The sequence below is a fragment of the Pseudochaenichthys georgianus genome, chromosome 1 (genome assembly GCF_902827115.2).
Source record: "Pseudochaenichthys georgianus chromosome 1, fPseGeo1.2, whole genome shotgun sequence".
Taxonomy (NCBI): Eukaryota; Metazoa; Chordata; class Actinopteri; order Perciformes; family Channichthyidae; genus Pseudochaenichthys; species Pseudochaenichthys georgianus.
The window spans coordinates 26,872,229-27,016,407 of NC_047503.1; the positions used below are offsets into that span (position 1 = coordinate 26,872,229).

General features: G+C 42.3%; 5 protein-coding genes and 1 long non-coding RNA gene across 12 annotated transcripts; 2 read left to right on the plus strand and 4 right to left on the minus strand.

Annotated features, from left to right (window-relative positions):
• Nucleotides 1-7,502: 7,502 nt before the first annotated feature.
• LOC117445470 (cGMP-specific 3',5'-cyclic phosphodiesterase-like) lies at nt 7,503-15,375 on the minus strand. The gene is made up of 15 exons (XM_034081193.1): nt 14,809-15,375; nt 13,819-13,902; nt 13,537-13,617; nt 13,368-13,457; nt 13,114-13,266; nt 12,933-13,000; nt 12,622-12,770; nt 12,204-12,379; nt 12,057-12,107; nt 11,812-11,958; nt 11,414-11,542; nt 8,293-8,387; nt 8,013-8,100; nt 7,682-7,782; nt 7,503-7,584 (listed from the first exon to the last, which is right to left on the minus strand). Exons 1-15 carry the CDS (start codon nt 15,373-15,375, stop codon nt 7,503-7,505), a joined length of 2,061 nt encoding a protein of 686 aa, XP_033937084.1.
• A 935-nt stretch (nt 15,376-16,310) lies between these two features.
• On the plus strand, nt 16,311-25,461 carry LOC117445479 (serine/threonine-protein phosphatase 2A 55 kDa regulatory subunit B beta isoform-like). Of its 4 annotated transcripts, none has more exons than XM_034081206.2 (11): nt 16,311-16,577; nt 17,616-17,953; nt 18,426-18,807; nt 19,154-19,251; nt 19,424-19,607; nt 20,040-20,152; nt 20,509-20,686; nt 21,785-21,949; nt 22,038-22,207; nt 23,011-23,102; nt 23,425-25,461. In XM_034081206.2, the coding sequence occupies exons 3-11, from the start codon at nt 18,744-18,746 to the stop codon at nt 23,720-23,722; spliced, it is 1,362 nt and encodes a 453-aa protein (XP_033937097.1). In that variant the 5' UTR covers nt 16,311-16,577; nt 17,616-17,953; nt 18,426-18,743; the 3' UTR covers nt 23,723-25,461. The 4 variants fall into 4 exon arrangements, with proteins under 4 accessions (XP_033937097.1, XP_033937109.1, XP_033937104.1 ...); XM_034081218.2 differs by having other exon boundaries at nt 18,614-18,807; XM_034081213.2 differs by having other exon boundaries at nt 16,311-17,953.
• A 684-nt stretch (nt 25,462-26,145) lies between these two features.
• On the minus strand, nt 26,146-37,147 carry wfs1a (Wolfram syndrome 1a (wolframin)). 2 transcript variants are annotated; one of them, XM_034081182.2, is made up of 12 exons: nt 37,037-37,147; nt 35,944-36,516; nt 34,314-34,393; nt 32,532-32,676; nt 32,281-32,454; nt 30,953-31,033; nt 30,731-30,870; nt 30,511-30,633; nt 30,106-30,351; nt 29,265-29,543; nt 28,850-29,013; nt 26,146-28,685 (listed from the first exon to the last, which is right to left on the minus strand). In XM_034081182.2, the coding sequence occupies exons 2-12, from the start codon at nt 36,509-36,511 to the stop codon at nt 27,509-27,511; spliced, it is 3,177 nt and encodes a 1,058-aa protein (XP_033937073.1). In that variant the 5' UTR covers nt 36,512-36,516; nt 37,037-37,147; the 3' UTR covers nt 26,146-27,508. The 2 variants fall into 2 exon arrangements, with proteins under 2 accessions (XP_033937073.1, XP_033937065.1); XM_034081174.2 differs by having other exon boundaries at nt 30,511-30,636.
• Nucleotides 37,148-49,644: 12,497 nt separating this feature from the next.
• Nucleotides 49,645-63,987, plus strand: crmp1 (collapsin response mediator protein 1). 3 transcript variants are annotated; one of them, XM_034081245.2, is made up of 14 exons: nt 49,645-50,027; nt 54,183-54,271; nt 54,439-54,623; nt 54,745-54,909; nt 55,466-55,527; nt 55,646-55,726; nt 56,653-56,721; nt 56,811-56,931; nt 57,068-57,224; nt 58,899-59,040; nt 59,135-59,305; nt 60,409-60,588; nt 60,944-61,015; nt 63,529-63,987. In XM_034081245.2, exons 1-14 carry the CDS (start codon nt 49,677-49,679, stop codon nt 63,577-63,579), a joined length of 1,896 nt encoding a protein of 631 aa, XP_033937136.1. In that variant the 5' UTR covers nt 49,645-49,676; the 3' UTR covers nt 63,580-63,987. The 3 variants fall into 3 exon arrangements, with proteins under 3 accessions (XP_033937136.1, XP_033937153.1, XP_033937144.1); XM_034081262.2 differs by having other exon boundaries at nt 60,850-61,015; nt 63,529-63,986; XM_034081253.2 differs by lacking the exon at nt 49,645-50,027 and adding an exon at nt 52,952-53,225 and having other exon boundaries at nt 60,850-61,015; nt 63,529-63,984.
• Nucleotides 63,988-77,391: 13,404 nt separating this feature from the next.
• On the minus strand, nt 77,392-123,509 carry pcdh7a (protocadherin 7a). Its single transcript, XM_034081271.1, has 5 exons — nt 121,087-123,509; nt 118,521-119,697; nt 108,080-108,862; nt 83,248-83,449; nt 77,392-81,419 (listed from the first exon to the last, which is right to left on the minus strand). Exons 1-5 carry the CDS (start codon nt 122,529-122,531, stop codon nt 80,881-80,883), a joined length of 4,146 nt encoding a protein of 1,381 aa, XP_033937162.1. The 5' UTR covers nt 122,532-123,509; the 3' UTR covers nt 77,392-80,880.
• Nucleotides 116,229-118,488, minus strand: LOC139433723 (uncharacterized). The gene is made up of 2 exons (XR_011643117.1): nt 116,555-118,488; nt 116,229-116,464 (listed from the first exon to the last, which is right to left on the minus strand). It is a non-coding gene; the product is annotated as an uncharacterized lncRNA (long non-coding RNA).
• Nucleotides 123,510-144,179: the final 20,670 nt, after the last annotated feature.

Here is a 144,179-nt window from a genome sequence, read left to right on the forward strand (position 1 = left end):
GTCTCCGGTCTGATGGGAAAGCAAACATTTTTCAGAGGTCCTAATTTTGGGATGTAGCTTCAAGCGATGTGTTTACAGAAAAGTTATTTCCTGCTCTAAGTAAAACAGACACATTTGAAGTCAGAGAGATGCTGCCAAAAAAACAGGCTTTCCTGGAATACTTTAAAATCTCAGTTGTGTGTCTTTCTCTGTCGGTGTGCTCCTTCACTTTCCTAAAGGAATACTGTCAGGCCTGGGTTAAGCCTGGGAGTATTTTAGTGATGGTAGAAGAAGCTATTTTTACCAACATAGTCCACATTCTACCGGTTGCATTCCCCCGGGTCACTTTAGCAGTGCAAGTGTGTGTGGGAGAAATGTTTTCTGTGTGTGTGTGTTAGAGGAAAAAACTGCCGGAAGTCAAATGAGCCTGGCATCAAGGTTATAGATACTGAGTCATAGCTTTTATATACATACACACATATTCACAACCACACCCTGAGGAGTCATATCCTTTGAAATGTCACAATAAAGTCTGTCAGAAGCACTTCAATAAGTACCAATAGGTGGAATTAAAGATTTTGTTTAGTCTTTTTTACTTATGTTTCGATGAATTCCTTCTTCTTTTTCAAGTAATAACTTGTAAAAGTAAAAAATCCAAGCTGAGCTATAATTTTATTCATCCATAAAATCATAGAAGTGTAACCATCCCTATTACCGGAAAATTGGAAATAAATACCCAGAAAACTATACTTAAAAAACATATTTCACAAAAGCCTGTGGGACCATTTCAAGAAAGGACAGGGACGACATTGTGGTGTCTGTATGAGTCTATCCTCAGCACAACCTGAAACCAGGAAGTGTCTCTTTAAGTGAAATCGCCCTCTGGCACGTCGCTGCTGTGAACCCAATCTGTGATTAAAAATGCAGCGTCTTCCCTCTGGAGCTCATGAGGAGGGACAGAGCGCGGCTTGAGTTTATGAGAGCGTGGGCGCTGCATACATTTCAAGTTCTTGTGAATGCGTGCATCTGTGCATACATGTGCGTTTAGAGGCTGCATGTGTACGTGTGTGTGATGTTTGTGTGCCCGAGGTCTGCTCTTAAACAGAATGGATGCTTGTAGTGTTTAATACTTCAGGGAGCAGAACAACTTGTGCATGGTGAGGTATGTATAATGCTCTTTGAAGCATATTTAAAAAGCAGTTATAGGCAAACATTTAATACATGGTTTTAAAACAACATAATAGACAGATATAAGGACATAGTGTTTATTATTTTATTATACAGCTTTTTCAGCAATAAGAACTTCTATAAATACAATTGTAATACAAGCAGTGTCAGAAATAAGCAGGTAAAAACCCTAACATTCAAGATATTTTCTGACAATAAAGAGGGCAAAAATGATTCAAACCAAGAAATTCTAACCTGATAACAGTTGTTTGTACAGCCTTTACTTCCAGTACAGTCCCACAGGAGGAGTTATTGTCCTTTCCAAATACACAATGTCTGCATACGACTGAGTCATAGGACACATCATTTATTATATGCTTACATGCTGCACAGAACATCGAGGACAAATACCTGTCTTTTTACATCTGCACACACAAAAGTACAAATCTGAAATAGCAATGTATATGATTTAAAAAAAAAAAAAAAAAAAAAAGGTATAGTGTTTGACAGGTTATGGGAATTGGTTCAAGAATGTTACAAATAATTGTTCTAACGAGGCAGATCATTCTGGTGAATAGTTCAAATCAAAGCCAATTAAAGGTGGGGTAGGTAAGTTTCAGAAACCGGCTCGAGATACACTTTTTGTTATATTCCATGGAATGCTCTTAACATCCCGATAGCAATGAATATCTGAAGTGCTTTGACAAAAAATCCATAAAAAAAAAGTCATCTGTAGAAGCCGTAATACTGTAAAAAGTACAACCAATCCGTTTAGCCGGCTCGGCTAAACACCTGCCTGTCAGCCTTCCATCGGGGCACAAACTTATCTCGTTCCCTCATTGGTTCGTGTGTGTTGGGGGAGGGGCTCTATAAGGAAGTGGCAGATTTTCTACGGTTGTGTATTTTCAAATTCTAGCGATCTCGAGCCGGTTTCTCAAACTTACCTACCCCACCTTTAAGGAAAATAAAAATAAATGGGAGTGTGTGAGAGAAACTCAGGGACTTTAGCCTTTGCAGACCATTAACATGCACAGAAACCTACAGAACACACTACAGGAGAGAGAGGGAAAACCCAAACATCAGAACAGGGCCTCTTTAAAGTAAGTTGCAGTATGGCCATTTATTCACAGATGTAGAACGTTTCTCACAGAATATCAGCACAGCTCACATTGAGCTTTGATCATTTGACTCTTTGTTTATTGCAGCTCAACACTGATACTACTACTTTATCCTCTTGATGCACACCCACGTAATATTTTCATGCATCCTTTTTTCATGGACGTCCTAGTGCTGCAGTTTTCACATGGTGTATGTGCTTTCACTCTTTGCTTTATTTGTTTTTCTGTAACTTATTAGCTGCTGTAATAGCTCAGCTTCCCTTAGGAATCATTTTAATTTAATCCGATCTTATCTTAGAGAACACAGGGCCGATTCATATCCCCATGAAAACAAGCAGCAGCTGTGGGAATCCTCTGTTATTACCACGTTATATATTTGCATTGCTCATGCACTGAGGATACAGAGGAGGATATTCTCATGGGTGATTTATGTTTTCATTAAAGAGAGCTGCTTTAACCTGGAGGCCATATGTTTCTTCATTCTGATGGTTAAAAATGTCTTTGAGTTCAATCTCAGCGTAAGATCATGACCTCTGTCCTGAGAATTATAACGAATGTTATTATTAAGGCTCGACATCATTTTCAAGTAATATTGAAACAATACCTGCATTTGATCCATTTTGTAACCAGGAATAAAGGAAACGACTTTTATAGTGTACAGTTTGTGTTGGTGGAGTCGAGTGTGGTGTGTTTCACAAAATAGTAATGGTATCCTATATATTTTTTTATCTCTGGCCTAGTGTAGTCGATGTTTTAGTATTTAGAAAATATATACGCTTTGGATTGACATTACATTTGGATTACATTTCATTTAGCTGGTGCTTTTATCCAAAGCGACTGACTATAATATTCAACCATGAAGAAACAAACTCAGAAACAACAATGCTGCAGGTACATTTCCTATCTATAAACCCAACCAGATTAAGTGCTACTGCATTAGCTTCACTTAAAGCCAAACCTTTGTGAGTGCCCGCACAGAAGAGATTTTCTATATATATTTTATTGGCCCAGGTGCAGTGGAAATAGGTGAGTTTTCAATCTGTGACAGAAGATGTGTCAACTTTCTGATATCCTGGTATGAGTAGGAATCTCCTTCTACCATTTAGCAGCCAGGATAGCATACCATGTGTGTATTATGTGTGGGTCCAACTAGCAGTGAGGAAGTAGCAAGCCGATTGGACGATGCAGAGTGATGAAGTGTAGGATTTACCATGTCCTGGATGTAGGAAGAACGATAGTTACGTATGTAACTACGGTCCTATGAATCCTGGATGACCGCCAGAATTCTTGGTCACTCGGAATCTCGTGTTCCTGCGAGAAGATTCCATAGGACTGAACTCGTTGACAACACCAGAACTTATGCCTTCCGGGGTCATACGAGGTCACACGTGACTTTGTTGATATAAATATTCGACAGAAGATATTCAGTGCTAAGCACTCAGTAAGGATGAATAGAACCAGATCCCTTCACATCACAGTAGGCCAGTACCAGTTTCTAGAAGTGGATTTGGGCAGCCACTAGCAGTCAGCGAAGGGAGCGGAGGAGTGGTGCATTTTTGGAGAACTCACCACATGCTTCCCATTTCTAAACAAAAAGACACATGTCAGCCTCTGTCATAGACGTTGGTCAACTACTGAGTCAATACAGCTTTATGAGGAAGACTTTTACAGGATGGTTGCAACTCCAAAGTTGCTCAAGAAAAGGAAGTCCCCTTTCCCAGCATGCACACTCTCTGTCTCACTTTCTATCTGTAACACACACACACACACACACACACACACACACACACACACACACACACACACACACACACCACACACACACACACACACAGCATCATGTGCAGTCCTACATTAGCGCTTGCCTCAGCTTTAGGTTTGGCACGCCACCACTTCCTCTCACAGTTTTTTTACTGTGTATATACACAGTATATTGAATACATATACATGTATATCCTGTGGAGTGTAACATGATCTTATTGGTAACTTTCCATAACTGTTGGACTGGCTTGCTCACAACTTCCATATCCTGCATTCATGTTATTATCAGCAGGTGTGTTTATAAGTAGTTCATAAGCACAGAGAACACAGGCTCACCGCATGCTAGGTGTTTCTAAAGTTTTTGTTGTTGTTTATTACTGTCACGAAATGTACAACCTAACCCTGGTCCACCTAGTAGTAGTAGTCAGATCGCTACTCCTGCTGATTTTAAAGCTAGGTCTGGGTTGGGTTTTCATCCACTTGAATGTGTGAGTCTGTTAGGTAAACTAGATTTTGTCCGCATCTGGGCGAGCTCGACTGACGCTGACGTCATTGTTTTATCAGAAACATGGCTAAATAAATCTATTTTGGCCTCTGACATTGCCTTAAATGGTTATAATGTGTATCGTTCCGGTCCGGCCTAATAAAGGTGGTGGCGTTGCCATTTATGTTAAGAATAAGTTCAGTGTAACCACATTAGTTTCCAAATCTATCAGTAAGCAATTCGAATTTTTAGCCTTAAATATAGAAGTGTCAAAGGGGCAACAGGTCATGGTGGTGGGCTGCTACAGACCCCCCTCAGCTGGCAAGGACTCCTTGTCTTTCGCTAGCAAATCTTTTATCGGCAACTAGACTACAAGGAAATAGTGCTACTTGGAGATTTTAACTGGGACTGGTTAACTGCAGTGTCAGAGGATTTTAAAAACCTTTGTATCTCATTGAATGTTACTCAGATTGTGGACAGTCCTACTCGCCCTAATATTAAGTCCCCTAATAAATCCTCCCTAATTGATCTCATTTGAACTAATGCTCCCTATAAATACTTATCTGTGGGAGTATTTGCGAATGATCTGAGTGATCACTGTGTTGTCAGCCACAATTAGGGACACTAAGGTTCAAAAGGTTAAACCTCTTATTATCATCAAGAGACATACAACATTTTGTGGAGCAGGGTTTTGTTCATGATCTGTTTGGGTTTGATTGGGGAAACATGGATCTGTGTGCTGATGTAGAAACCGCATGGTCTTATTTTTATCTTGGTGTTATGGAGATCATTGATAGACATGCACCCCTGCGTACATTTAGAGTGAAGGGACGAGACAATCTTTGGTTTTCTGCTGAACTGTCCAGTCTCCTTCATGAGAGAAACAGGCCTGGGCAAAGGCTAGGAAATCAGGCTCAGAGATAGAATGGCTGCGTTTTAGGCAGCTAAGGAATAGCTTCACTTCAAATGTCAAAGTGCTAAGTCGAAGTACTATTTGTCAGTTACCACAGAAAACCTAAATAATCCTAGGAACATTTTGGAAAGCCATAAAATCGATATCCACCGGTGAGATCCGTAATGAGCTACCTCCGTGCCTTACCACAGCATCTGGCTCTATATCGGACAGGGCCACCATGTTAAATTGCTTTAATGAGCATTTTGTGTCCTGTGGCTCTATGTTTGATTCTGTTTCTAACTCTGCTTCTGTAAACACCCCAATCCGTGACTCTGAACAATGTGGTCTGGAAAACCCTTTCAGTTTTACTCCTTTTACTGTCAATGTTGTTCATGAAGCCTTATCTAAGCTAGATCCTAAGAAACCGGCTGGCCCGGACAACGTAGAACCTTTCTTTTAAAGATGGCTGCAGATTGTATTGCTCTTCCTCTTACTACTCTTTTAACCTCTACCTCAGCACAAATGCAATTCCAAAAGTATGGAAGTCAGCTTATGTCTTGCCTTGCTAAAAGGAAGGGAGGCAAGTATTTTAAATAACTATAGGGCCAATCTCTAAATTCTCAGTTCTGGCGAAGGTTCTTGAACGCTTAGTGAGTGAACAGGTAAAGGAGTTTTTATGTACAAATGACATCCTGTCCTAAACATCAGTCAGGCTTCAGAAAGCAACACAGCACCATCACTGCCACAATGAAAGTGGTGAATGACATTACGAGTATTTTAGATAATAAGCAGAGTTGTGCAGCTCTGTTTATTGACCTTTCCAAAGCGTTTGGACCGTCGATCATCGCATCTTAAAGCAGAGGCTGCTCAGTATTGGCATATCCAGCCATGCAGTGGGGTGGTTTGTGAACTACCTCTCTGAAAGGTCCAAATGTGTTCATTTTGATGGACTGTCTTCTGAATGGTTAAACATTTCTAATGGTGTACCACAAGGTTCTGTTTTAGGACCACTTTTATTCTCCATATATATTAACAGTGTAGGTGATAATGTGGATGAAGCTACTTTACATTTGTATGCGGATGATACTGTGATGTATTGTGCAGGTCCCTCCATTAAAGAGGCTGTTGTTAAATTACAGGCTGTTTTTAACACTATTCAGACTCAGCTCTCTGAATTAAAGCTTCTTTTAAATGTGGATAAAACCAAGGTAATGCTCTTTTCTAAAAGCTAAAAAGACACCAGAGCCTGTTTTAGATATTGTAACTACGCAAGGAACAAAACTTGAAGTTGTTGCCTGTTACAAATACCTTGGTATCTGGCTTGATGATTGTCTCTCTTTTAAACTTCATGTCAATAACCTGCTTAAAAAACTGAGGGTTAGGCTAGGTTTCTTTTTCAGAAACAAGTCCTGTTTCTCGCTTGAGGCCAGGAAAAGGCTAGTCACTGTGACCTTTTTACCTGTGCTGGACTATGGTGATTTGTTGTATATGAATGCACCTGCCAATTACCTGAGCAAATTGGATGCTGCGTATCACAGTGCTCTGAGATTTGTCACAAATTGTAAAGCGCTTGCACATCACTGTACACTGTATACCAAGGCAGGTTTACCATCTCTCTCTGTACGGAGGCTCAGTCATTGGTACACGTTTATCTATAAAGCTTTGTTGGGTAAACTCCCGTATTATATCTGCTCTCTGATAACACAGAGAGTTGCAAGCAGCTATTGTCTGAGGTCACATGATGTAGTCTTGTTAGATGTGCCAAGAGCAAGGACTGTCTTAGGTAAGACAGCTTTTATGTGCGCAGTTCCACTTGCTTGGAACAATCTTCAGCAAGAATTGAAACTGAGCAATCTCATTCCTCTGCATGTTTTTAAAGCTAGGCTAAATGAAATGCTTGCTGATACAATGGGCACTTGTAAATGTCTATAACTATGTATCCTGTAAATATAATGTATAATGTCCTTTATTGTTTTATGTTTCATGTGGAACCTAATTGCTGCAGGTCTCCCTTGAAAAAGAGATCTATGATCTCAATGGGACCAATCTGGTTAAATAAAGGTTTGAAATGAAATGAAATATGATTCTTATGTATTTCTCACCTCAGTAAGTCTTTTTTTTTCTCGCTCTTCCAGTTCACTCTGCTTTTCTTGGCGAGGTTGAAGAACTCTGTTCTTCTCCTAAAAAAGACAAGCAGACAAAAGTGTATCAGGGTTAAAATAAGAAGTTCACAATGCTTGAAGGTAAAGCTATTTGACATTTTCTGTTTTAACATACTCCATGTAGACGTTCAGGTCAGTTGCAAGGATTGCCCTTTTGAGCATGTGTAGTACAGCTCTGTGGTCTTCTGCAGAGAGGCTGCTGAGGATCTGACTCCCCTGGGAGAGGACGAGAGAGACAGACACAGAGTAGGAGAGTGACAAAACATGTGTATTAAATTGAAAAGACAGAAAAAAGACAGATGGACACAGACAGAAGAAAAATATAGTATTATATTATGGTTTACAAGTGGTTAAATATGATAAAACTGTTAAAGATTGAGTGCATACACTAGTGACTCAAAGGCTGAGAAATATATGAATGAAAAGATTAATGGAGGATGTCTTACAGTGTTGTCTAGGATGAAGATGCACAGGTTGTAGTGATGGTTTTCCAGACTAGAGTGTCCGTACAGCTGAGCTAAAGGCTGTTGCGTCCTGAGAAAGACAGAGAGAGAGAGTTACATATATATATTGGCTGAACAAAAGAAGACAGTGACTGACAACTGAAACCAGTATTTATATAAAACAAATATAAATGAAAAATAAATATATAGCATTGGATTAGATTACTTATTTGAGAAAAATTGAAACTTGAGTCTACGTAAAAGAAGATGCATTATTTGTTACCTTTCAATGTACGAGTTATTGACTCCTCTGTGGTCAATATCATGATTCAGAGTGGCAATCATCAGTGCTAAAATCTCCAGACGGGAAAAAATAGTCTAAAAACAGAACGTGATGGACAAAGAGAGAGAAAGATGAAGTGAAGTAATAGGGGTTACGTATTATAACCCTAGTGTTATAAGCATAGGCGGAGCCCTCTACTGGACTCTATGGGTACTACCTCTTAACCATAAAATGCGAGCATTCACCTACTGAGATATCTATAAATGTAGCCGGCCCCTCGGGGCGGGCCTACCTGAATGCGCGCGCAAGCCCACCGTATATAAGGCGGCCACGCCTCCTGGCTGTCATCCTACACCCTCTTCAGCGAGCGGCATAGGACAGACAGGGCCCCAAGTAGAGGGCTCCGCCTGTGCTTATATACCTAGGGTTACAATACGTAACCCCCGTTATATTTTACACAGGCTCCACCCTCTACTGGACTCTATGGGTACAGTGACCCTGATGCATAAACGCCCTGTCGTCCAACAACATCGACCCATCACACTGCCCCTGACCGGCTTTTGGTTAACAGCCACTGCACCGCAACTTCTTCTCCTCCGGCTGTGACGGAGCGTCCACACTACAGCTCCAAAAATAGCTTGGAGCTGGGCGTGTCTGGAGCTTGGGGATTTTATTCAAGCAACACGGCCAACAACCAATCACATGAATCTCCCGCCCCCGACATACAAAGCAAAAACCCCCGGGGATTTTATGCGAGCAATATATATATAAACTCCCCAAACAGGCGAAAACCTACCAGTTTCCCCCACTGTCTCTGCCACCTCCCTCCATGCCTGGTTCCTCCGGTTTGTATCCCGGGAGGTGAAGAGGGTCTGGTCATACAAAACCGGGTGATTCGCTACGGCGATAGTTAGTTTCTCCTCCGACTTTTTTTGAAAATATAGAAATGAACGGCGGGATATCTCTCCCAGCTTAGACGCGGTTTGATTGGCTAGCGCTTCAGCTGTCAGATTTTGGGAAACGGGATTTGATTGGCTGGCGCTGGCTACTCCGGCGTCCAGGCGACCAGAAGTTGAACATGTTCAACTTCTGGTCGCCTGGGTCGCCTGAGACGCCTCGCTCGGCTACCCACAATTCAGTTCGGCGAAAAAGCGCGGCTACGTGACGTCACCCCATTGAAAGTGAATGGGCAGCTTGGAGCTGCTTGGAGCTTTCGACGCTCTCGACGCTGTAGTGTAGACGGGCCGTGACAGTATCGGAGGTTGCCCTCAACTGAGGGGGGGGATGGTCACCAGACGTCGTTTGTGCCTCTTGGGATCTAAACGAAGGCCGGAAAACTACCTCTGCAGGCGAGTAAGTAACCCCAGCGGTACCAGGAGGCAGAGTCCTGCATCGGGTCGGGTACCCGCGGGTGACCCGCAAAAAAGGTGATTCGCGGGTGGTATTTTTTCAAACGCTTTTTTCCGGGTTCTGTTCTGGGTAAAACAAAGATGATGCGGGTCGGGTCGCGGGTATTGCATAATAAATATATTAAAATAATAATAATTTAGTTTAATGTTTAAAATCCTCAGACCTCTCCCCCGCGGGACCGCGCATAATCATAACCTTTGCAGCGCATCAATCTGCTGCTGTGCGAGCCACATTCGAAATGGCTGAGGTGAAGCTCTCTAGCGGAGAATACAGCATTTTCAATAACACTTCCTCAAGAGCGAAATCCAACGTCTGGGAGGCTTTTGGTGTCATCCTAGATGGAGAAAATAACCAACATCCCACGCTTTTTGAGACAAATATGCAACTGCGTGTGTTAATAATTGCACGTTTTCACTGCTCATATATATGCGGGTTCGTGTCGGGTTGCGGATCTTGTGCCGACGGGTCGGGTCGGGTTGCGGAACTAATTGGCAATATGTGCAGGTAGCGGGGCGGGTTCGGTATTGCACGTCACGGGGCGGGAGCGGGTCTTGAAAATCAGACCCGTGCAGGACTCTGCCAGGAGGTGAGCAGCCGCCATGAGACCCAGAGTCTGCATGATGGTCAAAGCTGTCACCGTTGCCCCCTGTCGCAGTCTGCAAACTGCCTGAAGCAGGGATGCCTGCCTGCTCTCTGACAGGGTGGCACGTAGTCTGCCTGCATCGAGCAAAAATTCCCAGATATCCCACCTGCTGGTGAGGTATGGGACTGCTCTTCTTCCAATTGGCCGTAATCCACTTGGATCAATTGGGCTGTGTTTGCCTCTTCCCTGGACCTGGCCATGACTATGAGATTGTATTACAAAACCTCTAGAAGTGGCGACTCTTCAGTGGCGTGAAGGTATGATAACTCTTTCTTCTTCTTTCTAACGTTTTACTTTCTCTGCTTCAGTTGTTGCTCGCTCGCTGAAGAGAAAAGGATGACAGTCAGGAGGCGTGGCCGTCTTATATACGGTGGGCTTGCACACGCATTCAGGTAGGCCCGCCCCGTTTATAGATATCTCAGTAGGTGAATCATAGTATGGTTAAGAGGTAGTACCCATAGAGTCCAGTAGAGGGCGGAGCCTGTGTAGCCTAGATATAACCAATTTCCCTGCTTCTGTAAATGAAAGCATATTGTACTATGTACATGTCTGCACTGCAGTTGTAACATTAAAATAGTCCAGCCAAGAGAGGAAGGCATGCACTCACTTTGTGCGAGAGAGAGATAAGAGACTAAAATATGTGAGAGAGGATTGGAGAGGGGAGCAGATTTAGGAAGGTTTGTGATCCCCATGGAAAGTAGTTAAGGTGTTTTGGGGAGGTCTGAAATTAATCCTATTTGAAATTACTAAGAGTGTCTTCACCAAAGAGTCCTTGCAGTCCTTCAAACTTCAGAACTTTTCTAAACTTAGGAACTAAAAATAGACACTGTAGAATTTCACCAACTTGGTGCAATGGTCAAGATATGCTCCACAGCAACATTTTCACCAAAATGCTTATAATATTCAAGGACTTTGTCATAAATGGAGATAACTACATTTTGTGGATGTATTTAAAATCAGATTAGATGATTGCCATTATTGACATTACATTATCATTTTTACATATTAGAATTCTGCTGTGACAGCTATAGTACATGCACAAGAACAAAAACACACATACTTAGTTACCTTGAGTTGGTCTGTTGCCATGAGCATAGCAAACATGCTTTGAGCAGTGCTCAGTGCATGGCTCCAGTTGTGATAAGGCACACTGTTCCTGTAACCACGTCTCACTGAAAGCACCCACTGACAGAGAGTCTGGAGAAAGGAGACGTGTAAAGAGATGGTAAATAACTGAAGAAGTATTATATTTCTGAATTGAATATGCTTTTAATTGTCTTTTTCATTTTAAATTGCCAACAGTTAAACTCTTGAGGTGAACTGTTAATTGTAATAAGTCACACTTAACTTAAAGATAGAAAAAGGCCCTCACAAAAATTATGGAAAAAAACTATGCTTGGCATTTTTATATAGGCTTATTTGGATACCCTCTCCTGTGAAACCTTATTATTATTATGGTTAGTTACCTTGTAATCAATGTTAAAATCCTGCACCAAATTAAGGTCCAGGAACATTCGAATGGTGGCCTGAGTGCTCCTTTCTTCTGGCAGACCAAACTCTGAGAAATGGAAGTCTAGCATATGCAGTGATTCAACAGAAGGAATGGAGGCCTCCTGAAAACACATTAAAAAAAAACGTTGAGTTTAAGTCAGAACAATTGGGTAGACTGGAATGACAGAAATTGGTAATATCAAAGAAAGCTAAGAATCACCTGCAATGCTTGGATTTCTTGCTCTGCTGCAGTGATGTGGTAGGCAAGAACCTGTGAAGAGAATATTAGGTATAGTTGCAAACATCCTAGAAAGTTAACTTGGCTGCAAGCTAAATATGATGCGAGTATAATAACGGGGTTACCCACCTCCTGTGTGACCTCTATACTGGCCCTGCGCTCCTCAGTGATCAGCACAGCCTTAACATACTGCAGAGCCAGACCGCAGTACAGCGCCAGGTCCTCTAGTAAGCGCTCATCATATCTGTTAAAAGCTTCCATGTCATCTGAGTCTATGCTCCATTTCTTCATCAGCTGGCACACCGCTATGTGACGAAAAAGAAAGGTATAGAGGACAGTTTTAATGTGTTTAATTAAACCTTTACCCAAGTCTGAATCATACAACAGCTGACTTCCATTTCCAGGCAAATGTTGTCTGTTTAAGTGTGCCAAGCATTAATAACTGTATAGACACAAGTCCCATGTGGGAGCCCTACAGTTTGTGAAAGGAGGAGTTTGAGTGCAGCTGAGACTGTATCATGACCACTGCCATCCATAAGAGACTTACCAATAACATTTGCAGACCTCTCATTTCTGACAGGGCAGCAGATCAGGCTCGTTATTGTTTCCTCAGAAATCTGTGACCTTTTTAACGTTTCCATAGCCACCAGAGATTGTAGGGCATGGGATTGGTCTATATCGCTGATGTCACGCTCCCTGAAAAACGACATGGAACCAATTTCTGGTGTTAGTTATGGAACATTTCATTTGGATTTGCATTATATATTTGCAATAAGTATGACACAAATGTTTTTAGAATAACGTAGCTATCAAGCAAGCAATAATCATTATTAATCATTATGAATCAACAGGCAGAACCTTCTGTAGATCTGGCAGGTTGATCCGAGCTCCTCACACTCCAGGTGGATCACATTGGAGAATGAAATCTGAAAAAGAGAGGAAGAATGAACTTGAAAAAGCACGAGAAGAACAGAAAGTAATGATACAGAGATACTATTTAAAACACCCTTTTCTAAACAAACAAAACATTTATCAGCACCTGGTCATTTTCATCCAAGGTTTGCTTCCCGGGGATGAAGATGGTGCAGTACTGAGCATGTGTGAAGGGCATGATTGTGGCAGCCATCTTACTCAGCAGAACATCAAAGGAACAGTGCTTCTTCGACAAAACCTGGGCCATCTCTATCAAGGCCTGACACAAAACACACATGCACACAAACACACACACGCAGATTACATAGACATTCAATCATAGATATAAATAGATTCAATATTGTCCTCTTATGGTGTTACCTGACTGCGCTTGGCCTCCTGTCTTGAACTTTCATACAGCTGGACATTATCCAGGACCAGCCCCAATACATCCATATGATTTGACAGCACCTAAACATTTGACATATTTTTTAATACATAATAACATCTGCTGGCCTGCAGTAAAAAGCACAAACCTCTAGTCCTTCACCTTTTCATCCATATTGGTAAAAACAGAAACCGATCCATTGCAGCAACTTCTCTTGTTGATCATTACTGCTACACCGACCACCTGTTAAAAAAAAGAGAGACATTTTTTATGTCTTTACATCGCTAAAAGTTGTATTGTTGCCAGTCTGTGTTTTGATCTCTACAATACATCACACTGCTCTATAAGACTGTGTTTATATATTTTCCCTGCATAAGCATTGGGGCATGTGCAATAAAAACATATATTATATCACATTTGAAAAGAAATGAAGACAAATGTTACTTCTCCCCTGTGGTTCTTGATGGGAACAATCAAAACAGTCCTGATCTTTGATGATTGATCGTCATCTAAGCCAAATCTGGTGTCCTGAGAGGGAAAACAATGAACACCGAATTAGTATAGCACTGCAGAAAAGCACATCACTCTTTTAAATCTAAATGCAACACTATGTGTCGTTAAAACACTTTTTTCAACATCTTTTCTTATAACTTGGCAGCTAAAAGCGTTTCACCCAAACTATACAATATTTGTTCATCGGCTTTCAATTATTTAGCCAGGATTACCTTGGTGTCCCACAGGTTATGACTAAGTAGCCACCCACACCCAAACTGTCTGAGGATAATCTGCCAACTGCTTCCTGATCACATTGCTGGCGAGGAGAAAGAGTGTAGGTGTGGGCACCTCCTTTAAGCCTGTAAGTGAGCAGTGCCGTCTTTTCTCTTTAAGTTGGTGAGTGTACGTGTGTGCCAGGGACAGTTTACTGAGTACAGTACATCACTGTCTCAATAGACAGAGGTTAATTGGTCTCTTAAAGGATTAGAAGCAGGTGCGTCATCTGGGATTCCCTCACACACTCACACTGCATTAAATTGACATGTCATGGCCTACAGGAAATGGCATTTAGTGTACATTCTTCAATTTAAGGGACATCTTACGCTCAATTTCAGGTTCATACTTATAGGGTTACTGATAGAACATGTTTACATTTTCAAAACAAATATTTGTTCTCTTACTGTCTGTCTGTCTTTCTGAAACGCACTGTTTAAGCCACCTTTCGCTTAAGATCCCCTCCAAAAAAGCCTGCTCTGATTGTTTTGCAAGATAAATATGGTGCACCTTTAAAAAGGTAGTGCAGAAACTTAAATATATTTGCACAAGCAGTTAAAAAGTATGTTCAAAATACCATTGCCCTAGAAAAAACAACTTGAGTTATGTGTGGAGTTGATGCAGAGTCATGGAGACTACAACTAATGTGTGAGTTTGTGGGTTTACCCCTGACACGTCTCTCAGGTTCATTGGTGATCCTGTGGCCACTGCACATCCCATGATACCCTTCAGCAATTCCAGGTGTGCATGGCTGTAGAGGATGCCTTCACTCAAGCACCCCAATGCTGTTGGGGCAACCACCTCCTTCAAGCTGTTGCTTCCACCACAGTCCTTCTTTACCAAAGAGAGGCAGCAACACTCAGCTGCCAGCAGTTCCCCGGTGTGTAGGACAGCCCCCTGGCAGAGCTCTCCTATGGAACCCATCGAGCTGAGACCACCTCTCAGGAACTCCATCATCCATGGGCAGTATTCACCATGGCCACAGAGAGCAGAATTTGTAGCAGTGGGATACAATGGATGAGGGGAGTGGGGTAAATCAGGGGAAGAAGGGTGAATGGGAGAAAGACAGGGAGAAAAAGAGAAGCGTGAAGAATGAGGAGGGAATGGAGAACGAGGAGAGCGAGGAGAGCGAGGAGAGCAAGGGCAGTGACTGACCAACACCTCAGGACTGAATCGATCCATGCAATCAGGAGTGGCACTGAGATGGGAGCTAAGGGGTACGGGCCTGTACATCAAGGCTGACATGCGTGAGCTGTTTATTGGAGAGGAAGGTCTGAGATGATGATGATGATGACCCTTCCTGAGCAGGTCAGAGTGGTCAGAGCTGCTCCTGGGAACCCTGGGCAGTGGAGATTCTGCCTGTGGGCCGCTGACCCTGAAATTACAGAAAAAACAGATTAGATTAGGTGGAAGAAGTATCTTGTACTTAAGTAAAAGAAGAAGTACCAGAGTATAGGAATAGTCTGTTACAAGTAAAAGTCCTGCAATCAAAAGGTTACTCAAGTAAAAGTACAAAAGTACTGGCATCTTATTATAGCCTACTTAAACTACCAACATTAAAAGTACTCATTATGCAGATTGTCCCATTTCAGAATAACATATATTAAATGTTTTGATTATAATTATTGGTGCATTAAAGTGTTTATCAAAGCTGGTAATGGTGCAGCTAGTTTAAATGAGTTGGTATGCTGCAGGGTAGCTTGTGAATTGACTCCAGGTGTAAATAAAGTCTTATTTAAGTGTTGATTATATTTCATATCATTAATCAAAATATGCAAAGTAACTATAGGTATTAATAAATGCAGTGGAGTAAAATTACACGATTTGACTCTGAATTGGAGTAGAAGAACAAAGTAGCATATGGAAATACACAACTAAAGTACAAATATCTCAAAAATGTTCTCAAGTACAGTAGCCTACTTGAGTAAACACTTAACACCTCTGCCAGGCACAGACTTTTCAAATCGTATTCAGAGATGCAACTAGTTAAGGATTAAAGTAGGCTATAAAATATCTTACGAGGAAGCCCTGCGTAAAAAGTACGAGCTCGTGAAGTCGGAGTGGTCATCCAGCCATGCCTCGACTTGCTTGCTCTTCACACCGTCTTCAAACCTGGTGCTGCGCGTCTTCGATCGAGGGTTCCACAGCGGGGAGAAGAACCAGCTCATGTCCTTCACTATCAGCGGGGCTGTCACCGTTTCCCTCCGTAAGGACTCCTCTGTCCCAGCGGCAGAGGACGGCCCGGGAGTCGTACGGTCAGGATCCATGCACTCCAGCGATTCAGATTGGAGGCATGGCATCCCCTCGCTCAAGTAGAGCGAAAAAAGATCCGTTAAACTCAGTTTCTTTACCAGGTGAGTTATCTAGGAGAAATGGTGGAGGCTGTGAGGCAGACTGAGCCAAGTGGAAGAGCCCGTGGATACGATTGCGTTAAGGTAATCCACTGACCTTAATTTACGTCTGGCACAACATAGGTTTATTTATTAAAAGGAACTCATTTAAACTTCGTTACAGCTTTAATGGAACAGGTTAAAAAAAAACGGGCTTAGCTTCGATTAGCTCACAGGTTAGCCCCCTGTCATAGTTTGCTAAAAGCATTGAGCTACATGACCACCTGTCAATTCAATTTGAGTGACTTTACCATTATTATTACACTCGGTTGCCCACTCATATTCTGGGATATCTTCACAATAAAAACACAAAGAAACACAGACAGGAGTTAGTCGTACTTCTTGTTAAATAAGTATTTCTGGTTCACTTCTGGTTATAATGTGCCTAAGCACAGTTAACATTTTTAAGGTTAGGAACTGTGGGGTATAGGTGAATAGCTTTGCTTTAATTGCACTTCTGCGAAGTACTGTGTAAATTGAAGTGTGTTTTGTAACAGTCAACAATGATATTGAATTTAAGGCCAACCCTACATTCAGACCTATATATTTATTGTACTTTGAGTGCAGCAAAAAATGAACAGAAAATATGAGCAGTATCGTAGTAACAGGAATTAAGTTACGGTGTTAAGAAAGGATGTCAGTGTGTGAGGTAAAATCACTTGGTACATGCAGGCTTAAAGAAAGTAATGCTTACAAAGAGGGATGTCAGTAATGTTTTTTTTTTAATGCAAGCGTTGTACATTATCACTTAAGGGCAAGATAACAAGAGAGATGTAAAAAGAGTCAGGAAAATCTTCTTTGTTATTGAAAGAATGAACAACAAAAAAGCAATAGGAAATAGCTTTTCAAAATATGTTAGTGAAGAACAAGTTCCATTGAATGTTCACTTATTCCATTGATACACAGTCTCTGAGATGGACGCAATCATTGGTGTGTGTACATTTAATACATTTTGTAAGGAATGATCTTGTTTGAAAGCGCTTCCTTTAAAAACCCCACATTTTATTCTGAATCAGTGTTTACACACCACGTGTTTGTCAAACTGCTCCCTCTGCTGGCCTCTTACTCCCTCATCATCTGCAGTGGGCTGGTCCATGGGTGACAGATGTGCTCTGATTGGCTGCACCAAGAAGAGGCTGCCATGACACAGTGGATGCTGCACAGAATCACTTCTACAGCATCAGCAGGCAGCGGACCTCCATCCTCCTCATTATCCCTCTCTCTTTCTCTCTTTTTTCTCCTCCTTTGCCTTTCCTCCTCTCACCACCACCCTTGCTCTCTCTTTTCTCTTCCTTCTCCTCCTCCTCGGACAGACACACAGGCCTGCTCAGGCACTCTGCAGCAGAGGACACACACGCATGCCAGCAGGAATAGCAGCAGCAGCAGCAGCAGCAGCAGCAGCAGCAGCAGCAGGCAGACTGGTAGGTGTGCTGAGGCCTGTCTCCCTCCTGCCGCACAGGCAAGACACTGCGTTCTCCTCTGATCTCCGTCAAGGACTATCTATTTGAGAAGTGTGTGTGCGTGAGAGATGGTATCTACAAAGTAACCAGGGAGAACTACCACACCCTGCGAGCATTCACTACCTCTGCCGGAGCTACACAGGCTGAATGTTACAGTAGACATGTACATACTTATATACTCTTCTTGTTTCTGTGTGCATACAGAAGGATTTATATTCTCTCTTTCTCTGCTAGAGCTGTTTGTTGTTTTTCCTCCATTCTACAGCTCTGGGATTTGCTTCAGACTAGGCCTTGTTCTTTTGCACACGTGTATCGTTGCTAATGAGTGTCTTGAATGTCTAACAAAGGTCACACCATTTGGTATGCTGTGTGCATGTATTGTGAGCCCGCCTATGACAGCCTACCTCTTTTTTCTTTCCAACTTCACCATCAGGCTTTCTCTCCTCCTCTCACTCCCTCACATCTTCTACCTCACCACTTTCATCTTTCCTGTCTTTCCAATATTTTCTCATCCTCTCACTCCTTTTCTTCTTTCTTAAAACCCGTCTTTCTCCTCCCTCTCCAATCTCATCTCCATCTCCGCTTCTCACCTCTTCTGCTTCCGGCTGGCTGGTTTTGCAGGATGCCTTGTTCCGGGCCACTCCGCTAGGCCCCAGCAGCATGGGCGCAGCCTGGGCAGGGAGAGAGAGCACGGATCGGACCCTTCCCCTCAGGACGGGTGCGCTGGCGGGTCACCCTACCTCAGCTTCAGATGGGCGAGGACGCTGAGAGCCCCAAAATCAACCACACCTTCCTGCGAGACTACGTCACAGAAGGTAGAACAGACGGTGTGTCATTGCTGTCTCTGTGGTGTCAGATAACATGCTGGTATGAGTGAGTGGATTCATTTCAGCTTTGTAAGTGCATTATCGTACCACTGCTAAATATAGAGAATGGATGTTGACATTGATCACTTCAGACACTTCATTGTTGGGGCACGTTTTCAAATGTATAAATCATTTTCTCATTGTCTATCCCATCCACATTTCTCTGAATTCTCCACCCTCATTTTCCCTGTGCCTACTTAATCTTCTTGGAATCCTATCATCTTTATATCTCTTTCAGCCCTTTGTCTTTTATTCTAACCGTTATTTGCCTCACATTTTTTCTGTTTTTCTTTAGCTGATGTCATCTCTACAGTGGAGTTCAACCAGACAGGGGACCTGCTGGCCACTGGGGATAAAGGTGGCCGAGTGGTCATCTTTCAGAGAGAGACAGATGTGGGTTAAACCTGTAAAATAATCAAAACTATCACCCTATGACCAGGGTGTCCATAAAGCATGACTTATTGGTTACTACCTACCCCCTTAACCACTGCATGCTGGCTTTACCGGCACATTACACATTAACGTTCTTCCAAACTTTGTTTTCTTCCTCATTTTCCATGGACAGTCTAAAGGGGAGTCCGAGGAGGTGGGGGAGACAGGGGACTCTGGGGAATACAATGTCTACAGCACATTCCAGAGCCACGAGCCGGACTTTGACTACCTGAAGAGTCTGGAGATTGAAGAGAAAATCAACAAGATCAGATGGCTGCCACAGCAGAATGCAGCACATTTCCTCCTCTCCACCAATGGTGAGAAACCAGTTAACCAAGGACATAAACTAGATCTCTAAATACAAGTAAGGATTATCTGGTAGACCCGTGTGCAGCTTGTTTGTTGAGATATAGACTGATAAATGCATACGTTTTGATTGATATAAAAAATGACAGGAAGGACTGGCTTCATCCATTACCTAGGGGTTAAATATGACACCAAGCCAGTCATCGGAGTCACATCTGTGGGTCCAGAAGTGGCACCATCCTGCCGGTGTGAAACCAAATATTGTTATATTTGCTTTCATTATATTCCTGTAATAAGATGATCATCTGAATTGCTGTGGAAACTAGCTATTTGAGTAATAAATCATTATCAGGTGTCTTCTCCACTGAGTGTAGCAATTATCCTCAGCTTTCTCTCAGCAAAATCAACTTCCTGAGATGTGCACATCTTTCTGCCTGTCACAGATAAGACCATTAAACTGTGGAAGGTGAGTGAGAGAGACAAGAGACCAGAGGGATACAATCTGAAAGATGAGGAGGGACGGCTCAAGGACATCTCCACCATCACCTCTCTGCAGGTACACACATAAATACACACACACACACACACACACACACACACACACACACACACACACACACACACACACACACACACACACACACACACACACACACACACACACACACACACACACACACACACACACACACACACACACACACACACACACACACACACACACACACAGAAGCCCATAAAAGGTCACCATTATTGCCATCTGCCATCAGGTTAATGTTGTAGCGACCTCATGTGACCCCTGACTCTCAAGTCCTATATCCTGTGTGTCTTGTTTTTTTCTATCACCCTATTTCTTACCCCCTCTCTCTTTCCGCCTCTTTCAGTCATGCGCTCTCTGTCTTCTTATCCAAGGTGCCGGTGCTGAGACCCACAGATCTGATGGTGGAGGTTCGTCCCAGACGTGTGTTCTCAAACGGACATACCTACCATGTCAACTCCATCTCGGTCAACAGCGACGGGGAGACCTACCTGTCTGCTGATGACCTCCGCATCAATATGTGGAACCTGGGCATCACGGACCGCAGTTTCAGTATCCTTTTTTTGTATCATACATATTTATTTTTGTAACATAATCTTTTACTCAAGGAAGGTTTGAAATGCCCAGAAATTCTGAAACTGATTGAAAATACAATGACATCTTTATCACTGTTATTAAACTATTAGTATAATCATAGTCTTTACTGCAGCAGTAATGTGAAAAATAGAACAGGATAGATTTTAAAGTAAAAATACTTTTTCTAAAACAATAGTTTAAATACTGTCATAAAAATGCAATATTATGTTTGGGTTTAGTTGACATAAGTCATTAACAAAACATACAATGAAATCTTATTAGGTTGTTTAAAAGATAATGACATTTAGATTGGAGCCAGATAACATTTATTTGTCGCTGAATCTATGTATTAAAGTATACTGTTAGTGCACACTAACTCCTATATATGTTAGCGTTCAACTTTATGCACATGTTCTTAATGCTCACACGCAATTCAATTTCTTTAAAAACGCATACAATTGAAATATACTTTTACATTCCTGCTGATCTCAATTCATCCTTGATGTATAATTAATACAAACAGCCAGTGACTATGGTAAGATTGTGTTTCGATTAGAGTGCTGTGTGTTCAGCGCAGGCCATAGCTTGTAGGACGGGGGGGGGGGCATGTGGTGATTTCCCATTCTAGCTGACCTAGAAAATCAAAGAAGCATCTATGGAAGAAGACTTTAAATTATTCACTCAGCAGTACACTTTCTACTGAACCACGCAGGACTGACACAAATAGAACAGAGAGAGGAGTGCAGTGTGCGTGCATGCATATTGGGGGTTGGTTGGGAAGCATTTTTTGGGGTTGTGATTATAAATTGAGGTGTTGGGAGAACATGTTGGAACTGAAGAAATTAAACATTCACACAATACTGAAAAGGATGTAAGATAATGTGATGTCCCTCACTCTGCCTTATTGTGTATGTCATTCCTCTGCGAATGTGCCTTGTCACTCTACACTGCAAAAGTATTAGGCCATATTCCACAACATGTGTCATCACACTTTGTCTACCCTAGAAGCCTTTGATACTCAAGGCTGTGGTTTAATCTCTGTGATGTTCAGTCCCTAACAGACCTTTTTCTCAGATATTGTTGACATCAAACCAGCCAACATGGAGGATCTGACGGAGGTGATAACGGCAGCGGAGTTCCACCCCCACCACTGCCACCTGTTTGTGTACAGCAGCAGCAAGGGGACCCTGCGCCTCTGTGACATGAGATCTTCCGCTCTCTGTGACAGACACACCAAATGTGAGCATGTTGTGGACATTCACAACATTTTGCAAAACAAAATATGCAATGATAGTTGTGAATAATCGATCACTCTGTCATTGGTCAGTGTTCGAGGAACCTGAGGATCCAGGGAGTCGGTCCTTCTTCTCTGAGATTATTTCCTCTGTGTCGGACGTCAAGTTCAGCCACAGTGGACGTTACCTGCTGACCAGAGACTACCTCACCGCCAAGGTGTGGGACCTGAACATGGACAAGGGGCCTGTGGAGACGTACCAGGTATGTTAGCGCATCTGCTCCCTGATCTTTGTCTCCATGTGTCAGTGAAAAGCTGAACATCTTTTCCTCCTTACCCACATTTCTAAAAACGGGGGTACAACGGAGCTGATCCAGATTTGCTGCGGTCATGATGTAATATCGGAAATGTGGGCAGGCTTCAGAAACGTCTCTGTATCAGAAACAATGTGCAACGTGTTTTGGATGTAATATGGTCTTTGTTTACATTAGCAAGCATCGCTAACACTCAGAGCTAACCTGTACTGGAGAGAGTATGCGTTAAAAAAGCAGGGTATACAAAGGAACTCACCTTGTGGTAAACCCGCAAGAGAAAAAGCATTTGAGCTCCATACTGTTTCAGAAATAATCCTTGATGTGGTTTGGAACACAATATGGCGTTTAATCACGGCAGCGTTTAGCTGAGTATCTCGGTAGAATTCTCCTGCATGAGCTCTCGTCTCTCTCTTAAAGCTACAGACCCAGAATCAGCACTTCTCTAACAGGACTGAAATAGAGGGATATGAGGCATGACTAGAATGTGTGATCTGTTTGGTATTTTGAGCCAAACACTTCAGAGACATGTTTTTTATATATCTGAGACCTATAATATATGTCTAAAAATAGTATAATAGGAGACCGTTCAATGTAAATATGTCCAGTAACTGTAACCATTGCAGCCTGTATTTGTTGAATATGACATCCAGCTTGTTGTTGTAGATGTTACACATGTTGTCGATCCACTAAACCACCATGTATAGTTCTGATCTACCCCAGGAACTAAGGTTGACTGTCTGCTCGGTCCCCAGGTCCATGAATACCTGAGGAGTAAGCTGTGTTCCCTCTATGAAAACGACTGCATCTTCGACAAGTTTGAGTGTGTTTGGAACAGCTCAGACAGGTAAGTGGCAGAGATAAATGGCAGCAAAGAAAGACAAAGTACAGTATATTTAATTCCATTAGAAAGCAAAAGAGGGGGAGTGTGTTTCTGCTTTCAGTAATCCCCTATATGCTCTGCCTCTGCCATTATCCGACATTTAAATCAATCCCAGAGACAGGCTTTGCAGACGTCTAATCAATCCGTGTGCTTTCAATTGACTTTCTTTCTTTTCACTTTCTTTCCCTTCTGCGAACCATACTTTTTCCTCTGTTCGATATTTGCACTGCATTCTCTTGCCCTTCTCAATATGACATCTCATTATTTCAATCTCTCTTTTCCTCAGCGTGATCATGACAGGGGCGTACAACAGCTTCTTCCGGATGTTTGACAGGGAGACGGGGCGAGGCGTAACCCTGGAGGCTTGGCGAGAAAGTAGCAAACCTCGGGCAGTGCTGCGAACCAGACGTGTGTATAGCGGCGGTAAGCGTCGCCGCGGAGATGTCGGCGTTGATAGCCTGGACTTTACCAAGAAAATCCTGCACATGGCTTGGCACCCATCTGAGAACATCATTGCCATAGCAGCCACCAATAACCTGTACATCTTCCAGGACCGTGTCAACCCTGAGACGCAGTTACAGTGATAGAGATGGGATTATGGACAATTACAGACACAAAGAAGTACAAACAGTGACCCAAATATATTTGGATGTCTTACTGACGACGTTGGAAGTGGACACCCTCTATAAGATGATTAAGTAAAAAGAAAGCTGTTTCACATCCGGAGATGCAACATCTGTTTGTGTTGTAAGGTCGGAAAAATAATATAATCACAAGACTGTTAGTGTATTTGTTCAACACTGAGATAAGTTGACGTCTCCAGAACCCATCAGGACATGTTTTTGGTTCCACTTCTCCCATTTTTAGATCTGCTCCACTGCAGGGGCACTAAAAGAGGTGCGGGGACACCTCTCCATCTGTAATGACTCCGTGCTGTTGACCACACAATGTTGCACTCCTCACTGATGTGCTCTGGTATCTTTGGACACCATATATAAAGTAGGAGAATGGTAGTAACAGAGATGGAATGAGATGACGGATTCACAATTATTTTTGCCAGACATTTAACGGAGTGATTTTATTATACAGCTCTTCACAACAACATCCTGAACCCCTTCTTTTCTCTCTATCGGGTGACAACAGCAACCGAACCTCTCCTTTTGGAGCAGTGCTCTTGGAGATATAATTCATAAATACCCCATCATTTTTGCCATATCCACTTTGCAATAATAGCACTAATGAAAACACAGTGCAGCAGTATTCCTGCTTTAAGATATTGGCTCTTCTTCTACAGGAATACACTATATTTACTCTTAGCTGTAAATATTCAATGTTCTTTTTTTAAGGTGGAACCAATTTTGGATCCAGACAGCTAAAGGATGCATTTTTTGTCTAGTTAGTACACTGCATATAAACCAGGGATCCAATGTATAGAAGGATTGCAGAGTTGCACTATTTCTGTTAAAGACTCGATGAAGGGGCTTCTTTTTGTAGCAGTACATGGAAAGGTATTTCTGGCTGTGGCCAGCTAGGGTTGAATTGTGCACAAACCAACACTCACGGTTTTGTTGTGTATATAAAGCCCATGTTAGTTTTGATTAACGTCCCATTCTTGCCTACATACCTGTGCTGTAAATTACAGAACATGAGAGCGACAGTGTGTGTGTCGAAGTGAGTCTGATTTGTGATTCCTTCTAAAATAGACAATTGTTGAATTTATGCTGAGTGTTATGCTCATTTAAAATGGGCATCAGCAGATTTGGAAGAGGTCTCTTGGAATCAAAGAAAGGATGGAATCAAGGCATTTGTTTTTAGATGAGGCTCCTGATTGAACTAATCAACGTTTTGATGAGGGAGTTTGTGTCCAGTGTATTTGAAGGTCAAAGGTTATCATCAGTGCAATAGGTTATTATATACATTGCGAAAAATTACTTTAGCATTCAAACCATGTCTTGTGAAATGATCATGTAACAAATTGGTAATGTTATTATAGCATATACCTCACAGTGCCACATGCAACTCTGAAGAGGATAGCTTAGGATGTAAAGCATTAAGCCGATGTCTGTGTTGGACTAAATTCTGTGACTTGGTCAATATTTGATTGTTTACAGTGAAGTGCATTGTTCTCAAGTGGCCTTGGCCCAGGGGGAATTAGAAAATCGGTGCAGAGGTGAAGGTTGCACTTTCCAGTACTGATGAATAAACCACGGTTTCAAGGTGTAAACCTTAGTCCCAGAGAAAGTGTCAGTATGTTTTACTTGTTTGCTCTCTCCTCACTACTCTCTTCCTTTTGTTTCAAAGTCCCAGATATTTATGTTCTGCTGCTATGTTTTGGTCTTCACTGTCCTCCAGTGTTGTTGAACGCAGAAGCAGTCTTGCTCTGATTGGTTTAACAAAGTGTAAAACACAACAAAATCCACAATGACACGACAGGCCATCTGAGGCATTATACTAGGTCCAACTCTCAGTCCTCCTATGGTGAGCGGTAGTTTAGAGCAAGTCAGCTGTAATCACATCAGAACCATCATCACCACATGCAATCTGTGAAAGGGTTTGTGTTCAGGAGCACAGCAGCTGCATGTTGCCATTACTCAATGCTACTAGCGTGTATATCTATCATACTTTTAAAAAGAAAAGTCTAACATGAAAAAAACACAACTCAAATGAGGTGAATGAAAGGAATGTGCATTAATAAAATAACATGAAATCTGACAAAGTAATGTATTGGATCGTTTTATGTCTTTGTGTATATATTCATTGGACATTTTATTTTTTCATCAATGAAATACTTTCAGACTATGAACCTGAAAAAAGCATCCGTGTGGAAGTTTTGTTTGAAAGACAAGCACTTTATTACTCATTGCACGCTCCCATACTGAATAAAGAAGGCACTCATTCACAGTATACAGGCCCGAAATCAATGATTTTCATTCAAAAGGTGAATTGAGGTTACAGTTTAATACTGTTCATATATATGGCTTTTTATGCATTGCAAGTATTTAATGCTAATCATATGAAAAACAGCCACATCTTTAGCTTTGATTAGACTTTAGCTTTTCTGATGATTTGAAATGTACAGTTCAAAATTATTTAATCTGTTAAAACCGAATAATTTGCTCAAGCAATAAAGACATACTTAATACTTCTATTTATATAGTGAGGCAACGTTGCATATTTGAAATGTGTGGCAATTTATTTGTTTTTTTTATTATCGCAACACCAGAATAATGTAAAGGCACTCTGTACTATATAGCAAAACAAGTCATTTCAATTATTCACACTACTGGCCCTCTATTTCTACGGAATGAAGTCTATTCAATATTTATTTGGTATGTCTACAGTCGGATTAACCACCCAAAAAATAATTTACTTTAAGAAGTTTCACCTACCGGTGAATTCAGTCGCTTCACCCTTGACATCTTAGCTGTGGCATTTTGTTGTCGAGTACGAAATACAAACCATGAAACTGAGACTACAGCTGCATACTTTGACAAGTTTGCGGGTTTATATACAGCCTCAATGCAAACGTGAAAAAAAAACTAGGTCAATGTTTTAAGTTTAGTTTTTAAGTTGAAATGTAATGCACATTGTAGCTTAAGGCACAGGACAATCTGATCATCAATTAAAAATAAGATTAAGACCAGAAACTTTTAAGACAACAGAGCCAGATAATGTTTTGCTAACAGACCCAAGAATAAATAATGTCACACAACCTACATAAATAAATAGCCAGATGGACATTTACATCACACACATACTGTACATGCAAACATATTCCTAATATGAGTAAGACATTCCTTTAAAGCAGCAACAATATTGCTTTATCAAAAATACATTTCACTCTGATCTTTGATTCTCAACAAGTGTACTGTATCTTTAGTAGAAATCAGCACTTAACAAAAGCTTCTTTGCATACAATCTGGCACCTTCAAATTACAGATTGTTATCAAATGTAAAACAATACTGGAAATTGAAACGTGAATTTACAAGGTCATATTTTAATGTTGGATAAAAATAAAAAAAAACTTGTTTTTGTCTCTGGGTTTAACAGGATTAAAGCAAGTGTGACAGAAGTCTAAACCCAAAGCTGATAACTGACCGTTATTGACTGCTTTTAAGTTATGTGAACCATAGAAGTGAAATATTTGTAAACTCATGCACTACCATGAAAAACGTTAAAGTTACGATAACTATTGCATTGTTAAAAAAGCAATACGTAAACATGAACTGTAGATCCATGTAGGATCAAATTGTAAACATTACCACAAGTTACATAAGTAACATGATCACAATGCAAAGAAGAGCATAGTTTCCTTAAGAAGATGTAAGTGAATCCTTAATACTTTAGCTTGACTGTCGTGTTGACTTACTTATGTGTTGATTTTTGCTGACAGGAAGGGAGAAAAGAAAAAATCAAAGGCAAACTTCAAGGCTCTCATTGTGGTGCGTCTCCAGTCCCCTTCTATCTTCACCTGCCTGCCTCCAGTCAGCAGAGACGAAACACAGTCCAGACAGCGAATTGCCTTCAACTCGAAGCAAGGAGCTCTGTCTCCTAGACGTCCGTCCAACTTGGTGCTGAACTCCACCATATTACCAGGATTTATGTTCAGCAGAACTTGTTTGAACTCATGGCTGGCTATTAGGACTATATCCCTGGCTGGGTCTTCCACAATTGCATCCCCGATCATCCCTACTGTCACCGCAAAGAGGTGGCTGTCAAAGTGCTTGATGTGGCAGGTGTGCTTGGCCAGAGCCTTAATCTCACACATCTCTTCCTCTTCTTGTGTACCGAGCAATATGGGCAGTGAAAAGGTAGCAGATGCATCCAAATTGGCAGCCGTTAGGTTTGCAACTGTATCATTCTTTGGTTCACATTTGGGATACTTCTCTCCATATAAGCAGCGCAGCCAGTCTCCTAAGAACACTGGCAACATGTTGATGACCGACTGTGCCCCGTTATCCGTATCAGCCACCCGGACATGCTTAAAACGGCCCACCCAGGTGACTCTGTGGCCATGCAGGTGGCTACAGAAGAGCTGCGTTTGGGCCTTGCCTTTCAATTCCCAGGCAGGTGGCCCGCACACCTGACTGTACTTTCTCCAAGTCAGTGTGGAATTGTACACTTTCTGTCCCTCTGCATGATACACATAGATAGAGAAGAACAGGATCACCATGGAGATACAGAGTAAGATGAGTTTGACTGGGCCGCGGTGGGTTAGTGAGTGGAAGACATCGAGAATAGACATGCTGAACCGTGTCCACAGCCGTAGGGTGACAGGGATGGCACAAACTACCAGGGTCACAATCACCTTCATCAGTTCCAGCTCCAGGAACCACTTGAAGACCTGGATTAAGAGCATGGCAGCGAGGCCAAAAGCCAAAACAGGCAGGGCAAACAGGAAGAGGAAGTAGGCCACACAGGTGCGCATTAGACCCACGGCAGAGGAACTCTGGAGGAGCACCACAGAGAACTCACACCACATGAAGCACACAAGGTATGGAACCAGGAAGCAGTACGTCCCTCTGAAACCACGCATCCTGGCCATGCTGAAGGTGGAACAAAGGGAAAGAGGAGAAAATAAATATATATTTTCAAAGGGAACAAATAATAATGAAAAAAAGCTGCAGTGGACTTTAAAGCTCATTGACACAATCCAGTATTTGAACTGTTATTAAACAAACATCCAATAGAGCACTTTGCTCCTACTTACCTGAAAAACAGATAGAACAGGTAAACATACAGCAGGCAGGGGAGACTGAGCTTCAGCACCACTGACTCCCCTAGTGGCAGTGTGGCAACGGTGCGCCCCAGCAAACGGAGCACTGCCATTTTCTCTGGCAGGAACTGGGTCAGGCAGCACAAAGACGATGCGACCTGGATTAAAAGTACAAACAAACACTTGATTTAGTTCAAGCTAAACTTTAAAAACTTGAGAATTCACACAAAACAATACTAAGGGTTTCCTTGAAGTTGTCGAAAATCGACAAACTACTAAGTTGCTTTATTCTGTGTTGAAGTGTAACTGGTAGTAATATTGGTAAATATACCCGTGTGATTTTATGTTAATAGGATAAAACATGCAAAACTGTGTTTCTGATCATAATGTTGTGCCAGTGTTGTCTAACCTCTATGACCATTGCCCGGCGTGCATACGCCGCAGCAGTGGGACTGAGGCTCTTGTAGCTGACGGCAGTGAAGAATATGGCCACAGTGGAGAGTTCAGAACAGGGGATCCAGCCCTTATCAGCAACAGGGAAGGAGAAAATGACGAGGAAAACGGACACAATAAAGTAGAGGTATGGTTCAAGGTTGTTCCAGCCAAAGTTGGTCTCTGCTTGCTCCACATCCAGGCTGGGTTCAAAACGTGTCAGAAGAGATGTCAGGGCTCTGAAGTTCTCCCAAGTCTGTGACAGAAAATAGAAGAACAATGATAGGCCAAAGAAAAAAAAGACATTGCTAAAAGTTATAGGAGGAATATGGGACATTGGGCATTTGGGCACAAACTACTTTTGTTGTTGTGTCTTTTTGTAGTTGTTAAGTGCCTCTTTTTACTCATTAAGTGTGTACTTGAAGTTGTTTTGTGTGTGTTATTTACGTTTCTTTGCATTTGGCAATGTGTCTCTTCAAGTGAAATCTTTCAGATTACAGCCATGGGGGGCTCTAAATCGTTATGCCCCTGGGTGTGTCTCCATGAATACTTTGAGTTAAAAATAAGATTTTTAATATTCATAAAGCAGTACCACCAAAACTGCAAATTTTGATTTCATGTTATTGCAACAGGTCAGATTTATTATAAAATTGGTGTGATTTTTGAAACTTAAAAAAATGACTGTATGACTCTACTTAATGAGTCACTGGCATAGTTGGTAAAAGAGGCGTTGACAAAAAGGAAAACTTCCCACATAATCTTCTTGACAGAACAGAAAACATGTAGCAAGAATGTTTTTTGCAATAAAAATAAATCACCTTGCTGCTTTGGAAAACACGCAATGTGCAGATGATCATAGAGATGAAGGACAGGTAAAAGACGAGTAAGGGGATGACAAAAGCGAACAAGTCAACTGTCAGGTTGCTGATGATGAAAAAGAAAATAAGAGCGTTGACGTGTTGCGTGGGGATGACTGTGCTCAGCCACTGGACACCGGCCCGAGACGCCCAGTCCACCAGGTGCTGTTTCATCTCAATGATGGCATGCAGCGGGTACTGCAGAATCTGAAGTGAGGAAAAACAAATATACAGAGAGACCAGAGACATTATCATTCAAGAACCAGGAAAGAAAATTAAGTCAACAAGCATAAAACATCCACAACAAAAGGTAATGAAGGATAATTTAAGCAATATAGAATGAATTGTTACACTAGCTATGATTACCATTAAGCGTGATTTCATGTCCATGGCCTTTTGCATTCCCCCATTGTCCATCATCCCACTTCGGCCAAAACTCCAAGATCGTTTATAGGCCTTCTTGCATGTCGATGGTATCAGCTCAGCTTTCTGCTTTAAACACAATATCAGAATAGTTACAATTAAACATATAATGTCACCTGTGTCTTTATGATGACACATACATTTTTGCTGATGTGGTCTTCACCTCCTCTCTTCTGTCATTAGGCGTAGGGCTTTCAGTCTTGGCCTCGACCTGGCTGTCAGTTTGAGATGTAGAGGGGATAATACCTTGTGCATACTTTTTAGTCATCTCTACAAAGTCATCCAGGTCCACCATCTGAGAAGCTAAGACCACAGAAAGGAAGCGGTTATAAAAGAAAACGTATTATATTCTTGGTTTGTGTGTGTCCTCTGTCCGCATACTTACACTTATTGTTGACCATGCTCTCCAATACTTTCTGGGTCTGGCCTGAGGTTGGGACAGGATTCCTGCTTGCAGTGCCACCTACTGTTAAAGAACGACCACAACATCACTCAAGTTAAAAATATTTTCCTGGAGGCCTGCATGTAATGTGATATTCTTCAACATGACAGCTGCAAATAATGAAATTACAAAGTGGAATATGTGATATACTTGACCCAATGGAAGCTATCATAACAAGATGCTACTGCAATCTTGTTGATAAAACCAAGGTAATGCTCTTTTCTAAAGCTAAAAAGACACCAGAGCCTGTTTTAGATATTGTAACTACGCAAGGAATAAAACTTGAAGTGGTTACCTGTTACAAATACCTTGGTATCTGGCTTGATGATTGTCTCTCTTTTAAACGTCATGTCAATAACCTGCTTAAAAAGCTGAGGGTTAGGCTAGGTTTCTTCTACAGGAACAAGTCCTGTTTCTCGCTTGAGGCCAGGAAAAGGCTAGTCACTGTGACCTTTTTACCTGTGCTGGACTATGGAGATCTGGTCTATATGAATGCACCTGCCAATTGCCTGGTCAAGTTCGATGCTGCGTATCACAGTGCACTGAGATTTGTGACAAACTGTAAAGCATTAACCCATCACTGTACCCTGTATGCAAGGGCTGGTTAGCCTTCACTAACTGTACGGAGGCTCAGTCACTGGTACATTTTTATATACAAAGCCATGTTAGGGAAACTTCCATCTTATATCTGCTCCCTGATCTCACGGAGAATTGTAAGTGGCTACTGCCTGAGATCGAATGCTGTGGTTTTATTAAATGTGCCAACTGCTAGGACTGTCTTAGGGAAGACAGCTTTTAGATGCGCAGCTCCTCTGTCTTGGAATAGTCTTCAAATTAAATGGAAACTGAACAATCTGGTGCCACTAAATGTTTTTAAAGCTCGGTTGGATGCTAGTCAATCGGAAGCTATTGGTACCTGTTTATGTGGATAATTATGTAAATGATGCTGTATGATGTCCTTTTGTTGTTCTGTTTATGTTTTTATGTTTCATGTGGAACTACTTGAGCAGGTCTCCCTTGAAAAAGAGATCAATGATCTCAATGGGATTTATCTGTATACATAAAGGTTTGAAATTAAATCTGAGCAGTCCGTAGTACGTAAGGCTGGATTGTTGTCAAAATTCATAAAAGGCTCGATACGGTGTTGATGTTGTCTTTGTCCACATGACTTTAATTCTGTGTATAGGCATGTTGTTAATAATAAAAAGAAATAAAATATTATGTTATAATCTTCTTCTTTTTTTAGTATTACAGTTCGATATTCATCCCACCTGGCACTGCATTGACCTGCCCGACATTTTCCAGCATTTCAGACACAGCCACCTTATTCTTCCTCTCAGGATTCAGTTTCCAGTACATCATCATGGCTGCTTTACGCACAGCCAGCTCAAACCTACTCTCTGTTGCCAACTTGCGCACGTGCACCTCATTTTCTGGGGTGATTCCTAGTAGAGGATGACAGACAAAGAACAGTTAAGAAACTATAAACACAATTACAGTTTATTGTATTTTGTAAAGGTACCTTTTCTCTGGATCCAACAGCGCTGCAGTGCCCTTGATGCACCTTTTCTTCCCTGTTTAGCTGCTTTAATCAGCCAATTAACAGCCAGACGACTATTTAGCTCTGTGTCCTTATCTTCAGAAAGAAGCAAGTAGTGCTGAGCCAGCTGAAATACAGACGGGGAGATGATATTAGCGTGGGGGCTTGATCTAACTTGATCCAAGCACAGTCACACAAAGTCAGCCATTAGTTTGCATGATACTCAAGGCACACTATTTGTATTTCTTTGGTAGAAAATGGTGACAATCTGAAAGTTCAAAGTTAAGTACATGTAACACAACAGATGACTAAACAACCCATAATTCCCTGTCACTGTGGCCATCAGTGTCAATGTTTGTCAATGGCAAATGGGGAGGCAGGGCCCCAGAGGCATATCAAGTGACTGTTTTCTAATCTCAACTGTCATTTCAAAACTTTCTTCTCTCACAGTTATCATTAAATGTGCTTGTTTATAGGGGGACGAGATCATATGAAACCACATGAATATATTTCTGTCTGTGTTAGATACAACAACTATCATCTCAAAAACCTGATTTATTAGAACGCATTTCAGGTTTCCAAGTTCTTTAATGTCATGTCAAGTGGGTAATGTCATGTGCACAATAACTACAATAGAGCAGTAATTTTAACATTTTGGATCTCAGGTTCCCCTCAGTAATGCTCATTAAATATATATGTGAAATATCAAATTGACAATGTAGTCGCGCTTCTCTCATACTGTAACTATATACCTTACTTTAATGTACTGTGTATGACTGTATGTTCGCATAGCATGTCTTACATAATGCACAGCTTGTCTATTATATTAGGAGACAGCATTGGATCATCTTATCTGTTCCTTAATGTATGTACATCCATGTACTGTCTTGGTCTGGGCACACATGTTCCCTTACACACACACCCTGTGGTTATTTAGGTTATTGGTATTTGAAAATGCATGACATGTAGCAGAGGAAAGATTAAGCCACATAAGAAGCCACTTAGGAATGTACCCTTTCAGAGCTAGTGGGTATTAAATGTAAAGGCTCGTCTTCCACCTCAAACCACCCCTTTTTCTGCTGCCAGCACCTCTTTTTACATGTACCAGTTAGAAGCCAAAAGTAGGAAAGACAGTGTGCATATTTTAATATTTACAAATTCAGTGCAGCACTGCAATACACTGTAAAAGTGTTCATAATTACATTACATTGCATTTAGCTGACGCTTTTATCCAAAGCGACTTACAATAAGTACATTCGACCAGGAAGACACAACCTTGAAGAAAACAGAATCATAAAGTACATCAGGTTTCATAGAGCCAAGTATTTCAAGTGCTACTCAACTGGCTATAGATAAGCCAGTCCTTTATTAGTATATAAGTGCTCTGTTAGCAGTTCTTTGTTAGTAATTCTATCGCTCCAGGTGGAGTCGAAAGAGATGAGTTTTCAGTCTGCGCCGGAAGGTGTGTAAGCTTTCTGCCGTCCTGATGTCAATGGGGAGCTCATTCCACCATTTTGGAGCCAGGATAGCAAATCCACGTGTTTTTGCTGATGGGAACTTGGGTCCCCCTCGCAGCGAGGGTGCAGCGAGTCGTTTGGCTGATGCATAATGATTTGTATGTCCAAAAGTATTTTGGTGTATCATATGAAAAGCATGGAATCATCTTCCAAGTGGACAAAAATAGACACATGCTCACAACCAGACTGAGGCAACCAGCAGGACTGAAAACAATGCCAAGTGCCAGTCTAGGGGGATTTAACTCACCCGGGTCTGGGCTCTGGCATCACCCGCAGTGGCATTCTCCTCCAACTGCTCCAAAGACAAATCTTCCTCTGGTTCGTCATCTGGATGTGAACAGAGGGGATCAAAAACGACTCAATCAATCAATGGATTACATAAAACTGTCACTGACAAACTTGTATCAGAGAGTGCCTGTAATGAAAGAGCAGTGGGACACAGTGCTGATTTGTGAATTATATGTTAACGGCCAGTGATAAATGAATCCCTGTGACTTATCTTGTAACATGAGAATAACTAGAAGTCAGAGGATCAATGTGCAAATAGGTACATCTGTCTTTCTGAGCAGATATCCTGTGACAAGACCCGAGAGCTTCTTCAACACTGTTAATCGATACTATGTCACACCATTACTTGTAAATTGCATTACGTTTAATAACTGCTTCTGTCAATCCAGTGTCCTTTAAGCACAAGGGTTCATCCTCTTTGACTGTGTCCCTATTTCAAATGTCACAGCCTCTTATGTACAGCAACAATATTTTACAGTTTGTTTCACTTCCAGTAGGGGGAATACAAACATCAGAGTTTAAATGAGTAATTATTCAAATCAGTTACAAATAAACCTATAGGTATCATTAATTGTAAAATGTAAATTGGTTCCTTAAAAGTTCCTCACAAAAGGTGAGTATGTACCCGATGTCTTCAACAAGACAAAAAGGCTAGCCAATACTAACATGTGAATCTTTACATGGGCACAGCACTGCTTTTAACTAAATGCTAATGTCAGCAAGCTAACATATTCACAAAGACAATGCTAACATATGGATCTTATCATACTTTCACGTAATACGGTACAGGGGAATTGGGACAATAAAAGGATTACAAAACTTTTAAAAATGGCATGAAATATTCTCAGAACCATATTTACAGTATATAAACCTCATAGAAGCGCCACATAAAAGGTCAGGGATCACCAGTCATTATAATTCATGGTCTGGGCACTATGGATGTCTGTACAAAAAGTCATGACACTCCAGTCGATATCATGAAAAGCCAAAAATGCCAACCTGCTGTTGGTGCTAGAAAAAGGGACCATGGAACCACTAACGCTTCTAGGATTCATCCTTTAGAATATAAGCACAGACATTCATGCCAATGTATCTTATAGTGGCTGAGATATTTCAATTTGGACCACATAGGAGATTAACCAACCATCAGCATTACTAAAGAAGTTCACCAAGGCATGTGTTCCATGCACGGCAAAAGGGAAGACGCTGCCAAAGTATTTGTACATATGCTGACTACTTTTAACCTGCCAGCCAAACAGTAAAGAGGAGAAGGTAATGTATATGTGGAGGCCCAACTCTCTCTAGAACTTCAGTCACTGAGTAAAACCAGTAGTCAACAGTGTAGATGTCGAATGAAATGGAGCCATTGGATAGTAAAAACACAATTATTTAATTAAATGAAATTGCTGTATTAATGTCTGTTTATGTATGACACATTTTATGCATAGAAGCAGCCCAAGTTGCTTTACAAAACAAGATTAAGGTGACTAAGTAAAGATAAAGAGATGTTTATCCAAGACGGGTTAACTCTGCTTTGATAACTTTTTATATAATTTTTAATCAAATACTCAAAGCAAAGGCATTCTTACCATCTTCTATATCCTTTTCATCCTCCTCGGCTTTCCTTAGTCTTTCCTGTATTATTACCCGCTTGGCCATGGAGGCAAAGGTGCGTTTAACAGTAGCGCTGGAAGAAGTTGCAGGATCCACAGTGGAAGCAGGAGGGGAGGAAGAGTCAGAGGAATCTGTTTGAGTGTTAAGAGCCATGGTAGCAGATGTGAAGGAGGCAGATTTGAGTTTGGAAAGGGATGACATTTTTGGGATTTCAGGAGCAGTGCAGTTTGCAGTGTTGTTTGGAGGAGGAGAGGAGGGTTTAGGTGCAGGTTCAGAGAGCACAGTGGGACTTAATGGCTTTGAACCCTCTAAAAAAGGAAAGGAAGAAATGGTGTGAACAGATGTTTGAGAGGAGTTAGTTAATTGTATGGGTTCTGAGGTGGTCTCTTTTGAGGATGAAGATTTTGCAAGGTCAGAGGCAGAAGCAGAGATGTTATTGGAGACTACAGGAGGAGAATTGATGGGGGAGGGAATAGAGGGTCCATCCAGGATAGGGCATGACCCCTGGGTGTTGACAGCAGTGGATAGGACATCATTCTCCATATCTTCTGGAATTAAAAGAAAAAAGTTGTTAGTAAATTATCATGTAGCTAATTTCAAGCATACACTGTAGCAAAAATAATCGAGGTCATTTATAATAGTGAGTGGTAAGTGAAGACACAGCTGTGGGCCTGACACTGTGAGCTCCCTGTCAGAGAGGACAACATCCTCTAAATAGTTTGCACCTAAAACATGACACCTTAGGGAGTTTTGACAGGGATAGAAACACGAGTGAATCCGTGTCAACATTGTGAAAGTAGAAATACATAGGATCATAGAAACGCTGTTGCACATGCACATGTAACTAAACAAAACAAAGTGGCAATTGTAAGTAGCAACATTCTGTTGATCGGACACTTTCGTTAGAAATTAAAATATTAAAGGGGTTACATTAGAGAAGTTTTCCACATGCATCTCATGGTAGCCTACATGTGCGAGTATACAATACGGGAACTCATGTCAGGTTAATTCTTGCCACTAAACCTGCGCCATGACAGCACTGACTAAAACAAAAGAAACAAGACTTACTTGGTAACTTAGTGAGCAGATGTCCTCAGGATAAAAATTTGTATCTGCAGTCCATGCTGAGCTCCATGCAATCCACACAGCTCCGCGCAACAAGACACGCACACTGGCAGGGGCGAAATGCTCATGTGTCTTGTCTATGACAACACCATAACTTTAGGGCCTGCCCTCTTGAAATAGTCTCGTCCTTGATAGGGTGAACAAACTGCCAGTCAAACGACCAACACACCTGATTGGTTAGTATTGGCTTCTTGCTTTGTAAACTTGTGAGGGGCATTTTTTAACTCACCAACCTAGAAACGTTTCTTTATACTCATCTCTTTATTTAATTGGAATTAATCTGTCTAGATTCAAGTAAATAAAATGATAAAGTGTAACTTACTTTCACATAGCCAAATAAGCATCTAACCAAACTAACCATTAGTTGTTCAGTACATGTGTTTAGTCAATATGAGTATCATTCTGCTAGGGCCATATTAGATTATTATAATTTTTTTTAAACGTTAACTTCTGCTTCAGAGGCCTTATACAACAACACGTTACAGATGAAAAAAGTGATAATGTTTTATTATATTGTTGTCATATTATATTTGTTTAACACACAAATGGTAATCAACCCTTTCACGCATAGAGGCTATAGTGGATATAGTTTTCTTGTACATGCATGGGTTTTGATGGCATGCTACATACAGTAGGACCCTATTGCATCATCCCATACACTGCCACTCATTGGAAAGTCAGTGTAAGTGCATGATACATTTCTCTAAACCAAGATGGACGACAGAAACCAGAGCAGGGAAATTAGGCTGCAGTCGGATAGTTTAAAAATCAGCTCCTAAATTCTAACCCTATCGTCTATTCCTTGACCTCTGAGTGAAACGTCACGGGGTTAAGGGATAGTGGATAGGAGAATTCAAAAGGACTTAGGAGAAGAGACTGCGGTACTTTAGAGAATCCGAATGCACTTTCACTATCCGACGTGTTTATGATGCGCCAGCGGACGTCATTGTGTGCGTCTGCTGCTGTGGGGAAACTATGGAAACAGTTTTCTATACAGCGGACTACAACATGGATGTTTAATAAGAACGAGGGACCACTGTAAACTCATCTAGAGACTCTGCACCGTGCTCTGATGCTGCTGCTTTGCTTTATGAACGTGGACAACAGAGAAACATATTCTTCATGACCAAAGTTGGAATTTAAATAAAAAAGGAAAGTGAAACTTATGCTCGTCACCCTCTCCCTCCGGTCCACATTAATACAAATGATCCCAATACGTATGATTGTATGAACTAAAGATCTTAAAATCAATACAGATGTATTTATTATAAACGTTAGTCCTTAACATCTATCACTGTGTATATCACCATTCAAACATCTTTTAAAAGTTGAACAAACCCCACACAGCTCAGTAAAGACTGAAATGTTGACTTTATTTTATAATTTCAATGAAAACTAACGTTCATATTTCTCTTTTTGATTATAATACTGATGAACGTTCAAAACAAAGCACTTTGGCAACTTACCACCTATGTTTTAAAATGCTTAATAAGCACCGTAACTTTCATGATATCATTTCTCGGTCATAATCGGTTGTTTCCGTGAACGGCCGACTGTTGAGTGACGGCAAATCCTGCGGCTGCAAGGCATTGTGGGGCAGCATTTTCGCTTCTCCTGCCGGTTAGGGAGGTCCAGTGGTTCCTAAGCTAAAGGAGGTTATAAAGGAAGTTTGAAACCTCCTTTCCTATCATTCTCATCATTCTAGAGAATTCGAACGGCACTTATCATGGCTGCCACTGAGGGACTTCCGGGTCATTTCACTCCTTTAGGAAGGTTCCTAAGCTAAATGGACTATTCGACTTCAGCCTTAGGCCCATTCCCAAACCGCCCCCTACACCCTACCCCTACACCCTACCCCTCCGTTTGCGCGTTCACGCGGAGGGTCCGCCATATTGAGGGCTGTTCCAAAGCAACGAGTGTGGAGGGGGAGTGGGCTATCAAGCACTCAAACAGCGAGTCTGCAGCGGTGCAGACTTGAGACCGGTCTCTACCTGACCGGAGTCACGCTGTGTGTGTCCGTCAGGAAACACGCTGTTTACGAGTAGTTCCAGCAAACATCCACTGATAAATTGCGATGTTAACAACCTCATGATAACCTCATATGTTTTTAACTTAGGATCATGTGTTTAGTCTAGAAAAGGTAAATGTGTGCATTTTATTATAAAGTTGTGTATATTTACAGACCGTTGCAAAAACTAAAAAGCTTATAAACATCAGGTTTAAAACTAAAAGAGCTTTGAAACACAATGAAAGATGTTTGGAGTTTTATTTGAGTTATTCATTTAAACTTTTTGTCTAAGAGATGCTGATTTGAAACCGTTGTTACATATAGTTATGGCATTTCCTGTTTCTGCCGGAGAGAGGGGAGGCCGTCCCAAAGCTTGCTGCTGTATTTACTCCCTCCATCTGACAGGAGGGAGCCTCGTTGAGCTGCGAGTGTGGCTACAGACGGAGTTCACTCCATCACGGAGGGGTAGGGTCGAGGGAGTGGTTTGGGATTGGGCCTTAGTTTTAAGAGCAATGGGACGTCCTTTCCTCCGGAGCGTCACGTGAAGCGACGTCCGTTTGTGTCACGGATGAGTGAAGGAAGCAGGACCCAAATGCAGATAACTTTTGAGAAACCCTTTATTCCAAGGATAAAGGATAAATGACAAATACAGAACAGAACACTCTCCGGTGAACTCCGTCACCAACAAACAATGACCCAACACTGAACACAGAAAGAGACAAGACTAAATACAAGAAGGGGTAATCATGACAACGAGAAACAGCCGGGCAGGGGAGGAGAAACACAAGGACAACAGGTGAACACAATCGGGTAATCAGGGAGGGAAACAGACAGAAAGCAGACAGGCAGGAAACGGGGGTGAACACTTAACACAATAAGACAGGAAACCCAAAGACAAGAAAAACACCAACACAGACAAAACTACAAGCGTGACATAACATGTGAATTGTGACAGAACCCCCCCCTCAAGGGACGGATTCTAGACGTCCCTAAAAAAAAAAAAAAAAAAAAAAAAGTCCAAAACCCTAAGCAGGGTGGGCGGAGGGGGTCCGGAGGACGGGTCTTGGGCTGACAGCCCAGGAACACAGCGGAGGACCAGGAAGGGGTCACGGGCGGACGGCGCGAGGGGCAAGGTACAGTCCAAAAAGGGGGATTCGGGCGGACTGCCCGGGGACAAGGCAGAGAACCAGGAAGGGGTCTCGGGCGGATGGCCCGGGGTCAAAACAGAGTCCAAGGTGGGGACCATGGAGGACCGAAGGCAGCGGTAGGAAGAGTCAGGGACCCGGGTCCGAGGGCGAAGGCAACGGCAGGAAGAGTCAGGGGGTCGGGCCCGAGGGCGAAGACCGCGGCTCTCAGGGGGCCGGGCACGAGGGCGAAGACCGCGGCTCTCAGGGGGCCGGGCTCGAGGGCGAAGACCGCGGCTCTCAGGGGGCCGGGCTCTCAGGGGGCCGGGCTCGAGGGCGAAGACCGCGGCTCTCAGGGGGCCGGGCTCTCAGGGGGCCGGGCTCGAGGGCGAAGACCGCGGCTCTCAGGGGGCCGGGCTCGAGGGCGAAGACCGCGGCTCTCAGGGGGCCGGGCTCGAGGGGGGCCGGGCTCGAGGGCGAAGACCGCGGCTCTCAGGGGGCCGGGCTCGAGGGCGAAGACCGCGGCTCTCAGGGGGCCGGGCTCGAGCCGGTGTCGACCGGACAGGATCAGGAGGCCGGGCAGGAAAGCGCTGATGGGCCAGTTCCGGAGATCGGGCAGGACCCGGTGTCGGCCGGACAGAAACCGGAGCCGGTCGGACAGGCTTCGGCAGGATCCCCCACGGAAAAGGACCAGGAGTTGGCAGGAACCCCGGCGAGACCGGTGATGGACATGGGGCTGGCAGGGCCCCCGGTAGGACCTCCAACGGCACGGGATATAGGGTTGGCAGGACCCCCGGTAGGGGAGTAGACGGCGGGACCTCCAATGACACAGGACACAGGGTTGGCAGGACCCCCGGCAGGGGAGTATTCTGCGGGACCTCCAACGGCACAGGACACAGGGTTGGCAGGACCCCCGGCAGGGGAGTAGACGGCGGGACCTCCAACGGCACAGGACACAGAGCTGGCAGGACCCCCGGCAGGGGAGTAGACGGCGGGACCTCCAACGGGACAGGACACAGGGTTGGCAGGACCCCCGGCAGGGGAGTAGACGGCGGGACCTCCAACGGCACAGGACACAGAGCTGGCAGGACCCCCGGCAGGGGAGTAGACGGCGGGACCTCCAACGGCACAGGACACAGGGTTGGCAGGACCCCCGGCAGGGGAGTAGACGGCGGGACCTCCAACGGCACAGGACACAGAGCTGGCAGGACCCCCGGCAGGGGAGTAGACGGCGGGACCTCCAACGGGACAGGACACAGGGTTGGCAGGACCCCCGGCAGGGGAGTAGACGGCGGGACCTCCAACGGCACAGGACACAGAGCTGGCAGGACCCCCGGCAGGGGAGTAGACGGCGGGACCTCCAACGGGACAGGAGAAAGGGTTGGCAGGACCCCCGGCAGAAGAGTATTCTGCGGGACCTCCAACGGGACAGGAGAAAGGGTTGGCAGGACCCCCGGCAGGGGAGTAGATGGCGGGACCTCCAACGACACAGGACACAGGGTTGGCAGGACCCCCGGCTGGGGAGTAGACGGCGGGACCTCCAACGGCACAGGACACAGGGTTGGCAGGGCCCCCGGCAGGGGAGTAGACGGCGGGACCTCCAACGACACAGGACACAGAGCTGGCAGGACCCCCGGCAGGGGAGTAGACGGCGGGACCTCCAACGGGACAGGAGAAAGGGTTGGCAGGACCCCCGGCAGGGGAGTAGACGGTGGGACCTCCAACGACACAGGACACAGGGTTGGCAGGACCCCCGGCAGGGGAGTATTCTGCGGGACCTCCAACGGCACAGGACACAGGGTTGGCAGGACCCCCGGCAGGGGAGTAGACGGCGGGACCTCCAACGGGACAGGAGAAAGGGTTGACAGGACCCCCGGCAGAAGAGTATTCTGCGGGACCTCCAACGGCACAGGACACCGGGTTGGCAGGACCCCCGGCAGGGGAGTAGACGGCGGGACCTCCAACGACACTTGCGTAGGGGCTTGAATAGGGAATGGAGAGGGAACTCGAGCGGAGACTTGAGAGGGGACTCGAGAGGAGACTGGAGAGGGGACTCCAGAGGGGACTAGAGAAGGGAACACGAGAGGGGATTTGAGAGGGGAACTAAAGAGGGGACTCGAGGAGGGACCAGAGGAGGGACCAGAGGAGGGAACTCAAGAGGGGACTCGAGGGGGAACTGGAGAGGGGACTCGAGATGGAAACAGAGAGGGAACTCGAGAAGGGACTACAGAGGGGACTAGAGGAGTAATTAGGGAAGGGAACTCGAGAGAGGAACTAGAGAGGGGACCCGAGGAGGGACTAGAGGAGGGACTAAACGAGGGAACTCGAGAGGGAACTGGAGATGGAAACAGAGAGGGGACTCGAGAAGGGACTACAGAGGGGACTAGAGGAGAAACTAGAGGAGGGACTAGAGGAGTAACTAAAGAAGGGAACTCGAGAGGGGAACTAGAGAGGGGACTCGAGGAGGGACTAGAGGAGGGCCTAAAGGAGGGAACTCGAGGGGGAACTGGAGAGGGAACTTGAGATGGAAACAGAGAGGGGACTCGAACAGAGAATAAAGAGGGAACTAGAGGAGGGACTAGAGGAGTAACTAGAGAAGGGAACTCGAGAGGGGAACTAGAGAGGGGACTCGAGGAGGGACTAGAGGAGGGCCTAAAGGAGGGACTAAAGGAGGGAACTCGAGAGGGGACTCGAGGGGGAACTGGAGAGGGAACTCGAACAGAGACTAAAGAGGGGACTAGAGGAGAGACTAGAGGAGGGACTAGAAGAGTAACTAGAGAAGGGAACTCGAGAGGGAACTCGAGAGGGGACTCGAGGAGGAACCAGAGGAGGGAACCCGAGATGGGACCGTGGCAGCCGGGACCAGATCCGGGTCTGGAACCAAGGCAGCTGGGGTCGGGACCATGGCTGCTGGGACCAGAACTGGGGCCGAAACCCTGGCTGCAGGGACCGGAATAGCAGCCAGAAACATGGCTGCTGAAGCCAGAATCCTGTCTATAAGCTCCAGCTTCGACGCCGGAAACACGGCCGTATAGGGCGCTCCCGGAGCCGGGACCATAGCCGCTGGGGCCGGCCCTGGAGCCGGAAACATGGCTGTATGATCCAGCTCTGGGGCCCGGTTCATGACTGTGTGGGGCGGACTCGGAGCCGGAAACATGGCTGCGGGAGCCTGCACTGGGGCAGGAACCATGGCTGCTGGGGCCGAAACCGTGGCTGCTGGGGCCGGAACCGTGGCTGCTGGGGCCAGGACTGAGGCTGGAACCATGGCTGCTGGCGCCTGTACTGGGACCATGGCTGCTGGGGCCCGGGCTCCTTGTCTGGCCTTGCGACGACTCCTCTTAGCAGCCGCCTGAATACTCCGTGGACCTCCATAAGCCTGACGAGTTCCAGCATAAGACTCATGAATAGGAGCAGGAACTGGGGAAAAAGCAGAGGTTGACTCCAGACGGAACACTCCGAGACGTCTGTAGTCAGCAGGCTGGAACTCACACCTCCAGAGGAAGTCCAACATCCAGTCAGGTAAGAATTCCACCAAGTCGGGCTTCTCCATCGCCAACCGGTGCTCCTCTACCAGGGCGGCCTCCTTCAGCCGAACACTGGACGCTTCCTTCCACCAATCGTGGCAACATTCCAAAGGAAAAGAAAACTGTTGCAGCTCCACCTCAAAAGGGTCATCTGCTGGGTCCATTTCTGGTTGGATCATTCTGTCACGGATGAGTGAAGGAAGCAGGACCCAAATGCAGATAACTCTTGAGAAACCCTTTATTCCAAGGATAAAGGATAAATGACAAATACAGAACAGAACACTCTCCGGTGAACTCCGTCACCAACAAACAATGACCCAACACTGAACACAGACAGAGACAAGACTAAATACAAGAAGGGGTAATCATGACAACGAGAAACAGCCAGGCAGGGGAGGAGAAACACAAGGACAACAGGTGAACACAATCGGGTAATCAGGGAGGGAAACAGACAGAAAGCAGACAGGCAGGAAACGGGGGTGAACACTTAACACAATAAGACAGGAAACCCAAAGACAAGAAAAACACCAACACAGACAAAACTACAAGCGTGACATAACATGTGAATTGTGACAGTTTGTGATGACGCTGCACAGCTGATCGTCTGACAGCAGCTCTGTCCTCGTTATTTCCACACACCCCCCCGCCTCTGTTATTACCTTTATATATACAGTCTATGGTTAGTACACATTTACTGACACAAACGTGTATCATCTGTTGTAAACCCAAATACATTAAATAAAATAAGAACTCATTCTCAAAAAAGATAAACGCCATTCTTAAAATGTATAAACGAACAATAGTTTGATTAATATTGATTAGAGTGCACAAAATAAATAAAATAATTCAGAGAAGAAAACGGGGCCGCCCCTGGCCAACTTGGGGCCCCAAGCGACATTGTGAGATGAGGCCCCCCCCCCCCAACCGACAGGAGTGAAACTATTTTTTTTGGAAACAAAGTAGGCTGCTTTGCAAATATAATTCCTGTTTATTATTATTATCAACACAGTTTCTTTTTTATACAGTGAGGTAAAAGGTAAATGTGCATGTATGTCGTTCAGTATGCGTTAACATGTGAATACGTCTGCATTTCCTGCCAAATACTTCTACTAATAATAATAATCATAATCAATTCAATAATATAAATACTATATTATTTTATTATAATATAGTTGTAATATAGTATAAGACACAACATGCTTATGACATGCTCAAAAACTGATATTTCTTAAATCTGTATTCAAATGTAGTTCCCTCTGTCAGCAATGTATCAACAACTACACACACATTTCTATCAGTATTTCTCTGTGTTGTGGTTGACATGATGATGACTGTTAGGAGTTAAGGGGAGAGGCTGACCATCACCATGAAATGTGCAAATTGACATAAAAATAAATAAAAGGGGAAAAAATGCTCCATGTTTTTTAGGCTGTAAACTGTAACTGTTATGTAAGCCAACTAGACAGACAGTGTATCACTCTTCCTCCTGTACATTAGCAGATAAAAGGCATAACATACTTGAATGAGTGTTAAATAAAGAATGCTGGAAATAACTGCGGCCGTATCAAAGCCGTGATTGGTCAGATGTCGATTCATTGCAATGGTGTCGGGTTACAGATGTGCTCCCCTTGTCACCTCTCACTCAGGCCCATTCCCAAACCGCCCCCTACACCCTACCCCTACACCCTACCCCTCCGTTTGCGCGTTCACGCGGAGGGTCCGCCATATTGAGGACTGTTCCAAACCAACAACTGTGGAGCGGTGTGGGCTATCAAGCCCTCAAACAGCGAGTCTGCAGCGATGCTGACTTGAGACCGGTCTCTACCTGACCGGAGTCACGCTGTGTGTGTCCGTCAGGAAACAAGCTGTTAAAAAGTAGTTCCAGCAAACATCCACTGATAAACTACGTTGTTAACAACCTCATGATGACCTCATATATTTTTAACTTAGGATCAAACCTGTGTTTAGTCTAGAAACAGGTAAACATGTGCATTTTATTATATAGTTGTGTATATTTACAGACCGTTGCAAAAACTAAGAAGCTTATAAACATCAGGTTTAAAACTAAAAGAGCTTTGAAACACAATGAAAGATGTTTGGAGTTTTATTTGAGTTATTCATTTAAACTTTTTTTCTAAGAGATGCTGATTTGAAACCGTTGTTTCATACAGTTACGGCATTTCCTGTTTCTGCCGGAGAGAGGGGAGGCCGTCCCAAAGCTTGCTGCTGTGTTTACTCCCTCCATCTGACAGGAGGAGACTCGTTGAGCTGCGAGTGTGGCTACAGACGGAGTTCACTCCGTCACGGAGGGGTAGGGTCGAGGGAGTGGTTTGGGATTGGGCCTCACTCTCGCGGGGGGTGCGCGGAGAACTGAGCGGAGAACTGCGCACAGCAGCTGAGGCCCTCTGGGCGGGGCCCCCTGCACAAGGCGGGGCCCCATGCAGCCTGCGTGATTGGCCTGTAGGGAGGGGCGGCCCTGAGAAAAATATTTTTGATTATCTATCAAAACCCAGTTAGATTAACATTCATTGGATTGCACACTTTGTTTGTTTGGATATGTAGCACATTCACATTTGAATAGCACTTAATGACTGACTGAATGGAAATGACAATAAATGAAAATGTAAAACGAAAAAAGCGATCATGAAAATGTGAATGAATAAAATGATTTTTGACCACTTTGTTGTTCAGATATATCACATATTTGTAACTAAATGATACATTAATTGAAACAAAACACGGTATAAACTGAGGAGTGACTCCCGTGAGGTTCATGTATTTTCTTCACTCCGCTGGGAAACTGCTCTCATGTCAAGAAGCATCAGATCAGTGCATGCACTGCATCGTCCAATCAGTGAACGATACACAGTAAGGGGCGAGTGTCTGACGATTTAATCGAAGGATGGACTGGTGCATGGTTCCTCGGTTATAGCTCCTCCATTATCGCTCCTCGGTCCTCCGGCAAAAATAAGGCCATTGGGACGCTACTCAAGATGGCGCAGACAAATCAACTTCCGGTGAGACCGAGACCGAGGAGTGAGGAAATGAAAAATAAGAGAAGTGAGAAGGGCCCCCTGAGGTAGACTATTTTCATTTCCTCGCTCCTCGGTCCTCGGTCTCACCGGAAGTTGATTTGTCTGCGCCATCTTGAGTACCGTCCCATGGCTCTTATTTCTGCTGGAGGATCGAGGAGCGAGGAGCGAGGAGCGAGGAGCGAGGAGCGAGGAGCGAGGAGCGATATTGGAGGAGCGATAATGGAGGAACCACCAGTCCATCCTCCGATGAAATCCTCAGATACTCGCCTTACTCGCTTACTGTGTATCGCTCACTGATTGGACGATGCAGTGCATGCACTGATCTCATGCTTCTTGACATGAGAGCAGTACCCCAGCGGAGTGAAGAAAATAAATGAAACTCGCGAGAGTCACTCCTCAGTTTAAACTGTGTTTTGTTTCAATTCAAGTATCATTTAGTTACAAATATGTGATATATCTAAACAACAAAGTGGTCAAAAATCATTTTATTCATTTATTGGAAACATTTTCATGATCACTTTTTTCGTTTTATATTTTCATTTATTGTCATTTCCATTCAGTCAGTCATTAAGTGCTATTAAAAATGTTAATGTGCTACATATCCACATACAAACAAAGTGTGCAATCCAATGAATGTTAATCTAACTGGGTTTTGATAGATAACATATCTCTTTTTCTTCTCTCAATAATTGTATTTCTATTGTGCACTCTAATCAATAAAACTATTGTTCGTTTATACATTTTAAGAATGGCGTTTATCTTTTTTGAGAATGAGTTCTTATTTGATTTTATTTATTGGGGTCTACAACAGATGATACAAATGTTTGTGTCAGTAAATGTGTGGCAGGGGTGTTTGTGAAAATAACAGGGACAGAGCTGCTGTCAGACGAACAGCTGTGCGGCGTCATCACAAACGGACGTCGCTTCACGTGACGCTCCGGAGGAAAGGACGTCCCATTGCTCTTAAAACTCATTTCCCTGCTTCTCGTGGTTTCCTTGCGTCCCTCCATGCTTCCCTGGTGGGAGGGACTAGTCACAGGGAAACGACGCAAGTGAGGGAAGCAAGGATTTAATTTAACCGACCTGAGACCGGGCCGATATCTTGCCAATTATTTTATGGAAAGCGCCCCCTGCAGGTATAACAATGTTGGTGACATCAAGTAACAACTAAGGAATCATATAATTCATAAATTGTCAAAGTATTGATTTTATGTTTGCAGGAAATTATGATGAATCACCTGTCCACTAAAGTGGACGTCATGCATCACTGGCTATATTTCTACAATGCATACTGTTACTGCTACTGTTGTTCTTGAAAATACTTCATTTGCAATATCTTTTTGGGCCATAAATCAATATACTTATGTTATTATAATGCAATTTTAAATTTGCACATCTTTATTTATAATTTTTTCCAAATGTACATGTCTTCAGTTCAAACTTTAACGCATACTGTCGACCTGAGTGGATATATAAAACATTTGTTTTTCTAAATTTGAAGAAACTAGATTAAAAACAATAAAAACACTTGGTAAAAAAATCCTGACTGAGGTTTTCATAATTCATGCATGGGGTACATATGTACACTTAAAGTTGCATCTAATATTATTATTAATGTTATAAATAATCATCACAATACATGCTACAAAGCTATAGGCCTGCTTTGAGAAAACTGAGTCTAAATATGAGTATTGTGCACTCCAAAAGGCATTGTGTGTAGCTGAGGTTTCATGTACTAAAAGGACATCATCCACCATAGTAGCTTTTCTCTTTCTCACTCACTCTCTTTTGCCTGGAACAAGACTCTCTGCTGGCATTAGGAAACATCCCACTAGCATATAGGTCACTGATTACAGCCCATTGCAAATAACAGCACCAGCCCCGGGGCTTTTTACCTGTCTATCAAGATGCATTTGACCATCCCTTGCGGTGGGGTCTGAGAAGTCATGGAAAGATTCATTGTAATTGTTCTACACCTCGAGGCTTTATTCATAACGTTGACCGACTGTCCTCCTGAAAGCACACAGACACATTTAAAATCCATCTCTCCCTCCAGATGTGGGTTAAAGGATGACACATGCTGGTTTAATCCACTGATAGTGTGATCTGCTTACACACACCCTTACATTGGAAGGCAGGAAAGAGGGGTGGAGAGACATACACTTCTTATATTTGTCTGCTTGTTTAATTGTGGTCACTTTTCTTTCAAATCGGTGCTAACTAAACTAGATAACACTGACACCCCACCAGTGTTTTAAAGTAGCATTGCACACTTTTTGAGGTATACTTTTACTTGAGCATTTACATTTACATTCTACAATTCACATATTGTACTTTCTAATGCTGTACATTATTTTACAGCTTTAGTCACTTTACAGATTTTACAGAATCAGGTTTTAGTTTCAAAATATAACTCAACTAATACATCATGACAAGATATTGAACATTACCCGGCAGTGTATAGAGCAAAAATAAACAGCTCCATCTTTGGTAGGTGCTTTCAAGTAATGAAAAAAGTGATTGCATCGAAAATAATAACAAAGTTATACTACAAATTATTCTAAAATGGGCCATTCTGCGTAATGAGTACTTTTATTTTTGATACTTTATGAATATTTTGATTACTTATGTACTTTTAATTGAATACGATATTGAATGGAATACTTTTACTTTTAACAAAATATATCTACATTGTGTTGCTGCTGCTACTGTTTCACAGGTTAAGATCTAAATACCGATCAGAATGTCTGTAGAGCGCTGCTTTTTCACACTTCACAGCATCAGAGTATGCTTCAGAGGCGGGGCTCTCCGTGACCCAGTTAGAGGTAAAACAAGCTAAGCTTCTGTCTCAATCGTTTCACATTTGGGGGAGACTCAGCCGTGAAAGCAACTATGTCTGATTGCAGGAGGCAGTGGAACCGGGAGGATGAGCTGCCGGTCTACCTGGCTGGGCCGATCCCCACCGGGCCGAACCAAAGGAAAACCTACGGAATGTTCAGCTCCGTGGAGGGAGCGTTTGAAAGCAAGAGTATAGACTTCGATAACTACGCGGTTGGGAGGAAAGGCATCCGCACCCCGAGAAGCGGGAGCCGGGAGAGGGTTTTGGATGCTGGTGATCCCGTCGGCAAGACGTCCAGCGAGGCCCGGGAAGGGTCACTGACCAACTCTCCCGGCGACACGGACGATCAACAAGCAGGTGTGGAGGTCAGATATTCATCGGGGAAGGAAAGCCCAAATGGAGAGGTAGGATTGAGGATTATGCCCCTTGGCTTTTTCTTTTGTCTGTCTGTCTTTTTGGTGGAAATAGTGCTCGTTGTCTTATGCATGAACATGGTTCACGTTAAATATGATTTTCATTAAATGCAGTAAGAAAACTCGCCTATACTGTATATTACAGCTGATGGAGACAGGACTATTCAAAGAAAGAACAATGGAGTGTAGTTTTAACGACTGGATGCATAGATTTGAATGTCTTGTTTTTAAAAGGCAAATTGTGTTGTGTTGCAAACGTCTTCATATTACTTGAACAACCCATGGGAATTGTGATTTTGAGATAAATGCCCGAGTTTGCATAACTGATGAAGTTTGTGCTGCATTACAGTTTGGCCATTTTAGTTTACGTCTACATGGCTCATAAAACATATACAAAAAGATGCAAATAATTTCGATACAATGAAACTCCCCTCAGTGTGTGGTGCTGAACTGGACAGCGCCAGACAGCGTCCCTCGCAATCCTGTTGTTCTGCTCTCACGTGAGCTGTTTATGTTAGCGCGTGCAGGGGTGACAGGAGTAGTCAACTCTTTCTTTCTCAGTGCCGTTCGGGATTAGCTGATTTTCCTCACTCGCGCATGCACCGAAAGGTCACCTGTCCTCAGGGCCGCCCCTGGCCAATTTGGGGCCCCAAGCGACATTGTGAGATGAGCCCCCCCCCCCAAACCGACAGGAGTGACACATTTTTTTTTGGAAACACAGTAGGCTACATTGCAAATATAATTCCTGTTTATTATTATTATTATTATTATTATTATTATTATTATTATTATTATTATTATTATTATTATTATCAACAGTTACTTTTGTATACAGTGAGGTAAATGGTAAATGTGCATGTATGTCGTTCAGTATGCGTTTACAGGTGACTACGTCTGCATTTCCTGCCAAATACTAGCCTCAAAAAGATTAAAATATAATGAATGCAAATAAATTACTTCTACTAATAATAATAATAATAATCATAATCAATTCAATAATATAAATACTATATTATTTTAATATAATATAGTTGTAATATAGTCAAGATAAAACATGCTTATGACATGCTCAAAACTGATATTTCTTAAATCTGTATTCAAATGTAGTTCCCTCTGTCAGCAATGTATCAACAACTACACACACATTTCTATCAGTATTTCTCTGTGTTATGGTTGACATGATGATGACTGTTAGGAGTTAAGGGGAGAGGCTGAGTATCACCATGAAATGTGCAAATTGACATAAAAATGAATAAAAGGGGAAAAAATGGTCCATGTTTTTTAGGCTGTAAACGTTAACTGTTATGTAAGCCAACTAGAAAGACAGTTTATCACTCTTCTTCCTGTGCATTAGCAGATAAAAGGCATAACATACTTGAATGGTAAATAAAGAATGCTGGAAATAACTGCATCTCCATTAGCCGATATGCTATGCAGAGGCTGCCTTCTTCATGTCGTGAATTGCAACTGATGTTTTAATATGGCAATTGGCAATTTGACTTATACAACATTCACAAGTTGTACATTTGACTCATACAATAACCCACCTTCGAGTGATGATCTAGTTTCTCCATGTTTTGTTTTTTTACCCTCTTGCTTGCGCCGGACTGAAACTGTCTTTTCACCGACATCTCTTAACCTGCACTAGTGGCCGTATCAAAGCCGTGATCGGTCAGATGTGGATTCATTGCAACGGTGTCGGGTTACAGACGTGCTCCCCTTGTCACCTCTCACTCTCGCGGGGGGTGCACGGAGAACTGAGCGGAGAACTGCACACAGCAGCTGAGGCCCTCTGGGTGGGGCCCCCTGCGCAAGGCGGGGCCCCATGCAGCCTGCGTGATTGGCCTGTAAGGAGGGGCGGCCCTGCCTGTCCTGTCACTGTGTGTGCTCCACGCGTCCTGACGCAGCCGTACGCCGGCGGATTCACCACTGTCCCTTTACACACACGGAAACTAAAATCAACACACATTCGGTTAGATAAAGGGGCGGAGATCGTACAGGGCGCCTGAGTCATTGCAACCCGCTACTAAATAGACTAGGCTTGTTTGAGACACATTGCGGCTCGCCTCGAAAGTAGACGAGAGTAGCCGATCGCAGCCGGGGGAGGTGTCAAAAAGCTCGTCTTAAGTCGGACAGCTCGGACTCGGAGTCGGCTTGACTGGCTGGGTTTGCAATGGCGGAAATTGCGTTGGCGTTTGCAAAACTGATAGGTGGACAGGCTACAAATGATCAGTCCCTTCAGATCCGCACACATGAAGCTTCATGAGCATGAATTGAACAGACCTGCTGCTGTGTTAATTCTTTAGCTGCCACTTTAAGCTTTATGATGTGTACAACATGGATGTAATTTGATTTAATCTTGCCATTTTAAATGATGTATTCAATAAATAAGGTTAAACCAAATCATTACATTACAATAGATTTTATTTTAATGATTTGGTTTAACTTAAAGAGAAACTTTATTGTTATTGCACATATTACAGGTACTGCGACAACAAAATGCAGTTTAGCTTCTAACCAGGTGCAACAAGCAGTGAAGTGGAAAGTAATGTACACAATCTACAGAATAACATATAGAATGATGAATAAACAGTGGGGTATGAATACACTAGATATCAGCCTGTGAGCAGTATGAACAGTGTGTATGAATATGCTAAGATATATAAAGTATGAAAACGGTAAGCAGTATAGTATAAAATATATAGATATTAATTTCATGATGATAAACATTGTGGAACAATGATGAAAAATGGGAATGGATGTGGCGACGTAAAACTGACACAAAACAACAACAAACTTTTGCCAGCCAATTGGAGAGTTTCATCAGCAGCACGTGGTAAAAACCACCAATGAGCGCTCAGCTCGAGATACCAGCGAGCCGTTTCCCATCAAGCATTTCGCTTCCGCAGCTCGTGGAGAGCAACTGCGCCAACTCGCCTCGCCTCGCTCTCAAGGCTGCGGGCGTCTTTGTCCCGCGAGATTTCAAAGTCTCATGTGGGCGAGCCTCCAGAGCAAGTCGGACAACATGACTAACCATCATGCAACGCACTAGCAAGACGTTGATCGCAACTGCGCAGGTCTGCGCAGGTCTTGCTTGTCTCAAACAAGCCTACTGCCAGAGGGCAGAGCGACGGGGAAGGCATGTCTGGGTCCAGTTACCATGAGAATAACGGCATCCACCATCTGAAGGTAAGAGACCCGGCCTGGTCGGTGTGTTGGCCGGAGAAGCTCTCTACTAAATCCCTGCTCCCAATGCCGGCAGAGAAGGGATTACATTCTTAGTGAGGCGAGAAAAACCGAAGGACTTTCTCTACTCTCTCTCCAGTGTGAGACAGCCAACTCTAGACAGCGAGGTGACAGTTCTCTACTGGATGTCTGTGTGTCTAATCGAGCACGTATTCTCTTACGGTTGGACATTGTTGTGTAATCTCGACGCCTGTCAGAGGGATTAACTCGGTTGACGTGACGGTCTATCCAGATCACCTTGCAGGAAACAATGACTAGCGTTAAACAACATAAAGGTTTGAGACTGGATTTGTGCAAAGATGCATTCTTTTGAGCTACAATAAAGCATGCATTCTGCAGAAAGTCTCCTCTAAACCTCTCCAAAGTAGGCCTATTATAAAACACCAAATCAATCCAAAGGCATGCAATTTACTAAGCATTCAGTTTCACGGGGAAGACAGTCAACAACACAGCATTCAAATGAGTCCTTTTGTAAGCATAATCATTTTTGGAAAACTTCAGCGAGCTGTCAACTAAGCCATAGGATCATTGGTTACCATGGATATGTTGTAACATCCTCCTAAAGTGGTTGCCAGGCAGGCAGCCTTCATGGTGGTAGAGTGTGTGGACGCATGGAAGTCTGGGTAAAAATGTGCTAGTTTTACACTGTGTCTATAAATAAGCAGTCAAACCTCATTCTGCACAGAATAAAAGCAAAAGATGAAGGCAGACAGCCCTGATAGCTATAATGAGAAACCGCCCACTTATGTGGCTGTATTTATTTACACCCCATCTATTATATTGCTGTAAAGTCAATGATTACACAACTGATTGTGCAATATATCAAAATGTCAGGATTGATTTAAACCATACCTTCCCATCCCTCCCTCCTTCCCTCCCTCTGTACTTCTCCACCTGTAGAGTGAAAGGCTGTTGATCAAAGGAGGGCGGGTGGTCAATGATGACCAGTCTCTCTATGCAGATGTCTACATTGAGAATGGACTCATCAAGTGAGTATAAAGAGCTATTTAAATAAGGAGGCATACAAATAGTGATTTTTACAGAATATATAAATATCTTGATAATGATTTCACTTTCTTATTTCCCTTTTCACCTCCACAACCTACCCATTTCACCCACAATCACCCCTGTGTCTCATGTGTCTGGTCCTTGGCAGGCAGGTGGGGGAGAATCTGGTTGTACCTGGGGGTGTCAAGGTGATAGAGGCTAATGGCCGAATGGTGATACCGGGGGGGATAGATGCCAACACCTGTCTGATGAAGCCATACCTGGGAACACCGCCTGCTGATGATTTCCTCCAAGGCACCAAGGCTGCACTCGCTGGGGGCACCACCATGATCAGTGAGTGTGGATGCTTAGACACATATACACAGTGAATACTGTCACAACATTATCTTTCAAGTGATGAAATACATTAGGTACGCTCTTCACATCTTAACCTATGACTCTTTTTTTCTTTCAGTTGACCATGTAACCCCGGAGCCCGGGGAGAGTCTACTGCAGGCGTTTGAGTGCTGGCAGGAGGCTGCGGATAAAAAGGCATGTTGCGATTACTCCCTGCACGTAGACATCCCCCAGTGGGATGAGAATGTTAAAGATGAGTTGGAGCTGCTGGTGCAAGAGAAAGGTACATACGTTTTTTAATGACTGCATGCTGTTTTATTGCTGTGGTCAATGCTGTAATTCTTGTTTCATGTTCATCCCTATTTTGGACCCATTTCACTTGAACAACAGGGAGGGATTTAGAAACAATTTGGCCTAGTGCTGAATCCTCTTATAGCGGAGGCGCAGTAGTAATCCATTGTTATCTGCGGTGCTGTCATGGTGGTAGTGTGTAAATTCTTCTTGTAATCTGTTTTAAGTAACAAATCACTTGTCTTATGGGGCCGCCACAGAATAAGGCAGTAACTTGGCCAAGGCAGCTGCCTGTGTGGGGGATCCCCTTCTGCAATAAAGTTGAAGGTTGTAATTTACAGCTTCGATTATTTGTACTTAAGGTTGTGGATCAGTTTCTCTACTTTTGCAACTTGACATTTAACATTTAACATTTATCTCTATTCTATTTAGTGCATATCATGATACTAAATGTTTCTACGCTCAAACATTTTTCTTTTTTATCCTTCTTGCTAATTTGTACTTTATTACCTTCTTGTCATGAATACATTCATTGTTTCCACTGCCAGGTATCAACTCCTTCCAAGTGTACATGGCCTATAAGGATACATATCAGATGACAGACTCTGAGGTATGTTCATAATCACAGATTACAATTATCACTAATATTGCATTAATGAGAAATATCTGTGGCTTGTTTTTCTCCATTGAGTATTAATGGCTTGCTTGTTCTTTGGACTCTCCCACAGCTGTATGAGGTGTTCTCCTTCCTGAAGCAGCTGGGTGCCGTGGTTTTAGTTCATGCTGAAAATGGAGACCTGATTGCTCAAGTAAGTGCCTCATTACCTCCTCTAGTTTTGTCTCTTATCTGGCAACCCATATCTCTGGTAACACCGTTATAACCTGTGAGTCTTTAGCTCCTATTACTAGTAACAATATAAAGTGACAGAAGATTGGTCATGATTAAGTTCAGACTTAATATTCTCTTCCACCTACACTGCAGTTGAGAGGTATTCTTCTTACATAACTCTATACACAGACACACACATAGAGAAAGAGAGAGAGAGCGGATTATTGCTGGTGCAGCCGCTGAGTGTTTTTTAAAGGGCACCACCGCTTTTGACCGTCATTATACTAATGATGATGATGTAATGGTTATTAAGATTGAAGATAATTGAAAGCTAAGGTGCTGATAGTACTGACAGCAGTGATTAAAGTGGTGGTCATGATCATGTAGATGATGGTCTGAATTAAAGGGACTCCTAATGTTGAAACTATAATGTATTTAAAGATTAAAGAGGGTAATGACTGATGATAGGAGTTCCGATGATAAATGATAACATACTCATTAACGTAATTGTAATGAAAACAGGGAGATGGGTGTTGAAAAAACTTTAAGAAGCAGCAACCTTCTTGCGAGCAAGCAATAAAGCCAACACATATTGAAAAAGACAAGCAGTAAGGGGGTGGACTCGGTAGAGGTTTGGTTTTCTTTCCAATGTTGCTGTTTTCCAGACAGCGCTGTCAGAAGCATAACAGGTGCAAGCTCCCAACAGTGAAATTGGCATCCTTGGATTACAATGCACCCTTTGATAGCATGACAGACCATGATATTTTCATTTTAAAAGCCATTGGAGACCAGCAAAGGCGTTGTTGTGGGTAAAACATGATTTGACAAGTACTATATGTCGTGCTGAGAGTTATTGCAGTGAGGAGGAAGATACTCATAATTAAATCTTATTCAATTGTGTTTTAGGAACAGAAGAAAATCCTTGGAATGGGAATCACCGGACCCGAAGGCCATCCGCTGAGTCGTCCTGAAGAGGTGATATCCCTCTCCTATTCCCTTCATCCGTCCATCCATCCATCCATCCGTTTATAGGTTTGAATGTTTCTTTACTTCTTTACATGCAGCTGGAGGCTGAGGCGGTGTTCCGTGCCATCACTCTTGGTAACCGTGTGAACTGTCCTATCTACATCACCAAGGTGATGAGCAAGAGTGCAGCTGACACTATTGCCCAGGCCCGTAGGAAAGGTCAGCCTCTCTTTCTTTCCATTTCAGTCAATGTGTCTGAATTGATTTTAAGGACTCTTTCCAGTGTTTATACATCCTGATTGAACATCTGCTTTTCACATCCTGACCGACACACTGTCTCTTTCTTCCCATCCAGGTTATGTCGTTTTTGGGGAGCCAATTACAGCCAGCCTGGTCACTGATGGCTCTCACTATTGGAGCAAGAACTGGGCCAAAGCGGCTGCTTATGTGACTTCTCCACCTTTAAGTCCTGACCCCACAACCCCAGACCACCTCAACACACTGCTGGCTTGGTATGTCTTAAACCTTTTCAGACAACTTTAAATGCAATAACCCAGGGGTTGACTCTGTGTAATGGTAACGCTCTGTTAAGCCTGTTGAAATGTCCCCTGCGTATATTTCATGTTTCAAAACCATGACTAATAAACACTTTTATTTCAATGCAGAGCGAGGGCAATAGTTTAAATTAATGTCAACCTCTAAAAGTGAAATAACAATTATTAAATAAGTTGCCAAAAGGGTCCACGTCTTGCTGTTTGCCTCAGATATTAGTGTAATGTTCCTGCCAAGGACAAATGCTAGTGTAATGCTTAATGTCAAGCCAGCTTCAGTGAGAAAGAAAAACAGATGGAGAGGAGGGAGAGGGTGAAGGTGTATGTGTGAGGAGAGAAGGAGCAGTATGATAACGGTAGAAGAGACTTATAAGGGATAATTTACTTAATAATGGTTTGCAAGCCACTTTAACTGTAGTGCAGTTTTTAGTATTACATGTATACATTAATGTATTGAGTATAATAATATATGTATACTTCTATCACTACATAAAGCCATTTTCCCATTGTAATTGATGTGTATTATAGAGTGGGAGGTGTGTGGTGCAGTGGATTGAGCGTTGGTGATTAGGTCAGGGGGTCACAGGTTCAAACCCCACTGCAGTCAGCATGTCGTTGTGTCCCTGGGCAAGACACTTCACCCCAAATTGCTCCCGTGGGGATTGCCCACAGTACTGAGTATGTAAGTCGCTTTGGATAAAAGCGTCTAACAAGTGACATGTAATGTAATAGAGTGATAAATTGCCCCAGACCAAACCCACCCCGGTTCTCTCACATATGCACAGAACATCCTGCTGTACACTTTTGACTGTCCTTGATTCCATAAATAGCACAGCAACTAGAATCCTTCATCATCTGTTGCCTTGGCTACCAACTGCCTTCCTCCTCATCCTCTTAACTTTTCCTCCTTCCTTTCTTCTGCTTCTCCACCCTTCCTCTGCAACCCCAGCTTCTCTAGGCGGGTCTGTGCTGTCACACCAGTGCTGCTATACTGCTGTGTGTTTGAGCTTCTAAAGTGACAGGGTGTACTTTGAGTTTTCAAAAGAACAACTCTTTTCCATATTTCAGTATGGCTCATTATTTCCATAACAAGCACTCTCATGGTCATAATGATCCCTCAGATCAGGATGATGAAGTAATCACTGTAATTAACAAATGACTAGAAGGCCCTGGATGAGAAATTACCTAAACCATACCTTATAAACAGTCAAATTCAGCATCTTGTATATGAAGGAGGAAAGGTAATACATGTCTTTTTTTAATTATAACGGTGTATATTCATGATGTGATCTAGTTAAGGCTCTATGGACTGGTTCAGCTAGCTGGTTATTCTTTCACTGCATGACTTTCACTTTAACTCACCAACTCAATGAGCATAAAAATAGCATTCATGTTCATTATGATTACTTGAATGTAAATATTGCTTTTAACAGATTGTTACAGCCAAATCCATGTTAACTGACCACCTTATCTCGATGATTGAGCTGCCTTTAAAAGTTCAAGACAAAGTTCTGCAGTAAAAACTATACAATTTGACAGGTTACATTTTTTTTTAAGTGCTCAAGGTTCTGTTGTGCTCACTGTGTATTGAGTTGACATGTGATCATTTCATATTATTTCTCTGCTTTGATTCAGTGGGGACCTGCAGGTGGTGGGCAGTGCTCACTGTGCGTACAGCACCTCCCAGAAGGCAATTGGTAAAGATGACTTCACTCTGATCCCAGAGGGGACAAACGGAGTGGAGGAGAGAATGGGTTTCGTCTGGGACAAGGCCGTGGTGAGCGATGAGGAAGTGTGTGTGTGTGTGTGTGTGTGTGTGTGTGTGCATGCGTGCGTGCAACTCTAAACATTTACTTCTCTCTCTCTATAAGGCCATGGGAAAAATGGATGAAAACCAGTTTGTGGCAGTCACATCTACCAACGCTGCGAAAATCTTCAACCTGTACCCTCGCAAAGGGCGGATAGCGGTGGGCTCTGATGCAGATATTGTCATCTGGGACCCAAACAGCACCAAAACAATCACTGCAAAACTCCAGCAGTCGGTGAGAGCAATAACAATAACAGGATAAGGACATTAGTTAAAAGAGAAAGGATACATTGTTGAATTTAATGCAAGGGATAACAGAATATTGCAACGGATGCTTTGTGATCTTAATACAAAATACCACTCTAAATACTGCATCAGTTGAGGGAGCAGAAGGACTTGAAGGACAAAGGCAGGAGAAAGGCTGCAGGAGAGAGGGGTTCACACTGTATGGGAGATGGCAGAGTGTGAAATAGGATGAAAACCAAGGCACGGATCACAGGAGGTGAAGTTGGAATATAAAATTCAGTCAAGCCTGACATTACTGTGCAGTATGAAGTCATATCAGAATAATACAATACATGCATTGGATACAAAACCCCTTATCAAAAAGCATATATAGCATGTTTAAGGAAAGCTTAAATTCTAATTGGGTTAAAAAGTGTCACAAAAAACATTTTATCATTTTAACAATGGTTTGAAATGTCTTCAATAGGCAGTAGAACCAGGGAAAGCTCTTAACAGTGAGGCTGAGTGAAGGTGGTATCTGCATGCACAGATGGCTGGAAAGCTAAATAAATACATTGTTGTTGTTGTTGTTGTTTGTTGTTGTGTATTTGCAATTTAGGTGAACCGAGCCTTTGCTTTTTTTATTTACGACAAAACGATGCAACTTAACTTCGAAACATGGTCTTTGAGATGGACATTTGCCTTGAGCAATGGGACAACATACAGTGACGATGTTAGACAGTGTTTAATATATTCAGTCTGCTCTGCCACTGTCAAAAGCCCTAATCCAGACTGGTGCCGGCTTTAGGTTATAATCCCCCTTCCCCCCCCTCACCCATTTTGAACTAGCATCTCTCTACCCATCCCCCTGTAGTCGCTCCTCCTACTGTATATTCCCAAGCCTTTCACTTATTCATCCTCAATCTTCTCCACTGCTGCATTTCATGGCATATAGTAAGCCTCCTGTAATAATGATTGCAAAAATAGCCCGTGGGGCCGAGACAGCGCAGAGTATCAATGTACTGAGGAGGAAATGAAAAGCTCTCCCTTGTTCATCTGTTCTTTTCCAATTTTATCGTGATGCTTACGGTATGTTTATTCCTCTCCACACAGGCTTCAGAATACAACATCTTTGAGGGTATGGAGTGCCGTGGGGGTCCAGCGCTGGTGTTGAGTCACGGACGAGTTGTTTATGAGGAAGGCAAGGTGCAGGCCCAGCAAGGCACCGGTCGATTTATTCCCCGCAAGCACTTCCCAGACTACGTTTACCAGCGCATTAAAGTCAGGAACCAGGTGCGGTACATACTGTACATCATATTAAAGCAATTCTTCAAATGGTTAAAAGGTTTTCCAGTAAAAGATTAAATGGGTGGTCAACATCCAGTCATTATATAGTTGCACCATCGTTTTTTTCTTCAATATGACTTTAAACAATACATATCAAATAAATACAAATAAAATACTAATTGGCAATGTGATTGTACAGGCTTTTAAAAAAATCTTCAGAGTGACTAACATGTCAGCTAACATGTGTTTGTCTGTGTGTTTTTCAAGGCCAAGAATCAGCAGGGCGTTATTCGTGGGTTGTACGATGGCCCCGTATATGATGTGGTTCCTACTCAAACATATATTACTCCTTCTCCTTCAGCCAGAACTTCACCCACTTCTCACCAACCACCACCAATACGCAATCTCCACCAGTCCAACTTCAGCCTATCAGGTAACAAACATTTTATATTTTATACTATTTATTTTAATCCAATCCAGTACCTGATGGCTACCTATGATGCTTTTAATATTTTAAATGGAGCAATATGTGAGCCTTCATTTTTAAGTTCCAAAATGAATAGATTTCAGTGTGCGAAAAAGTACACGTCCCACCGTCCGGGACGTGTTATTTACAATATCGGACAAGTAGATCTTTTACTTGATCCGGTCACTTGTCCGGTGGACAAGTGACGTTTTTCGCCCCGATTTATTGACAAATTATTGATAAATTCAGTTTACAAAAGGCAGAACTCATTCGCAAATTGTCTGTGTCCGCCATTGTTCGTTTAGAAATGTTAGTTTCGGTTCTGCTTGTCGATTCATAAGGAAATGCATCTCGCCGTTTTCTGTACAGTTAGACGGGGGCGGGGCGGAGCGGGGTGGGAAGTGTAGCACAGTGGCAGGGTTGGGAAGCAAAATTCGGTTTCGAGTAGGAACAAATAACAATTGTCCGGTACCGGGATTAATAAGAGTTGTGAGGACAGGAGGCGGAGCCCCGCGGACCGCAGCTCTCTCTTTCTATGCTCCGTATCAGCTGATCGCTGCACGTTGCAGCTCAGCGTCTCTCTATCTCTCTCTTTCTACACACAGCGGATCCGCTGTCCGTTTAACAGCCTCATCGTTGTCAAACTTTCTTATGTTCTTTCTAACACGTAATGAAGGTTATTAAGCGTTTTAGCTCCTGTGTCGTTAATATTGACCGCCATTTCCTTTATGAAGTGAAGCAGCCTCCCTGTCTGTCCTCGCGCTGTCCTCACATCCCCGGACCCCCAGACTCGGAGGAGCACAGGGATGTCATGTTAGTATTGTTTATGAAGCAGGGTATAGAAAGTACATTATTGAAATGAAAATACTATTTATTTACTTTTACAAACAGTGATTAGCTGGGCAGCTGCAGCATGTGTATTGCAGGACATGTGTATGCGCTTTGAGTTGTAGAAAAGCGCTAGGCCTATAGGCTATAAATATAATAATAATAATAATAACTTTATTTCTATAGCACCTTTCATGCAGGGGATTGCAGTTCAAAGTGCTTTACATCAGTAAAAAACAAGACATCAAATCAGTGTAAAACAAGCAGCAAGAGCAAAAAGTGGGATAAAATAATTAAAAATAAAAACATGGGGAATAAAACATAGAGAAATAGTGCAATGTCAATCACAGGGAATAGTGCAGTATAATAGTGTAAAAATGCTTTGGTAAAGAGATAGGTTTTAAGCTGCCTTTTAAAAATGCCTAATGTATTGGCTTCCCTAATATTGTTGGGTAACGTGGTTTACAAAGGCTGCATCACCGATCTTCTTATGACTCTTTCTGGTGACCTCTAATAGACCTGCATCTGATGATCGCAGTGTTCTGGCGGGTGTGTAGTTTATTAGAGAGTCAGCAATGTAGCTGGGTCCTTGTCCATTTAGAGCTTTGTATGTAAGGAGAAGCACCTTCAAATCAGTTCTGAAAGTTACAGGAAGCCAGTGCTGAGACAGGACTAACGTGTTCCCTCCTTTTGGTATTCGTCAGTAGTCTAGCTGCAGAGTTTTGAATGAGCTGGAGTCTAGCTTTCTTGGGGAGACCAGTGAATAGTGCATTGCAGTCGGCTAGATATAAAAGCATGAATTATCTTCTCTGCATCATTGTGATTTATGAATGGTCTTAACTTCGCTATGTTTCTGAGATGAAAGAAAGCTATTTTGGTCACTTTGTTTAAATGGGCGTTAAAGTTCAAATCTGAGTCCAGGATGACACCGAGACTTGTCACCTCCGGTTTAATCCAAGTGGTTAAACTTCCTAGATTATTTGTTAGCATCTCTCTTTTTGAGATAATAATAATTTATTATTATTATTATTATTATTAGGCCTATGTGTTGGAGATGTGTGGTTGGACTCTGTCTCACAGGCAGGTTGCAGTGTAACATCAGAGGAGACTGGGCCAATTGTACATTCTTAAACTGCACCACTTAGAACTAACTAAATAATGCAGAGATTATTTTTATATAATTGTATTCAATAACCGTAAGAAATTCAACAGTATGAAGTGATTTGTAAATAGGAATACAGATTTGACTTAATGTTTTCATAAATATATTTTTCTCCCAGTTTGTCATGGGACTTATTTACCCTCTCAAAGAACCGGAATCGAGAACCGAAAATAACCGGAATCGAAAAGCAGAACCGGAATCGTTAAAATCCAAACGATACCCATCCCTATGTGTGATGCAGTAACATCTTACCGCTCACTTACGTTAGCGGTGTTGTAAAAACCGTGGGAAAGTGTAAAATACGATGACGAAGAAGAAGATTCCAGTGGCCCCAATTTTTGTCCATTCTGGACAAGTGAAGAATGTATTCGGACAAGTAAATTGCCAAACTCACTTGTCCATGGACAAGTACTCTCTAAAAACTTTTTCTCACACTGGATTTATTTACTGAAGTAAACAAATCTAACATAATTTTGTCTTTGTTTTCCAGGGTCTCAGATTGATGACATCGTCCCTCGTAGGTCTGGCCAACGCATTGTAGCACCCCCTGGTGGTCGCTCCAATATCACCAGCCTTGGTTAAAGTGGTTGTTCTGGGGTTTCACCGTGTGTGTGTGTGTGTGTGTGTGTGTGTGTGTGTGTGTGTGTGTGTGTGTGTGTGTGTGTGTGTGTGTGTGACTGAGAGTGTGAGCACACTGACATGAATGAATACCGTTGTACTTTTTGGTACAATGGTGACACACTCGTATTAGACCATTATGATTTGTATCAGTATGCCTTGAGTCAATGGTCGCAGAGAAGAAGCACATGCTACTTCAATTAACCTTAGAATGTGATTTACAATCAACCAAGTCATTCAAAAACTCATGGGTTCACAATCTGACACACACACACACACACACACACACACACACACACACACACACACACACACACACACACACACACACACACACACACACACACACACACACACACACACACACACACACACACACACACACACACACACACACACACACACACACACACACACACACACACACACACACACACACACACACACACACCAGGTGTCGGACCCCATCCAAGCACCCAAATGTGAACCCAGTGTAATGTCAACTGTTGTTAACTCTTTCTCCCTGTGAGCATGACTTCCTCCTCATTCTTCCTCGCATCCTACATCTAACTGTGTGGGTCTGCTCACACATGGTGCTCCCTTCCACCCATCTGGTGGACAGCTTCAGAAATAACAGCATCTCCTGCACCTGTTTTTCAACATCTTGGCAGAACTTGTTTTAGTGTGTCTCAAGAGGATCTATTATACCGATTGCATGAACACGTCCTTAGATGTTGCACTACTTGTGGTTTATTGTTGCAATGGAGGAACACTAACAATGTAATCAAGAGAGCACAGGCATATTCTTATAATGGTCAATGTATGCTTTGAATACGTAATGACACCCACTGTGGATAGAGCCAGCTGTTACTAGGTTCATAAATGTCAACATTACTGTTAACTTTGATGAAAGCAATGCAACTTCCTCTTCAAATACTATATGCAAATGTGTCAATACTGTCTTGTGAAGTGTGACAGCAGTTGAAACAAATACAAAACCAGCCGTGCACTGCAAAATGAATTTCTAGCCGGTTGTTCCTACATAATAGGTTTCACTGTAAAGACTTTATGATGTGTGTGATAGCGTTCTCCCAATCACTCATGCCAGAAATTGCGATGACATGCTCAATTCACTGCTGTAAAAAGGGCTTCAGCTCCCATCCCTGCTATATAATAGTTCACTTTGAATTGTTTTAAGCTGCTTTTATTTTTATTTTATTGATTCTGGATGTTTGTTATAGGTACATTAAGTGTTTCTATGCCGCTTATTCTTTTTTTTGTTTGTGTATGTTGTGTATGTCCAATGGAACCACTGCATGATCAATAAAGACCTGACTGTTGTCAAAAACATGTCTGAGTTTACTGCCAACTTAACATGATTTATTATGTGTCACAGGTCTGTCTCTGTTTGCTGAATGTAGCTGTCACAAGTGTGCACTTATAAATAATGTCTGTTTGAATTTGCAAGGGTTTCAGTTAGTTTAAAGGGTAATCAGGTGACTTAAGGGTTGCACATTAATTGCGTTAGTCCTCAGGAATTGATTTGTATATATAGTACAACAGAATACTCTATATCAAATCAAATCTACAGGGAGTTTGTGTGGATGGTGTTCTGCATCATCAGGTTGCAGTTCAATTTCAAGCTCCCTGATGGTTTCAGTTCATATACAGGTGAGTTGATTTAGACAAATGAGCCTAACAGCATTAAAGCAAAAAGACCCTAAGACATAAAAAGGACAAACATGGAAATGGAAAAATATTTACCTTAACCTAAAAACGAATGAGCACACAAATGTCTAAAGTCATAAATGTATTACTTACTACATATGGATGAAATAAAAAAAATGTCATGGATCAGGATTGAATGACATTATGTCTGTAATGACATTATAAATGCTTGTTGCAATACATGTATTTCTCTCTTGGGAGAGGGAGCGGGAAGATGATAAATTGAAATGAAAATGAATGAATTGTTAAATAGAACCCATAATGGGAAATTAAACGGATGTTCTGGAGTGATTTTCAGACTATCAGTTTATGGAGTAGGCACATAAAAGGAGGCAGGCAGCGCAAAGGGTTTCATGAGTGCTGTATTTACTTTATAAAAGCTGCAATGAATTTAGATCTGTTGATAACTCAGAAATTCATTCTATAAATCAAATTAAAAAAAAACGTCAATGATTTTTTGTTGGATCTGTTGTTAGAGAATGAATGGACAGAATAAGGAAGTAGAGGCACCATTTGTAATTTCTTCCTTTTTCCTCCAGCATGAATATTAAGGTCAATATGTGTAATGGCGTAAGGCTGAACTTTTAAAAAACAAAAACATTTTTTTTATATATTTATTTGACACGGACAGTGCACATTGATTGACATTTCTGTAAATGCGCCAGAGTTAGCCAACACGCTATTTTTCGTCTGTAGTCCCTGGACAGATGTTGAAAGTCATCCTAAAAACAAAAATTCACTTCAAGTAACAGGTAAATACAATCAGTAAAACAACATTCAACAGAGATGCTTATATTATGATAAAAGCATATATAAAAACATAAAAACAAAACTAAAATACATATTCACAAAGCAGACAGATAGCAACAGGTCAAGGCACATGTACAAACAGAGCATTGTAAAGTGCAGATTGTGTCAGTGTTGACAGAGCTGACTTTCCACTAACCATGTTTTTAAGTTAAATTTAAATAAACTCTAGGTGTTTGTTCTCTAATGTTTACTGGGATTGAGTTCCACTGTTGTGCAGCTTTAAAAGAAAAAGAAGATTGGCTGAATGAACTCTTCCTTAATGGAACAACGCAGTCTCCTCTTGTTGCAGCTCTTGTTGACCTAGTTACAGGTGTGCGTATGGTGATAAAATGTCTGAGTGGAGGTGAGGTAAGGCCGTGTATTATTTTGTACATGAGGCAAACATTTGCATATCTCATTACATTTCCCCAGCTCAACAAGTTATATTTTGTGAGTATTGGGCAATGATGAGAATAAACTGATTTCTTATCTACTATTTTAAGTGTTTGTTTGTATAATGATTCCAGGGGTTTAAGAGTGGTTGTACAGGCATGTGACCAGGTTGTTAAGCAGTAGGTGATATGAGATAGAACCATAGAGTGCATGTACATCAGAGCCGCCTCTGTTAACATGCAGTTCCTGGTAAATCTCAAATTGAACAGACTGAATTTGACCCTGTTGCAAACCTTTTTCACCTGAGCCTTAACATTGAGTCTTGAATCAATTAAGACCCCCAGATATTTGTACTGTGAGACCACCTGTAGCCTCTCCCCAGACACAAACACATCTGGCTCAACGCAGGAGGACTTGGTTTTGGTGAAGAACATACATACAGTTTTACTGACATTTAGTTGCAGACAGCATGGTTCCAACCAAGCTGTGAACCATCTTGTTCGTCAGTTCATTAGCCACTTGTGTCAGACTCAGTGGCGGTTCTAAACCAATTTGACTGGGGGGGCCACTGGGGGGACAGTTATTTTCTGAGGGGGGCACAATAAATGCAGGACGAAAAAGAGAACTAGACAGTATGAAGTAATTGCGTATAAGAAAACAATGCAATACAGTTATTGGTATTTGTTTCAGTACACTTATTTATTTCAGATATATCTTATAGTTATTACTGTTAGCTTCAGCTTAAGTTATAGTACCATTTTTGCACTAACACCATATCATATTTATATAAAAATAAAGGCAATGAACAGTTACATCTCTACTTTACATCTACAATTACACGGATACAATAGTTTAACTCACCTTCAATTATCGTGGTAGTCTCTCGAAACGGAGGTTTCAATCAGTCTTTCTTGGATGCAACAGCCTCTGATGATCCGAGATGAAAAGTGTTTGTTTTTCGCGCGCTTCAGCCGGACAGTGAAAGTGAGTGCACCGCTCTAATGGGTCCTGAGTGCACCGCTCTAATGGGTCTGACTAGAATGACGAATAACGTTATTTCCGCCTATTCCGTCATACAATAAATCGTGTAATAAATCATACATTTTTTTCACTTTTCATTTTTAGGGGGGCCACAGGGGGGTCAGAGGTCAGTGTTAGGGGGGCACTGGCCCCCCTGCCCCCCCCCCCCCCCCCCAGAACCGCCCCTGGTCAGACTGCCTCCGTGAACATAAATTACAGTATCATCAGCATACATTTGGATGTTTGTGTCAGGACATATCGATGGTAAGTCGTTTATATACAATGAAAATAACAATGGACCCAGAATTGACCCTTGTGGAACACCTGTGGACAGCTGGAGGTTAGATGATTGATTATTCTGTACTCTGACATACTGAGAACGGTTGAACACATATGATTCCATCCATTTAAGTGTTAGTGTGAAGAAGTTAACGATCACTACAGAGCTTGAGATAAAAAAAGTAATTTGAATCATCTTTGATTTAACAGTTGTAGTGCTTTTTGAAGTTAGTCAGTCTGACACTGTGTCTTTCAAACTAATTGCCAAACTTCAATGATGTTTTCTATACAATTGAGATGACATGACAATGCAGTTTTACTGTATTTTATTATGGTGGTGACAGCTCAGGAGACTATGTATTAAGTATACTAGGGCTGACCAATTATCATTAGCAATTCACATACTTGTTAATGGAAGTCATACAATACATGGTCAATGTAGCCCAGCAAGCATGTGGTTTTAATTCTATAGTTTTTACTGTGACATGAAATGTGTATTAGGACTTTGTAAAAGCTAACAATATTGCTAAGTGTGTAGACAGGCAGTTAGCAATCACATTCTTCAGCCTGTTGAAATGAGAGGTTTGCTGGAGAGTTGATGTCTTTTTTTTCTTTCAGCCAGCAGCAATAAGTAGGTACCAGTTATGCCTGCATATAAATGTTGTTTAATAGAAATATGAGGTCTGCAATCAATAGTAATAAATAAATATTGGTTTTATTAATTCATAAACAACTGATAATGATATAAATAGCGCTGTTGTTGTTGTCAAAAAGGTCATCATGTGTGTTGCACCAGTCTGGAGCCTGTGATAGGCCTGATCCCCATAAGACCACATTTTCACTTATATTGTATCAAAATCTTACCGCAAATTGTCTCGTCTTGTGACATTAGTGGATCTCATATGCCAAGACATACCAGGAAGTGTTGTTATATACTGTATAAGTGAGCTTGTAATCATCTGAAAGTGCTTTCACTTTCAATGTTTCAGAACACTGTATATTTGTAGGTATGCTGCATCTGTCTTATATCCAAACCCATATGTGGTCTCAAAGGAATACTTCCCTTTATTGTAGTTCCTGACAAAAACAACTTCACAGCTTTACCTCACTTAATTATCATGTCTCATCTGGCGGAGATTGGCAGCAGTGGAGTGTTTTCTCAAAGGAAAACTCTTTGTAGACGACTTGGTTTAATAATTGTGTTTTTATTTGATTATTATAACACCCTTCATGGGAAAGTTCTATAGCTATAAATGCACATTTTCATTAACTGCAACACACTTGAAGGTTTATTTAAAGATAAACATGTGAATAAAAATAACTAAAAGGGCATGATAAGATGTGGAATTTCTATCTGTATACCTTAACATCAGACATTGTTTTCAGCATTGGATGGATGAATCTGAAATCTAAGACTTCTAAATCAAGTCATGTGTAGTGCTCCGAAAACATTACAAAACGTTAAAATATTCAAAGCGGAGTAGTTGTAGCACAGTTTGACATTACTGCTAGTGTTTTCCCAGTGCATATACACCGGTTTTGTAAAAAGAGCATTTTCTGTTGTCTAATCCAGGTGAAATGATCCAGACAACATCACCTTCACAGAGACCAACAGAGACCTACATTCTGCCTCTGCCATATGCTCTGGGAGAAAAAAAAAGAGATTTTGCGTGTTATGTAGCAGGTCATGAAATCACAAAATAGAAAACAGTGGAAAAGAGAGTCTGTGAGTGTGTTAGGGTATACAGAAATCTGAACAGATGCCATAACAAGCCAGATACTTCCTATCCCTTGAAAGGAGAAGTCTGATGTTTTGGGAATAACAGAGAGCTCAACCAGCTGTGCCGTTCGTCTCCCTCAGCTGTGCATATCTGAGGTGCATCCATCGATGCAATAAACAGAAAAATATTCACTATTCTTTGTCTTACTCTCCCACATTGTGAGTAAGAACCAATCAACAGCTAAAAATAATGTTATAATGTAGATGTAATTTGTAATGTCTTTTGGCTTTCAATAGTTATTTAATGGATTTGGAAAATGCACCCGCTGTGGGACTAATTAAGGATTATCTTATCTTATTTGATATTCATTTTATGGGAAAATATCACGGACAATTTCTTTTGCACTGTCAACATTACATTTTTGGCAATTAGCTTTTTAGAGCTGGTTCTATAATTATATTATCTGTTGCATTGTAGATTAGTCTACTGTATTTGTATAGATTTTCTTTGGGCCAACTTCAATCAAGATTAACTGTTTGACTTTCTGTAGTTGGACTAATGATAAAACATTGTAAACTCTCTTTACCTGGTACATTTATTACATTTTTCACAGCAGGCCATAAACTATGTTAATATTGATATAATTTAAGCCAATAGGGGGACCTCTAACACACTGCATGATCTTCAGGCTGCAACACTCCCTTTGTCCAGCTGGTGTCCATGTTGAGCTTTGTTAAAAGGTCAAGTCTGTTTTTAAAGCAGGCTTAGAGTAGATAGATAAAGATTCAGGCCACGTTCACACATTTTACTGGCTTATTTGACGTGACATAGGTGAACCTGACACATTTGAGCTCTAGGATATTGATTTATATCAAGGGATATAAAGAACCATTTTTATTTGTCAGAGTTTAGTGAAGGTGATTCATGCAAAGCGAATCATCCCACTTACCCCTGAAATTAAATTATTGATACAGGTTTCAAAATAACAGCCTTAGTAGTTAAACAGCATAATAGCTGAGAAGCTGCACTCATTGTGATAAATAACATGAGTGTGGAACAACAGGGTGACATTTTGACTTTTACAAGACATAAACGGTCAACTATCTGCCAATCAGCAGATCAGACTCACCTCTGCAACCAATAGAAACAGCAAATCACAAATCAGCACCATGGACTGATAAATAGGTGAGCACGCACACACACACACACACACACACACACACACACACACACACACACACACACACACACACACACACACACACACACACACACACACACACACACACACACACACACACACACACACACACACACACACACACACACACACACACACACACACACACACACACACACACACACACACACACACACACACACACACACACACACACACACACACACACACACACACACACACACACACACACACACCAGGTGTCGGACCCCATCCAAGCACCCAAATTCACCAAATTGATAATCGTATTGTTTTTCATTGTAAAAGTCATTTAGAACAAAAACACGTTTCAACAAAAATGAAAAGTTAAAACTGAAAAAGGGGAGATATCTGTTGATGTTGAACATGTTCTATGTTATTATTACCCTATAACTGTGTAAATAAATAATTACATTTTTTTCATAAGAAAAACAAAACAAGATAGCCCTGTTGGACAGACGTTTTTGTTGTCTTTTTTGTGCATTATGTACATCTGTCTTAAACTTAATGTGGTTTATTTCCTGTTTTGATAAGAGAGGCTTTTATTTTGAAGGCAGCTCTTAGGGAATTGGTCTGACGTTTCAACTGCTTGCACAGGTGGAAAAAAGTGGGAAATGTTGAAGAAATTCGGCGATATTTAAACACAGATCGAGGCATTTAATGGATCATCAGCAGTGGCGAACCGTCAGAGCGGGGGGTGGGTGTGTCTACAGAAGGTCCAGTTGTGATAGCCACGGTTCGCCACTGATCATCAGCAGTACCCCAAGAGGAACAAGGTTTGCTTATGTTGTATGACTATAATGCAGATGGTTTTTTCTACCTCAATTCGTTTTTGTACGGTACTAAATGTCTTAATTGTTTGTTAAGTTAGCCTAAGCATTATTTAGCTCCATGTGGGCAATGAATTAGCTATGGTCATGTTAGAAGTCCGCCAACATGTTTTTTTTTTTTTTTTAATTCTTTATGTGGTTGCCAACACTATCATGATAAGATGCATTGATCCTAGTGGAAAGGTAATAACTTCGATTAGTTTCAGAATACTAAAAATCCCCCTGAATCATGAATCAGAAAGGTTTTGACTAGACGAGAGTTTCTGGTAGAAAATATCGGCTGAAAGGAGATTGGCACTAAATCAGGAATGATGCCCTAGGTTTGCAATTCCCTACCTCACTTAAACCCTTAATAATGGCCACTGTTAAACCCTGATTGGTAGGGAAATGCACCAAGAGTCACTTCCTACACCCTCTACAACAGGAACCCATGGTGGTGGTGGGGTTATGGTATGGGCAGGCGTATGTTATGGACGATGAACACAGGCCACTCGATTCACAACCCTAACCCTAACCCTACCCCTCACACCAGATACTGACTGGTTTTCGGACCCCCCCAGACCCCCCCAATAAAGCAAAAATGCACGTTTCAGAGTGGCCTTTTATTGTGGCCATTCTAAGGCACACCTGTGCAATAATCATGCTGTCTAATCAGCATCTTGATATGCCACACCTGTGAGGTGGGATGGATTATCTCGGCAAAGGAGAAGTGCTCACTATCACAGATTTTTTTCAGATTTGTGAACAATATTTGAGAGAAATGGTTATTTTGTGGATATAGAAAATGTTTTAGATCTTTGAGTTCATCTCATGAAAAATGGGAGCAAAAACAAAAGTGTTGCGTTTATATTTTTGTTCAGTGTAGTTTGACTGCTACCAACAATAAAATGAAGTACTTTTACTGTGTTCTTTTTCAGTTATTCTCTATCAAACTCCCCTCTTGAGAACAAATTCAAGTCACTTCTGCTATATTTGATGAGGGATAAAATGATTTTTAGCCATAAGTTCTTAATAAAATTGGTACTGTTGTACTCAGTACTACTTGGACTACTACCACAAGTACAATCAAGTATTTTTACTGTGTACTTTTTGAGTAATCTCCTGTCATACTCCCCTCCCGAGAACAATCATTCATGTATTTGCAATCTTTGATGAGAGATAAAATGATTTCTTGCTATAAGTTCTACATGAAATTGGTACTGTTGTACTCAGTATTACTTGGACTACTACCACAAGTACAATTAAGTATTTTTACAGTATTCTTTTTGTAATCCTCTGTCAAACTCCCCTCAGTACAATCATTTGCTATCTTTTAAAAGTATGTCCTTTTTTTTTACAAATGTTTACATGGACTGGCCCCCCTCTCTTAGGGGAATTCATCCACAAAAAAGACACTGGACGCTGCACTAGGTCAGAAACCAGAGGAGACTGTAAAGTCCACCGTAGACAGACCACTTTTGGACAAAATGTACTCTCCATTAAAGACAGCTCATTGTGGAATAGCCTCCCAACTGAGATACGGGATTGTCCCACTCTCAATAGTTTTAAAGGTCAACTCAAAGAATGGTTGAGAAACAACCAGACGTGCAATCACCGCTAAATGCACTTTAACACATCTCCTCTTGCACTTTATGTAGCTCTTGTATCTTCTCTTGCACTTTATATGTCGTAGCTGCTACATTGTACTGCCATGTGGTAAATACTTGTATATGCTGCTCTTGCTCTTTTTGCATATCATGTATTTATTTTTGTATGTATATAAAGAGAGTCTCCCTCCGCAGCCGGTTGGCTAGTTTTGGCACAATTCCGTTGTACAGACCGACGTTAAAGGTGGGGTAGGTACATTTCAGAAACCGGCTCGAGATACACTTTTTGTTATATTCCATGGAATGCTCTTAACATCCCGATAGCAATGAATATCTTAAGTGCTTTGACAAAAAATACATAACAAAATTTCATCTGTAGAAGCCGTAATACTGTAAAAAGTACAATTAGGATGGCCTACCTGCCTGTCAGCCTTCCATCGGGGCACACACTTCTCTCGTGCCCTCATTGGTCATGTGCGCGTTCGTGTGTGTTGGAGGAGGGGCTCTATAAGGAAGTGGCAGATTTTCTCCGGTTGTGTATTTTCAAATTCTAGCGATCTCGAGCCGGTTTCTCAAATGTACCTCCCCCATCTTTAACAGCAGCCCTGTCTGTGCACACGGAGACCGACTCTGTCGTCCGGTGATCTAACCGCCTTCTGGAAAAGCTTCACAAGTACGTCGGTACGCAAATGCGCTTTGTGACACACAAGTGACGGTACGCATTTCAGATTACCACATATCCTGCACCGCTGTACTACAGCAAAAGTATTCTCCGTCGGGACTTCCTGCAACAACACCACGCCGTTATCAAAGATGTTCTATTGAGAAGACGATCACTACGTGACAAAAGTTTTCAAAACCGTGGCTACTGAAATCAATCTTACTATGTTCTTCAAAATACTGTACTGTATTTTAAGAGGATATGGTAGACACATGATATGAAATCTAGATCCACTATCAGTACTCCAGAAGCAGCATTGTTACACTTTGGAAAGTCTTTAGAGACTTTATTGTACTCAGGAGGGGAGTTTGACAGGGGATTACTCAAAAAGTACACAGTAAAAATACTTCATTGTACTTATGGTAGTAGTTCAAGTAGTACTGAGTACAACAGTACCAATTCCATGTAGAACTTATAGCAACAAATCCTTTTATTCCTCAACAAATATAGCAGAAAACATGCATTATTGTACTCAGGAGGGGAATTTGACAGAGTATTACTCAAAAAGTACACAGTAAAAGTACTTCATTGTATTTGTGGTAGCAGTCAAACTAGGACCGAGTCAAACAGTGTCAGTTTTTTAAAGAACTTATGGTACAAGTTATTTGTATCGCAGATAAATCAGAAAAAACATGCATTATTTTACTCTTGTACTGTGTCAGTGCCGCTTCTCAGCTATTACCGTATAAAGGCGCGATACATCGCGCACTCAAAAATGAAGAGCTGCTCATTTGACCAGGCAAACGCGAGAGACGGCTGAGTTGAGTGTATTTCTGTGAAATAATCTTTTATACTCAACAGGGTTCTCACCTCTTAAACGATGAAGAATATGCAGATAACATAGTTTTGATTGCAACATTTCTTCTCTTTATGTATGTAGTTGTAAGCCGATGAATATTTCATTCTGAGAAATGCTTTCATGTGAAATTCGCTTTTATCTATTTTATGCTATATACAAAAAATACAGAGTTGTGAGAAGTTCAAGCTGACCATGAAAAGATGAAGGGACATAAATGACAGCCTACAGAGGAACAGGGATCAAATCTCATTTCAACAGCCTGCGCATCGGATAGAAATGTTTACAGCTCTGCTGCAAGGCTTTCCTGAACAGAGGAACAAAGCACTGACAGAGTTCATCACATCTGCAGGGCTTACAGTAATACACAGCTGCAGTGATGCTAAATGTTTCTTTGGTGTGGAGGTTTGCATCACTCTGCTATAGATGTTAACTTACTGAACATCAGAAAACACATTACGTTATTGTATCTTTTCACTTTGAAGCTATGAGCCCTCTCATTCTGTATGCTTAAGCCCCTAAAAGCATCCGAGAACTCCAAAGAGCATTTGATATACTGGACAGTGTGTATGAGGAGGGTAACATTGTGCGGTTTACCTCACCGGGCGCCTACCTCACAACATTTTGCTTTATCTTTAACAAATCAATAAAATGCGCATCCACTGGGTCTATCCCTGGAATTTAATCAAGAGTTCAAAGAAACTGACATCCTTGTCTTTACGGTGTAGACAACTCCTTGTCCATTTATCTCTCGGAACGGTGTGATTTATTTCCAAAGCCTTTTATGGTCGGCACTTATATGTGATGACTTACAACGAGAAGTTGATTGATATGATACCTGATGCTTCCGATGTTTCTGAAAAGGTTGCTAATACCTTTTTATTGTATGATTTAATGATTTTTCTTTTATGTGTCTTTTTATGGCTTTATTGCAGGATGCAGACAATTGGTCCTTCTGGAAATGTGATGTGTGGACTGTTCTTTTCTGAAGACCTCATACTGCAGTCGGTAATTCATCATTTCAGTTAAAAACAGTTTTTCATTGGTTGTGTATGCTGGCATTTCAGTACATTGGATAACACTAATTGCAAATAATAAAGATACACAATTGTATGACCTTGAAGGCCATACATTGACATTTTCACTAAAACCTACCAGATGATAAAAACGAATTCAACAACTGAAAAATGATATTCAACCTGCGATGTGGATATTAAGGTGAAAATGGTTTGAAAGCTCTAATAGTGGCAGTGGGTCAACATTAAGTGATGGGTCTCTGGAGAAGTACTAGTTTGTTGTTGAAAAATAATACGGTAATTGAACATTTAAACATGTTTGTTGTGTTGGTAGTATTTGTAGTGTTGTTTATGCTATACATAAAATGAATGATTGCTTATCAGCCTTTTGAATAATGTATCTCTGTTTGATGCATCCAAACCACTGAGGCAGCCACAGCTTCATCACCATTTCCCAGGATTTACTCTACTCATGAATGATTATTTTCCAGATGGCTATAAATTAAATTGACAGTTGTGTCCTCCAGCTGTCAGCTTTGCTAAGCCCAAAGAAATTGCCTTGTACTGAACACACAAATATAAACCTATTTATAGCTCTTCAATATTGGTTCTAGTTTTGAAAGTATCTTTTGATAAACTAAATCCTTGTCTGTCTGCTTTTCATATTCAAATTTTCATATGGCCAAAATAATTTTTAAACAAAGAACGGCTGATACCATGTGCACTGCCAGAAACACATTTATTACTGATTCATGACCACATGGTGTCAGTGTTGCTGAACAATAGGAAAAACAGATTGCAGTTTTTTTCTTTACCATCTTTAGTCCTTCACACTAATCTTTGCAGCAGTTAACATCTCTGAAGCATTTTCTGATAAGTCTAAGTGCAATTGCCCTCTACATTTTTTGCAGCATAATCCAGTTAAGACAATTCGCCTTTTTAAAGATAAAGTTAATGTGTGCGTTTTTTGACATATATTTTTGTCAGCATGTGTATCAGTCAGGTGCAAGTTGACATTACACATTAAAACAAGAGTATCAAGGTGTCATTTTGCTCAGTGGAAGGATGTTGTCCTGTGGTTTGGGCTTTACACTGTTTAACAAAGGAAGCTTACCACTTTATTCTTGACCTTGGAAACAGAAGATGTCAAAACAAATCTGTCACTTGTTCTGGAGCTTACAACCGTATCATATGGTGCTCAGTCAAATGCAGTTTGTTCAATTCTAATGGAATTGTGAGTTTGTACATATACACTCAAGAGCTCCTGAACAACCAAGCAAGTTAACCTTGAGTGAAGATCTTTTTCTCAACATTTTGTTGCCACTTTCTAATAAGGTGCCCTAAGGTCACTTCCAATTACAAATGGCAATTATCAATACGAGTTCCTGTAACTTTCCATCAAGTTGATAATGTTGATAGATTGCTATTGTTCTGGATGCTTGCAGATCCTTTAAAGCTAGTTGGTAGATGAAAAATGTTATGCTGGGAGAAAGATTTCTGTTAACCACAGTATGTAAACCCTGTGTAAACTGATGTTCTTGAGGCAAATATTTGGTTTGGTTGTTGAGTATCCCAACCATTGTACAACTCGTATTTACAGTGAGAAACCCTTTTCGTTAAGTTAACAGACAAACAAGAGTGTTTGAAGTTTTTAATGTCAAAGTCAAACTTTTACATGATTCTTCCTCAAACCAAACCATACGTCGGCATCTCTTCATCTTCCTCGTCATAGCAAATGCAATTAGTTCATTATGTAATTACAGGAAGGGAGCAGCAAAAAACAGAGCCAGCCCCTTAAGAAAAGAAAACAAAGAAGAGGAAAATAAAAATAACAGTTTTTTCTAATTTTTTCTCAAGTGCAGATTTGAAGACCTTAGGCATGCCATTGTCTGTTATGGTTTCCAGTTGTCTGTTCTACAGTGTAGTTTTATCTGTACATGGCTATAAGGTTAACAGCACGAGGGGATGACAGTTACATGATTTGCGCCAAAGTGTCTTTTTTTTCAAAATGTCCCGATTAGTAGGTGATACATCTCCGAGTTACGCTCCTCTCTGTATGTCTCCCCTCTCTGTTTTGCAGTAGACTGAAAGATATTCATGTTTAAACGTGCAGTATAAAAAAAGATACACACTCACACAGATTCATGTACAGCAAGTTCCCTTGAATCTCGATGGGAAGGTTTGAAAGGTGCCATAATGGAACTGCCATAAAACAGCAGTTTGTTGAAATATCTGTCACTTTGAGAAGGCAGGGCCGTGTCAAGAGTCTCTGTCCAAAACGTACTAAATGGACATTTCTCGCCTCCAAGGGATGGAGAAACCCTTATCTCCACTCTTTCTCCCAGAGAAAGAGCATGTGTCCTTCTGTTTCTCAGAGTAAGAAGCTGTGCAGAAGCAGAGGAAGCTGTGGTTGTTTTCACCAAATCCTTTTCAACAGATTAACTCCACGCGTTAGGCTTTAAGTTCTTCAGCACAGTCCATCAGTAACAGAGCTCAGTAAACAGCTATGTTGGGGATTTGGGAGTAATGAAAGCTTAGGGAGTAAGCACATCAGTGGCCTTAAACAAGCTAAAGGGAGTCATTCACAGAGTTGTAAAGTTCAAGGTATATACAGGTATACAAAGTGTAATCACGCACATGAACACACCCCTTTCTGAGGATGTTTACCGTTGTAAAATGAAGACTCCCTACTTCACTGTTACCACATGGTTACCTTTCAGTGAGGGGACAGTCCAGCAGCAACAGTGTAGTTAGTTAACAAGTGGAACATTGTTGCACATCTTACCTGAGTGTTACTCTCCTTTCTGACTAATTATTTGCTCTACAAGGATCTGTGAACTCAATTGTAGCACATCAAGCACAAGCATGTCTCTTTCGTCTTATCTGATCCATAACAACCGGTAAAATGAAGAGACACGCTTACTGGCAATTTCCAGCTTTCCAGCAGTGTTACATTTGCCAAATCCGAACATTAATGAGATCAGTGCAGATAAAGGGAGGAGAAGAGAGGAGAAAAGAAACTCATTAAGACCACAGGGACGACCTAACCCTATTATTCCTATCACACTACTGAACCACACACTGATGATGGGAATTAAGATGTGCTGGCCTTGATCCACACCCACTCCTCAGCCCCGTGCAGCAGAGTATGTCTGCAGTCGTGCGGTAGCTGCGAGGAGGACGAATGTGAAGGAGTCTGTTATCTGTGCAGTTCAGCACAGCGGCAAGGGCGTGTTCAGGTCGGCACTGTGCGGTGCAAAGAGTACAGCCAACTCTGTGCTGCCATTACATTGTGTTCCTTTTTGTTACAGCCTGCGGGACACATCGTGCCAACTTCAAGCCATGGGAACTGAGAGAATGGCCCAAGGTTACCCAAAACTCACTCTCATGATAAAGTAAGAACAGTTTAATCCACTGAAACTAACTCACTTGCTGCCATCATTATCTCCATTTCCCCGTGGGCACTTACATAAAATACAGATGTATCCAAATAGGCGTGGTATCCAAAAGGCGTATGGTTTAGAAAAGAGAGAAAAAAAGGTATTATCTTTCTTTCATGCAGTTTTTTCATTTCCTTTTTTTTCTTAAAGAAATTTGGTTTTTCTATTAGTCCTACTTACAGTATCATTACATACAGTAGATGACATGTCTGAAATTCCCTTTAATGTATCTCCACACATCAGTCAGAGAGATGAGTCATTATTTAAATACATTTCATGTTTAAATACTTGCTTGGGGGAGCAGGCAAAATGCTACGGCTAGTTTAATGAGGCAATATGTAAAAAAATTATGAGCACATACACACAGTGCATATGAATCGAGCATTGTGCAAATCCTTAAATGAATTTGTCTCTCTACTTAATATGATGTGTGTGTGCGCCTAATGTTTTCTGAATGAAAGTTAATGCAAGTTATTATATAGTCTATGTTTCACAGCCACTGAATCATGTCATAATCTGTGGCGCTATGCATGTTCACATTCTGTAAATGCACTGTATGAGTTTTTGTTGTCATGCTTAGGTCTGTGTGTATGTGTAAGTGCGTGCATGCGGCATGTGTATATGTGTGCGCATGTGTGTGTGCGAAATAACAGTTATGATAGAGGAACACTGTTTGGATACTGTAGGCGTGTAATGGACACAGCACCTCAGTCTACTCTGAAACGGTGGACAGTGGCAAGGAATAACACTGCCGTCTTATCAAATACACACATACAATATATACATACAGACTGGGTGTAAAGGCAAAAATAATGAAGACATATTTTCACACACGCCGGAATTCAGTGGCACTACTGACACTATGGGAACCTTGGATTCTGAATGGTTACATTTGACTGCCATAAAAAAAAGGCATTTTCACATTGTTGAAGTTTGTTCTGAATCATTTGTTTTTAAAGATACCTGATTTAAGAGATCAGCAAGTTTTTCTACAATATAACTGTACAGTGACACACTTTTGTCAGTTCTTCAATACTTTTTTAAGACTTGTTAAGGTTCTCACAGGATAAGCTGTTTGATTGGTTAATATCTTTGCTTGTTACAATAGAGTTTATTAGGCATGAGAATTTGAGAGTTTGATTGATTTGAGTTGGATCCAAATAACTCAATCGAAGACCCGTTATTTATTTTCATCTATTTGACTAGATAAGACCTCAGTGGTTTTCAGCAGATGATTCACCATATGAGTTCAAATCTTGCCTGCTGTAGCCTCAGTTAAAGTTTTTATATGAACTGAGGCATGTTAAGCATCAGGATTCACTCAGTCTCAGTCTTTCTCTTCTTCACACAAATCCCTCTATGGCAGAGGATCAGGCATGCATTTGATTCAGGTACAAAGAAGAAGAGAATAATTTGTCTTCCTCCATGTGGACATACAAGAGGATCTTTGCCTAAAGGCAACTTTCAGTAGTAGTTAAAAAAGACTTTTTTTTTAAAGAAAGTACTCTTATTCAGAGCTTTCAGAAGAGTTAGTCCATCACTTGTTTAAGTTAGGATGCCTATAAATAATAGCCAGAATCCAAAAGTTTCAATTTGATGAACGGCTTTTAGAAAACATCTTTCCTTAACCCTCCCTGTTTTTCAGAAAATGAGTAGTGTGGTGATGATAGCTCAATTGCAAGACTGTCACAGGTAGACCTCTCGGCGTGACAACGTGAGGCAGGACGTGGTCTTGTAGTCCCCTCCTGTCCGCGTCAGGGGAATGACCTCAGCTGGGTTCTGGCCTTCTCCTCCTTCCTCGTCCTGCTGGCGCCTCCCAAAGCCTGCACTGCTAAATGTGTCATAGGATGCCGAAGTCATCTTGCGGTTCAGAAGATTACGGTTGTGATCGCCCATGTTCCTGTTGCGGTCTGCACTACCCAGGGTGCCGAGAGGATCCCCGTTGACTAAGGGTAATCTCTGACCTTCTCCACTGACCACTACCCCGGGTTCTGAGCTCCCCGCACTGCCAGCACTCTCGCTGTCGCTCTCATGGTCGTTACCACGGAGATTGTTATTATCGTCATCAGGGGCGAAAGTGGAGAGCCGTGGGGGGTCGCTGCCATGGCGCTGGCGCTGGCGAGGCGAAGTGCGAACAGGCATCCAACAAGTGTCAGAGTGGCCAAACTCATCACACTCCCTGGTACACTTTCCTGTCAGGGCTACGTCTGGCAGCTGTCTGGCATCTGAACACAGGAAAGAGACAGAAAGAGGGATTAGAGGATTGAAAGGAGAGAACACTTTAAAGATTTTATGACATGAAGCTAACGTACCAACCAGAATCGATTGTAGGCAATTATAAGGCCTGTGTCCTAACAACTAGGCTTGATGAGATGAGTTTAACATCGGGTGTGGAAGACGAAAGAAAATAAATGGTAACCCCCTGCCCCAAGAAAAGAAGAACAAAGGCAACAAAAAATGCTGTAAGAGCAAAATGTAAATGTATCACTCCAAAAGAGTGTTTAAAAAATTCCAGCTGTGCTCAGCATTACTTTAGAGGTGAAAGGTGAGGTCAAAACAAACAACCATCCTGGCCAATTAAATATTGACAAGTCTTAATTTCTTGGAATGCAAGAAAACATTAAAGGTATATATTGAACCTAAAACATCCCATGAATGTTGGTTCAAAAGATGAATAAGGCCACCAGAGTCACTGATGAACAAGGGCAAGTGTCAAAGCCTCTGGTTATTATCTATGTAAACCAGTGATTCATAAATCAATACTGACATCATGTTAAACGGAGGCAGGGCTTATAATGATGACAGATTAGGTTACTGTGACTTTGTCAATAACAGAAATTGTGCAGGTGTCATGTTACAAAACATAAGTAACGCATTCCAAATATAAACAGGTTATGTATGCACATCTTAAAAACTATAACAGCTGCTGGATCAACAACTCAAACTATGGCAGACAAGAAACCCATCAACTATATTAAAAGCTCCCATACATTTTAAATGTGCAATGTTTGGATCACAAAGAGGTTGTCATCAAGCAGTTAAATCGCCTTCACAAAGCAGAAAAAGTATTTGTATATATATCAATCTACTCTTAGGTTGGACCAATCAGAGCAGAGCAGAGAGGATTTTTAATCTCTACTTTATCCTTTGTTTGGTTTTTTTGTAATTCATTCCATACACATTTAATGAGCAACTAAAAAACTTCACTGTCTGTTTTTCTAAATTCTACTTTACTTGAATTCATACATAAGAAATTAAATATGTATTTTGCATTCTAAAAACGAATTCCAGTTTTGTTGCCTATTTGCAGCAGCAGTAAGTGAATGTGCAGCCACACAAGCACATCATTATACAGTATAATAATAACCAACACAGCCAATTATCTGTTCAATTCCTCTCTCCATCTGACCGTGAAGGAAACTTATTAAACTCTACAATATCCTTAAGATTTCACTCGTCGGCAAAAAAGCAACATTTAACCCCCAGAAATTCATGGTCATGTGACCTTGGTGCGATGCTTCAGTTGTTCCAGCTCTTGCATTAGCATTTACAAAGGAAAGAGAGAAAATGGAGAGAATTAAAAGCCCTTTTTGGTTATCTCCATCCTTGACAAAGACCTGGTAGAAAATGGTAGAAACACAATTTTATTGCTGAATGGGAAGATTTGGGGTGCGGACTGAAGGCAAGGCCACTGATCTGGCACACATATTGCTTTTCAGAAGAGCTTTTCTAAAAAGCTCTTCACAAAACACACAGGCTTTCACACAAACATATGTGCAGCACATGCATACACAACCAGGACAATTGCTTTATTCTGCAAAACACATTCCCATCATATAAGGAAAGAAAAGGCTTCTGAAACCTTGACACCATGTCATGGTTTCTAAGTGTTTGAGTGTGTATGCCCATGATTGAGGATGTGTGTATAATAAAAACACGGCTAAGCTTTTCACACAATATAGACAACATATGAATGTTAGCCTTTTGATCACAAGTCTGAATGTATTTAGTTGGCTGTTTATGGTGTGTGTGCGTGTGTGTGGTTGCTCTGACCATTTTCCACGTGCTCTTCTTCGCCCACACTACCTTCCGGTGTGGTCCGCTCGTAGCCTTCCTCGGGCAGAGGCAGGGCTCCCAGTCTCGGCCCTGATGAACTCTTGCTGCTCGGGGTCTCAGAGTCTTCCAGGCCACTGTCATAGCAACCTCCGTCCTGGGGCTGGCTGACTACAGAGAAGGTCACCCGACGAAGTGTCCCCTGCAGAGAACACACACACAATATAGGATTAATCATCCTGGATTCCTAATCTGAGATTCTTAATCTGAGGATTAGGCTAGTGGGAAGGGGTGTGCAAAGACATATTGAGATTATCTGATCGTGTTCGCCTTGATTATGAGTTTAGCTGCTACAATGCAGGGTAATAGTCATCAACCAATCACGGTGGTCCGTCAAAGTTTCCAGTTGGCTTTTAATCCCAGTTAAGATTAATGCTGGACGACATGGCTGATGTTTACAAACCTCTGGCCGGCCCAAAGACACTTATTTTTCATCTGGATTGGTGTCCAGTAGTAACAGCTGGGTAATACTAAATCCAGTTTAAAAAATATTTAAGTATTTGCCAAAAATAATCAAACATGAAGTACAATAAAAACAAGTTAATGTATGGTCCGGCCCAACTACTGTACATCACCTTACTGAGTACAGGATGGTTATTTGTATAAATACTCAGTTATTGTCTAAATGTGCATTAATCATCAGCTAAGAATTTTTCCCAACACTATTTACTTCTGTCTGAGTTAAGTTTGCTAAACTTTACTAGAGTGTACATCTGTTAGGAAATTATTTAAAATGAAATATATTATGGCTGGCATCTCCAGAAGGGACAAATGGTCTTTGGGCCGAGTGCCACAGACGGGATAAAGAAGTTGGAGACTACTAAAATATGGATTAAGCATTGTTGGTTTTGGTCTTTTTCATAGAATTTGTTCACAACAAATCCATCCTTCATCTGCCTTTTGCTCTCAGCTCAGTTGATTTTAAGACTGGTTTTGTTTACAGTTTATAATTTGTATTGTTAATGCTTAAAAAAACAACTCTTTTTTTAATATAAATGGGATCCGAACAACAACACAAAAACGTCTATTTGTGTTATTATGCAGTGCAGCAATGAGGCTTTGAAAGACAGACTGCACCAATCACTGTTAGCACAAACCAACTGCCCATCTACCACTGACAGATCTTCCAATCTGTGTGGAGTGGTGGTGATTCATTAACGAATCAAATCATTCACTCCAACTGAGCATCACACCTGCTTGCGCTTCTGACACATAAGTCACCCCAGTGTAGTTAGCAGACCAGTTTGGAGAGAAAAAAAGGCCATAATAAGTTCACGCTGAGAGAATATAAAAGGGAGTTAAATGACTCCGTCTGGCCTGAAGGGATCACTATGCACCAGAAAGCCTATTTCCATACAACAACCCTCCTATCTCCTCTCATACCCATTTATCTCCTTGCAAAATTACAACCCTTTCAATTTAGATTTACTTTGAAACATGCAGCGTGTAGTGTGGAATGGAGGGAACAGAGAGAAGATGCAGATTAGGGCGGGAAAAACTTCAGATGGGAATGCCGCCTCAGGATAATCTGTAGAGAAACGGATGGACGACTGGCATAAAAGCCCAAACTGAACACATTTTTTTCCATACACCCAAATTAAAAGGAACAATTAAACATTTCACCTAATGAACATGCAAGACAAAGAGGAAAAGAGGAACACAGCTAAGTTAATTAAGCAGGAAGGGGGAAATTAATGAATTAAAATAGAGCACTTGCTTCTTCTGCCATTCTCAAGATGCTTAAATTAAAAAGGGAAGAGAGAAAGTGACTCAAACAGCAGAGATTGTGAGCACGAGCAAGACTGAGGAAGATATATTAGATTGTAATAAAAAAGCAGCGGTTCTTGGAATCTCAGTGGCTTCATCTTAACTCTCCTCAGAGAGACCAATGTATTTTTAGTGCTTTAGTTTAGACGAAGCAGTCCAACCTCCTTTTCACTCTTTCAGATAAGGGCAATGGCACGGAGAGGAAAACATGGGTGTATGGTTGCCCAGAGAAGTAATGGGTAAGGATTTTTTTTTTTTAAATAAGTATCTACATTAAAAATGATTCCTTTATTTCTTTACTTACAGGTTTTAGAAACTTGTCAGCGAGGATCATACCACAATAATAAGCAACATTATTCGATATTTCAACTTCAGTTTTGTATTTTATGGTACTTCAAACGTCTACTCCAATACAACTCACAGGCAAATATTCTACTTTTTATGTAATTATATGTTTGAGGGTTTAGTTAATATGTAGCTACTGTTATAAATTGTAATGATGAAATATAAATTGAGAAAAAAATGATTGTATTATTGAAGTTTGAGGTACGTTAAGTGGATTTTGAATCTAAAACTCTATACTTTAGTTTTATATATATACTTTTACTTGAGTAAGACTTTTTTATACTTTTACTTTAGTAAAAGATCTGAGTACTTGTTTGACCAATGTGCCAGGCAGGTATAATGTTGACCATGTTCCTTGTAGCGTATAAGCATACCAACACAATGCATAGAGTACAACGCACAGCTGAGGCTGATGGGATATCATTAGTACTATACAGGTTGAAATCTTGTCTCACATATGATATACAGTATTCCAGAACAATGGATGCTTAATTCTGTAACTGTAATGTTAAGACATCAGAGACACACACTGTGGTCCGGAGTACTGTAGAAATCGAGCCTGTGCTAAAGGGTTGTACTTGATTGACAGACAAGGAGTGAGAGTACTATTTGAAGACTGCTGCCGGTGTGTGTGTGTGTGTGTGTGTGTGTGTGTGTGTGTGTGTGTGTGTGTGTGTGTGTACAGGGTTTTTCTGCTTGTCTGTGTTGTACAGAATTCTTCTGTTCAGCAATGATTCCATCTAATTCAATTTCCCTCTAACCCTCTTTCTGCCTAGAGCTGCCCCCTTTCATTTCTTTATCCTGATACTTTTAGTTTCTATCCTCCCTTCCTTCGGACGATCCTGCAGTCAACTCTGCTTTTCACAGCTGTAACTCTCCCTCTTTTCTCTGTTGCCCCCCCCCCCCCCCCCCACCTCCCCCTCTTCTTCTCTTTGCCGTCAGTTTTATGATGTGGCGATCGATGATATGTCCTTGACCTCATTATGAGTCCCTCTCCCCTTCCCCTGAGCACACTTTATTGACCCATAACTCCACTACACTCTTTAACCCCCTTTTCCATCTTTTCCTCTCATCCTCCGTCTTCTCTACCTCTAAGTCTTCTGCTCATTGACAAAGCTCTTCTTCTATTCTTTTGCCAAATCCCACATGTTGGCATATTTTAGTCATTAAATGAAACTAATTGTGCAGTCTACACATTCTGTCGCTGTCTTGCTGGCTTCTTATCATTGTTATGTCACTTTCTCACTACTACTCCATTCATTTTCTCTATACGGTCTTTTTGAAAGCTTTTCACATCTCTATCTTCTTTGCTCGTTTAAGTGATCTCAGTTTATTTCTAGTCTGCTATAAGAGCTTCCACTACTCCTTGATGTTTTTCTACCTGACTCACAAAGCACGTTTGTGCGTGTACTGTATGTGTGAAAGAGTTATATTAATAGCAATAAAGGCTTAGGATTATTAACTATCTCGAATATCAACTGAATGTGGACTCACATTCATACATGTTAGCGCACACACGCACATGCACACGCACAAGCACACACACTTTCGAACATAGACACATACAGATGAATTGGTTTAGGTCCAGTGTGGCCTATGAATTCATGCCTGATGGAATATTAATTGAGTTTGACAGAGGACATAAAAAAACCTTCCTCTTAATCTGACACGGGCCATTACAGTTCAATACTGACATGGGAGCTTCACTCATTTGCAAGTGTGTTTGAGTGGGTGTGTTCAGTGTGTGTGTGTGTGTGTGTGTGTGTGTGTGTGTGTGTGTGTGTGTGTGTGTGTGTGTGTGTGTGTTTGCATGCAATTCAACAGTCCTGTACAAGCATTTAGCATCCTGATACAGTATGGTTACTGTGAAGCTATTTCTGGCAGAGGTATGAATCAAACAGATGCATGGTGGAGCTGAACTCAGAATAAACTGAGCTATCTGAATCTTGAAGCTCAAGGTGTTGTGAAAGAAAATCCTAATATAGCTTTCATTTCTGTGCATGATGTGTTGTGCATATGCTTATGCATACGAGTGAGACTTCACACCTTTATGTGTTTTATTGCTGCGTATGAGTGTGAAACTTTCAAAGACTGCAAGATGTGTTATGTCAGCCTGTGAGAATACACGTGTGTGTGTGTGTGTGTGCGCGCGTTGGTAGTGCAAGCAGGTGCTTGTGTGCGAGCGTGCACAGGTCGGCTCAGTCATCAAGGTAATTAGTGTGTAAACCTCCTTGCTGTCGGTTCAAAGAGAATTAACGAGCTCTAGTTAATTAACAGTCTCCCTCTCTTCTCGTTACATGTGTCTGCATATTCAACACGTGTGTATTTGTGTGTGTGTGTGCAACATCTGCACATCTGACTGGTTGTGCATGTGAGCGCACATTTGGATGCGACTGTGTGTTTGTGTTTGTCTATGCCCTGCTACACTCTGCATGAAAAATTGACAGGATGCATCTTATGCATAAACCAAAACTACAAATAAGGTTGTAGGACTAAAGCCACATTTCCCCTTGGCTCTCTGCTCAATCTCATGTATTTTTGACACCTTCTAGGTACGGGACAACCCTCATGTAATGGCTCATTGTATTATGTATTGCGTGCATGTACATTGTATTGTTTACTTCCTCTTTAGTACATTACATGTCTTTTTGGTCATAACATGCTCAGATTGGAGGTCGTATTCCCAGGGCAGACATACATGTGTTGTTGTTCCATCCATTCACTTAAGTCACGTTGCAAGCACCCAGAGTGGGGATGTCATGCATAATCCATAGCTGCCCAGTGCCCACATAGACCAACGGTATATCCCATTTTAGATCTACACAACGTTTTGTGTACTTTACCGTCTATATCCATCGTACTAAACACCGACCAAGTACACTTACAATAATTCACTTTCTGCCCCAAAACAAAATTGACGTTTGGCTGATATGACTTTTTTAAGCTGAAACCACATTTTTTTCCCCGATCAATATCCACCGTCAGTGTGTGATAGCTTTTTTGCTTCTCAATTGAAATATGTTAGAGTGGATGAAGCAAAGTTAGTTAAAAGAGGCCGTCAATAATTACATTTGGACTAAACAGATCTTTGAATTCAATTCTTGCTTGCTTTTCTTTATTAAAATGAATCTGACTGTGGTGGAAACACTGAATACATTTTAATGACTGAGAATGAGGGCTGATATACTTCAGTATTTCCCATCAGTTACGATGCTGTTCGCTATTTTGATGCACGTCCTGATAGATTATGTTTGCAAATTCTTCACCAAACATTCTTCCCACACATTTCTCCTTCATGTTTGCAGTTGTTATTGTTGTGCTGTATTAAGAAACAGGAGGCAGAAAATATATATTTCGTTTTCTTGATGGTTATGTTTTTGTGTTCAAACAGGCAAACGCCAGACAGGTTTATGAGTCAAATGTCAATCACCCGGACACCTGACATCCAATTTGTAATCACTCCCTCCAGACACCATGGAATTTTCCTAACGTTGAGTGAGAGGTGTAGCTTTGCGTGTTAATATCCCTGCCAGTTGTCTGTCACTGGGGATTTCAGCCGGTGGACACATGATATGTAATGCCAAGCGTTTCCATTCAAGAAATACGATTGTGTGACCCCAATGGGATACAGAAAGTCTCCTTAAAGGCCATACTCACAACGTTCTTTAAGTGGCTTGGGAGCTATAGTGGGCAGAATGACCTATTGAAGGATTAGCAACCCAGCTTTAAATCATTTGTTTACTAAAAAAAACTTTAAAGGTCCTCAATAATAAATAATAAATAATAATAATAATAATAATTATTATAATAATAATAAATTCCAAGCATATCTATTAGTGGAGGTTTGTCTCCACTTGGCTCTCAACATGGCTCTTTACTTGGCGATTGCTTAGCGGGCGGCTGGCAGCTAAAGGTGCAACCACAAAACATTGCAAATAACGGCAACGGAGGGGATAACTCTGTTACCTCAGAGGGAACCAGAGGGTGGGCGTTACACTACTCCATCAAAGCTATGGATTGGGACGGCGACGGTCATTAGCTAGCTAGTGGGGCGACTCACACAAGGACTCACATGCCATAACACGCAGGCACGGCCGTAACAGCTACTTAAACACAGCACAGGAAAGGCTCAGATTACATCCCACACATACAGACCAAATTCTCTGCTCAGGTGGCCATTACTTAAAGCCAGTATTATCTTAAAGGTCCCCTATTATACTGTTTTTCATCAATATATTATAGGTCTCAGATATATACAAAACATGTCTCTGAAGTGTTTGGCTCGAAATACCAAACAGATCACCCATTATAGCATCCCATAATCCCCTCTGTTTTCAGCCCTGTTTCAAAAGTGCTGATTCTCTGCCACTCCCCACGCCCCTCTGCGAGATTTTTGGTTAAAAATAACACAATGGTGCTCTAGGAGGAGATTCAGGTGATAAGGTGGGGGGGGGGGGGTTACCTTGGTTATTGGCTAATGGTTATACAACCCAAAAAAAAATCGTTATGACATCATAAAGTGGCCAAAATCTGATCACCTCATTTTCAGACAGGTTTTTATGGATCAGGACAAAAAGAAAGAGATTTTTTTTTCCTGAAACTTTCAGAATCTCTTTACACACAAAAAAGTAGATTTTGCATAATAGGTGACCTTTAACATAGGAGTTGTTTCCTGCTGCATTAATGCTCTGAATGCTGTAAAACCTTTAATGAGTGAACAAATATATATAAAAAAAAAATTGATTTAGCTCTCAGGAAATCTAAACTGTACGGGACGAGCAGATATCTGATATTCATTGCAAGATGATATCCCTATCTATATAACCACATTATTGCACGTCCCCCTGTTTCTCATAATATTTACTACCTACCTAAGATAATTGTGCTGATAAAAGATCAGTCTTCCTAATAGTACAGCAATAACTGTGCTGAATATGTAAGGTAATATTGCACTTTGCTACCACAGCACACAATGCAAACTAATATGCTTCTGTTGACACCACATGGGTATCGTCTCAGACTTCATATCTGGAATGATGATCAGACAAAATGACCTTTGCCTCTGCTCTCTTGTTTTGCCTCCATTTGGGAATCGTGTTGTGCTAATACCGCCAGCAAATAAGGATGTGCTCGCACTCAGAGAGTCGAGTGAGTGGTGGAATAAATAAGTGAACTCAATAACCGCAAATCAAATGTTATTGGAATATGATATTTGGAATGTTTTACTATTCCAATGATTGGGCTGTTTAAAGCAGGGATTTTCCTCTTCATGATTAAACTGCTATGACAAGATGCTTTGTGTAGCGACACTAATGGATCGATGTACACTATTGTCTCATTTGTATATTTAAAGAGAGGTCTATTTGGCACTACTGATGACATGTTTCATTACTCGCATTTCATTTAATGAGCCATTTCCCTTGCCTCTCTTTACTATTGTTTTCAACCATTACGAGTCTCATATCCACTCCAGATGTCTTCCATTATCACTGTAACATACTTTTAAATATAAAAATGTAAAAGCACCTAATGTGTGAACTTTTGTGGTAAAACATCACATGAAAATGTTTTCTATTAATCTCCTATGTTTTATCACAGTTCCAATGAAGCCAATTGATAAAACGAAATTAACTTGTGCTGTACGTGATTGAGTCAACTAGTGAAATATATCTGTCCTTGGTTAACGCTTGCTCAAAAATCTTTCTGGAAACTATTTTGAAACCTTTTGCTGCCGACTGCTAAGTTATGCATCAAAGGCAGTGAGGGAGAAACAGTGGAATATGCTGACAGAAAGTATCTCGCAGGGGCTGTGTGAACAGGGCAGATGTGTTAACAATTCATTTGACGATGATATATTTACACTGGCAATTTAAATATAGAACTGATCTAAAGCTGAATTCAAGATTTACTTGCTGTAACATGGGGTGACGTGTGCAGTGTTGGAATGCAGTTTCCTGAGGCTATGCTGAGGAAAGCAGACGTCCTGTTTAGACTGTGAACCCATTAGGTCAAGCAGACAGGTAAAGGCATGTGTCAGGGGGGGGGGGCAATAAGGGGGAGTGGGTGACAGATGATGAATAAAACAACTGATAGATGGGTGAAAGATTAAAGACAAAGAAAGCACTGTCTATCAACATGTGTGGCAGGGTACAAGAAAGGGACATCATTGTAAAACACTTGACCACAGACTGTCTGAAGTAGAGATGACGAGACAAAGAAAGCTGTTTTGGGCAGAGAGGGTGGATTGTTGTGGAATTTGCAGAATGCAGAAAATGATTTGGAGCAGGTTGAAACTCAGCTCAGGGAGGGATGAAGCGATATGAGCAGCATTTCTTCTGCTGTCAGACTCCCAGACGTTGATGAGCCAAGCGCCTTGTTCCACAACACACTCTCACAGCTTTCATGCAGATAGCGTAAATCCACACATTAGGCACACCTGCTTGCAATGTGCAGGTAAAAACACACACATTCACACATTTATAACTATGCAGTATTTTGCAGTGGGACCACCTCTGCAGTAAGAGCTATCCTCTCTTCTCCGGGCTGCTGCTTTCCCCTATATTTTTTCCCTCCCATATTTCTCCATTTCCTCTCACCCCTCGTTCACTCTCCCTTCTCTCATTTCCCCTTTCTCGGCTTTCCCCTCCTCTTTCCCCATTCATCCCCCTTATTCTGCAGTCCACCCCCTTTCCCCTCTCTCTCTCTCTCTCTCTCTCTCTCTCTCTCTCTCTCTCTCTCTCTCTCTCTCTCTCTCTCTCTCTCTCTCTCTCTCTCTCTCTCTCTCTAGAAGCAGGTGATGTAGAATGGTGCTCAGCAGTATCTGACTATCAGGCCTGACTCTGTGAGAGGAATGATAATCACTGTGCTGCACTGCAGAGAGAGAAAAAGACGAGAGGGAGCAAGGGAGAGACAGGGAGGGAGGAAAAGGGGGCATGAGGTAAAGGGAAAGGGGGGCAAGTGCGGCAGTAAAAAAAAAATAGAAGGCAAAATAAAGCGGGGAGGGGTTGAGAGGAGGAGGGCAAGAGTGGGACAAAGAGAAATTAGTGAAAAGGACAAATAAAGAAAGAAAGAATGAGAGGTTTACAGAAAGTGAGCACTGCTATTGTAACATATACCTCCACTGTGTCATGCCCTTGCTTCCCTTTAACATAAACACCCTCTCCACTATCACTCCCCTCATCTTTCCCTTGGTGATTACACACTTACACACCTCTGACAACACTATCCCTAACACCACAATAGCTTGTAGTACAGCAGCCCCGTGGTATAAGGGAGAGCCTTAGTCTTGTGTCTGAGCGCCAGGAAACATTAACGGCAGCAGCGAGGTCATCTGATCGGCACTATGCGGTCCCCCTCTCTCTCCTTACTCCTCTTCACACTGCTGCAGTCTGCTACCAGCCCCCCCAGTGGCCACCAGCTGAACTACCGGCCATGCTGCCTCCCGCAACGCCTGTCCCGAGAAACAGCTCTGGCGATGTACAATGTGTGTATGTCATTTGCTGAAGCCCGCTATCCATAAATCACTCGCTGTTACTGGGAGCAATTAAAGCCAAACCCTGCGGCCACTGCGCATTATCATTTTCCTAACTAGTTATTGTGAGTGTGTGGGTGTGTATATTTGGTCTGTGGGTATTTTGTTAATGGGGGTTTGTGTGGAGGGACAAGGGAAAAGAGACTGCTTCACCGCATGCGGGTCTACTGCATTGCCATCCACCACAGCTTTGTTACCATCAAGCTGTCCACTCTGGCAATGAGCTTTCTCCCTGTCTCCATCTGGGCTCTCCACCCTGCAGATACACATTGAAAATCACTGACTCTATTCACAGCATCGGCCTTTGAAATGTTTATCCTTTTGTGTAGCCAGGGCTGTCTATAGGGGGGAAAAACAAAACGGAAACAAGAAGCTCATAGAGTGAGATTTTAAGCGTGGCTTACCGGACAAATGCCCATGATTCAGATTAGCTCCTTTGTGTGTGTGTGTGTGTGTGTGTGTGTTTGTGTGAGTGTGAGCAATCGTGATGCTCATCACTTTCCACTGCTAGTCTCTAAAACAGTCATCTCTCTTAATATCCATGACAGCGGCCATTGTTTAGAAAGATGCAAACAGGATGGTGGCACACAACTGGCCTTCTGTGTGCGAGCGTGAGTGAGAGACACCATACATATGCATGCGATTTAGATGGCATTTTATAGCCCATTATGTGTGTGTGTGTTTTTTTTTTTGTGTGTGGTGACCATTAGACTAATAGTATGCGTGTTAGGAACAGGCTTTTCCCACCCACTGCTATTGTCCATTAAGGTTGACCAGAGGAGAGTGAACAATGGCTTCACTGTGGAGCCAGGGTATGAAAGAGTACAAGTGAGGATGAGGCTAAAGATGCGTAGTCTTGCAACACACAAGGCTGGAGGACACACACACACACACACACACACACACACACACACACACACACACACACACACACACACACACACACACACACACACACACACACACACACACACACACACACACACACACACACACACACACACACACACACACACACACACACACACACACACACACACACACACACACACACACACACACACACACACACACACACACACACACACACACACACACACACACACACACACACACACACAGAAACACAACATCCCTGTTGAGAGTGATTAGGAGTGCTGCTGTGAACAATAGACAGAGTCAATAAAGGACCTCGGAGACAACCGGATACAAGCACAAGGTCTCTATCCCTCCACTCCCCCCTCCTCCTCCACCACCTCCGCTTCCTATTCCATATTTTTTCTTTCTCTGCATCCTGTCCACTTTCTCCTCTTTCTGTATGCTGCTTCTTCTTTATAACCACGAAACTGCTCTTCCTCCTCCACTTTCCAAACCAGGCCTTCTTTATTTATAATATCTGACCCATGCTTGCTCTCTGTCTCTCTTGTTGTCTCTCTGTCTCTCTCTCTCTCTCTCTCTCTCTCTCTCTCTCTCTCTCTCTCTCTCTCTCTCTCTCTCTCTCTCTCTCTCTCTCTCTCTCTCTCTCTCTCTCTCTCTCTCATATATACCCAGACTCCTTTGTGGCACTCCTATCTTTTGTAAAATGGGCAGACGGGCTGAGCTGACAGAGCCTGACACGGTGGAAAGCCGCAGCAAACAGAAATCCATCCTGTCAGTTTAATATCAGTGTCACTCATTTTAAAAGGTTAAAGATAACTTTGCCTAATGTGCTGTCAGATCCAAACAAACACGTGCATACCATAGGCCTTTACAAACACACACACACACACACACACACACACACACACACACACACACACACACACACACACACACACACACACACACACACACACACACACACACACACACACACACACACACACACACACACACACACACACACACACACACACACACACACACACACACTATGAAGTACCCACACTGCACTCGAGAAGAAGACCGCATTAACTCACCCACCTACATGACCTAAAATGGTAATACGGCATATCTATGTATGAGAATTGGATATATTTGTATGTGTGTGTGAACCCCATCTCAGCCCTATCACCCCCGTGACAGACACAGTGCCACAGAAATGTCTTGGGGCGCCTCGCCCAATGTCTTGACAATAGTCTCAGTGTGTGTGAGTGACAGAGAGTGACTCGGGGACACAGAGGGGGCGTTATACTGGGTAGACGGCACGCACGCACGCACGCTCACACACACACACGTTAAAGAGGGAAGACACTGCACTCTTTCTCTCCCCCAGCGCTATTTCTCATTCCCTCTCTCCCTGACGCAGAGACTCAATCATTCTCACACTCTGTCTCCTTTGACGCAGAGGAAAAACATAAAACAACTGTTCCCCCTCTCTCTCTCTCTCTCTCTCTTTTTCTGAGCGTGTGTGTGTGTGCACGAGCACAGACTATATAATTAATACGGCTTTCATTTTTTTTGAGTTATGAAGTATGCTTTTGGTATGCAAACAGACTTATTGTGTGTGTGTGTGTGTGTGTGTGTGTGTGTGTGTGTGTGTGTGTGTGTGTGTCTGTGTATGTGTGTGTGTGTGTGTGTGTGTGTGTGTGTGTGTGTGTGTGTGTGTGTGTGTGTGTGTGTGTTGGGCCATTGAGCGGAAGGAGAAGGAAGGAGGCGAGTTAATTAGAGAGCAGGGGAGATTCCAACCCGCTCCCATCGATAACCTCACACCACACTTCAAGCGGATATGTACACTGGCTCCCTTTTTCGCAATCCCCTTTGAAAATGATGGTTCAGCATTAGGGTTAAGAAACGACTTCAGTGAAGTCATTTCCCACAGAGTTTCAGCGAGCTGAGCCTTGGCTGAGGGAGTCCGCCTGATGATTATGCGAATCCTGGCTTTAAAAATAGTTTAAAAATGCAAATTATTCCACAGCTACTGCCTTAAAGTAGTTAAGCTGCATGAAAAACATGTTTGCTGCATACTTAAACTGCAGGTTAAAACTGCACTAATAACTTATAAGTGCATATTCTCTTTAATATTAAATAGGTCTACCTTAGATGATAGCATTTGAGTGCTCTTGAAAATATAATTCATCAATAAAATAATCACTTAAAATTGAAACCAATGCTCTTACTAAGTGTTGCTCAACTATAAAACAAACTAAGCAGATTCAAAGTGTTTTAAAATAAATATATATATTGTTTTATGCTTCGAGATGTATTTGTATTTTTGATATCATTTAGTGAGTTGTTGATGTTTACAAAGAGAAAAAGTAGATTGTTTAACTGATTAACCCTCAATGTGTCTGATAACTGAATAATCTCCACGATATATGGTTTAGATGTATATCAAATGTGCATGACTTAACTCTTGACAAACCAGATATGTGAATGGAGCACTTAACGTCTATATAACGTCTACACGAGTTAGGACATGCTGTGTGTAAATTGGTTTCCTAACAATCCAGATCTGAGACTAACATCATACATAAAGCCCCATACGGGAGTAGGGAATGAATTATTTAACCATCCATAATAATCATGCCATATGAGAATAACACCGCTTTGTAAAAGTCACGCAGAGCCATTTTCCTGCGGCAGCGACTCAACACACACATGAAAATAACACCAGCTTCTTTGATATTTAATTAGTAGTTTAGTCAATCATTTTTTATTCAACGTTTGATCACCCTTGGAACTACGCTGCTGCTTAAAATGTAAGGGAGGCGTGTGGTGCAGTGGGTTGTGTGTTGGTGTTAGGATCAGAGGGTCACAGGTTCAAACCCCACTGCAGTCAGTATGCCGTTGTGTCCCTGGGCAAGACACCCCAAATTGCTCCTGTGGGGTTTGCCGACAGTATTGAGTATGTAAGTCGCTTTGGATAAAAGCGTCTAACAAGTGACATGTAATGTAATCAATTGAATCCCAAAAATAAAATATGAAAAAATTAAAAAAAACAATAAAATGTGGCCAAGCAGCACGCTTGACTTCTGCCTTTTTAGAAAATTCAGAAAATAAGTGGAAAAAAAGAAACACCCATGTTGAGGTGAAATCGTCGATTCAACACATTTTTGATGGAAGGCTCCCTGCGATGGCTCTGCAGGATTTAAAAGGCTCGTAGTCAGCAAAGGCCGGCATTAAGAAACACTCTCACACATCTAATTCTAATCAAAGCCGGCTCTTTTAAACAGCCATGAAAGCTTTCATGTTAACACGACACCGCGACCAAAGCTTTATTCGTGCTTTTAAAAGCAACTGACCGGTCAATGAGCGCGTGTTTGTGCCTGCACCTGACAATGTGCCATATCTGTTTCGACACACTCTACCCGTGCTTCTCATCTTACCAGTGATACTGTGTGTGACTCCCCCAGTGATCCCCACTTACACTGTTTACGCCTGTGTGTATGTATCCATGAATGCGCACAGGGATGTGTATATTTTCCGAACCATCTCGGGTTTTTCGGCTCAGATGTGAGCATTCTTTTATGCAGCCAATTAAAGGTTGCCATTTCATCCCCATGGAAACCTGTTTGGGGCTCTAATTGGCAGGAAGATTTGCATGACTTTGATCACATTTTTGTTTGTGTTTATGCATGTCTGTGAATCTGAGTTAATGTTCAAAAAGAGTGTGTTGTGTTGTCTATGTTGGTTTCAATTCCCTTTTTTTCTCAAGTGCTGTTAGTTGCCATCTTTATAATATCTCTGTATTTGTGTAACAGGAGAACAGAGCCTGATAAATAATGCATGTCTGACTTGTACCTGTGCTGTGTTGACCCATTAAGATCCAGCTTCACAATAATGCTGTACTATAACTGTGGTGTATTAGGATCAAGCTATTGATTTAAAGTGCAGGTTTAATTGATCATGTAGAGATTATTTTGCTTTGGGGGTGTTTGTTTGTGAAATACATCCATACAACCTGTATGTTGTGATCTTACAGTACATACAGGTATTATGGATGATGGTGGTAGTTGTAGTTATTAATTGGAACAGCCAAAGGAGAGAGTAAGAAGCAGTGCGTTGTGAGCATGTGATTATGTAGTCCGTGTGAGTATGTGTGCATGTCAAACAGGTCAAACTATTTGAATGCCTGCGTTTGAAGGCACCGGGGGGATTTCTCTCCAGCGGCTTGACCGGCTAGTTCTTGTAGTTCAGCTCTACTTTCCTACGTGTGTGCACGTATAGGTGGGCGACTCTTATCTGGTCTATTTCTGACATGAACAGGCAAGTGGGGCTGAACAAGGATCCACACACACACACACACACACACACACACACACACACACACACACACACACACACACACACACACACACACACACACACACACACACACACACACACACACACACACACACACACACACACACACACACACACACACACACACACACACACACACACACACACACACACACAAACGCGCACCAAGCACATACACACACATACATACATACAGAACATTGAAAGTGGTATAATATGGGGCATCGCTGCAGGCTGAGGCCAGCCAACTCAGATTTATGTAACTTCTTCGATAGGGCAGGTAGAAAGCTCTCATTCTCTTACACACACACTCACACAAAAATGGCCTGAAGAGTCTGAGCTGGCTTTACTCACAGAGTAAAGCCCCCCCCGTTTCTTTCATCTCCTGTCTTCTTCTAACCCTAGACCCAAATGCCTAATTTCTATCTTTTCATTCCATCTCCTCCTTCTCCATCAGCTTTCCACCCTTAGGCAATCCCTAAGAACACATTCTCATCTCGTAGCTTCATACCTCCACCTACAACTTCACCGAAGTGTTGTCTTTCCCCCCAGTTGCTTTATTCACCTACCACCCCCTTTTTCTATGCCGTGGTTTATTGACCAGGAATGTATTTTCTCCTCTTCGACTAATTTCACGTGTATTCCTCTCCCCCTTTCGCTTTCTCTATCTCCATCTTGATCTTCTGATTTATCTATCTTCCACCAACAATTCTAAAACAGATGGCTACACCATGCCTGGGGCAAAAACATTGGCTTTGGACTACAGCACTACCAGGGCCAGTCTTTCACACAAACACAAGATCTAATAAGCTGATATCCAGCAAGAAATGTGCTCTGATTTACCAGCAGCAAAAATGCATAAACCATATTGAACAGTGCAGATATTCACACCTTAGGCCTATTCCTTGGTAGCATGCTTAATTGTATCCAATCAGAAAAAATGGAAAGCAAAGATTAAAGCTGACTTTAAATATGGTGTTAAACAGCGCAGGCAGAGGGAAGGAACATTAGGAGGGTTGTTAAGAGCCATTTGTTAAATTTAAATAAACTATTAAGTGTTATTATAAAAAAGTTTGGAACCATTAAAAAAATCACGTTTTGAAAAGATGGATCCAGATGGAGAGTGATGAAAAGAGATGAAACCACTTAGGGAGAACAGAGAGATCAATCAGAGAAGACAGACGGAGGAGGGTGTGTGGTTGTGTGTGTGTGTGTGTGTGTGTGTGTGTGTGTGTGTGTGTGTGTGTGTGTGTGTGTGTGTGTGAGTGTGTGTCTGCGGTGGGAGGAGGGGGAAGACAGACATTGGGTTGGAGTTACAGAGCAATGAGTTCAGAAGCAGACAGTGCAGGCGACTAGTCTATGGAATATTCAATCACTAATAATGTGTGCTTGAAAATTGAGTCTTTTTCCATCTCATCTTAGTTTTATAACTTTGTATGTTTAAGTTTTAACCTGTAAACTCTGCTATGAAAGTTTATTCATTCTTACATTTCCTCCTTAACATTTATATCTAACATTTTTCGTGTGTGTGTTTTGCTCTGTCATATTAATCCTGTCACCCGGTGTATTAAGCTTTGTCTTATCTTGTCACACCTGTCATATCTGACTTCTGTAAAAAAAAAATGAAATAAAGTTTGCATATTTAGGTCTGCATGTGCTTGGGGGCGTAATTTTGAAAGTAAGCACAATAGGTTGGTGCTTTTAAATTATCTTGCAAATGTGTGCATTCAGTTTCATGGCTTCAAGCTCTTTGAGGTAAGAAAAACTAATGATATGCCGTTGTCTGTCTGTCTGCAGTTTCACAGACTTCTGAAAGGTTCATTTGCCGGTGAGGTTTCAGACACTTATTTCTAAAGTTTACAGAGAGCGAATGGAGTTGGTTACCTTAGTCATACAATCATGTAGCAGTTGGACAGCTACTGTGAAAACACCATGGCATGTGATGTATGGACCGCACAAAAGAGGGAATTAAGGCATTAATAGCTTACTGTACAAGGAAGTGCTTTAAAACAGACCACTTGATAAACCCACCCACTTTAGGCAATGAATGGCTGGTGAGCTGAGGTGATATAGTAAGGCAGGGCTTGAACTTCCCTGTCAACATTATGTCTTTCAGTCTTAACACTGCTTTGTCTTTCACTTTTTGTGTGTACCATTAATCATAAATACCTCCAAGAAAAAAAAGTCCAAAAGCATACAAACCTATCCCCAATTGTACAATTCATTACATACTCATACTGTGGGCCAATTGTTCATTTTTAACAGGGACCTGAACAGCGCCATGAATTCATCAATACACTGCACAGTTAGGCTAGTGATATTTCAGAGGGATGGTTGGGGCCATAGATTTCGACCGGCCCAGTCCTCAGTCAGATAACGGATCAATGAGTCAGGCAGATTAGTCACACATGTTCCACTAAACAGCCCCTCTGCCCCTGCAGTGTCTCTGCTACTAGGGGATGGAGAAGGGGGTGGCAGGTTAATAGGGGGCAATGCCATTGTGTCATTTTGCTAATAAGAGGAATGGCATTCTTCCCTATGTTATGTAAATTCATAAAGAATTCTTCGAGAGGGATCTGAGAGACATTATGATACAGCCTTACACAATTACACAATATGAAACCACTTTGGCCTTTAGACCAGTTTACTTTCAGCATACAGAACCCTTTGGATTTGAACAGTGCACTTAATTTAATGTAAAGTGTGTACAACCAACCTTGGAGCCATTGTGACGAATGAAAAAATGTGCACGTTTAAGCCCCTGTCCCGAAATTGACACCCGATGGACACATGAATATGGAATTGTGAATTTCGCACGAAGATGGCCCCGAAACACACACGAAGGCAACATTTACATTACATTTAAGACATACAACTGCAATGAAAGTACCAAAAACAATTATGTTACAGTACTATGATACTGTACTGATATCTTCAGACTTTGTTCTTTACTTTATCCGTCTTTATATGTAGAAAATATTACGTTTTCTCCATAATGTTGTTTCCATAGCAACAACAACTTCCTGTCAACTCTCCTTCAAAATAATATATTATATCCTTTTTAGTTTCACAGAACACAAATTGGGTTATTTACATAATATGTGTACATGATTTTGTTGTGCAATAAAACAACCCGATGGACACACGATAAAGGAAATGTTAAAATTCGGCTGTGATCGTAGCAACATTGGGCCATTCGTGAGGGCATCTAAGCCATCGTATGACCGCTGGCGGAGTTTCTCAGGCTCCGGCAGCAACTTCGTGAGCGGTGGCAAAATCTTTGGCATGCCAAACAATTGCCGAAGGACCTTGCGAAGGTTCATTTTCGTGTATCAATGTTGCCCTTCGTAAGGCCATCGTGAGGGCATCTTGTTATCATCGGTGCCATCGGGCATTCGCCCCGATCAGAGTGAGGGTGAATGCACCGATGATAACACGAAGATGACACAATTTGACAAGATGCCCTCACGAGTGCCATATGAAGTTGCCGCTCACGAAGTTGCTGCCGGAGCCTGAGAAACTCCACCGGCGGTCATACGATGGCTTAGATGCCCTCACGAATGGCCCGATGTTGCTACGATCAGAGCCGAATTTGAACATTTCCTTTATCGTGTGTCCATCGGGTGTCAATTTCGGGACAGTGTGACAGGGGCTTTACAGACAGAAGCCTCAAGGCTCAGTATAAATTAAGCTCACAGACACAGACCTAAATACATTTACTTTTAGAAGAGTTTACAGCTACAAACTCAAATGGACATTCATATCATTAAAAGAATATTTACTAAACTGTGTTTTCAGCGCATTTTAACATACTGAAGCTGATGATATGTGAATCCCCTACTATTAATACAAACCCCACATACATGCCCTCTGAGCTGATACCTGGAACATCCGCTGCAAGGTAAACCAATTAAAATCACTTCCCTTCAATTTCAATGTGAGTTTACTCAATCCGACTCAATTCCACACAATTTAGAATATTTAATTGAGCTGAGTCCAATTCACTTAAATTCTAAATCCATTCAATTCAATTTAATTCAAACTAACTCAATACCACTTAAGATTATTTTGTGTAGGAGGATAAAACCAGTCAGAAGGCTACTAAGCTGTCTTGAATCCCCGTCTGGTGTGAGAAAGAGAGCTTTTGTTTAGCAATATTGGGTAAAATTGCTCAACCCACCGACAGCCATTAAGGTAATGCTGGAAGGCAGATGAGCTGAATGCAGAGCTGTTCAATGCAGAGCAGAGTCTTCAAGAAGCAAATAAAAGGAAGCATCTCAGCGAGGGGCTTGCTATGTAGGTCTTTGTGCGTTGGAGTGTGTGTCAGACAGTTAAGAGAGTGTGTTTGTAAGCCTCTACGGATGTGTGTGATTCTCGGAGACAGAGTGTGCCTGGGCTTGTGCATGTGATGCGATCCGGAGGGAATGGAAGAAGAAACTGATGTAAGAACCGGAAAACTTTCCTCTCCGCTCGTGTGTCATCATATTCTTATCAGAGTTCATCTGCTCATGGTGGAAAGTGTATATGCATAAGGATCTGGGAGGGTGTGTAATTATGTGCTATTATGTACACAGAAGAGCGTGTTGCACTGGGCACGTCTGTGTGTGTTAAAATCACACGTCTGACAGTGTCGGCTGTGTGTGCCTTTGCCTCAGCTTGTTTGAGCGTGCGTGCGTGCGTGTCGGAATGACATTCGCACATTCCTGCCATTTCATAGAGAGCTTGAAACAAAAGCTGAAGGAAGAAGTTGTTAACACAGTAACATTATCAGCTGAACAGCCTGTCTGTATTATCTTGTGTGGTAAACAGCCAAGACAGACAGGGGACTTCCAATCACATTCCAGCTTTGGGTGCCCTTGATGTGTTGGGAAACAGACACATTCTCTTCCTCTTCCTACCACAATCTCACTGCGTCTGATTCTCTCCTCGCTTTGTCTCTCTGTCTTTGTCATGAGCTCACACGTAGAAACACGCCCACACACATCTTTGATTTGACACATTTTTGAGGAGATTTGTACAGATTTTTGCTCCATGAAACCTAAATCTAACCTTAGCCCTCATGACTACATGCCTCACCTTGCCTTTATCTTGCTATTGTCATCACCCAAAACCTTGAAGTGAGGAAAATATCATTTTTGAGGTCTCATCTTCCTCCAACCTGGGACTTCTGAACTTGTACATTGTCACATATTTTCCGCACAGTGTGTCTCACCACAGAATCAGTAGCTGCAGTCTTTTGTCGCACCTCAGTTCTACCCTCAGCTGCTCCCCTTCTGTGCGATTGTAAAGATTCTGACAGACTTGTTCGTCTTCTGATCCTAGCACTTGCGAAATAAAATGTTCTCCCCCTACATAGATATATCAAAGATTATTTTGTAAAAAAAACAAAGATATATCCTTTTTCCCCCCAATTTTTTTATTAAAGATCGTTCTAAAAATACTTTTGAAGAGAGCTTTTTGTACCAAATATGATAAATAAAGCTTAAAGTTGCAAAATAGCTTATTGGAATTTACAGAATATATATTATTTAGTTTTTTACAGATCCGCTAAGCTGCGAGATGACTAGTCATCAAAACTGTTCAGTTAACAGTCAAAGGGATTTCATGCTCTTGCTTTACATTTAACACAGAGGTACCAGAACCCAAATGTTTGATATATTTTCTTTTTACCTCGTAGCAATGGAAGTAGTTTCACCTTTAAACAGCATATTATTTGTAAGGTTTCAATATGATCCAAGTCGAGTGGAAAATCTATAGGAAAGACCAAGCATGCGCTCCACCTTCAAAGCCTTACATCTAATAAAAACACACATCTGTGTTTTTCTTCCTGTAATATTAGAACCTTCCTTCATCTCCTTTCATCATCTACAGTATACCCCTTCCCTCTCTCTCTTTGACTCTCGTTCCCTCTATGATGCCCATTGGCTCTCACCTCCTCCCTGTCCCCTCTCTCCTCCTTCTTTGTCTCCAGGTCAGTAGATCAGTTTTCAGTCTGGCTCGTCGGGTGATCCCTGCTTTGGTTACCTCGTCCTTCTCACCTCTCGCTTACCCCCACCTCCTCAACCCATTGCCTACTTACCCCGAGCATATGGTTGGCTGTGCGACCTGAACTCGAGGTGGCTTTTAATAAATACATCAGTGCGTTAGTATCATCATGACAGGGGTCACGGGTCGATTACAGTGTGTGCGTATGTAACAGTGAGAAGGAAGGAGGGGGGTGTGTGTGAGAGGGAGAGTGTGTGTTTCTGTTGTTTCTAGTTGACAGTGCCGTCACCCCTATGACCCTAATGCCGAGTGAATGACATCACAGAAGGTGTATGTGTGTATGCTTTCATGTTGCGAGCTTGACTGCACGGAAGGGTGAGTGTGAGTCTATGACAGACGTTCATCATATTTAATCCTGGAGGGATTTCGTTGAAATGAAAAGCTGCTTTTCAATTTTATAATCCAGTAGTCCTAATCTCTTCGCCAGCGCCTATCCATACAATCCAATTAGATGGACAAGACGGGCCAGATGAGTCCTATTTACCACAAAGTGATCTGCCCGTCCTTGCGGTTTTAAAATCACTGTGGCACCCGGTGTTGTGAGAGCCTGACCTTCACAAAGCGTTGTGAAACTGTGCATTGCACAAAAAAACTGCGCTGTCAACCCACCTGTTTCTACTGCAGTCTTGGCCTTGTTAACAATGCATTGATTAGACTTTGGATGTGTGTGAGTGTGTGTGTGTGTGTGTGTGTGTGTGTGTGTGTGTGTGTGTGTGTGTGTGTGTGTGTGTCTGGTTCGATTCAGCCTCTGTGGCACCGTGCTCACACCCGCCCCCACACACAAGCTGGGTCCAGAGAGAGAAAGTGCACACTACAGTAAAAGAAGAAGTGACACTAGTGAAAACGCTGAGTCGATTCATTCTCAGAGGTCAGTGAGGCGCACAGAAGACTCGGAGGTTTAACGTTTATGGCTACGCATATGGCAAAGAAAGTGGGAGAGCGACAGAAGAGGAACAAAGGGTGAGAGTCAAACTGAGAGGTAAAAAAGGAAAAAACAGAACAAGGTGCTGATTAGAACACTCCATTAAAGAGAAAGGAAACTTACAAAACGGTAACACCACATTCGGAGATCAAACAACCACAATGACCTTTGTTTGTTGATTGAGGACAACAGACAGGAATAGCTGTTCTGTGGTAGAGTGTGTGTTATGTGTGTGTGGTGGTGGTTAGATGGTAGAAGGAGGCCACTTTGTCCATATTGACTGCAGTGCCATGTGACTGCTGTGATCATTAATGTGTCCTGATGCCAATGGGTATCCTGATGACCCACATCTCAGCGGTCCACTCTCACTCTCTGGCTGCCACCCAAACCAGACCGCTCTCTATCTCACTCTCCAACTCCCTGCCTCTCCCCACTTGGAAGAACATACTCCAACCTTCTCCTCTTTCTCCACCAGCAGTAGGACAACCTCAATATATTTTTGGTAACGACCAACATTTTAATTTTGTTTTTTTAGACTATATGTTTATTTTTATGCCACACATAATCTTACGGAACTCTTTTTTCACAATTCTTTGTGAGCTAGATCATTTCAGCTCAGCAATAACAGCCGGCTCCTCCTGCTCCCTAACGGCTCTTCATTTAGTAACACTTCTGGATTTTCCAATTCAACCGGGGACCAGCGCAACATACAGTACAATAATTCTCACTGAGATTGGCTCTTATTTTATTACCAAAAATGAGGCAATGATCCTATAACATACATCATATGATTAATCTATGAAAATAAAAGAAGGTGCCCATGCTTCACTCAATTCTTCTGCTCCTCTCTTAAGTACATGTCCCCTTTTCTCCTCTTCGTGTTTATATTTATTAGTACCCATGATGTGGATATTCTTTTGTGTCCCTCTCTTCTCCCTCTCTTTTTTTCAATAGAAACTGTTGATTGAAGATTTCTTTTTAATCTGTAGCCACTTTAATGCAATCTTTCCTTTCATCCATTAAGTCTAGTTTTTTTTTCTTGTATTCATTTGTTCCTACTGGGAGTAACCTACTTGGTCTGATGATATGCTGACTTGGGATGAACAGTTTGGAGTTCTCAGTGACCCAGTAAAGGAGCTTGAAGTTTGCATCGCCTCGCCGCCCCGCCCTTCTCGTTTACTCCATCTTTTTTTACCCACCTCACCTCCAATAATTCTCTCCCACTCATGATCTAATGCTATTCCAAATTCTGTCAGCATCCCAGTTCCTACATTTGGCACAAACTCGCCACATATTACTCCCTGAGTCTATCTCTCACTTGCACTCACATATAAAATGCATAAATGCATATGCCATCATGAAATAAGCAGTCCCTCAAGCTCAGTGACAGGCACCCACCAACATAAACCTGCTCATGTCGCCAAACTGTTGGAGTTAACACATTTTGACACGTACGTGAACACAGCCACGCACGAGCACCCAAAGTCTAAGACGCTTGCACGGACATACACATAAATCAGAGCGGGCATTAACCACTTCTTTTTAGGGAGGGGGGGGGGGGGCACACTTCACTGCAGCAGAGGAGTTAATTAACCCAAACAATCAATAATTCATTACGCTGTCAGCTGTGTCTCTGTATGTGTGCTGGCATGTTTTGAGTGCACGTAAGCATGAACACCAAACTATCCCAGTAAGCATTTTCTTTCCCTGGGAATGGCAGATTAAGAGGATTGACTCCGTAATGGATTAACCTCCGGAGTGTGTGTGTGTGTGTGTGTGTGTGTGTGTGTGTGTGTGTGTGTGTGTGTGTGTGTGTGTGTGTGTGTGTGTGTGTGTGTGTGTGTGTGTATGTGTGTGTGTGTATGTGTGTTCAGATGCGTGCGTGTTCCTGTGTGTGTGTGTGTGTTGAGTAGGATCAGAGAGCCCATGTATGAATTGATTAGCCTAAGAAGCTCCTCTCCTTCCTTTTTAATGACCACATCAGCACTTTTTCACCACAGGGAGGATAAATGTAGAGCTGTCTGTCAAGGAAATTAGACACCGCCCCTTTAAGAAGGGTTAGCTGTCACTCAAACATCACTCGTGGGAGCACTCGCCACAGACTAGGGAGACCCTGCTGTGTCAGTGTGTCTAAGATGATAGATGGTTCCTGCGTGTGTTGGTGTGTGTATGTGGGTGGAGGGGTGAGTGACCGTCTCTATGCGGTATTTATTTGCCGGCAGGACTTCAGCTTTTAACTGCATTTTCTTGAAGCAAACACCAACGCAAGTGGATCCATTATCAGTTTAACTAATATTGTTTACGGAATAAACATATATACTAAATGGAAGACAGATAACAGCTTGACAAGGGAAACAGAAACACGAAATGACCAATTACCCTGTGGGAAGCAACTATTCGCCCACACCCTCTGTGTCCTTACTCCATCTGAACTCCTCAGGGGTTTTTACACACAGCATGTGAAATGCACGCACACACAGTCATGCATGTACACAAATGCACATCCACATATTGTACAGCTGCAATAGGGGGGGTTGACTCATGTACCCTGCATTAGATCTTGCTAAACTGGGCTGATGTTTGACACGGAGCACACACATGCTCTGACAACAGGGGACCGTCACACTGCTCACAGGCTTAGGGTGCTGACACAGAAACACGAGTGTGTGGGCATACTCTGTCAGCTGTTTTGTGGAGATAATATGGTGTTTAGACGTTCGCAACGGGGTGTGCGGTCGAGTACAGTATGTCAGCAAATGTGTGAATAATAAAAGGGGAGGCCGGGGAGTAATAGAAGTTGACATAGATCGGGAGTTGAAGTGGACAAAGTGTTAGAAAGAGCTGACTGATATAAGAGTTCCCTTCCTTATTCATCAAAACAGAATTGAGAAACCATTGAGATAAAGTCATCCCAGTTCCCTTCCCAGAGCTCCTACCTGTTTGCTGTACTTGTTCCCAGTCTGGCAGCCGTAATCTGAGCACTGGTCAGATCCCAGGGACATAGCATCTGCGTTGCCACTGCCCCCACTGCTGCTGCTGCTGGATCCGGCGCTCCCCACACAACCCCCACTGCCCACAAAGGTGTTGGAGGGAGGCAGGTCCTGGACCGCCTGGTGCTTCTTTCCTTCAGCTGGGGGGGAGTGGGGCTGTAGATTCACTGCAGGTAGAGGTGAGCTGGATTTGTAGTGCCTGGCCAGATCTGGGCTCGACTGGTGCCTCATGCCACCGCTCATCCGTGGGCTTCCGGGGTCACCGTCCATAGCGCAGTAGCGTGCTGCGAGGCGTTCACTCGCACTGCTCAGATCCTCCTCATCGTCGTCATTTGCATGGCGGCGCAGCCCATTGACTGTAACAATACCGCTGTAGAGGGATCTGTCTGCTTTCCCTCCTCCCACCGCTACATTGGTGCCACTTCCGTTGCGTTTGTCCCGCCGTGGTTTGCGTCCCCGGTCTGATCCCCTGATGTGGCCAGCTTGTGGTTGAGCTCCTGGAGGACTGAAGAAGTCCTCCTCTGGCTCCTTCTTACCGGCCTCGTAGCCATTTTTGCCCTGAGCTCCACACTGCCGAGCTGTGACTACAAGTAGGATCACCAGGATGACCGCCGCGGCCCCCGCCAGGACACCAATAGCTACGCTCAGGCGCTGTTTCCCTAATGCACGGTCGCTGTCTGGGTCCCCCGCGATGTCCAGTGACAGTGGAGCCATCAAACTGCGGGCCACCTGGGTTGAGAGATAAAGAGGAGAGGAACACAAGAGACAGAAGATGTAGAGTAAAGGAGGGAAAGCAACAAGAAGAGACACATGGTCGATGAGAAAAAAAGTCCCAAATAACAACTGTAAAAGATGACACAGTGGGAGTGAACCACAGAGAGACATCAAACAGCATCTTCCACTTAATTAAACTCATCACTGGGTTTTAGTGGGGTAGCTTCTCTATTATTCCCAGAGACATAGCATGTCACTAAATATATAATTGCTCTTGCTTCCCAGTTGCAACATTTCAAGTGCATGTAATTTTCCATTTGTGATCATATCATCAGCATTGGTACAGGAAATTCGGCCTGGGATTATGCTGTTTAAAGCTGATTAAAAGAACAAAAGGAAACTTTAGGTCAGGGACAGTTGGAAGAGAAGTAGGAGAAACAGTTAAAACATTTGAAATAAAGCCATCTACTGTCTCTTCAATGAACAATGTCCCTTTTGTAAATGATAGCGTAGGCGTGGATTTGTTAAGGATTTGCTGTCACAATGTTTTGCTGTGAAAATGGATGGATAGACAGAGTGATACTGTAAATCTTGGTTTTTAGAGCAAATTTTTTTGTCTTAAGGTTGTTGGCGGATAAGCAAAATAGTTTTAACTGTTAAAAGGCTAATCGCCGATTTTTCCTTTTGACCAAAATATTTTACACTTTAAAATGTTGTATTAGGGTTTAAGATAGACATAGAAACGATCTTCCATTATATAAAAAAAATACAAAGCTGAGTAAATGTTTGCATGCACACACACTCTCTGAGCCAGTACACTAATAAAAGGATCATTAAAAGAAAGTGGGTTATGCGGAAGCCAAAACACAGCCATTACTGCTTATGGAGTCTTGCTCTACAGGAGACAATGAGGCTGTGGAGTTCTAAACTGTGGAGCCCTGCTGCTGGTAATATGGGGCAGGGTCATGAATCTGAATATATCTAAATCAATACATTGCAACTATGTCAGGAGAATTATTACAAACAGACATAGTGCTGAAACACACACACATAGACAAACTGAAATGTATATGCATGCACCTACACAAGCCCACACAGTGTGTAATCTGTCCATTACTGAGACAACTCATTCTGCAGCCCTGACACCTCGTCTCGGAGCTCAAACGACAATTCCTTTGGCCTGTCAAAGCTGTAAATTATATACCCGTGTAATCCCTGCTGCCTTAAGAATGGTGGGTAATAAGTCTTGCAGGAATGAACGGGGGAAGGGACCGAGAGTGAAGGTGAGAGAGAAGTCATATTGACCCTATGGTTTGCAATAGCCAAATAAAATATAACAGAGAGTATTGGAGTAATAAAGAGCTGCTCACACTACTGACTGTTCAACTTGATTATAACCTTATCAAAAGAATATTATTAGGCTTACTCGTATGGAGCCTCATTATTCAGTATTGCAGAGCCCCGCTATGGACAGTGTGATATTTCATTGTTTTAACACCCTCCATCTCCGGGTTAAGTTTCCTTGTTTTTTCAGTCAGTTGTGTTGCTTTTATTCCCTTATTCTGCTTCCACTGCAGAGGGCCTCGCCACCAGGCTCCGCTCTCCCCTCAGTCCCATTGTTCTTCCTTTGCCTGCAGTATTCCTTACCATTCTCATTCTGCTTGGCATCTCTCTGGCTTTGCGCATCCCTGCACTGTCTGCCATATTGTTGAATTTGTTGTGTGTGCAAAACGGAGAAAGAAAATACCAAAATGCAGTGTCACAACTGCATATACTATCTGAATGTAAAACCCAGTTTGTGTGTGTTTTTTGGGAGTGTGTGTGCAGTCGGATGTGACAAAGAGAAGCTTTAGAAAGTGAAAGGTTTATGGATGTTAGTCAATACGTCAGATGCTGAGTGCAAGCTATGTTTAGCTGTCCACTTGCAGGTCTGTATACTGAATGTGTGTATAGGCCCACACAAGACAGTTAAGTGTTCAGCCAGAAAACTGAGCAGCCAACTCTACGGCCGTGTTCGAGTGCATCCCTCTGAAGCATCCCTAACTCTCAGAGGAATCTTCCATTCTGCTGCATGAGCTTTGTTCCGGTTCGGCTTAACACCACCATCTATCTGCTCAGCTCTCCAAGGGCTCCCTTATCTGCATGTCACTGAAGATGCCAATGCAGCGACCAATACAAGGAGTTCTTCCCTGACCACATTATTGACCCGAGTGACTGATCCTAGTTGTTCCTCAATGTATTCACAGCTCAGCGCGACAACAGAAAGCTGCAGTTAAGTAATTATCTATTACTCAAATTCCTAAAAAGCTGTCTGTGCATATTTAAAAATAAGCAGCACATTATTCAGTATCTCAAGATAAGAAAACTCTTGAAATACCAACTGTAAGAAAGGGAATATTTTAATCACCATTAAGCGCTTTAATCAGATTCACAGTACAGTGTATTTATGGTGTACAAAGTCCTTTAAGTTTTCCAATTGACATCAACTGTTTCTGTTTCCTTCTTCCTCCAGCCTAAACTCTGAGGTATCATATTGTGGCTCATTATCCAACATGTTGTTCACCCAGTATTGTTGGATGGAAAAGACCGGAGTCATTTTGTGCCGCGGTGCTGCAGCAGTAGCAGACGTTTTCCTTCCCTAATTACATCTGGCATCCATCCACTGCTCAGTTTGACTTCATTATGAGATGGAGGTATTCTCTCTTCAATGACTTCTACTCAATTACTGCGCCAAGTTCCTCCCTACAATCAAACTAAACTATGCATATTGTAATCAAAGACACCTTTTATACTGGCTTGGACATATTACACCCTTTTGTTCAATTCAATGGCCCCGGTCATTTAGGCACATTGCCGTTAATTCAACCTGTCAACACCATTGTTCCCCCGCTTACCAAGTGCTCTGTTCTAATCCTCACCCCCTTGATTGTTCAATTTGTACTTTTCATTCTGCTCTTAAGTGACAGTGTTACATTCACAAGGTGTTCTACATACTGGCTATGGCTCAAATACGACAGCTTCTATTTGTTCTCACTTGATTCAACACCAAGTTGTATCCTCCATAAACACTCAGGATGTAATTATATAGGATGTGTTTTTCTCTGTCCAAAAACACAGGATTAGGATTTAGTTTAATTCCAAACAAGGATACCAAGAACTCAAGAGGCTCACACAGCACAGTGTTATTGTAGATTTCTGCTTCTTATCAGTCTGACTGTTTTTTTCTCTCGAATGTCTCAGAGCTAACTTTAGCTCACACTGTTTACTTCATGAAACATGCACAGACCTGACAGTTGAAGTCACCTTTTCCTCAGAAAAAAATGAGAATGTCTTCTAAACCATGTTTCAAGAGGGGGTTTAAACCACAGGCTGTTGGTTTTAGTGCAAGCACTGTAAACACGAGGTACTCAGGCAATTTAATTATTAGTCAATACTAATGACTTTGCCCACACAAGAGACCACGTTTTAGGAATTGGTACCTGCCAGCATTTATAGCTTAAAGGGGACCTATCATGCAAAATGCACCTTTGTACGTCTTTTATACATGAATATGTGTCCCTGGTGTTCCAGGGAACTCACCAAGTGTCAAAAAACACAACCCTCTCTATTTTCCTCCTTCGCCAAATCTCTAAAAAAGGGGCTGCAACGGATCTGAAAAAAACGGATCCAGATTTCAATACTTTTCTACGTCACAGAGAAGTCCTCGGCTTATTGGTCAAACTCTCCACCTATCAGGGGAATGAGCCACGGCCACGTTCATTGCCAAACCTCTCATTCGCATATAGGCTATCGGCAGGCTAAATCAACCCACATCTGTGTTTTTGCCTGCTCTTGCCAGGATGTCTAAGCCAGTTAAACGTTGTGCTGTTGTTGGCGGCAAGACTCGGGACAGGGGACTGCATGCAATGCCATCAGTGGAAAAATAAATGAATCTGTGGCTAGACTTCATTTACAAGGGACATGTGCCAGAAGACCACGGCAGATTTCTGTTTGTGTGTTCCAAACATTTTACGACGGACATGTTTATGAACTTGTCTCAAGTCCTACACGGATATGCCTCCAAAGTAATGCTAAACCCGGGATCAATACCAACCATCCGGGACCAGGCCAGTGAGGACACATCCAATTTTGAAGCTGTACGTTTTTATTTAGCGGTGTTTTTCCTGATAAAGCTATCTCTAGCTTGTAGCATGTAGCATGTAGCTTCGCCGTATCAATGTCGCCTCAAACCCAAATAGTAATCGGTTAGGTGTTTATATATTTTTGTAGCATTTTATTTTATACGCTCCGCAGTCTTTGCTTTGTCTTTTATTTGAATTATCAGGCATTTGCTAACATGTTCAGACATACTGCCGTAATGGCGATCTGTGTGAAGGCTGTAAAGCCACGCCCTAGGCGATAACACAAGTATTTATTCTCCTATTTATTAGTATTTTGTATCCTCTAAAATCATATTGAGTAAGTTATAATAACAAACGTAATCTTCTGTAGGCAAGTGCCGTTTTTTCCAGCGTTATATGTAAAAGATTTTGTGATTGTAGTCTGTAAGAACGATCAGATATCATCGATCTGTAAGCTAAGCTACGCTACGCTAATGAGACATGCCGTGTTTTCCAGCGTTATATGTAAAAGCTTTTGTGATTGTAGTCTGTAAGAACGATCAGATATCATCGATCTGTAAGCTAAGCTACGCTACGCTAATGAGACATGCCGTTTTTTCCAGCGTTATATGTAAAAGCTTTTGTGATTGTAGTCTGTAAGAACGATCAGATATCATCGATCTGTAAGCTAAGCTACGCTACGCTAATGAGACATGCCGTTGCAGCGTTATATGTAAAAGCTTTTTTGTGTTTACTTGTTTGCGCACATGAATATAAATGGCGGTGTGTTAGGATACAACACTGTGTATGTATGCGAGGGGGGACACACACCACGAGTAAAACTGAGCTAAAGCCCCGTTGGTCTGTTGTTGTTGACAAGGCCTTACCTCTAGCAACAGGCTAATTAGTGGCTAGCACTCATTACAGTCAGTCTACTGAGCTCAGCCCCTCTCCAACACATCACCTGTATTGAGTCAGAAACACAGCATGCACGTTACGGTTCAAAACTAACTCGGATTGGAAAAGGCTAAGCAAAGAGCTTTGCTAAATAGAGAGTTTTAGCCCCATCTTTTGGGATTTCAGACTATATTTATCCAAATAGTATTTTCTCATCCTGAATACTAAGTTGAGATGATTTTGTTCTAACTATGTGTTCTTCTTTACATGCCAGCACCTCACATACTTACTAATTAGTGACAATTTGTACATCCTTTGCTATTATTTACATTTTTTTGTATCATGGCGGAAATGAAAGACTGTACCTGGCAGCCCTGCACTACAATGAAAACGCTGAGCGTGCACAAGCCACTACATCCACTGGAAACCCTCTGTATAAACTGCAGTTCCCAAAGGCCAGGAAGGGAGAATGCAGAGCAAAACCAGTAAAGACTGACCCCACATTCCGTAAGTGTTTAAAATATTTATTATACAACTATTTACAAATATAAAATAAAAAAATTAGAAAGAAGTTTCAGTTTTTTTCATGCATATACTAATCTAAACCACATTTTTTGTTGTGCTTTTTTTACCATTGCACAGCCCTACGTGGCCAACTTGATGGACCTCATCTTCGACCAAGTCTTTGTGGACCCTGCACCATTATGAGCGACCTGACAGGGAGGAGGTCATCGCTACACGGTTCAATTTGGCTGCTGTCTGAACCCAACATCGACATTCCACGGATCAGGAAACTCCCTGCGTATCCTGAGGACAATGCAGGCCGGAATCACCACTCTGATCCTGCGTCCAAGGAAGCCCCAGCACCAGCTCACAAAGCTTCTGTACAAATATTTAGTGTCATTTATACAAAATACAATTAGGCTACATTTCGTTTTTTTTATGGGTTTTTTTAACCTTTGATTTTGACAATAAAGTTCCGAGTTGAAATCAAAATGTGTCGTGATTATTCATGTTTGGATGGGTAAAGAATATTCTAATTTCAAAAGCATAAAGTTGTGTGTGTGGACCTTTTTGTCGTACACATGGGTGTGTTATGCCATTGCTGTGTAGTATATGTAAGGGATAATGTGCTGCGATGCGGTCATTATGGGGAAAAGAACACCGACAGGCTGATCAGGAGCCCGACGCGAAGCGGAGGGATCTAGATCGGCCTGAAGGTGTTCTTTTCCCCATAATGACCAAGTCGCTGCACATTATCCCGCTTATTACATGGCCACATTCTCAACAAAGTAACGTTATGACTCCCAATATTAATTGAAATGCTTTTATGGATTTAGAAAATGATTTTATTGATTTAAAAAATAGTTGTATTGATTTAAATTGACATGCATCCGCGAAGAAAAATAGTCCGTTGTTACTGTTTGAACTAACGTAGCAACGGCAGGAACTGCTTCGATAGCGTTTTTGAGGAGCTTTCTGATTACAGATTTGAAAACATCGCTGCTTGCTTTAAAAGTAGCACAATTCATGATGTCAAACCTTGGAAAGTATCTCGATATCCCTGCCCTGATGCCAAAGTAACTGCACACTGTATGTTTTGCCGTTTGATGTATATGTCTGGACCGCTGCGTAAAAAGGAGGGTTTCTGCCCGTTACTTCTCCGCTGTTTTCTTGTCCCTCTTGTCTTTTTCTTTTCTTCACTGGGGACTCATCAGCCACTAACCATTACTCCAAATTACTGTGCTCTTCAAATATATTAAAATGAATGTTAAAATCCTCCATGTTGCTATCACACGACAGCGGAAAACTAAAGACAATCAGACAGTTTGCTTGCTTTTCAAACTGTTACATTTGAAAAACAGTTAGAGCGTCTCTTGTCAGTTTGAAAAGCCAACGGTAGGACCTGCTTGCGTTTTTGAGGAGATTTTTGATTACAGATTTGAAAACATCGCTCCTTGCTTTAAAAGTAGCACAATTCATGATGTCAAACCTTGGAAAGTATCTAGATATCCCTGCCCTAATGATGACAAAGTAACTGGCAACTGAATATGTGTCGCCGTTTGATGTCTATGTCTGGACTGCTGCGTAAAAAGGAGGGTTTCTGCCCCGTTACTTCTCCGCAGTTTTTCTTGTCCCAGTTCCAAAAGCAAACTGCATGCAGTTTGCTTTTTGGCCCAACTGTATATAGTTCAATCGACCGGACTTCTTTCTGAAGATGTGAGCGTCCTTAACAACGGTCAATAAGTCCTTGACAGCGGTCTGTCTGTTCGGTATTAACAACGTGTCACGTGTTCTGAATTGACCAATCAGAATCGAGTATTCAACTAAGCCATGTAATAAAATATAATAGTACATGTACAATGACAGAATGAAAGATTGCATAAAGCCATATACACCAGTATTTATTTCCATGAACAATATTAGCATTCGTTTTACAATTTCAGTCAAAACAAACAAACAAACAAACCACTAACTGCTCTATTTGCCTCAACTGTAGTCCACCATGTTCAGCTCTGTAAATATTCAATGCATTCTGCAGGGAGAACACATTTAGGCACACAGGCTCCAATCCAGGATGGTCCACCATACAGGTTACAGAGTCCTCAAGTTACTGCATCTGTCTTGACACATATAATAAACATATATTGAATGACATGTGAAAAATGTATTTAAACAGACAACTTAGTAAAGCTGTCAAAAATGTTACCTGTGGTATCTCCATGCAGCACACATTCTCCGTTCAGAAGGCATCGTGGCGCAATTTGCACAAAGAAGTCAATAACTGAGCTTTTAAAAACACATGAAACTACACACATTGCTGACAACTGAGGTGTTGTTGGAGTTATACTTTTTATCATCCTAAGTTATTGAACTTTCCAACGGTTGTTGCACGATGTTGGAAGAAAAGGACTGTAAACTATTAATAAACGCAATGAGGCCATTGTATATATGCTGAAAATATGAATGTCTCCCTTTATAAATATATATATATATCGCTGTTTTTGCGTTACAAACTGCACACATTGCATTCTTGCTAATTAGCCAAAATATGAACGGAATAAGGAGCAAGCATCGTAACAGAGTAAAATAAATAGGGACAACAGCTTGTCAGCTAACCATTCAGAAACGTCCTGCTGCAACCGAGATTTTTGCACCTCCACCAAAACCTCCGCTGCTTCAGGGTCAGTTTCTGGATCAAATTGATAATATGCTTGAACACATGCTTTGCTCTGAGATGACATGTTTATTCCACACTCGTAATCACAGCAAGCACGGTAACGTGACTCTCGCCGGCTCATGCCTGCTCTTCTGCAGGGGGGCGTGGTCAGCTGCTGCTCAGAATTTTCAAAGACAGGCTTAGAATAAAGCGAAAATGAGCGAAACGAGGCATGTCTAAAAAATGATCTGTTTGGTATTTTGAAAAATAAAATGTATAAATATACCTTATATAGGTATGGTCATACACTATATCATTTACATATAGCATGATAGGTCTCCTTTAATGGAACAAGTTTTAAGCAAAAGTTCACTTGATTTAATATTTGAAGGCAGAAATGAGACAAAGATTTCTTCCAGCATAACAACATTTGACTTTGTGTTATTTCTGGTATCTCTGTAATGTCTCTGAGTCTAGTCAATTAAGTATTTGTCTCAGTGTGGGTCTTTCAAGCCAACTCTAATCTAAACCACGCAGATTTATGCAATAATGGCGGTTGTGTTCAGACACATATATCATATTCCCTTTTATTCCCCTTGTAAACATTATTCATTTAGAGTTTATAGTGGTTTGCGGTTAGTTTCCTTTAAGTTTGACTACTTCCGTTCTGCTCAGAAAGTGCTGCATGATAGAATGAAGACTCATCAATATTCAGGCCTGTAGTAAAGAGACACTTCTATTCAAATGAACATACTCCAACTTGCTCTGTATTAAAAGGCCAAAACTGGGACAGGGCCATCCTTCCCTCTCTCTCTCTACCTCTCTAATGCACTCACCCCTAATGCACGCACCCTCTCTGTCTTTCTGTCTTTCTCTCTCTCTTTCTTTCTGTCTCTCTCTCTCTCTCACACACACACACACACACACACACACACACACGCACGCACGCACGCACGCACGCACGCACGCACGCACACACACCTAATGCTCTCAGCTCTGAGTTCAATGTACCATAAAATAAGAACCACTTCAGTAATAACAGTTACTTTAACCACATAGTCGTTATAAGAATGCATTCTGGACAAAGAACATTCAAACTACAAAGAAGCAGGCATTGCCAATAGCCTTCAAAAGAGAATCTGGGATAAATATAGACACAATTATTTCCTCAAAAATGGGCAGAAAATTGCAACACTATGAATACTGCAGAAATTGTGCATTTATCTCATTCTATCAAGAAAATAATCTTCTTACCAGTTTAGTTCAAGCAGCAACAATCAGTTGCAATTTCCACCCTCCCTCCTTTGTAATGTGTTATCAGAGTGGCCATTATTGGACAATATCATCACTGTCATTATGAGCTGTCATTATCAACTCAGTAGAACAATAGTAGTCTGCACACACCAAAATAGCAGAGTAGATTTTATTACCTCATCCACTGTGTTTTCAGTGTATTATGATATACTTTACTTGCTGTTACTGAAATCAGTTTGGTAAATATATATTTGAAAATTACCTGTGCATCCACAAGGGTTGCGTTGGCCAAGCTCTCGTTGATGAAGACATGAACCAGGGTGGTGGCACAGAGGGAGGGCGCTCCACTATCATTGACCCGGATCACCAGGCGGTGCAGACCTCTGTGGCGCCGCTCCAGAGGTTCTGCCAGTGTGATCACTCCATTAGTGTGGCCAATCTCAAACAGTCGGAAGGGATTTCCCCCCACCAGATCATAGTTAAGGTCTGCATTTGGGCCAGTGTCTGAGTCTATGGCAGTTACAGTCCTGACTATGGTACGGGCACTGCTGGCGGGTGGAAGGAGAGTGTAGGACTCATTGGATGGAGAGGTGATTGAGGGGGCGTTGTCATTTTCATCTGTCACAAAGAGCGAGACAGTGGCGGTGGCAGTTTTCCGGGGCTCACCTCCATCCACAGCCCGGACACGGAAGGTGTAGGAGGAAAGCTTTTCACGGTCAAACGATGCAGAAGAAAAGATAGTTCCTGTGTTGTTGTCAATGGAAAATATGTCTTCCTGCTCTTTCTCACTATCTTCTCCTTCCACCTTCTCTACTGACTTCTTCTCATCAACTCCATCCATTTCTACAAACAGACTAAGTTCTGCATTCTCGCCTTCATCAGCATCTGTCACAGTGACCATGCCAACCGGGCTGTTGGCAAGCAGGTTCTCTTTCACGTAGAATGTAAAGATTTCCTGAACAAACTTTGGAGCATTGTCGTTGCGGTCGGTCACCTGAACAACAACTGTTGCGGAGCCTTGCAGTGAAGGTGTACCCTTGTCCTTGGCAATTACTCGAAGTTCATACCTCTCTCGCTCCTCACGGTCAAGAACCCCTGTGGCACGGATATCTCCATTATCTGCATCTATGTAAAATTTCCCGTTACCAGCAGGGTCCAGGGAGTATGCCATCTCAGCATTCTTGCCGCTGTCTGCATCTGAGGCTAACACTGTGACTACTCTTTCACCAGGTGAGTTGTTCTCAGCAAAGTGGACTTCCACAACGCTCTGGGCAAAGATGGGGGCATGGTCATTGATATCTACTACACGCACCATCAATGAACTGTTGCTTGACAGACTGGGGCTGCCAGAATCTACTGCCACAATGGTAACACTGTACTCTTTGGTGGCCTCATAGTCCAGCAAGGCAGAAGTATGAAGGAAGTATTTTTTCTTATTCCTGTGGAAATGATCAAAAAACAAATGTCATGAATGTGCTTGCTATGCTAGACAAACAATAACACAGATCTTGATTTCAAAGTAGCCAAACAAAATAATAGTGCTCTTCCCTTTTAAGTCACAGTTTTAATCACACAGAGGCCAAGGTGACATCCTAAAATATGTTTTAAAACTGAAATGTTTGATTGTCAAAATAGTCGATATAGATATTTTTCTGTTAATTTATTTATAAATCATCTAATCATTTCAGCTCTACTATGCTTTGGTCTTTAAAACACTTCATTTTAAGAGACCCTTCTCCAAGGCTGCAGTTATCTGCAAAGACACAATATTTCTAGAGAAACTGTGACTGATTCTTTAATTAAATCCACTGATCGATTTGCTGAAGACCTCTCATGATTATTACTTCGTCTCAGAGAAGGACAACCCTACAGTCAACTCAACAACCAGCCTTATAGGTGTCATAAAGAATAGCAGTGTTATTCTGAAATGGCCTTCCCTACAGTATATTCCTCTTTTCCTTCATTCAATACCTCTAGAAAATATATTTGCAATTGACTGAAGAGCATTGACATTAGCAGCACTGCAGTAATAGTATTACTGAAAGTCTAAAACCCTTGACTTCAATGAATGCTCAAACTTAACTGATTGTATCACAAACTACTACTAGACTTTGTAAATGAGAGGCAGTACTTGAAAAACATCTGCATGAAACAACACTTCACTCTTCTCTAAATCCTCTGTGCAAAATATAAATGATAGTTTTTCTTCCCTAAATAGACGGGATTCTTATAGCAGCTGTTTAGCTTAAAAAAACCTATGGAATAAAAACAGAACCACTCGCTGATTTAAAAATATATATGTATATACATACTTTATATAAATGATTAGGTTTTAGTAAAACATAAATGAACACTTCACAAAGAAATTTCTTAGAAATTAGTCAGGAACTATCTTCAAATCAATGTATAGATCTTGAATAACTCTGAATAAATGACTGTGTATTAGATAACCAAATGACACATTTCTAAATGACATGTTAATGCATTTTTTTTTCTTAATGAATAATAACCAGTTTTAAATTAATTATTTCTAGTATATGTGAATCAGGTGCTTAATGGCACATAATTATACAAATGTGATTTAGTTGTTTTTGTCCCCCCTCAGGTTATTCAATAATGCTGTATATAAAATGCATCATTACTTCATGACTACTTTATGATTCCTGACCATTATTGTACTCCCTGGAGAGAAGAAGTGCATACTGCATAATGTTAACCAAATTACATTGACTGGTTTATTTCTACAGTATCTAGCAGTCTGTTTTTATTAAATTCTTTGGAATGGCTTTCTCTAACCTTCTGTAAGGTTTACCTTTGTTTTGGCTTACCTGTCAAAGGATTCATCTGCAGGCATGGGTGGGAGTGCTGTTTCACCAGCTGGCTTCAATGTGAATGGGACGTCTCCTACGACTGTGCACGTCACAGCTCCATTCTCTCCCTGGTCTCGGTCTGACACCTGTACCAGAGCTACTGGTGTGTCCACCAGAACGTTCTCTGGAACTAACGCTGCTCCATCTCTAACAGGGATCCGTCCAATCTTTCGGATCTCCACCACTGGGACATTGTCATTTTCGTCCCGGACAGCCAAGATGACAGTGGTGCGGTCAGTGCGGGGTGGCTGACCTCGGTCTCTGGCTGTTACTGTGAACCTCAGTTGGGACACATCTTCCCTGTCAATCCTGTGAAGGACGCTCAGCCATCCAGTGGCCTCGTCCAGCCGCAGGAGTCGCCTGACGGATTCAGTGGCCGCTCCAAAGACATACTCAACTTGCCCATTGACTCCAATGTCGCGGTCTGAAGCTCTGACCTGGAGGACAGGTGTACCTGGAGGAGCGTTTTCTGCCATTTCTGCCTCATATGTGGACCTCTCAAACTGTGGGCTGTTGTCATTCACATCACTGATGGACACACGAAGTAAGGCTTGGGAGGAACGTGGTGGGTTTCCACCATCTCGAACCCTGAGGATGAGCTCATATGAGTCTTTCTGCTCACGATCCAAAGTGCCTTTCACAATTAGCTGTGGTTGTTTTTCCCCATCTGGTATGTCTGCAACTTGTAGTTCAAACACAGTGCTCCGGGGTCCTCCTCCATTATCTCCACTTCTACCCCTCCGGTCGCCACCTCCATCCACTCTCGCAATGGGGTTTCCTCCTGCTGTGCGTCTTGTTGAACTTGACCCAGCAGCACCATCTTGAATCAGCTCATACCGGTCAATTCCATTTCGGCCAAAATCCCTGTCTGTTGCTGTGGGCAGCAGGTAAAGAGTTCCTATGGGGCGATTCTCCTCAACTGAGAGCTGGAGAACAGGTGAGGGGAAAGAAGGTGTGTTGTCATTGATGTCTGTTATGACAACACGACCTTCAAACAGGTCTACCCAGCTCTGCAGTGGTCCAATAACTGACACCTCAAAGTCCAAGAAACACTCATTTTCATCAAATATCATCTGGCACTGTGGGAGCTTCTCTCTGTCGATGCGCTTTTGGCCAGTTGTCAGCTCACCTGTCACATTATCAATCCTAAAAAACTCTGAGCCACTCTCCAAGGCGAAGGTGACGTCCCCGCTTCCTGTACCTGCTGTGAGCCCCAGGTCGGCGGCCACGTTGCCAATCTTGACGTCAGATGGGCCCTCCTCCGCCACTCGGTACCGGAGAGCTGAGTCGCCACCCGGTAGCTGAGTCAGCAGCTGCAGCACTAACACCACGAGGCTGAGAGCCTGCGCCGCGGAGGAGTGCACTGCACCAAGCCTCTGCATGGCGCCTTCCTTCTCTCGCATCGCTCCGTCCCACTGTCTGCCTCTGAGCTGCTGCTTGTTTTTTCTTTAATGCTGTTTTGTGGTCTGGTGTAGTTCACAGCGTGGGTGTTTGATGTATCCTTTCTTACCTTCCCCTGCCGCTCTGCGGACAGCCGCCTGAGGTCCGGGGAAAAGCTTCCGCACTCTCACACTTAAGGCTCCTTTCTTTTATCCTCCTCTTATACCTAGCAGGGCTTTTTCAACTTCTATAATAATACTCTCGATGTCTTGCTGGGCTGTTCACGCCACAGAGATGTCAAAAAAAATCCATGCTGCTGCGAAATAGAAACAACTAATTCATCAGCCTTTAAATAATCCACTTCAGTCTTTCTTTCCCGTAAAACCGGAGATCAGACAAGGTCGCTTATCACATCAGTTCATTATGCCTCTTGTAAATTATTTTATTCCAGTCACATTAGGGACAGCAGCTTTTCTCGCGGTTTTCACAGTTAGAAACTGCAATGCAGCACCACACAAAAGGAAAAAAAAGCACTGCTCAGCTCACCGGACGCCGAGGAAAATTAACTCGCATCCGCAAAAGAGGAATTGAAATCAGTTTGAGAAAAGTCTTTGGGATGCTGTTACTGGATCTCCTCTTACCTTGAGATCCAGCTGCGTTTTCCTCTTTTCCCCGCAGTGGAGCAACGTGCCAAGCAGTCGGATTCCTTCACGCAAGTTATGATGAAGACAAGAGTGCTTCAGAGCGAGTTTCTCATTGTTGTTTTTCCGTATAAAACTGAAAAGGAGAGCCTCTTTAGATGGGCTAAAATTGAGATTTCAACATCATCTCCAATTAAGCTTATTCCATGCAGCTTGTGTCCGGGATGGATGTCTCGTGATGGACCAAGAGTAGATGCGTCTTTTTCCAAGAGTCCCGCATTCTCTATCTCTCCTCCACATGCGCCTCCTCCTCCTCTGGCTTTTTTTCTCTCACCTGCACTGCTTGGGACTGCTGCTGCCGGTCTCAAGCGATGCTGCAGTCTCTCTCTCTCTCTCTCTCTCTCTCTCTCTCTCTCTCTCTCTCTCTCTCTCTCTCTCTCTCTCTCTCTCTCTCTCTCTCTCTCTCTCTCTCTCTCTCTCTCTCTCTCTCTCTCTCTCTCTCTCTCTCTCTGCTACTGCAACATTTTCCCCGGCCGCGTAACTCGATCGCTGAGCTGTAACGGGAGAGGCAGCAGAGGCGGTGTTGGGTCGCCGTGTGTGTATGTCGGTTACCGAGGACAGACCTCACCTCCCCCTGTCATATAGGAAGATTAAATGGCTTGGTGTCCCGGCTGCTGACAGCTCCTGGTGGGAAAATGTCTTTATTCACACATTCTTACAAAGGACAAAGAGAGACGGGAATAAAAGAGAGTGATCTCGCTCTAATACAAGTCAGCTCAGTGCTAAGTCATATTTCTGCTGTTGCAGCTCTTTTGCTGGGGCAAGTGTAAAAGCACTCATTCATTCTTTTTTGGAAAGAGACATATATTTTTACACAGACATAATGAGAAAGTACAGTAATTTATACTGTAGACTACTGGTGCACTATAATGGACTATGTGATAAATAAATAATGCATACAAATACAAAGCAGTCTAATTAAAGTATATGTATATGTGTAGTAGGCCTATATTGTGTGTAGTAAGTATATTTCTCCAGCTCACAGGCTACACACGCACTGAGGATGTTGTCTCTCAGAGGACCGACCTGCTCGGTGAGCAGCGCAATGCAGCATCGGTCTGCTGCTATTGAACACTACCGGGGCTTCCACGTTGCCGCTCTGGTAGACCGCCTCTGCATTTCTAATTTCCACTCTGGACCAACTGTGCCGCCCTGCCTGGCTAGAAAGCAGGGAGTTCCCCCACCATAATGTTATTGACCGAGAGAGAGTTATGTTGTGTCTACAAGCTATTAGTGAACAGTTGGCTGTCAGTGAGTAAACAAAGACAGACTAACTCTCTCTCTCTCTCTCTCTCTCTCTCTCTCTCTCTCTCTCTCTCTCTCTCTCTCTCTCTCTCTCTCTCTCTCTCTCTCTGTATAGCATTCTCGAGGAATCGGTACGCGTCCGCTCCAAGCGCACCCACGCCCTCTGTCGTTCGACCCGCGCGCGCTTTTATTTCCCTCGATATCAATCGGGATTTCCCCTGTGGTCGTGTGTGCGCGCCTGCATGCGTGCGCGTGCATGCGTGTGTGCGCGCGCTTATTAGCATGCATGTGAATATTAAATTGGTGAAAAGACAGTTTTATAGAAAGATGTTTTTGCATGTATATACAGTAGCTTGGCTACTGTATATACAGATTTGACCTAATGAAAAACATCTAAAAATAAATCTGTTGGCCTGAACACGCTGTTATATCCAAGCCATTAAGTTATAATTGAGCATGAATCCTCTTTCATCAGCGAATGAACTACAGTTTAATTGGAATATTAAATGAAAAGTGCTAAATGTGTGCACTTGCGTGTGTCACTCTGCATGTAAGCCTTTGTGCTCTAAAGTAAGGATGTTCTTTGCACATAACCTGGGTTGACATCTGCTATTGCCTAAAGGCCTAATCTGTTTGTGCCATCACAAAAGAGGATCACAGCTTCAACACATGGTCTATAACTTTGGAAAAAAAGGATGACAATCTTGACATACATATTTGATAGCATTTGGCAACGGCAACTGTTATTCAAGTGAAGTATGAGAGATCAAGCTTGCCAGATATCCTCAAGACATGTTGTGCTCATTCTGCAGGCTCTTTAAGGTCTAACATTGTGGATATGTAACAGACGTACAATATGGAGAATATACAGGCAATAATTGTTTGTTTAAAGTCAGTTGGTTTAAGTCTTTGACAACAAATAATAATGTATTATCCTTTTATCAAGCTATAAACCTCATCCTGCATACATCCAGGTAAGAATTAGGAAACAATCAGCTAAATGTATTTCTTCACAAAACTATAGGTTACTTACGTAACCCCAGTTCTCAGAGTAACATGAAGTGAGATGTCTCACTATGGGATGCGCCTCATCGCGGAGCAAACAGAAGCATCAATCTCATTACGCCAATCCTGATTGGCCGGTGATTCTTGACGTCAACGTCAGGGGAAATCACCCCCTATAAGTAGCCTGCGCCACGACGCATGCGTCATTCAAAATAAGCACCTCTTCTCGCTTCACCATAGCAAGGAGGGCCGTCTGGTGAGACATCTCACTTCATGTTACTCTGAGAGCTGGGGTTACGTAAGTAACCTATAGTTCTCATTCATAACACTCCGTTCGATGTCTCACTATGGGATATTGTAGCTCCCGTATTGCCAGACGAGCTTATCTCGAAGATCACCGATGCTCGGGCCACGCTTGGAGCGGAGACGTCCAGTCTGTAAAAGCGGACAAAAGTGATTGGCGAAGACCAGCTTGCCGCCGCACAGATATCCTGGATGGAAACACCCTTGAACAAAGCCCAGGATGTAGCCAGGCCCCGAGTCGAGTGAACCCGCAGACCCAAAGGTGCTTGCAGATTCTGACTCGTATAGGCCAAAGCAATCGCCTCCACGATCCAGTGGGATAGTCGTTGCTTAGTAACAGGCTTACCCTTGTGAGGTTTAGCCCAGGACACGAAGAGTTGGTCATTAAGACGAAGCTCTTTTGATCTGTCCATATATGTGTGCAAAGCCCGGACTGGACACAATAAATCCTGCTGCTGCTCCCCGGAGGAAACCAGCTGCGGAGGAAATGCCTCAATGTCAATCGGGGTACACGAACCAACCACCTTTGGTGTAAAGGCAGAGTTGGGTTTCAACAACACTCTCGTTTGCCCTGGGGCGAACTGAGTGCATGAGGGATGAACAGACAGTGCATGGATATCACTGACCCGCTTGGCGGATGCCAGGGCCAGTAACAGCACTGTCTTGAGTGACAGATGTTTCATGTCAGCTCCCTCCAGGGGTTCAAATGGGGTCATTTTGAGCCCTTTTAAAACCACTGCCAGGTCCCATAAGGGCACCAGCGACCTGGAGACAGGGAGGAGCCTGCGCGCTCCCTTCATAAAACGGCAAACCAAAGGATGTTGGCTAGCCGTCTTACCCTCAAAGCCCACATGGCATGCAGCAATAGCAGCCAGGTACACCTTGATCGTGGAAAAAGCTCTGTGTTTATCGATCAAGTCCTATAGAAATGATAAAATCACCCCGACAGGACATTGAAAAGAGATGTGCCCTTCTTGAAGGCACCACTCCTCAAACACCCTCCACTTACAGTCGTAAAGAGACCTGGTGGAGGAAGCTCTCGCACTCTGAATAGTGTTTATCACCTTCTGAGGGAGTCCCACTGTATTCAGATTGTACCACTCACGGGTCAGGCCCATAGTGCCCCGTGCTCTGGGCGTGGGTGAAGGATCGCCCTCCCCGCCTGAGACAATCTGTCCCTGCGTGGTGGGGGCTGCCACGGCTGCCCGCACAACAGCTGATATATCCCCGCCAGCCCGTATATTGCGGGCTAGGGCGGAAACATCAGAGTACATGTGTGGCGTTGCTCTTTCACTCTGGCCGGAGTTAAGGGGAACAGAACCAGGGGTGGGAACGTGTACAGAGGACCCGGAGGTTAATCGTGTACGAGTGTGTCCCCGCCTAACGGTGCGTTTAAATCGTGCATTAAAGAGAACAGCTGTCATTGAGCATTTTCTCCCCTTGCGAACAGATTTAACGCGGCTCCGCCGTAACGCACCCACAGCGGACTCTCGATCCTTGGATGAGGAGTCCAGTCTGCATAGAGTGGTGCACCCTTTGACAGTAATTCTGTCCCTAGGTGCGTAACCCCCGGTACTTGTGTCGTTCTCAGAGAGAGGAGACGTCTGCCGCTCCACGGGATCAGTTTGTGTGCCAGTGTGTGTGACTGGAGACAACGCAAACTCCCCTGGCGGTTCATCCACGATATCGTGTTGTCTGTCCTCACGGGGACATGAAGTCCTCTGAGAGAAGGCAGGAAGCATTTTTGGGTGGGGAACACCGCTAAAAGCTCCGGGTAATTTACGCGTGCCCGCTGGAAGTCTCTGTTCTAGAGACCTCTCACCGGGCGACCTTCGTAAGTCCCCTGTCAGCCCGTCTGACCTGCGTCCGTGGTGACCACCTTCCGTGAAAGGACTGCACCCGTAGGCGCGTCCCGCACTGGAAAAGTCGGGTGTAGTGCCACTACGCAATTCATAATCACCAAAACTCTCCGTAAGCCGTGGCGTTCGGGGTTTAGTTTTATTATGAGGCCCATGTTGAGCGGGTGCTTTACGAGGACATTCTCCTCCGTAATCTGACTCCGCTCGGTCGGCTTTATAGATAAAACCCTTCTTTCTGGGAGAGAGAGAACTCTTCTCTCCAGAATGTGGGTTGACTCTCACTGGGTTTGTGAAAACAGATAAATTATAACTGTTTTGAGAAGCCCAGGCAGACATCGTGAGTATCTCCTGCTGTATGCTCCTTAGAGCCAGCTGGGATGTCACTCTTATGGCTCCGACCGGCACTGCGCATGTGCGTGACGGAGGTGCCTTTACAGCTCCAGCCGGTACAGCGCATGTGTGTGCCGGTGGTGCCCTCACGGCTCCAGTCGGCACTGCGCCTGCGCGTGCCGGTGGTGCCCTTAAAGCCCTGGCCGGCACTGCGCATGTGTGTGGCGGTGGCTTCACGGACCCGTCAATAATCCGTCCTTTGAGAGATGCTGTAGCTGCTCTTGAAAGGGGAAGGATTGACGGGCCGTTCTTTACAGCTCTAGCCGGCACTGCGTACGCATGTGGCGGTAGTGCCCTTAAAGCCCCAACCGGCACTGCGCATGCGCGTGGCGGTGGTGCCTTCACAGACCCGTTTATTATCCGCCTTTTGAGAGAGGCCGTAGCTGCTCTCAGAAGGGGATTTATGGTTAACGGACTGTTTATTGTCTTTCTTTTCATTTTTTTAGGCTGCGCCCTTGGCCGGAGCCTGGATGCGTCAGCGGAAAATGGTTTATTCAGACAATAACGATGTGACATGTGTCTTGTGCGGACTTGAGGATGGCGTTGAGGCATATCTCGAGGCGGCGGGGACACATTTAGAGCCGGGGAAGGAACTTCCAGCTCCGTCACGGAGGGGAGAAGGAGGGGCTGTCAGGCCGCTCGCTTCTTCTTCCTCGCCTGCTGGCCGAAATTCTGGGTCGGCTGTGCCTGGGCTACAGCCGGAGCCGGAGATTTTCTAGACCAACTCGCCCTCGTCTCCTGCCTGGGCTGGGGACTCGGGGCGGGCTGCGCCCTCTGCTGTCCCGGTACTTTGAACCCAGCAGAGCGCGGTGCAGCGTGGGCGAAGGGCCGCCGTTGCGAAGGGCCGCCGTTGCAAAGGCCGCGGCTGGACCCTTCGAGGGAGACAAAGGTGGAGAGCCTCGTCTTCCTTCTTTTTCGACTCGCACTTCCTTTGCATGGAAGCGAGAGCGGAGCCGAAAATCCCCTCGGGAACGATGGGCATGTCAAGCACATCTTCCTTTTCCCGGTCTGGGAGGTTGGTGAGGTTGAGCCATCTAGCTCTTTCCTGAACCACCATGATCCCCATTACCTTGCCCGTGGCCTGGACGGCGCAGCGTTGGACACGGAGACAAATGTCTGTGACCGCGGCTATCTCGTCCAGAGTGGCCGGTACAGGATTGCTCGACATATCCTCACAGAGCTCCGCTTGGTATGCGGTTAGCATCGAGGAAACGTTCAGAGCCCTGGCGGACAACGCTGCGGCTCTGTAGGCCCGTTCCGTCATGGTAGACTGGAATCGGTCCGTTTTTGCTGGCAGCGTGGGGTTCCTGCTTGGCGGCTGGCCCATCCTCGGTAGGAGGTGGGCTGCCACCAGCGGTTCCATAGGTGGTATGTGGAGCAGGCCGAGCCTCTCCATATCGTCACAGTCAAGGGAGGAGGCACCCTGGATTGGGGCCTTGTTGCTAAAGGGCCGGTCTCTCCACGAGACCGACACCTCATCCAACATCTCCGGGAAGACCGGGAGTAGTTGCCTCTTTGCCCTCGTTGTTTGGGAAAAAAGTTTTCCCTTGTAACGGGACCTGGAGGTCTCCTTGGCCACTTCGGGCCATGGGATGTCTAGTTTGGCCGCAGCGCGCTGACACACGGCTTGTAGGTCCATACTGAGACAGGGCGAAGCTGGTGTGCTGTCGCCCGGGGGAGCAGCCATCGCATGCAGTCTAACTCCAGGACATCTTCCGCGGGTGAAACCGTGGTGAGGTCCAGTCGGGAGCCCCAGCTTGGTATAGCGTGGGGCCCCGTTCCCGCGTTTCTTGCCGCCACCGGATCTCGGCCTGATATGGCGCGGGATTCCGGTTCTGCGGGTGCCGCTGTCGGTGAGCCCCAGACCGCAGTGAGGGGCTCCATCTCTGCGGCAGACGTTCCCGTGTCTTGATTGCCGGTCGGCGGATCAGTGGACATGAGGGGGTCCCGTCCCGACAGGTTAACTTGTTGCGCTAACCTTCGGTGGAGGCTCTTCACGGTGAGGCGGGCACAATGCCCGCACGAGCCGGGGTTGTCGATGGCCTCCTGGGCGTGTTCCAGCCCGAGGCAGGACGAACAGATCTGGTGTGAGTCTGTGCCTGACACTTTCAACCCGCAACTGCAGCGCCGAGCCTCCGAGTTCCTGACTCCTCTGGTGTGAGGGGGAGAGGCATCCATCTCGTTCGCCGTGAGGCGTGGAGAGGGTCCGCTCATGACAAGTACGTTCGAGAATTTTTTTTTTTTACCGATCTGTCTTTAATCCGGGGGAAAAAAGGACAGCGTGGGCCTTTTTTCTCTCAAGGATATTACCTGGTATGGTAATATTCCTGTAATCCTTTTCTCCTCCGTGGAAGAGAGAAGAAAAAAGTGTCCTTGCTACCGTGGTGTCGGTAGTGAGGGGAAAAAACACAAGTTAGCAACTGGTGTGTTGCTAACTTGAAGTCAAAACCTTACCTTACTCAAGAGGAAGAACGGCGAGGTTGACTATAATACTCTTCTGTGAGAGAATCGGGTAGCCGGCTAACGCCCGTCGACCGAAAATTAGTTGGGTTCAGTCTGTGGACTGTTAAGCTAGCCCGGCTACCGTTCGAGATGTGCTCTGAAGCGAGAAGAGGTGTTTGAATGACGCATGAGTCGTGGCGCAGGCTACTTATAGGGGGTGATTTCCCCTGACGTTGACGTCAAGAATCACCGGCCAATCAGGATTGGCGTAATGAGATTGATGCTTCTGTTTGCTCCGCGATGAGGCGCATCCCATAGTGAGACATCGAACGGAGTGTTATGAATGAGAACATTATTAGTTATGTTATTAATTTTCATCTCATTTCATTTCAAACCTTTATTTATACAGATAAATCCCATTGAGATCATTGATCTCTTTTTCAAGGGAGACCTGCTCAAGTAGTTCCACATGAAACATAAAAACATAAATAGAACAACAAAAGGACATCATACAGCATCATTTACATAATTATCCACATAAGCAGGTACCAATAGCTTCTGATTGACTAGCATCCAACCGAGCTTTAAAAACATTTAGTGGCACCAGATTGTTCAGTTTCCATTTAATTTGCAGACTATTCCAAGACAGAGGAGCTGCGCATCTGAAAGCTAACTTAAGACAGTCCTAGCAGTTGGCACATTTAATAAAACCACAGCATTTGATCTCAGGCAGTAGCCACTTACAATTCTCCGAGAGATCAGGGAGCAGATATAAGATGGAAGTTTCCCTAACATGGCTTTGTATATAAAAATGTACCAGTGACTGAGCCTCCGTACAGTTAGTGAAAGCAAACCAGCCCTTGCATACAGGGTACAGTGATGGGTTAATGCTTTACAGTTTGTCACAAATCTTAGTGCGCTGTGATACGCAGCATCTAACTTGACCAGGCAATTGGCAGGTGCATTCATATACATTAAATCACCATAGTCCAGCACAGGTAAAAAGGTCACAGTGAGCCTTTTCCTGGCCTCAAGCGAGAAACAGGACTTGTTCCTGTAGAATAAACCTAGCCTAACCCTCAGCTTTTTAAGCAGGTTATTGACAAAAGTGAGACAATCATCAAGCCAGATACCAAGGTATTTGTAACAGGCAACAAGTTCAAGTTTTGTTTAGTTTTGATCTGAAAACTGCAGTTTAATAATTTAGAAAAGTTGCAGTTTATTTGCATACTCTGCTAAATGAAAATAGACAGAGCACATGAAGAAATGTGTGTCTTCTGCATTTGTGTCTTTTTCTTTAAAACAAGTGACTGAGTGCCCCTAATCAATTGATACTGTGTTTTTTTTTATTAACACAAATGGCAAATAGGAACTTACTAAATAGTCAAATCTATTAAAACAGCTGAGGCTGAATTGGTTGCTATTGACTGGAGTCCCCTAGGACCCCAATAAACTGTTTTTTGATGGATACAACTGAATCAGAATAATGATATAAAAGCATTTGTAACACATTGATTGACAAAGCCTTGAAAACATTTATGAAATAAAAAAATGTATACTCCTCAAAGAAAACTGAATTGGATTATCCCCTTGATTGTGTCATTGTGTCTGTTGCTGTGGAGATCAAGTCTAGAAACTGTGTGATCTTGGAACATTCTAATAACTTATTTTTCAATCCAGTGCTGCTAAATACCATTCTTGTTGATTATATTTAAAAATGTTTGCTTTTTCAGTTGAATTCAGGACAGTTAAAGTGAGCAGTTTGAGCTTACATACAATGCAGTCAATGACAGAAAACAGATAGTGTTGTGTTGCATAATGGAAATACCTTTGTTTTTTATTATCCATTTCATTTACAGTACATTTCAATGAGAGCTTTCAGTGAAACTTACAGTTATAACAATTGTTGTTGCAATGCCTCTATAGAATTCCTTTAAAGGGGACCTATCATGCAAAATGCACTTTGTGATGTCTTTTATACATAAATATGTGTCCCCGGTGCGTCAGGGAACTCACGCAGCGTCAGAAAATAAAACCCTCTCTATTTTCCTCTGTACCAAAATCTTTTAAAAATGGGTGTACAACGAGCGGATACAGATTTCCATCCACTGTGACGTGTCCATCCGCTGTGACTTCGGCGGACCCACAGAAAGTTGCTATCAGAAACTATGCCTGACGTGTTTTGGACGTAATCTCGTCTTTGTTCACATTAGCAAGCCTCGCTAACACTCAGAGCTAACCTGTACTGAAGAGCACATGTGTTTAAAAAGCAGGAAATAAAAAAAGAACTCACCTTGTGATAAACCCGCAAGAGAAAAAGCATTTGAGCTCCATACTATTTCAGAAATAATCCTTGCCGTGGTTTAAACAGGATGGCGTTTTATCACAGCACAATTTAACTTTACCTCCTCTTCTTTCTTTTTTTCAAGCTAAGGACCCAAGATCCGCGTTTCTCTAACAGTGCTGTAAAAGAGGGGTATACAGTGTAAGCATGGCTACAATGGGTGATCTGTTTGGTATTTTGAAACAAAAACTGCACAGACATGTTTTGTAGGTATGGCCCTACAATATATTTTTCAAATATAGCATGATAGGACCATTTTAATTGTTGATTGATTCTTGTTTTTATTCAGGCAAACGCATACAGTTCTGCTGTTAAATTTGAGGGGCTGTCTAGTGAGACAACACTAATTATAGTGTACTTGTGGCAAAGTTGGTTTTTAGAGCATTGACACAATAATGGCAGCTCTAATTTGTTCCTTTCAATCGTTTTCATCCTATCCATGGAAAACACATTCAACTCCTTAATGACTACAAGCCTGTCCCTGTGACCTCAATGGTCCAAAAACCCTATGGCAGTCTTGTGTGTCCTTACCTGAATCACATTACAGACCACCTACTGTATCCTCTGCAATTCACCTACTCAGACCAGATATGGAAGGATCCCGCCTGAAGGTGGACTGAAGCCCAGCGTTCACCCGTTTGATCCATGAACTGCTTCACACTAATCTCTCCCAACTCACCATGCCTGCCATGGGATCAGCAGCTCCTTGATAGGTAGGATAGCGCAAATGGGGCTAGGGAAAAGCCAAATCCAATACCCTGACTATCACCAGGTGAACTCCAGGGATGTGCACTCTTATAGAACTTCAGAAGGAGCTCCCAATCTCTGCATGTCGTGACCTTAATTAGAATAATGATGACAGTGACTACCTTTGAATAACCCACACTCTAAGCTAAAGTAGAAATATATAACTATTGGTTAAATTCTACATTTATTTTGAATTCTTTGATCACTAAGAAATAAGTCCACCATCAGTTTTGCAAATTAAGTAAAAAACAGACTATAAGGGGTTGATGAAGCCCAGCTATCTATGGCTTAGGGTGGTAGCAGAGTCTGAAGTTGGAGACTTCAGGCCATATTTTCCCACCAAAAATATAAATAATAGGGTTAGCAAGATGTGAGAAATGAAATACAGACAGTGGTCAGCATTAGGAAGATTTTAAACGAGAAATAAGCAATGGGACACACTTGAATTATATCCCTCTGTCAAGTGCTTCAGATCACAGAGAACCAAAAGGAAAATACTTAAAAAAAATATATACTTTCAATGTATGAACGATTAGTCTGAAGTGATCGTCAACTTCATGGCGAACAATTTGTTTTTTCCCATATAATGTATTTTTACAACTTGACTGCACCAATTTATTATCCTTTATTATCCTCTGCATTATATAAAGAGCACAGAAAGAAAGTATAAAGCAGACAGCAGGCTCATGCCCTTCAATGTGATCAAAACCTTAACACAGGACACTCAGTAGCCGGAGCACTCTTCTTTATGATGTGCTAAACAGGAGGCATCAAGGTTGGTAAAGGTAAATGGCTCAATAAGCCGGTCAAGAACGCCAGCTCTGTTGTAGGCCTGAGTCCAGATTGTTTAGAGGTAGTTTCTGAGAGAAGGATGAGGACCAAATCAAATCAAATCAAATCAAATCAAGTTTTATTTATATAGCACATTTATAAACGATTTTTGGTCGAGCCAAAGTGCTGTACATATAATAAAAATAGCCTACATTAAAGACACTTTACAGCTAATACAATAGCACAGATTGTTCAGAATATCAGTATTAGAAAAAAACCAAGGATAAATCAATCCTGCATGACCCCTATCCTCCCATAGTCATGAAAGAAGAAACAAAGTATCAGCACCAACGTATAGGTCACAGGCTTTCCTTTATACCGGGATATATTTTTCTTTAAAAACCTCTTAAGCCCCACGGACCCTTCGGCGGGTCCGAAACAACAACATCTGCAAGCAACAGTGTCTGAGGGCTTCTTAAGATTTAATAAACTATGAATGTTTCATATCCATGTAACGGGAAGAAACTCAACTGATCATTTTTTTTTTTAGCAAAAAAAACACAAGGCTAACGCTGAGCCTCTGAATGAGCGAAAAAATGCTAACGCTGTTAGCACAGAACTCACGGTATAACACCCTTATTACTTATCGTAACTGCACATCCAACATATCGATTAGCATCATGAGAATACAAATAATCGATAGGTAGCTATATCATCACTTCATGAACAGAACTCGCAACATTAGAAACAAAAACAGACATCACAACACGTGGCATTTGGTAGCAAACATGGCAATATGTCTTACCTCTGTTGTTGTCTGATCAAAAGTTGTCTTCAATGGCATTAAAACGATAAAAACGCTACTGAAGGCTAATCCATAGGTTAATCCAATGTGTCTGTGTCACTTTGAAATGATTTCTGATAATCTATCAGCAATAAACCTACTTTTAAGTTTTCAGATTTCAGAGCGTAAGATCGGTTTCACTTTTGGCAAACTGCGTGCGCATAGCCTGCACTTCTTAATGGTAACGTTCGTGTGTATGTGGAAATTCCCCTTCGATTCTATTGGCTCTAACGGTTCAAAAGAGATATCAATCATCAAAATCGACCAATGGGTTCAAGAGAAACAGCAAAAACGCCCATTTCCACCCAAATGACCCCAGAGGTGGAGTTTTCTTTGCTAAACCTCTTTAAAAAGGTCAAATGTCACTTGTTTTGCATCAATCTTGATACAGGGTACTTGTTGTACTTTGGATTCCTAAAGCTTTTAGTCTGCTAACCCATCATCCAAGGGTAGTTTTCACTATAAGTAAAAAAGAATTGTTGGACGGACACCATAATTTACAGTTTTTTACTATGTTCAATCTGAATTTCATTCAAATAAAAAACATCTATATTGATTCGGACTCTTCTACATCCAATTCACAGGTTTATCATTACTTTGAGAAAAAAGATTTTTGATTTTCCCCTTTTAGAAGTGTAGTTATGGTCATTTGTTGTTTCGAGCCTGAGACCTTAAACACAGGCTTGGGGCTTAACAGTTAAACACTAGATTAAATTAGATTGTGGAAAAGCTTAATTAAAACGTCAAACACTGCTACAGGGCTGGACAGTTTAAGGTGGAATGCCAGTAAGTGTTGTCCGTAGTTTGATGTCTTCTGAAAGCAACATTAAACAACTACTGTAACTGAGCTCTAAAGAGGCTTATGTGCGCTCTAACTGCAGGAGTATCAGTACAAAAATAAATAAAAATGTTACATGTCCAATGGAAAGAAGTGTCTCCAAGACCGTGAAAGCATATGCCAACTCAGACAGTCTGCAGTAGCAAAGAGGAACAGCATTTGCAAGTGGAAAGAACCCATCAGGGATATGACACATTTACAGTACAGGGAACAGCACAAATACTGCAACCATGTATAGCCAGCTGCTGTAGTACTCAATTACCTAATTAAAATATATATTTTTCTTAAGTGTCTATCCTTGCCGATCTTATTATCTTCATATCAATCTAAACTGAACGTCATCTTTTACTGCTGCATCCACTTTGCATTTGATTTAGATTAACTGCTTACTGGCTGTGTCCCAACATGCCCCTGTATTCACTTCAGTCATATTTACATCACTTTTAATATACTTAATGTTGATCTGGCTCCCACTTTAAGAGTCCAGCAGCAATTCTCTAATCCCCTGGGTTATTTTTATTAACATGCTTATCTTACAAGTTTATTAGCACATGTCATGTAATGATGTTAACACATATTGTACAAGGTTAACACTTACTTGCAATGTAGCATATTACACAAGCGTTTTACACACGGTGAAGTTATAAAGCAAACCTGCTACTAACTTTAGCTAAGAGGAAGGATTTTGGATTGTTTTGTTGAATAATAAATAATAAGAGAGTGTTTTCCCTTTTTTAAATATTATTTTGGCCTTAACTTAGGGAAATACATTCAGTTGTGACTTAAATATATTATTTAATGGGTTTTTACATTAATTATTATATGTGAAAACGATACAGTATGCATGTTTTAGCATTTTTCTGAAAGTCCGTTCTTTTATGTTGCCTACATTAATTTGACTAGAATCTCTGTCCCTTCACTCTGTTTTATTTTTTTTATTTGACTGCCTTTCACAACACTCTGAATGAGCTCTGGTCTCAGCTGTGTGGAGAAAAGTTAGTCCCCAGATGTCCTCCAGCTGATGCTTCATGTTGAATCATACATCATGGAACTGGTTTCATTCCCTAAGTAGACCAGGTTTTTATTGGTGAAACCTGTGACTTCAGGCCATCAAGACTCACATGACATCTGTAATCTGTTTAATACAACATAGTATATAAATTAAGGGTGATCTTATTGATGGGCTACACTGTTGATATTCATTTGAAATAGTTGATTGGTGGTCTCTATGAGGGCTGATCAGATGATGCAAAACATTGAGACAATTTCTCAATGTAGATGTGATATGACTCTAGCCATGACAGCCTCTTTCATTAATATTAATATTTAAAAAAATGCCCAAAAATGTAGTTATTCCATGTAAAAATGGACACTTCCAGGAGAAAATAGCAATTTTTTCCCCTCTATTATCGCTTTAATTTCCATAAACAAAGTTGTGTATTATTCACAGCTGGGGATATTTCACTTATGTTATGCACAAATCACATCAATCATATTCATTAATAATTTCAATACATGCTGTATGGAGTGAGCCTTTGAGTAGATGGACAGAAAGATAGCTCTACTTCTCTTTTTCTCTCAGTCAGCCATTCTCACCTCCACATGCACGTATCCATCCACCCACAAGCACATACACAATCACAATCAAGATGCAGGAAGTGGATATTCTTCTAATCTGCAGATAAAAATAGACTTGATCTTATAGATATCAATCCTCAATGTAATTGCATTAACATACATTTCCTCTTCCATGTCTACCTTCTACATCCTACTTGTCAGTTCTGGAGGAAAGGTATACAAGCAGATATGAGTGAACAATGCATGTGCGCACACACACACACACACACACACACACACACACACACACACACACACACACACACACACACACACACACACACACACACACACACAACACACACACACACACACACACACACACACACACACACACACACACACACACACACGCACACACTCACATACACACACACACCCCCCCCCCCCCCCCCCCCCCCCACACACACACCCCCCCACACACACACACACACACACACACACACACACACACACACACACACACACACACACACACACACACACACACACACACACACACACACACACACACACACACACACACACACACACACACACACACACACACACACACACACACACACACACACTTGCTTTTTTTACAAGTGATCCTTCCTCTCTGCGAATCCCTCTCTAAGGCTTCTCTTCTAACCCCCTCTTATGCTGTCTATAAAGATGTCTCCCATTCTTCTTTTCATTCTTTCTCTGGCAAGACGTTGAACAAGCTTTAATATGTCTCTCTCCGTCTTAACACGCAGGCCTACATATAGTATAATATAGCTCTTATGTCCCTCAAAAACAAGAAATACAGTATACAATATAAATCCCCCTTGATCCACCACAGTGGCCATTTGCTTTGTTAATGAAATACAATTCAACCAACTTTGCTGCAGTGTAAACCAGTGAAAGAGCTGAAAGGCATTACTGTAAAAATCCATTATATTCTAATACCTGCAGTTTCACTCATCTGAGTTAAAACATATATATAGTTTGAAAAAGTTACTTAGTCAAATTAACTTTACATCCATTAACAACAATTAATGGACATTCAGGTCACATGCAGAGATGGCAAACGTACACACATCCTTTACTCAAGTAGAAGTACACATAATCGTGTTTAAAAATACTCTGGTAGAAGTACTGACCACACTTCTTTACTTAAGTAAAAGTAAAGAAGTATGGGCTTCGAAATGCACAAGTAAAAAGTACCCATAACTACCAGCTGTTTTAAAGAGTAACCGACCTCCCTTTATATTAATAGAACAATAATGTCATTGTTAGCTAATGAATGTTTCGATGCAGAAAAACGGCAAAATGCACAAGTAAAAAGTACCCATAACTACCAGCTGTTTTAAAGAGTAACCGACCTCCCTTTATATTAATAGAACAATAATGTCATTGTTAGCTAATGAATGTTTCGATGCAGAAAAACGGCAAAATGACAACGTTTTAATTGGTCCCTCTTGTTTAGAGAAGACCAGTAAATGATGGATACACGGATCGTGTTAAAATCAATAAGCACGCAATGACTCTAAATAATAATGATCACGCCACCAAACACAGATTAAAGCTAAAGTAACGAACCTGTTTTGAAAATGTAAGAAGTCGAAAGTACAGGTATTTGTGTTAAAAAGGCAAGAAGTCAGAAAATAAGTAGTGGAGTAAAGTACTGATACCAGAAAAATGTACTTAACTACAGTAACGAAGTATTTGTACTCCTACTTCACACCTCTGGTCTCATGTCTCATGTCAGAAAAAAACAGAACAATTCTTAATCCAGAATAAGACTTTGGAATTTACAAGGCTCATTACTTTGAACAGGTTTATAAAATGAATACCCACATTTTCATTGGTGTGTTTTCCTTTGATTTGACCGGTCACTGATCATCACAGTTTAAAGTAAACATGCTCCTCCTGCAGCTCAGAAAAGAATTACGGTAAGTAAAGAGAAAAATAGGTAGAAAACAAAGTCCCCTTTTCTTTTTCTTAACATTTTAAAAATTATAATGAACAAATAACAATAATACATTTACTTTATTAGAAAATAAATATGGAAACTAACTCTCAATCCTTATGTCATATTAAAATGATTCTTTATATAAAGCATAAGGATTTGATTATGTTCTAACTTGTTCTTCTTTTATAATCAGTTTAAGAAAATTAATATAAAGCGTTTTTGGCAAGTTCTTAGTCTCTGACACTTTTTAATGGTTTAATTCAAGCAGCAGCAGCTTATGTCTTTAACTCTCGGCAGCCTTAGTCTTAAACTCTCTATTTCCGTGTTGAATAGCTCTCCCAGCAGCGCCCCTGGAACGTCATCAGCTTTGGAAATGCTGACAGACTGAAAAAACAGCTGAGTCATTCTTAATGAAGATCAGGAAGCTTTCCCTCCTTTCCTCCTTTCCCTCCATCATCAGAATAACAAGCATGCTGGCACAGACAGCATAGGCTTACCCCACTGGAAATGTACCGCTACAGCACTAGCAGTCAAAAAGTTACAGACCGTGGCAAATAAAAAGGCAGGACCAGAACACATTTTTACCTTCCACACTTCACCTTTATTTGTCCGATCAGGTTCTCACTCCTCCGCGGATGTCAATTCTTTATTTGCATTGTTCAACATCTCATAAGAATGTTGTTGAGTCAAACCATTCTGGATGGCCGCTGAGTGACCGACCGCTGCAGTAATACCAGGGGGGAAGAAAAAGACTCTATTAAAGAATCAGCAGGCTTTAAATCTTTTGTAGCGGTTATCCTTTGCAGCAAGAACTGTTTATTGTAGCCACAATCCCTTGAGGCAAGAGGAAACTGTTTACACCTGGCTGCAAATAATATAAAACGACATCTGTGCAAATATTATCCCAGGCAGGAAACCATGTTGCTCTGAAAATCCGACATTGTGTAGACCAAACTATATGTCACAAATTCAATCATGCATGAAGCACAATCTAAGCGTGGCTGTCAAGCAGCATACATAAATCTTGGACAATGTGTGAGAAAGGAAAACGACTGAGTGGCAGAATCATGTAAGAATGCACATTGCTATAGAAAATCCTGCTCTCTTTTATTCCAACTGTTTATACATTCGATGCTTTTTATTTGAATTTGCCGAATACTTTAGAAAAAATGGTGACGACACACTTGTCAACCAGCCGAATGATATTCAGATCTCAGCTCTTGAGGGATGCGGCTTTGGTGTCAGATGTTGTATCTCATCTCGAGTGACTCCTTTTTGCACTTGAACATCAGTTGTGCTTCCAGGACAAGTTTGCTGTAAAGGAAAAAAGATGCATAACATGTGACACTGCAGTCAGTGACACAATAACAAACATCAGTGAATAAAATGGAATAACAGATGGGAAATGCGAATGCAAGTCACATGCTTGAAAGAGATTGTCTGATGAGGAGAAAAAGGAAGGAGTTGACGGTTGAAGAGAACAGATTAAGGGCTGTAATGAATGTGCTCTAATCTTGGCAGTGTTGATCTCATTATTTGTTTATTTCTCCTCACACCTGCCTAGACACGCCGTTCCACAATGTTTCCCCTCTTCATTAGTAAGGAGCTACTGCTGTGCGCTAATGCATGTACTCGGCTGATGTTCATGTCCTGGGCGTTTTGTGTCTGTTTGTGCGGGAGGATCAGTGTCTGCGTATGTGTGTGAACATTTTTTCCTTCTGATTAAACTCCTGCAGTGAAGCGGTACCACCCGCGTCTATGCAAACTCCTCCTGCATCTGACCTTTTCTGTCGAGCGTATGAACACACACATGTGACGTGCACACATGTCCACACTACTGTAGCTGGTGATGGATGGTGTTATTACCTGCAGCTTTTAAGGGGCAGAAAGGTGTTTACGAGAACAAACACACCTGCCTGTTTGTGCTTTACCATCAGGAATTAACTCACGCACGCACACACACACACACACACACACACACACACACACACACACACACACACACACACACACACACACACACACACACACACACACACACACACACACACACACACACACACACACTGCAGGGGTACACCTTATCCAATTACGTAATATTTTTTGAAAACATTAGCATTTAGCGAGAGGCGACGGTATGTTCTCACCCAAATTTGTTTTCAGCTTTGTCTCACGCACACTCTGTCACCTGTGAAAATTATTCATTAATGATTTATTGAGACTCACACAAGCCACCCATGCTTATAAGGCTGACTATGCTTTGCATTTCAAACACAACAGTAAGTGGAGATAAACACTCTCACATACACACATATACATATTTTATAGACTTATTGTTTGCCAGAATGTATCTGCATTAGGGCATTTTAACACTCTGCATGACCTTGCTTTGTTGCTTAATGCAAAAAAAACACCACTGAAGAAGAAAGAAAGAAAGTTGTGTCTGGGAGTTGATCATGCTCCCCGGTAAAAGAGACGATTCAAAACGCATATCATTTCACACGTCACTCAAAAGGACATATTACTTTCATCCGTCTCCCTTTCTTACTTCCACCGTTTCTGACTCCCCTCTCTTCTTCCCTCTGTCTCCACCATCTCCATTTTTGCTGATTGCTTTGCACCATTAATATTTCATGTGTAATGTGGCTCTTTTGGATAGTGTGAGCATGTGTATGTGCCCCTGTGAGGCTGCATTTGTGCGTGTGCGCACACACAAACTGTGCTTCTGCACATGTGCGTACGTGCATGCCTGTGTTTGTGTGTCTGTGCCGCAGTATCAAATTTTGCTCTCACAGCTGTCGGCTAGTCTCAGCTTGGTTGTGATCTGTCTGTCTACCTCTCAACCTTCAACCTCTCCTGTTTCACTCGCTTTCTTCCTTTCTTTCAAGTTTTTCATCTGTTTCCCTCTGTTTCCCCCTCTTATCTTTTATTTCCCACTGCCTCCTTGGTATTTTCCAGCATCCTCCTGCCTCTTTCTCTCAATGCCCTCTCCTCTGAGCCATTCCACCCCCACCCCTTTTTTTCTCTTGCATTATACTTTCAATCTCTGGCTGTTTTCACCTCTCAGCCTTTACTTCTTAAAATACTTCTGAGATTGTCTTTTTTCAATTCTAAGCTTGCACTTGAAATAAAGCTGTTATGTGAAAACAGATGTGTAGATTCTGTTATTTTATGCATTTGTGGATGTACTCAGATCTTTACTTTCTGATTCTGTAACAAGTAAAAGACCTTTATTCAAAACATAACTTGAAGTACAAATTAGCATCATATATTCTTTAACAGCAAAATATGAACTCATTCAGAATTGCCCTTTTCAGAGTAATGATTGAATAACAAGTATTAATGCACTATTATGTGGGCTACGTCACTTCAAATATACAACATATGCCTGAATTGTAGTGAAGCATAATTATAAATGAGCAGAAAATATAACGTGAAGAACAAGTATCTCAAATGTGTTCTTAAGTAAATACATGTGTGAATGTACTTAGTTTATTATATTTGCATTCATTTAAAACGACGTATGTTCAGTTCATTTTTCTACCAAAGGTTAATTCAGACTATCAAGATGGATATGTTGAAGAACAGGATAAATAGTAGGATGAGAAAGCGTTAGATTTGATGTCAGTCTCCCGTTACGTGACTGTACTCCCTGTCTGATTGTTGATGGAGATCTGCTGGGCGCGAGAGAGGCAGCGGCAGCAGTCAAGTGACAGCTTAATATTAACAGGAGTTATATGTAGAATCGGTTCGACCTCTCCGGCAAATGAGAGGGGACAGGATATTTTAGAATATTCTTGGAGTGTGGTTAGAGATATAAAGTTGGTCAGTTTGATATGCAAAGTTCTACTTGTAAAATACTGCTACAACTCCGAAAAGTTCAGAGGTTGGAACGGCTTTATATTGCCTGTCATAAAGCATCTTTAAATGTCTCCTCAGGCAGCACTTCTAGCTGGTGTGTGCGTGTGTATGTGTAAGTGTGTGTGTCTGAGTGTGTGCGCGATAGAGTGTGCTCCAAAAGCCTCCTGCTGATTACAGGCACACACTGTTCCCTGCACCTTAATGAACAGAATCACCACTGACACGCACACTTTCCATTTATTACCCTTGTCTCTCATTATGACATTTCCGTGCATGCGTTGCCCTGAGTGTATGTGTGTCTTCCTGCGAGTGAATGTGTAGATGTGTGTCTGTGTGTATGCATTAACTCTGCTCCGTCATTGGCCCAGGCGTGTGATTGGCTGCGGATGAGAGTGAAGGTTGGCACGGCAACATTTCCGCAGAAGGCCGTAAAGCAATAGGCCTGGAGCGCAGGCAGCATCTGCCCCTCGGCCGCTGCCAAGACAGACACACACATATTTTGAAATGCATGGATTTGAATAAACATTCACACTGATTGACATACATGTATTGACTCACACTGGATAATTCAGAACCTCTCATTTAGCCACAGCTCCTCATGCCTCAGCATCTTCTCTCTCCTGGCACTCGTACTGCATTCTCTCACACTAAGGACCTCTCCCTGTCTCATCACCCCTCTCTGCCACGGCGTTGTCTTTCACTCTCATATTTAATTATCCAGCCCTCCACTCTATTTTTTATATTTCCTTTAAGCTGTCCTTTTCT

Excerpts from the sequence above, each read along its gene's own strand:
- LOC117445470 (XM_034081193.1), bottom strand. The coding sequence starts at position 15,375 with ATGTACAGGCCCGTACCCCTTAGCTCCCATCTCAGTGCCACTCCTGAT. Across the intron at positions 13,267-13,367 it reads AGGAGGCCAAGCGCAGTCAG|GCCTTGATAGAGATGGCCCA; the intron begins GTAACACCATAA and ends GTTTTGTGTCAG. Across the intron at positions 11,543-11,811 it reads ATTTTAACATTGATTACAAG|ACTCTCTGTCAGTGGGTGCT; the intron begins GTAACTAACCAT and ends TCCTTTCTCCAG.
- LOC117445479 (XM_034081213.2), top strand. The coding sequence starts at position 18,744 with ATGGGCGAGGACGCTGAGAGCCCCAAAATCAACCACACCTTCCTGCGA. Across the intron at positions 18,808-19,153 it reads GCGAGACTACGTCACAGAAG|CTGATGTCATCTCTACAGTG; the intron begins GTAGAACAGACG and ends GTTTTTCTTTAG. Across the intron at positions 22,208-23,010 it reads GGCCTGTGGAGACGTACCAG|GTCCATGAATACCTGAGGAG; the intron begins GTATGTTAGCGC and ends CTCGGTCCCCAG.
- wfs1a (XM_034081174.2), bottom strand. The coding sequence starts at position 36,511 with ATGGAGAATGATGTCCTATCCACTGCTGTCAACACCCAGGGGTCATGC. Across the intron at positions 30,352-30,510 it reads ACATGAAATCACGCTTAATG|ATTCTGCAGTACCCGCTGCA; the intron begins GTAATCATAGCT and ends TCCTCACTTCAG. Across the intron at positions 29,544-30,105 it reads GTGTTTTCCAAAGCAGCAAG|ACTTGGGAGAACTTCAGAGC; the intron begins GTGATTTATTTT and ends TTTCTGTCACAG.
- crmp1 (XM_034081262.2), top strand. The coding sequence starts at position 49,677 with ATGTCTGATTGCAGGAGGCAGTGGAACCGGGAGGATGAGCTGCCGGTC. Across the intron at positions 54,624-54,744 it reads TGGGGGCACCACCATGATCA|TTGACCATGTAACCCCGGAG; the intron begins GTGAGTGTGGAT and ends TTTTTCTTTCAG. Across the intron at positions 56,722-56,810 it reads CGCTGAGTCGTCCTGAAGAG|CTGGAGGCTGAGGCGGTGTT; the intron begins GTGATATCCCTC and ends CTTTACATGCAG.
- pcdh7a (XM_034081271.1), bottom strand. The coding sequence starts at position 122,531 with ATGCGAGAGAAGGAAGGCGCCATGCAGAGGCTTGGTGCAGTGCACTCC. Across the intron at positions 108,863-118,520 it reads CAACCCTTGTGGATGCACAG|GTGGCCCGCAGTTTGATGGC; the intron begins GTAATTTTCAAA and ends CTCTCAACCCAG. Across the intron at positions 83,450-108,079 it reads GGAACAAGTACAGCAAACAG|GGGACACTTCGTCGGGTGAC; the intron begins GTAGGAGCTCTG and ends TGTTCTCTGCAG.